This window comes from Micromys minutus (assembly GCF_963924665.1).
Source record: "Micromys minutus genome assembly, chromosome: 29".
In the NCBI taxonomy this organism is placed as follows: Eukaryota; Metazoa; Chordata; class Mammalia; order Rodentia; family Muridae; genus Micromys; species Micromys minutus.
The window spans coordinates 27,950,730-28,093,007 of record NC_137964.1 but is presented as its reverse complement, the minus strand read 5'-3'; the positions used below and the strand labels follow the sequence as shown (position 1 = coordinate 28,093,007).

General features: G+C 52.5%; 1 protein-coding gene and 1 pseudogene across 2 annotated transcripts; one reads left to right on the top strand and one right to left on the bottom strand.

The window, feature by feature from the left end:
* Positions 1-24,350: 24,350 nt before the first annotated feature.
* Positions 24,351-103,685, top strand: RBM19 (RNA binding motif protein 19). The gene is made up of 24 exons (XM_080940660.1): positions 24,351-24,483; positions 26,996-27,178; positions 28,447-28,566; positions 28,730-28,768; positions 28,882-29,086; positions 31,099-31,355; positions 32,320-32,400; positions 32,907-32,985; positions 34,277-34,348; positions 35,054-35,257; positions 36,291-36,421; positions 37,842-37,960; positions 38,314-38,410; positions 39,275-39,385; positions 39,973-40,173; positions 40,850-40,970; positions 47,018-47,184; positions 47,352-47,412; positions 48,275-48,354; positions 50,087-50,142; positions 50,696-50,812; positions 81,605-81,710; positions 90,473-90,593; positions 102,502-103,685. Exons 1-24 carry the CDS (start codon positions 24,448-24,450, stop codon positions 102,597-102,599), a joined length of 2,862 nt encoding a protein of 953 aa, XP_080796786.1. The 5' UTR covers positions 24,351-24,447; the 3' UTR covers positions 102,600-103,685.
* A 15,497-nt stretch (positions 103,686-119,182) lies between these two features.
* LOC308439091 (dual specificity protein phosphatase 12-like) lies at positions 119,183-120,113 on the bottom strand (annotated as a pseudogene). The gene is made up of 2 exons: positions 119,439-120,113; positions 119,183-119,261 (listed from the first exon to the last, which is right to left on the bottom strand). The product of its transcript is annotated as a dual specificity protein phosphatase 12-like (transcript).
* Positions 120,114-142,278: the final 22,165 nt, after the last annotated feature.

Genomic DNA, 142,278 nt, shown 5'->3' with positions numbered 1-142,278 from the left:
GAAGAATAAAAGCCAAGACCTTGTATTTCCATAAGGGACCTGACCAAGGCTGGGTGGCTGGTGTGTGGTGACTCATGGGCTTAGAAGGCCCAGCACTCAGCCAGCATCTCCCCTTCTTTAATGCTCAGAGGAGCTGTCACCCACTCACCACTGTTTGACACCCTGAGGAGGAAAATTGGTATGCCTGCTTCAATCAGGGGACAGGCATGTCACACGCTAGCCTTCTATAGCCTCCTGCATGTGGTCCACAAACACTACCACAGCTAACTAACATCCCTGTCCCTGCATCTCTGGATTCTGGTCACAGTCACCCTTACCTGAGAGCTGTGTGCTACATGCACCTCATTACCTTCCCTGGAGAGCTAGCACCGGTTCAGTAAATCTACCCACCCTCTCAGAGGGCTCTCAGATCCTGGTTTCACACAGCGAGTCCTTGACAGAAGACATGGACATCAACCACTCTCTAGGGACACTTTTGTTTACACACTGAAGGAACAGCACTGACCATCCCCTAGTGAGCAGAGGTCAAAGAGCTGTTGCTCCACAATGTCAAGACAGTACCAAAAGCCAACAGAACCAGCAAGGATCATCCAGCTCAGTGGCATAGCCTTCCCCAGTCTCTAGGACCACTTGTGTGTGTGTGTGTGTATCTAGTATGTATATGTATATATGTATATGTATATCTAGCATGTATATGTACATGTATATGTGTATCTAGTATGTATATGTAAATGTACATGTATATTTATATGTATATGTATATCCAGTATGTATATGTATATGTGCATCTAGTATGTATATGTATATGTGTATATGTATATCTAGCATATATATGTACATGTATATGTGTATCTAGTATGTATATGTAAATGTATATGTATATTTATATGTATATGTATATCCAGTATGTATATGTATATGTGTATCTAGTATGTATATGTATATGTGTATCTAGTATGTATATGTGTATCTAGTATGTATATGTATATGTGTATCTGGTATGTATGTGTATATGTGTATGTGTATCTAGTATGTATATGTATGTGTGTATTTAGCATATATATATGTGTATCTAATATATATGTATATGTATATGTGTATCTAGTATGTATGTGTATATGTGTATGTGTATCTAGTATGTATATGTATGTGTGTATTTAGCATATATTTATATGTGTATCTAATATATATGTATATGTGTATCTAGTATATATTTATGTATGTGTGTGTGTTTCTAGCATGTATATGTATATGTTTGTATCCTAATACTGAACTCTTCCCCCTTGGACCATGAAAACAGCCAGAACCAGGGCCACAGGAAGACAGCCCGTGCCTGGGATATCAGAGAGGACCATTTGGGGTGCCCAGAGGGCACTAACCACCTGCCTCATGTCATGTTAGACTGCAGAATCAGGACCATCTCAGGGCATCATGGAGAGTGACTACTGAGGATGAGTGCCAAGTGAGAGCGTCCAGCGATGGGGGAAGAGATAGGATGATGCTCTCAGGGGAGTCTCAGCAAAGCCCCGCTTCAACCTGGTGCTACACAACACCCTGCAGATCCTTGCAGCTACAGGCTGGCCTCAGCTCTCCAGAGGCCCAGAGGCTGGTCTCCCATACCCCCAGTCAGTGGCGGCTGAGGCTCACCCAGAGCACTGCTGGTTTGTGCACTGGCTCTAAAGTAATCCCCCCCAAGGTTTTTCCTCATCTGTAAAATGCTGTTCCCTGTCCAGAGAGTGGAGTTTGAGTCCCTACTGTGAGCCAGGAGCTGCAGTGAGACACCGGTGACCATTCAGACCAGATCCTGGCCAACAACCCATGTTCTTCCTGCCTGTTTCTTCAGAAAAGGTCATAGACCTGACCTATGTGCATCTAGGTTCTAGGAAAGCTCCCGATCTACGTGAGATCAGAGGCTCCAGGGCATCCTTCGGTCATGGATGGGTTTGAGGCTATAAAGGAGCTTTCCAAATGTTACTGAGGACGGCCAAGGCTGAGGACCAATAGGTAAAATGTTTGCCTAGTATACACAAAGCCCTGGGTCCCATCTCCAGCACCACATAAATCAGACGTGGTAGCATACTCTTGGAATCTCGGAGACAGAAGGACCAGACATTCAAGGTCACCCTCCCTTATGTAGTGAGTTTGGAGACGGCCTGGCCTACATGGGGCCAAAAGCAAGCCCAGAGACTAGAATTTTACAGCTGGAGAGACGCTCAGTAGTTAATAGTTGTACTGGTTGGTTTTGTGCATCAACTAGATGCAAGCTACAGTCACCAGAGATGATGAGGCCTCCATTAAGGAAAAGCCTCCAGGAAATGCAGCTGTGAGGCATTTTCTCAGTTAGTGATCATGGTGGAGGGCTCCACCCATTGTAGATGGAGCCATCCCTAGGCTGGCAGTGTTGGAGAGCCCTGCCCATTGTGGGTGGAGCTATCCCTGGGCTAGTGATCCTGGGTTCAATAACAAAGCAGGCTGAGCAAGCCAGGAGAAGCAAGCCAGTAAGCATCAACCCCCACCCCCCATGGCCTTTGCATCAGCTCCTGCCTCTGTGTTCCTACCCTGCTTGAGTTCCTGTCCCAGTTTCCTTTGGTGATGAACAGTGATACAGCCAAATAAACCCTTTCCTCCCCAACTTGCTTTTTTTTCTGGGGGGGGGGGGTGTCAGGGTGTTTCATTGCAGTAAAAGAAACCCTAACTAAACAATAGTACTGCCTGTTCTTCCAGAGAACCCAGGTTCAATTCCCAGCACCCTCATGGCAGCTCACAAGTGTCTGTAACTCCAGGTCAAGGGATATGACACCTTCTTCAGGCCTCTAAGGGCACCAGGCACTCACATGGTACACACACACACACACACACACACACACACACACACACACACACACACACAAAACCCACACATCAAAATTAGTAATTTTACTTAATTAAAAAAAAATTTAAAGACTAGAGTTTTCATCTGCAGAATTGCTACATTTGCTGGGGGGGGGGCATTGGTTAGCTGGAAGTACTCTTTTAAAAATCCAGATTAGGTGGCTTAAATGAAATAAATGATTGTCCTGTGGTCCCAGTATGTGTGAGCCCAGGCCTGACCTCAGGGGTTGATTATGTAATGTCCTTAATAGGCTCCTGTGTTTAAACACCTGGTTCCCCAGCAGGTGGCGCTGTTTGAACGGTTGACAGACCTTTACGACTGAAGTTGACCTGGCAGAAATGGTTGCCCGGGTTCACCTTTGGGGGTTCTAGCCTTGTCCTGAGTCTAAGCAGAGCCCTGCTTCAGTATTCACTTGCATCCTGATCCACCAAGATGTGAACAAGCTACATTGCAAGTTCCTGCCATCGAGAACAGATCCACCCCAGCCACCACGCCTTAGCGCCCGTGCCAATATCCCTGGACCTGTGGCCAAAAGTCCTTCCTCCCTTGTGACTCCTGCCACATTTCGCCACAGACACCGGGAAGTGTGCGGTGTTTGGGTCTTCCTGAGAGTGACGTGCTGACATCACATCAGTGGCTTGAGGACATGAATGCATCTTTCCTGGGACACAAAAGCAGCTCAATTTCCAGAGGCCCCCGGAGCTTAGCCTCTCCACCAGGGGCACCTGGATAGTACTGGCCACCTCTGTGTGGTTGCAAGGTTTCTATTAGGACAGAGCTTGTGAGGCAAGGCGCCTGCCCCACGGGGTCCCCAGGGCGAATGTGGTTTTAGTTGAACTGTGATTGGTGGGAAGATGGAGAGAAATGTGAGGGACTAAAATGTTCTCCATCTGGGTGCTGGTTCCACAGGTGAGTCTGCAGTGGGCTGACATGAGCACTCTCACCAACAAACCTCACATTTTAATAAGCCCGAGACTGGGGGATGGCTCCGCTGGTAATGTGCCTCAAATGCATAAGGACTGGAATACACATAAAGAAAGCTAGGCATGGTTACACACGCCTGCAATCTCAGCAATAGAGACAGTCAGACAGACAGTCCCCCCAGGGCCCACTGGCCAGTCAGTCTTCTCTGATTAGTAAAGCCCTAGAACATCCAGAAACCTTGTCACAGAAAACAAGGCTGGGCAGGGAAACAGCTCAGCCACTAAGTGTGTGACACTGTGGCAAAGGAGCTGCAATGAGCCCCTAGCACACATGTCAGGTGGCCCATACTCTGTATGTAACTCACACTCTAGAAGACCTGACACCCTCTTCCGGCTTCCATGTGCACACACACTCACAGGTTGGAATTATGCACGTAGACACACACACACACACACACACCTGTACCCACACCTATAAATAGTAACATACAGACACACACCTATACACACACATACACTTGTATGCACACACCTGCACACATACATACACCTGCATCCACACACCTGTATACACACATACACTTGTATGCACACACCTGCACACATACATACACCTGCATCCACACACCTGTTATCTTCATTAGGGTTTTATTGCTGTGAACAGACACCAAGACCAATGCAAGTTTTATAAAGGACAACATTTAATTGAGGCTAGCTCACAGGTTCAGAGGTTTAGTCCAGTACCATCAAGGTGGGAGCAGGGCAACATCCAGGTAGTCATGGTGCAGGAGGAGCTGAGACTTTTACATCTTCATCCAAAGGAAGCCAGGAGCAGACTATGCATTCTCAGGCAGCTGGGGGAGTGTCTCCAAGCCCACCCCCAGGGTGACACACTTCCTTCAACAAGGCCACACCTTCTAATAGTGCCACTCCCTGGGCCAAGTATATGCAAACCATCACAACTGTATACACATATACACCTGTGTACATACATACACATACACACACACCTGCCCACATACCTACCTATACACACACCTGTATACACATTCCTGTACACAGGCCCACTGACAAACAGCTACTGCGAACACAAACATACATGCACACACCTTTACACACAGATGCACACACATCTGTACACACACATGCATATACACCTTACACACACACACACACCTATGTGCACACATACAAAATAAAGCCATCTGCTGCTAGTGGTGACACTGCAGGCTCCTAGGTGAAGGAACCAAGGCGGGATTCTTGGATGATGCCAAAAACCCAGGGTTTTATTTGGGCCTCTGGCTCCGGGCCACACTCTCAATTTGAGACCAAGGTAAAGGCCCATAAGCTTCGTCCTTTTGCGACTTTCATCAGCAGAGCTAAGTTTCTCCATCTGTCTAGGGGGGGAGATGGTTGTTTTCCTGTTTATGAAGTTCTGTTCTGGGTCTTCACTTTACAGCTAGGGAAACTGAGACACTTCCCCCCAATTAGGGTTCATCCCAGGCTCTGCCAATCATTCCTGGCAGGAAAAAAAAATAGCAATAACTCATAGCATCAGCAGGGGGCGCTTCTCTGAGTACCTTATGCATGTCTCCATTCACTTTCCCACATTATCCATTCCCATTTTACAGAAAAGGAAACTGAGAGATGGCGCTTTGAGGTCACAGAAGCAATCTATGCTCCTAAGTTTTGCTGCACCAGGTAGCAGTTGAGAGGGAGGGTTATTCCAGCACCCCACCCCATTTCACCCCAGTTTCTACCCCTGCCCTCTCCTTCCCCTCCCCCACCACACATTCAGCCAGGCTGGGTCCTTGCCAAGTCTCCGCTGTCACAGCGTTCCCATCTTTGATCACTAGTCAGCCCAGATGTTGAGCTGATCAAAGGCAGCTGTTGCCTGGGCCCTCCCCAGAGCGGGTGGGACAGACGGGGAACCTGGCTGGGCGGGGCTCTGTGGGGCCTTCCTCCTCCATCGCCTGGTACCTAGAAGAAGGAAGGTCACTGGTCTGAGAAGCTTAGGAGTGGCTGGCACTACATGCAGGGGTCTGACTCGAAGGGAATCATGAAACAACTCAGAGAGGAACCGGGCTCCCAGGCCCTCGCTGGTGGCCCTGATTCCGTCGAGTCGGCCTCTGGTCCCTGGCACCATCCATCTTTCATTGTAGATCTTCAAGAGCTGCAATTTCTACTAATAATTAATTAGACAGAGTGAGCACTGTGCACCGGGGAAGCTGGGACAGGAGGATAGTGAGTTCAAAGCCAGCTTTGGCTACACAGTAAGACGGGGTCTACAATCAGGGTGCGCAGTGTACTAGGAGAACATTGGCCGAGTACTTGCAAGGCCCAGGGAATTGATGCAAGGCACAGGAAAGGAGCTGGGCCTGGGGAGGGAAAAGCAAACACTTCTCCATCTCCTTTGCTGGTTTGGCATTGGAAACAGGGGTATCTTTTGACAGCAAGATGGTTTAGCAGCTAAAGGGGCTTACCACCCAGTCTGAGGAATCCCAGAATGCACAAGGTAGGAGGGATTGAACATCAGCTGTCCTCTAGCTCCTTTGCATGAATGTGCACAAATGCTCACACCACCACAGAAATACATACATACATAAATAAATAAATACATAAATAAGCAATAACATTTAAAGATGGTTTTCTCTTTCTCTATTTGGGACAATTAATACATTGCTTTGTGAGTTTTTATTTATTTTTATGAGTGTTTTGCCCATATGTAAGTCTGTGCACCACATGAGTACCTACCGCCTGAGGGAACCAGAAGAGTGTTGGATCCCCTGGAACTGGAGTTGCAGATGGTTGCAAGCCTCCGATGTGGGTGTTGGGGATTGAGCTCAGGTCCTCCGCAGGAGCATCCAGTGAGCTTAACCACTGAGCCATCTTCTCCAGCCTCAATACTGTTTTTATTGTTTTTAATGTCTTAAAACTTACCCAAATATTAGGGCACATAGCCAGATAGAACTTTCTCAAAGACTTAAACTATTTCAGTAGAGAAAGAGGGCGCTGGCATTAGACCTGATTATGAAGTGTCATCGCCCCACCAAACCTCATGTGTTAGAGGGTTGGTCCCCAGCTGCTGGCACTGTCTTGGAAGAGCCAGGGAGTCTTTAGGAGGTGAGTCTGTAGATCACTGGGAATGGGTCTTTGGAGGAATCTTGTCACATTGACACATATACAGCACACATACTAACATACACACACCCACATGCAATATACACATACAAACATATATAAACACAGCACAGAGGACATACAACACAACATACAGACATACACTGAGATAAAGACAGAAAGAGAGAGAGAGAGAGAGGTATAGACACACAGTGAGAGACAAATAGACACACACACAGAAACCTCTCGACACACAGAGAGACAGACACACATACACAAACACACACACATACACACACACACACACAAACACACGAACCCCTCTTCCAGAAAGACACACACACACACACACACACACACACACACACACACACACACACACACAAACATACTACAGGAACCTCTCTTCCAGAGACTGAGAGAGAGACAGACAGACAGACACACACACACCACTGGAACCTTTCTTCCAGACACACACACACACAGAGACAGACAGACACACATACACAGAGACAGACAGACAGACAGACACACACACACACACACACACACACCCCTCTTCCAGACATAGACAGACAGACACACAGACAGACACACACACACACAGAGACAGACAGACACACACATACACACACACAGGAACCTCTCTTCCTCTCTGCCACCGCCCCTCCCTGCTCGTCTTCAGCATAAAGCTCCTTCCTTCCCACATTCCCATGGCCACCAGCCTCTGCTCACAAGCACAGTCCCAAGTGCCCAGGGATTTCAAGAGCTTTTTGTTGAGCATGGACATTCTTAAACGTGACATAAAAATCTGGATACGGTGGCCCGTGCTCGCCATCCTGGCACTCGGCAGGTGGGGAGGCAGGAGGATCAGTGGTTAAAGGTCATCATCAGCTGTTAGAGGGAGTTCAAGGCCAGCCTGAGGCACGTGGTCTCAAATCATCAGAAAATTAAAAATCTGAGGCTGGAGGCCTGGCTCAGGAGCATGTGTGTCCCTTTTGAAGTGTCTTCATATTCTATCCCCAGCACAGCATCCCCAAAGTACACAGACTTACAGCTAAATTACATTAAAATAAGAGAATTACCCCAAATGCCTCACTTCCTAATTGTCTCCCTACATTGCATTTTCTTCTGGTGGGCAGATAAAGGGCATAACAGGAACACAGCTCCTCACGAGCTTATGAAGGCTGACCACAGCAGTACTGTCACATATTGGAAGCCTTTTAAAATATATTCGCTTTTATTTATGGGGGAACGCCCACAGAGAGACTCCCCACGGAGCTGGAGTTACAGACAGTTCCGAGTCTCCCTGTGTGGGTGCTCGGATCCGAAATGGGTCCTTTGTAAGAGCAGCAAGTGCTCTTAACTGCTGAGCCATCTCTCCAGCCCCCACCACCGCCACCACCAGGAATTGTCCCCGTCAAGGATCCACTGCGGTTCTCGAGGGACCGGGATGTGAACGAAGTCACATCTTCCTCCACCCTCAACTTGAACCACAGGAAGAGCACCACACTGTTTACCCAAGCCTGTCTCAGCCACCAAGTACCAAGTTTCTCAGACACATAAATCAAAGGAGGGGCCAGCGGGATGGCTCTAGGGAAAGGTGCTTTTGGTCAAGACTAATAACAGATTCAGACCCTGGAACGGATGTAGTGTCAGGAGAGACCTGGTGCACAGAGGTTAACAATACTTGTTCTATACTAATAAAGGCCAGGGTTTGGATCCCAGCTCCCACAGAACCAGGCAGCTGGCCTATGCATGCCTATAACCCCAGCCCCAAGAGGGATGGAGACAGGAGGATAGCTGGGACTTGCTGACCTCCAGTCTAGCTGAACAGATGCACTGTCTAGGTTCAAAGAGACATTGTCTCAAAGGAATAGACAACCATAGAGGAAGACACTCAAAACCACCATGTATACACATATAAACACATGCAGACACACACAGACACACACAAACACATTTACACGCAAATAAATTAGTTGTTGTTTTAATCAAACAGGAAGCTCGTCATGGTGACATACACCTTTAATCCCAGCACTTGGGAGACAGAGGCAGGTGGATCTCCGCGAGTTTGAGGCCAGCCTGGTCTACAGAGTGAGTTCCAAGATAGCTAGGGCTACACAGAGAAATACTGTCTTGAAAACAACAAAAGTGGGGGGTCGGGAACGTGAGGATTTGGGGTGGGCGGTGTGGATTTTCAGTGTGTAACATGCGGCTTTGGGGCTGAAGGTGCTGTCTCTGAGAGTGTCTCATGCATTCTGGGCTGGAGCTAGGGATGGAGTCTAGGGCTCCATTTGTGATTCCAGGCAAGCCCACTGCCAAGTCAGGACGCTCACTTTCCTGTGTCGCTAGATGGGGTTTTGCTATACAGTCCAGTTTGGGCAATAGCTCATGGTCTCCCTTCCTTGGCCTCCTGGGATTTAAAGTCTGTGCCCCCCAGCTCCCGACCCTACTTCTGTAAATCAGGTTGTGTGCAGACCTGGAGACAACTTCTTCCTCCAGCAGATGTTCATCGGACCTTCGGAACACCTGCTGACATTGTCCCTACGGCCCTGGCCAAGGCCCCAACATCACACGGACCCAGGGGCACTGGGAATGGAAAATCAAAGAGACCTATAGCCCCTAAGTGAACACAAAAGCACCCTGTCTTCAGCCTCTGCACATTCTATTCACCAAGACAAACGAGCAGGGATGGGGGGGGGGGAGTCTCTGGCTGATGGTTTGAAACTTTCTGTGCCTAATGGCCTGTAATAGTCCTAGCTCTCGGGAAGCTGAGGCAGGAGGATTGAGATGCTTAGGACAAAATGGTTTCTTTCTTTCTTTTTTAATAAAAAGAGGGACTGGCAAGGTGGCGCAGTGAGTAAAGGTAATTGCCACTACGCCTGATGACCTGAGTTTGATCCTACATGGTGGTTCACAATGGCAGGCAATAAATGTATTCCAAGCAATCTGACGCCCTCTGCTGGCCACTGTGGGCACCTACACTCATGTTCATATGCCTGTGCATGTGCTTGCATGCAAACACACACACACACACACACACACACACACACACACACACACACACACACAAGTCTTTTGCCTTATAAGCAGCAAGCTGACTTTCACTAGCTATCTTCTGGTTTCCATGTGAGAGTTCAGGCACAGCCATGCTCACGGAGTGGGGGGGCAGGAGAGAAAAAAGATGGGAGCTTAGCTCAGTTGCTGTGGTTACTGTCTAGTACCCACAACCAAATTTGGTCCCCAGGACCACATAAACTGGGTGACCATGCCTGGAATCCATCCCAGCATTCAAGTGGTGGAGAAAGGAGGATCAAGATGTTTAAGGACATCCTTGGCTACATAACAAGTTTGAAGCCAGCCTGGGCTACGTGAAGTTGGGAACTTGAAACTGGAGAAATCGGGGCTGGGCAGGTGTTTCCAAGGCCACGGATGATTCAAGTCAACCCTGCACTTTCTCCCCTTCCCAGAGTCCTGCTTTGGGAACGCAAAGCTCTTCCGGTGATATTCAAAGCTCTCAATAAGGCCAGGGTCTGGTGTTAACCGCACCCAAGTTGCACTGGGTGCAGGGTCTCACTATATATATCCCAGGCTTGCCCAAAATGGCAGTCCTCCTGCCTCATCCTCCCCCAGTGCCAGGATTAAAAGTATGTACTGCCACAGTGGTTTTCCAACGGTCTCGGTCTGTCAGAATTCAGGAGTACAGACCAGAGCTCAGCATTCCTGGCAGCCAGTTCTGGGTCACCAGGGATTTGGCTTCCAGACATAACCCACGAAGTGTCCCACTTGATTGGCACAGCTTGGCAACAGACGAGAAGGGGTTATGTTTTTCCCTGTGGATGTCGGTCTAGGGCCCATAGCCTGTACAGTTCACTCTCAGGATGGAAGTAGGAGAGAGAGATCAGGCCATGGGAGGTGTCCCCATGATGGCCAGCGGCTCCGCTGGGTGCTCTGAGAGCTTCAAGCTCCTCACCCCTCCACCCCAGCCCCTAGAGAGCCTGAGACCAAAGCAGGGCCCATCAATCACCAGGACTTTAAAGGCCCTCCGGCTTTTGTACGCCGTGTCCTCCCGATGTTTCTCTTAGCTACATGCTAACACCCGTCTGTTTGGAAGTCACAGCAAATACATCTTGGAGAGGGCTTTGATCCCTGGCAGCTGTGTATGTGTGAGGAGCCAGAGTCCCCGAGGCAGAGACAGCATGGGAAGGAGGTGAACTGGACTGGTCTCTCTCATGCCCTCTGGGCTTGGCACCCCAGCCTAGGCCTCAGGCTCACCCCAGCATGCTGTACTTGGAGGTAACACAGAGCACAAAAGGCCAAGTCTTGGTTCAAGTCCTGGATCTGCGGTGTGATCTTAAGACAAGTCTACTCAGCATCTCTGGGTGTGCCCAGCCTCAGGTGAATCAGTTTCTATTCTGGGGGTGGGGGGCTCCCCTAGGAGCCCAGCTGTGGACTAGAGAGTCCACAGAGTCTGTATAAAAAGGTACATGTGAGCAAAGTAGGAACTGGCCGAGACACCCTCTGCAGGACAAACTTTCACCCAAAAGTGCACACAAAAGTTGTGAGCTCTGGTTTGAGGTTGTCTTCTGTCACACACAACCAAAGTCCATGTGGCTTAAAATGACAGAGCGCTTAGGTCTGGAAGCTGGAGTCCAAGGTAAAGGCAAGCTCAGAGCTGTGCGTCCCCTGGTGGCCTCAAGGAGAAAGTGACCCGCACTGGGTTGTGCGCCCTCTGGCGGCCACAGGGAGGAACTGATGGCTTCAGGGAGGAACAGGCCTTCCTGGTGCAGGGTCTTTGGCTGCCTGGCCTCTGAGCCCCAGGTCTTACAGGTAAATCCTTGCAATGGTGCTCTGTTGACTCCTGTGTTCACCTCTGTGACTCTGTCTTCTTAGAAAAACACCATGAGATCACAGGCCCCATCCGCACCCCGTCTGACCTCAGCTTAACTTGACCCCTTTTACAGAGACTATTTCCAAATAAGGTCAAAATACAGATGTGGGGTTGGGGATTAGCCCTCCATCGAGTCTTCAGGGGAGAACACGGTTCAACAAACATTCAGGGTAGACGGCCCACTTTCCAAATGAGATGAGCGATCTGAGGCTCAGAGAAATGGAGTGATGGACTCTTCCCAAGGTCACTTGGCTACAAGGATTTTGAACTCCAAAGCCAACATCCTCCTCAGCCTCCCTGAACTCCCTGTGTCAGCCAGGCTGGGGTAGAGGAGTCAGGCTTTCCTGCAAGGCTGGGCTGCCTGGGAAACAGCCGAGAGTCAGGCCACGCCCCCAGGCCCCTACTTCGAGCTCAGAGGTCAGAGTCTTTGGCCCAAAGGCATGAGAGCACGCCAATAGTTTGTCCCTTTTTGACCTAAGAGTCTGGGACTCTACCCTAGAGATAGCTCAGAGTCCCGAAGGCCCATCTGAGGCCCCCAGAGAGCAGATGGTGCTGTGCACCCCCAGGTCAACGCCTACGCAGCTTCCTCCCTGCTTCCCTTATCGTCCCCCTGAGGCTGGCTCCGCAAGGATTTGGCCAGAAGGACCCTGACAAGCGAGGTCGTGTAGGGAGCCATGGTGGGTCAGGAGTCATCCCCACTCCTGGCAGACAGAATCTGGCGCTGCCTTTTCTTCTGGGTCCAGAATCTCCTATCCATAGCATCTCCTCGATGTCCTGGTCCGGTTTTCTCGGCTCATGTGTGGTCACCTCCCTCTGCGCTTTCTTCCCCCAAGCCCCATCCCCCATCCTTCAGTAAAGCCATTACTTTCAGCTGGGATAAGACCATGTCTCCAACTACTTCCTTACTGTTTCTCAGGAGATTCTTTCCAGTCCCACCAGGCATCTCCCCAGAGTTTTTCAGGTCTTCCATTCAGAACCTACTCTTCATCTGTGCACCCCACTAGGACTGACCTGACCACGTTCTTGGTGCCAGGAGGAGTCTTCAGAATCCCAGAAATCATGTCGAGTCCCAGTCACTCTGTCTCCCCAGTCCTCGAGCTGCTGCTCTCTACCTGGGGATTCCGGAATGTGTCTGGATTTATAAAGACGAAGGGTGGGGAAGGCAGTCACAAGACCCCGGGTGATGTCCCTGCTCTGGGAGAGGAGGCTTAACCTGCACAGAGAGGTCAAGCATCTTTCCCGAGGTGACACAGCTTGGGAAGTCAGAGGTAAGGTTGCCACCACAGGTGGTGACGACCCCATGGCTATCTTCTGACCTTATGACTGGCTTCCAGTTGCTGCTGGTGTGCTAAACAGCAGCCACTAAATGGTAATCGGTTACTCCTGCTTTGGGAGGTTTCTCAGGGGCGGGGCTCCTGACTCAGAGTCACCTCGACCCAGCTTTCCCAAGCTCAGGGTTGAGGCCTGCAATCGGATATGTGAACCACACACCCACATCCCGGAGAGCACCGTCAGGAAAGGTGCTTTTAGGAACACATCCTCAAAGCCCCAAGGTCAAACCCACAGGGATGTACTTAGTGTGTGGTGTTGAAGGTCAGACATTTCCCTGAATTCTGGGGATGTCCTCAAAGCTGAGGCTCCGAGGCTAGCTGCGTATGTGGGCTGTACACTCTCATGTCTCCCACAGCTCTGTGTCCAGAGGATGCACAGAAATGAGCTTCACATGAGTGCAGACTCCGGGGCTCCCTCAACCCTCTTTCTCCTTTCTGATAACGTTAGCCATCTGAAAGGCTGACAGGAAATCACAGATGGATTCCGGGACAGGCGGGCCCCTCCCTCTGAGTCTATCAGTCCCTGGTTCTTGAAACCCTTCCATTCCATGCCTCTGACCAATCCACCCTAGTTGCCTACACAAACAACTTAAAGCAATACAAACATGCATTCGCCCTAGGCTCTGAAACTCAGAGCCCAAAACTAGTTCCCCTGGGTGAAAACTGGAGTCAAAAGAACAAGGCTACTTGGAGAACCCTGCAGTTCTCAACCTTCCAAATGCCACGGCCCTCTCACGGAGTCCTCGTGGTCTGCGGACCCCCAAGCATAAAATTATTTTCGTTGTTACTTAGTAACAACAGTAACAGTGTTACTGTTGCAGAGCGTGATTTAAACATCCCTGTTTCCCGATGGTGTTAAGAGACCTCTGTGGAAGGGTTATCCAACCACCTCCCCAAAGGGGTCTCAACCCACAGGTGGAGAACCAATGCTCTAGATGGTCACACAAATGGTGTGGCATCGAATCTTCCATTTGTAGGACATTACCAGCCTCCCTCAGCTTGTGGGCCCAGGTCTTGCCATCTTGAAGTCCGAGCCTGTCCCTGTATGGTCTTCTCGATGTCTGTCACTCTTCTCTTTCTGAGGATACAAGCAATGACAAAAGAGCCCACTGGGCCATTCCCGAAAATGTCCCCAATTTAAGTCTCATTATGTCACCACACCGGCAAGAGTGCTTGCCCCAGGGGAACTGAGGAGGCACTTCTCGACCTACTGCAGACTGACTGCACTTGGAGGGTCCAGGTTCCCAGGCTTCTCCTGGTGTTCCTTAACCACGCCCACACCTCTGGGGACCTCCTTGCCTTGCACCCTGACAAATCCTGCTATTCCCAGCTGGGTGACTCTCTGGCTCCCTTCAGTTACTCGATATTCAAATTTGTTGGTTCAAATTTTTGCAGAAATTTTTACCTGTGCTGGTCTAGATCTAGACGGTTCCAACAAGGATCTAAGGGGCCAAATAAAGCCAAAATTGTTAGCGCTGATCCACGGTCCTCTTGCTCCCCCTGCTGGCAGTAGTGTGGAATTGCAGACATCTTTCCTAACAGACTGGGAGGATTCAAGACAAGCCATGGGATGGAGTGGGTGTGGGGTGGAGGAGGTAGAGGGGGATAGTTAGCAGGGGAGACTAAAATCCAGACCCATCCAGTGCGACAGGGGGCTGTTGAGGTGCGAGCATGAACCCAGAGCATGGCAGGCGGGACTCGGGTGCTGCAGCCCTAACAAATAGCTGGGCAAACTCAGGCATGCCCATACTTCTCAGTTGTCCTGCGGTTGGGGAGAGCTAGTCTCGGCAGCATCAAAACACAGTTTTGCTGTTACTGCCGTTGGCACTGTGAGAACTGGCGTGAATATAGTCTCTCTAACTCTCGTGTGCACACACATGTATGTGATTAGTCCTGTTTTACAAATGAGGCATAAGGACTTTAGAGAGGGTTTTAGAAACTTACCCAAGGTCACAAGGCAGGAAATATCAGAGATGGAGTCTGGTCCCTGGTCCCGCTCTCTCTGCTTCTCTCCAGATGAGCATGGGGTTGGGGAAAGTAGAATGAGACTGTTGCAAAAGAGATGTTTATTAGATGTTTAAGCGACACCTGTGTCATAGAAATTAGTTAATGTCAATCAGGGGCTTCTACACCGCCTTTAATCACTCGGCTTTTATTATTACAGTAAGACTTAATAGCACCAGAGCTGGGCAGGTCTCTACCCTCTATGCTATTATGGGTATTTCCCTGACAACCACCCCACAACATGACTTGCCATATTTCGCCTGGTCTGCTCTTAACGCCAATTGTTCAGCCCTCATGGCCATGATTTCAGGATTCTTACCCTATGATGTCTTTTCTCCCCACCTTCTTCTTCTCCTTCCTCTTCTTCCTCCTCCTCTTCTCCTCTTCCTCCTTCTTCCCTTTTCTGTCTCTCTGTCTTTTTGTGTCTCTGTGTCTCTGTCTCTCTCTCTCTCTCTCTCTCTCTCTCTCTCTCTCTCTCTCTCTCTCTCTCTCTCTCTCTCTCTCTCTTCCTCAGACATCAAGCCCAGAAACACCAAGCCCCACCTATCTCAGTTCTGCCCAGTTATAGGCTGTTGTTGTTTTTACTCACAAGTAATTTGGAAGTCAAAGTCACATAGTGTCACTTGGGTCTAAGTGCAGAGTCCGTTGTCCTTGGGGGCAACTAAGTCTTGGGGGCTAGTAGGTACCATTACAACACATAGCAAAAGACCAAACTGTAACACACCTGTATCCTAGGTGGGGGGGGGGGTGGGACCCGAGGACAGAGGGGAGGGCCCTTAGACAGTAATAGTTATGCAAACAGCAGGACCTGAGTTCAGTCCCCAGAATCTGCGGAAAAAGCTGGTGAGACCCTAACTCCAGCACTGGGGAGGTGGAGAGCGGGATCCCTGGAGCTGGCTGGGGAGCCATCTTTGCTGAATGGGTGACTATGGGATCAGTGGGGGATGATCCCTGTCTCAAAACAAAGCAGAGAGAAAGATTTGGGGAAACACTGCCATCCCATCGATGTCTTGCCTGTACACAGCCCTTTTGCACGCACACACACACTAAATAACTATTTAAATAACATGAACTATCACAGAAGGTCTCACCAGCACCACCAGGGTTCCTGGTGGGCCCATGCATTGGGACCACCACCACCAACAACAAGAAACCATACAGGAAACACAGGGCTCATTTGAAATTCCCTTCTTGAGCTGGAGAGAGACGGCTCAGTGGTTAGAGCTCTGACTGCTCTTCCAGAGATCCTGAGTTCAATTCCCAGCAACCACATGGTGGCTCACAACCATCTGTAATGGGATCTGATGCCCTCTTCTGGTGTGTCTGAAAACAGCAACAGAGTACTTATATAAATAAAATAAATCTTTTTTTTTTTTTTTAAATTCCCTTCTCCATCTTCTAGAACAGTGGTTCTCAATCTTCCTGATGCTGTGACCCATTAATTCAGTTCCTCACCATAAATATATTTTCGTTGCTACTTCGTAACTGCAATTTTGTTACTGTTATGAACTGTGATGTAAAATCAGTGTCTTTCAGTCTCAGGCAACCCCTGTGAAAGTGGTTCCACTCTAAGGAGTTGAGACCACAGGTTGAGAACCACTGTTCTAGACCCTTCTAGAATCTCTCCTTACTGCTTGCCTTTCCTTGCATGGGAAGCCGACCCCTTGGGGGCTGGTTCTGGTGTCTCAGGGTCCTGAATTCACACCAGAACCACAGTGGCTGGAGCAACAGGGACCACCGTGAGGTGTTTATGTTTTTAATTCCTGAGGCATCATCATCGAAGCCAACCTGGGGGTTCTAGGTGCCCCCAAATTTCAAATGCTGAAAGAAGAGGGAAACGGGTGGGGGGGAACCAGAGGGAGGTAGGGAGCAAGTCAGGAGGGCAAGAAGGGTACAATACAGTTAAGGTGAGCAAGGTTATTAATGCACAGGAACAGAAGGCGGGGAACACAGCGGCCTCCCAGACATGTGGCAACCATATTTTCCAGCCCCGCTTGGGGACATGGGATTCATAAAGAACATTCCATTTTCTTTTAATGCCTTTAAAACACCTTTCTGAGTTGCAGCCATCTCTGGGGGAGGCTATATTTAGTTGTGCATTTTAATAACAGCAGTTTGTGAAAAATAATAAAATCAAAGTCTATGAATCTGGGACCTGGGGAAACCGCCTCTCCCTGCCCTTTGCTTAAAGGCTAAGCCCCCAGAGTCACCCCAAGAAGACTGGGACAGCCTATTTCTGAGACGGTCTCAGGCGTGGTGACATTCTTCCTTTTCATGTATTAAGGACATCTTATTATGTCAAATAAGGGGCAGCATCAACGAAACGACCATGAGTATTCCGCAAAACTGAAGGTATGTTCTAAATTCAAATAATTAATTCTCATGTCATAACTGCGTTTTCTTAATACAGTGCATGTGTGTGAGTGTGCCATGGCATGCGTGTGGAGTTCATGCATGTGTGTGTGTATGTGAGTGTGTGTGTGTGAGTGTATGTGAGTGTGTGTGTGTGAGTGTGTGTGTATGTGTGTGTGTGTGTGTGCATGCCATCCCATGGCATATATATAGTGTATAGTTCATGCATGCGTGTGTATGCATGTGTGTGTGTGCTCGAGTGAGTGACTGTGTGTGTGTGTGTGACTGTTTGTGTGTATGTGAGTGTGTGTGTGTATGTGTGCATGCCGTCCCATGGCACGTTTGTGGAGTTCAGAGGACAATCTTGGTGTTTGCCGCTGTCTTCCACCTGCTGTGAGACAAGGTCCCTTTGCTCTTTGTTGCCTCATTCCTGGTAACTCTCTCTCTTGTCTGTCTCCCTAGGGTTATTGGCATGTGCTACTGTGCCATAACCCCATGTGGTTATACATGGGGTCAGGGGGTTTAAACTCAGGTCCTCAAGCTTCTGTGGCAAGCCCCCTGCCACTGTATCAGTCAGGATTCTCTAGAGTCACAGAACTTATGGGTAGTCTCTATATATCGAGGAATTTGTTGGTGACTTACAGTCTGTAGTCAACTCCCTAACAATGGTCGGCAGCAGCTGTGAAGTCCAAGGATCTAGCAGATGCTCAGTCCCACAAGGTAAGCATGCAAAGAAAGACATCCTTCCTTGTTCCAATGTCCTTACGTAGGTCTCCAACAGAAGGTGTGTCCCAGATTAAAGGTGTGTACCACCATGCCTGGATCTGGTACTTATTTTGTCCCAGATGACCCTGAACTCAGCGATCTCCTTGCCTTAGTCTCCTAAGATTCATAGCTTTTATGCCTCAAGATTAGGATCAAAGGGTGGGCCTCCCAATGCTGGATTGTGGTTCATTCCAGGTATAATCAGGTTGACAACCAGAAATAACCACTACAGCCACCCCACCCCCACCCCACTAGTTGTGCCTATTTCCACAGCACGACCTTTTAATAGATGTCTGTGGTCATGACACCTTCTGGTGGTCTAGTGGTTAAGGTTCAACGCTATCAAGACCTGTGCGTGAAGTTCTAATCCCAGCTGGCTAGATTCCCATGTCTGTGCTCACTGCCTCCGGCCCCTTTCGAACAGAAATGAGCACCCTTCTCAGAGGACCGTGTAGCTCGCCAAACCTGAAAGATTCCTTCTCTGCTCTTTAAGGAAAAGTTGATTCAGCCGTGTATCAATCTGTCTTCTTGTTCCATGACTAAGGACCCGATGGAGAAGAGATGGGCAAGCAGGAAGAGTGTGTTCCACGCAGTCTGTGGGTGCAGTCCATCACGGCGGGGAGAGCATGGCAGCAGGAGCGCGTGCTGGTCTCTTTGTACCAGCCTTCAGGAAGCCGAGGGATGGATGCTGAGACCACAGCCCCGGTGATGATTCTTACCCACACTCAGGGCGGGACTTTTAGCTGCTGTGATTATGAAATGGGGATTTTTGTTTGTTCGTTTGTTGTTTTGAGACAGAGTTTCTTTGTGTAACCCCTGGCTTTCCAGGAACTCATTTTGCAGACCAGGCTGGCCTTAAACTCAGAGATCTGCCTGCCTCTGCCTCCCAAGTCTGTACCACCATGCCCAGCTGCTAATGTAATTGTTAATGCTTAAACATAGGCAAGGCATGGTGACCCATGTCTTAGTCCCAGCATCAGTCTCAGCATCTGAGTTCGAGGCCAGCCTGGTCTACAGAGTGAGTTCTAAGACAGCCGGTGCTATGTAAAGAAACCCTGTCTCAAAAACGACAGAAAATGAAAACGGTTGCAACACACTTAGAAATCAAGGTGCCACAGGGAGAGCTTTGTTTGGAGACAGGGTCTCAGAGGTGATGGAGTTAACATGAAATCAAAGTTCCCTCAGAGAAAGGGCAAGGTGGGTCTTGCTGTGAGCTCAAGGAGAATGCAGAGAAGAGGCAGGGGTAGAGCTCGGAGCTAAGGAGCACAGACACTGAGCAGCGTCCAGTGATGAGGAACGAACCAGGAGACAGTAGGTGTCTGCCTTAGTCAGGGTTTCTATTTCTGCAGAAAACACCATGGCCAAGAAGCAAGCTGGGGAGGAAAGGGTTAATTCAGCTCACACTTCCACATCACTTTTCATCACCTGAGGAAGTCAGGACTGGAACTCACACAGGGCAGGAACCTGGAGGCAGGGGCTGACACAGAGGCCATGGAGGGATGCTGCTTACTGGCTTGCTTCCCCTGGCTTGCTCAGCCTGCTTTCTTACAGAACCCAGAACCACCAGCCCAGGGGTGGCTCCACCCATAATGGGCGGGGCCATCCCCCCTTGATCACTAATTGAGAAAATGCCTTACTGCTGGATCTCATGGAGGCATTTCTTCAACAGAGCCTCCTCTATAACTGCGGCTAGTTGACACACAAAGCCAGCCAGCTCAGTGTTTGAGTGCATGGCTGCCGAGACAAAGAGTGCAGGGCATTTCCACGCCATCATCCCTACATCCTGGGGCAATGTACTACGTGACAGCCTTTGGTCCTCGGTTTGTCTCTGTGTTCTGGTGTATCTTGGAGGTTTCTCTGTGGCCATTCTCTAGTAATCGGTCAACCATCTCTTCTCCTTTGCCAGGTCCTGTGTCCCATCTGCACGCCCCTGTCCTTGGTCAACAAGGTGGTTTGAAATATATTTGTATGCTTAGATTAGGTGTGGCCTTGCTGGAGGAGGTGTGTCTCTGGGAACCAGCTTTGAGGTTTCAGAAGCCCAGGGTAGGCCCAGTCTTCCCCATCCCTCCCCTTCCTTTCTTTCCCCCTCTCCCCCCCACTCCTCTCCCCTCCCACTACCCCGTGGATCAGGTTGTAGCTCTCAGCTACTTCTTTGCTCCTAAGCTTGCCTGAGGACTAAACCTCTGAAACTGTAAATAAGTCACCAATTAAATGCTTCCTCTTTACCAGAGTAGCCTTGGTCATGGTGTCTCTTTACAGTAATAGAACAGTGACCGAGACAGTCGCCCTGCCCCCAGTGTGAGGCTACACCGGGAAATGCAGAAGAGCAGGCAGACTGAACGTGGCATTTAAACCAGCCACACAACCTTCTGTGGCTCTGTGATGACCCCCTCCCACAGATCCTGGGACACCGTCCCTGCTTCTTTCCGTGGCCCATACCCTGTCCTCTGCCCTTCAGAGCCTGGGTTTTGTAAGGGAGGGTCTGCTGTTCCCTGTGCTGTATGTCTCCTGCCTTTAGAAAACATTTTACCTTTATTTTAAATTGTGTGTGTGTGTGTGTGTGTGTGTGTGTGTGTAGGTTTGTACATGTGAGTATAGTGCCTGTGGAGGCCAGAATAGATTGTTGAATTCCCTGGGGCTAGAGTTACAGTTATAGGCTGTTGCTGAGAAACCAAATTTGTGTCCATCCCAAGTGGGCTCTAACCACTGAGCAATCTTTCCAGCCCTTGTTTACCAGCTCTTACCTGTCTGTCAATCTGCCTGTCCTCGCACGCATACACCACGAATCTGTCTTTTTAAAATAGGAGGGTTCACTGTTTACTCCTGGCTGGCCTGGGGCTTACTGTGTAGTCCAGGCCAGTCCCCAGTTCACAGAGATCCTCCTGTCTCTGCCTCTCAAGTGCTAGGATTAAAGGTGCGACCACCATATCAGGCCCCTCCTCTATCTCTTTCTGTGCTAGAGTAACAAATGACCCCATGAGAGAGCCAATAGTCTGGGGCTACCATGTCTCAAGTGACATCCCCTTCCATCTCTAATTCTGACTTCCCACCGAAGGTCACTCGTCAGTAAGTAGATCTAGGGCCAGCCAGATCAGCCAAGCTGATGTGACATTTCCTTGTGACATGGCCAAGGACTCTTTTTCACAGGTTCTAGGAGACCAGGATCAGGCATATTTTCAGGAGGAGCCACTCTTTTTTTATATATATAAAGATTTTATTTATTTTATGTATCTATGTACACTGTCTGTCTTCAGACACACCACATCAGTGTCCCATTACAGATGGTTGTGAGCCGCACTGTGGTTGCTGGGATTTGAACTCAGAACCTCTGGAAGAACAGCCAGTGAGTGCTCTTAACCGCTGAGCCATCTCTCCAGTCCCAGAAAGGAACTTCCTTACTGGTCCCGCCACCCACCCTCTAGCTAAGGCCGCTTCAGATCGAATCTCTTTGGAGTGCCATATATGCCTCCCACTCACTTCATTCCCAGGAGACCATACACAGCCACCTGGCTCCGTCCACAAACCACCCAGATGCCTGACATACACAGCGCTCTGCCAGCAATCAGCATTCAATAAGCAGCTGTCGCTGGCTCCACCTGGCTCCTGGTGGGGAGCTTCGGGAAGATGGGGTCTGATGAAGCCTCTTTGGAAGCAAAACGTGGAAAGAGCAGCTGCCGGCCTATAGCTTGGAAATCAGCTGAATAAGTTCCTGGCGGCGATTTTTTCCCCCATAAATCTCAAGTGTGTGTGTGTGCGTGCGTGTACACCGCCTTTCTTTGCCTTCTGCCTCTCGGGCCTTGGGGTTCCAAGCATGAGCTACCAGAGCTGGTAACTGTACTTCTGGTCCCAGTAAGCACTTTCCCCGAATGAGCCCCTCCTTCCCGGCCCCAGCAGTGACTTCTGCCTGCTTGATGCAGCTCTGTCCGGACACCTGAGCTCCTTGCATCTGGAGCTCAAAGAGGAAGGTGCTGGTTGGGGCGCTGTGCATGACCTGGTCTTGGAGCTCAGAGGTCCGGGTGGGTTCAGAGACGAAGATGGCTGCCTTCTCCAGCCAATCAAATCTGCAGTAACAGCCAGTGGGATGGGCATGATTTAAAAAGAACCATGAGAACGGAAGGACGGGAAATGAACATTTTCATAGGCTACTTTCAGAAATATATAAGGATGCAAACACTGTAAAAAGTATTTGTTCAAGAGTTACTAAGGAGAGTGACATATGACCTAGGCATTCTACCCTAGGGCCGTGCCCACGTAGAGACATGTCCATGTAGAGACATGCATGGACATAGAAGTTCTCAGCAACGTTATTTAGCCACGGGGTGTATCCACCCGGATGCCTTAGTCTGATGGTTGGATATACAAGCATACAGGGGTCAGACGTGTACGTTGGGTGAACCTTGACATCAATACGTGAAGAGAAAATCAGCCAGGAAAGAAACACGTCCGTAGAGATGCCAGGCAGATTCTAGGTTCCCAGAGGGAGGGAAATGATGACTGGACTTTTGCTTGTATATAATTGTTTCTGATTTTGTGTTTATATGGCGTGTGTATCTTTGTGTGTTTCTTGTGGGGGGTTTTTCTCCCCTTATTTTCTTTGGAGTTTTTTGTTTTGTTTGCCTGTTTACTTTCTAAAGAGAACAAAAGGGCTGGGAGTTGGGTTGGCAGGGAGGCTGGAAGGATCTGGTGGGAGTGGGGGAGGGGAAACCATGATTCAAATATATTATCTGAGAAACTTTTAAGCCCTGGCTGTCCTGGAACTAGCTCTGTAGGCCAGGCTGGTCTTAACTCAGAGATCTGCCTGCCTCTGCCACCTAAGCACTGGGATTAAAGGCATGTGCCACCACCACCTAGCTGCAATTTTTTTCAGTTAAAAATTTTTTTTCTTGGTTGGTTCTCTCCTCCCACTATGGGGAGCCAAGGGGTAAAAACTCTGGCTGTCAGGCTAGCCCACAAGTGCCTTTTCCTGATGAGCCACTTAAAGCGGGTAAATTGTGTGCCGTGTGGATAAATAAATCTCAATAAATCTGCCAACGGAAACAAGGATATGGGGAGATGGAGTGAAATGTCTTTTGGAAGAAGAAAATCATAAACACCTTGGAGGAAGACACGGGGTGCAGCCAATGCATTGTGAGATACCATAAGAGATTGTGGTCGTTCTGAAGAGAAAATGGGAATCTCCATCTAAAACCTTCCCCACCTAAGAGCAGGTCCAGAGAAGGCTCCAAAAAGTCTTATGCCCCTGAGCCCTAGGATAACTACCCCAGCTTATTGCAGCAAACAAGAAGTCCTCAAAGGCAGGAGGTCTGGCCAAGAACTCAGCTGCCAAATTGGCAGGTGAGGGGATGAAAGGTTCCCGCAGTTCCGTGGGATGTAAGGCTGCTCTTAGTTGAAGCTGACAGTACTCTCTGTGGAGCTCTGGCTTCTCATCTCCCTTTCTACCAAGAACCTACAAGAATGAAGGAAACAGCTCCACTCCTCCAGTCCTTGTCACTGAGTCAGGGCCTGGCAGCTTCTCTAAGCTTCAGCTTCTCTATCCTAAAAAGGAAGCAAGAGGGCTGGCGAGATTGCTCAGAGTTAAAGCACTTGCTGGCAGGCCTAAATTTGATCCCCAAGCCACACGAGGTAAAGTTGGAACCGATCTCTGACTCCCGTGTTGTTCTCTGACCTACACATGTGCATCTGGTAGAATATACATATTTACAATATACATGCATGTATATATACTTTTATATATGTGCATATGTACACAGTAAACTTTAATTTTTTATTTTTGAAACGGGTTCTCTGTGCTGCCCTGACTATCCTGGAACTTGGAGATCCGCCTGCCGCTGCCGTTAACTTTTTTTTTTTAATTCTAGGAAGAATCTCTCTTCTTTACCAGTTGCCTGTCATCCTGCAGGTTTTAGGCACCGCTCGCCCTGCCTTTGGCCCGCAAGGAGTCCAAGACCAGGCGGAGAAACTGCGCCTGCGCACTATGCAAGCACTGCGGCCTTTCCCCTCCCAACTCCGCCTTGAGGGTGTGACTTTCCCGAGTGGCTACAGCGAGGCCACACCCACTTCCGGGTGGAACTCGGCTGGGGCCACGTGACTCGCCAAAGATGGCGGCGCCCAGTGTGACGGCGTGAAAGTTGTGGGTAGTCGCCGTCGCGGGGATCGTGAGATAGAAGCGAGGGGTACCTGAGAGCCATGTCGCGCCTGATCGTGAAGAACCTCCCGAATGGGGTAAGCAGGAGCTGGGGACGGAGCCCGGAAGTGGGAGCGGGGGTCTGGGAAAGGAAGCTGAAGGATGGAGGGATTCTAAGTCAGGGGCAGGACTGAGGAGGTTCGGAACCCAAAGAGGCGGCACCCTGTTCTGACAGAGAAGAAAGCGGGAAAGTGACTATGATGGTTCTTATCATCACTGACTGTTGCCACCTCATGGGTGCTTCGCTCTAAACCGGATAGCCCTGCTCCAGGCAGATGCCGGCCCCCACCTTGTGCCTCGGACGCTGGTCCTCTCGATCCACGCTGTTCTCGGCCCCACTCCCGACACTGTTGGGACCCGAGTAATGAGAACGGTATTCGGTGGTTTCCCTGTTAGTGGAGAGCGGGCAACTCAGGCATGATGGTAGAGCCTGGCACGCGTGCCGGGTAAAGGAAGAAATCAGCGCGCGTGTGTGGTGGTGGGCCGGCTGGATAGAGAGCACTCCGAGGACCCCTCCTTGTTATTCTGGATCGTTTTGGGCAGTTTGTCACAGACCGGAATCCCTTACGGAGAGGGAAGAGTTGATGAATTGCTTCCATATGATTAGCCTGTGGACTAGGCTGTGATAATTTGAAGGGTGATTGATGTGGGAGGGTCCAGGCCACTGTGGGTGCTGTCACGCTTCAGCGGGTATTCCTTCCTGGGCTGTATACAAATCCCAGCTGGGCAAGTCAATATGTAGAGTTCCTCCACGGTTTCTGCTTCAGTTCTTGCCTTCGCTTCCCTGAATGGATTGTGATTGAAGCCCGTAAGCCAAATAAATGGTTTTCTTCCCCACGTTGTTTTGTAGCCTTGATGCATACATACTACAACAGGAACACTTAACTGTTTCACTATCACGAAGCAAAGCCAAGTGTGGTGGTTCACACACCTGTTATCAGTTTTCCTTAGGCAGAGGGTGGCAAGTTCAAGGCCAACCTGGGTTACATAGGAAGATGATGTGGCCAAAAAGAAAAAACAAACAAACAAAAAAACAAGCCACGTTTGTTTTGGTTGTTGGTGGGGCAGTGGTCCTCAACCTTCCTAATGCTGTGCCCCTTTAATACAGTTCCATATGTGGTTCCATATGTCCTCCCAGTCATAAAGTTTTTTTATTACTTCATAACTGTAATTTTCTACTGTTAGGAATATAATGTACGTGTCTGGTATGTCCGATATCTGATATGCATCCCCCAAAAGGTCTTGACCCACAGGTTTCGAGCCCCTGTACTAGCGTCACATACAGGGACTTTTTAAACAACATTTTAATGACATGCTAATTTCCCATTACTTCCTTGGTAGAGTGGTTTGTTTTTTTTTTTTTTTTTTTTTTTTTACCATTTTGGAGGTCTTCGAGCCTAATGTGAAGGTGTGGTCAGGCACTGGCAGTCTGCAGGAGTGTCTAAGCCTTTGGCGTGACTGCACCATGGTTGTAGGTTGGACATGGCTGCCAATGGGTCTTAGGCTTCTTCGGGTCTCCTGGCCATTGCCCTCTCTTACTCATAGCTACTTCCATCACCCCCAGTCTTCAAAATCAAGAACACTTGGTTTTGTGATTCTGTGTCTTCTCCCCTCCACTAGCCTTCCTCAGACTCTGAGCCTCCTACCTCATTGATAGCATGGAAGTACCCAGAAGACCGAGGGTGATCTCCCCCATTTGGGATTTTGTTTGTTGGTTTCGGGGGGGGGGCGCTTTTTGAAGAAACAGACTCTTAAATCTGTAGCCCTGGCTGACCTTGAATGTACCATCCTCCTGCCTCTGCCTCCCCACTGTACCTTAGCTTCATCTCAGGGTTTGTTTTGTTCTGTTTTCCTTTTCTGAGATAGGGTCTCCTTTAGTAGCCCTGGCTGGCCCGGAACTTAACATGTAGACCAGGTTGGCCTCAAACTAAGGAAGTCTGCATGCCTCAGCCCCCAGAGTGCTAGGATTAAAGACTTGCATGACCATGCCTGGCTTCATCACCAGGTTTTAAAACACATCTGAAAAATCCCTTTTGCAATATCCAGGTGTGATGGAACACCCCTTTCTGGGACTAGGACTTACAGATCCCCACTTTGAGGCTGCATGCTCTCCCTTTGCAGTGCAATTACAGGTGCTGGGACCTGGGTGTGGGCATCTTTAATGGGCTTCATTATTCTTCCCACTGGTTAGCACACTTTTACACAGCTTCCCTTTGTTTATTTGGATAAGCCTCAGTTGAGTTTCTGTTTGCTGTGTCCTAGCCTCAGGGTGGATGCTGTAATTGATGTTGACCGCAATGGGGGACAGGATAAGAAAGAGACCATTTGTGGTGCCTTGAAGTTTCATTTTCTTTCCAAAGAAGTGAATAGCCTGCTCAGGGGTGCTCAGCTGGTGTCAAGCTCTGAGGCAGTATCAGGCCATTCTAAAAAAAAAAAAGTACATGTTGCCACCTGCTCATCTCAGGTATCCTTTCAGGACCTCTAGGCTTCCAGTTCCCTCCAGGGACCCCCTCCCTCCACAGCTCCTCTCATTATACCTCTCTGCTCTAGATGAAGGAGGAGCGATTCCGGCAGCTGTTTGCCGCCTTTGGCACACTGACCGACTGCAGCCTCAAGTTCACCAAAGAAGGCAAGTTCCGGAAGTTCGGCTTCATAGGTTTCAAGTCTGAGGGGGAAGCCCAGGCAGCACTGAATCATTTCCACCGGAGTTTTATTGACACTTCCCGGATCACGGTGAGTCTGAGGGAGTCTCATCCTGCCTGCAGTAGACAGTTTGCTTTACCTCAGGGCTACACAAGCTCGAGTGCCCGAGCATCATTGCCCGAGAATCAGCCACCTGCTCACTGGGCCCTCTCCAGAGTTTCTGAGGAATTGACGTACTTTCAGCTCTCACTGTAGTCTTTTTTGTTGTTTGACCTTTGTACCCTATACACGAGTTATAAGTCTTAGTCAGGGTTTCTATTCCTGCACAAACATCATGACCAAGAAGCAAGTTGGGGATGAAAGGGTTTATTCAGCTTACACTTCCACATTGCTGTTCATCACCAGAGGAAGTCAAGACTGGAACCCACTCAGGTCAGGAAGCAGGAGCTGATGCAGAGGCCATGGAGGGATGTCACTTACTGGCTTGCTTCCCCTGGCTTGCTCAGCCTGCTTTCTTACAGAACCCAGGTCTACCAGCCCAGGGATGGCTCCACCCACAATGGGCTGGGCCCTCCCCCCTTGATCACTAATTGAGAAAATACAGCTGGATTTCATGGAGGTATTCCTCAGCTGAGGCTCCATTATCTGTGATAACTCCAGCTTGTGTCAAGTTGACACAATACCAGCCAGTACAATATATGATAGAACTGAGAGAGGCAGTTACTTCTACAAGGACATCTATCGTTAAAAGAAAGTGGTTTGCTGACCAGTAACGGCCTGGAACATCTGGGTATGGTTTGTGGGAGCGTCCTCCCAAAGCCTGCCTCTAGGAGTGTATTAGAGGTGCCAGGGCCAAGGGACACATCAGTTTATGCATGGTCCCTAGCTTGTTTTGTGACTGAACTTGCCTCCTGGTAAACAGTCATCTGACTCTTGGCCATTGCTCCCTGCTGCTCTGTGCCAGGCAGGGCGGCCTCCCAGACATCCTTTGTTGGCCTAAGGAGTGATGTGGTCCCCCCAGTCCCCTTGTATGTACCCTAAGTCCTGTCTTTGTTCCATCACGTGTTTTCTGGGCTATCTAATCTGCACTTTAGCTTTTTGGTTTGAGCAGAGGAGACAATAGCATTTCCTGTCACCTTCTGCTGGAGGGCATGGGAGACAGAATTAGTCCTCTATAAATGGCAGGATGACTTTTGGGGCAACAATATCTAGGCTGGGGACAAAAGTGATTGACTTTAAAGTAGATAGCAGATCTGTGACCCCTGCACTCTGGGAAACTCATGTTTCTGTGCTGAAGGGGACTCACACATGCCTAGGTACCTCAGCAGCTGTGGAAGCCAGCTCTCTTTCCCATGCAGGTAGAATTCTGCAAATCGTTTGGAGACCCATCGAAACCCCGAGCTTGGAGCAAACATGCCCAGAAGCCAAGTCAGCCCAAGCAGCCATCACAAGACTCCATTCCTTCAGACAATAAAAAAGTATGTAGGCGGTGCCCCCACCCCTGTGTCCAGTGATGGTAGGGTGGTCTCTGGTTGGGAAGGAGCTGGTAGTATCTTTTGGATGGTTTGAAAGGTCGGTGCTCCCAGGGCACCATCTTCTCTTCCCCAGCACAGTGTGAGCCTGTCTGCCTTCTACTTTTAGGACAAGAAGAAGAAAAAGGTGCCCAGTGACCTGGAGAAGGTGAATGTTCTGTGGGTGGAGAACACTGAGAGGGTGGAGGGCCAGAGAGCTGAGCCTCCTGAAGCTCTGCCTCATCTCCCCACTCCTGCCTCTCCCTTCTTGAATTGCCACAGCTGAAGGAAGATGCCGAGTTCCAGGAGTTCCTGTCAATTCATCAGAAGAGGACCCAAGTGGCCACCTGGGCAAATGATGCTTTGGAGGCCGAGCTCCCAAAAGCAAAAACCAAGCCATCAAGTGACTATCTGAACTTCGACTCTGACTCCAACTCCGACTCGGGGCAGGAGAGTGAGGAGGAGCCAGCCGGAGAGGACCCTGGAGGTGAGTGTGCATCCTGGGAGTGCGTAGGCCATCTCCTCTCACCAGGATGTCCCCTGCACAGGTGCAGAGAATCTTGGGATCTTTTCTCACTGCTGTGTCCCCAGTCCTAGAGCTATGTCTGGCATACTGCACAAGCTTGGTGAGTACTGGCTGAGTTCAGTGAGCAGATCTGCCTGGGAGAGACATACCAATGAATAGGCTGCTCATCCCCCCAGATGGGTGGAGGGTAATGCCTGGCTGGTCCTTTCCTGCTGAGTCCTGTTTGGCCACATGTAAGGGACAGATGACATGGTTCCTGCCCCTGGAACAGAGCCAGCAGGGACTGGGCCTCAATGAGTGTTGATGGATGCTGTGGGTGTGAGGCTTGTTTGTATAATAGTTATATATTTTCATGTTCCTCCTTTGAGGAATGTCCTCTCTGCCAAGGTTAATAAGTCCATGATAGAAACAGCAGGAGTCTGGGAGGCGAGGGTGTGTCTATGTCTCAGCGAAATGGTAGAATGAGTGACTGACAGGACAGCCCTTATGGCTGTGGGAAAGAACTCTGAAAACACTGAGTTCAAAAATATATAATTTCTCAACTATGCAAAATATAAGGATGCAAAAAGAACTGTGTAAGGAGCTTCACAGAGCTAAAGGGACAGAGGCAGCTGGACTATGAGGCAGCTCGTCAGAAAGATATAAAGACAGGTAGATTCCTGAGTTCAAGGTCAATGTAGGACAGAGGGAGTTTAGGTCCAGGGCTAGACATGGTAGAAGTGTTAAATTTCAGAGCTGGGCCCCATTGTCTGTGCTGGGCTTGCTGTCTCTTCCAAGAATTAAGGGGCAGTGCTCATGGAATGCTAATTCATGGGATAATCAAAAGTGAATCCAAAGTAGTGACTGAATTGATATCTAAATAAAAAACTGGGCTTTGATCTGCAAGAGATGAGCTATCCAGAGTTTAGAATTTAAAAAAAAAAAAAAAAAGCTGTCTAGAGATCTCCAGAGAAAGTGAAACATAGGCAGGTAATTCCCAGGGGGGATGTGTGGTGACAGTGTGCTGAGGAGGATGGGGTATGGGAAAGGCTCCTGCAGCTCTAGGGGGCAGTGGTGATGTGTCATGCCCTCATGGGCCCCGCTGTGGCTTGTAAGCAGCCGACCAGAGCACAGAACATAGACCGTAAGCTGCAGTCCACAGTGAGGGCTGTTCTGGTTTATAGGTGAGGATGTGGGACTAACACAGCTCAGCTTGGTAAAGTCTGCTGAGCAGAAGACGGACTGAGGGTGGAGAGGCAAAGGAGATGGGGAACAGCAAGGAGCGTCTCAGGGAAGGACAGCACAGAGGCCAGAGAGGTGGCCTAGTTTTAAAGCATATGGAGCTGGGGGAGGGGAGTTTCAATTCTACCCTGAGCAGGGGAAATCTCTGGAGGATGCTTAACAGAGCCACAGCCTCACCGTGTGCAAGGTCACGCACACTGCGATGTAAGGGATAGCCATCCTCCTCTGCTCAGTCTTCCCTAGAAACTCCCTCCCGCTTTCTCTCACCTAACACTTGTCATCGGAGTATGTCACACCAGTTGTCCTTTGTATTTGTGTGCATACTACACTGTTGACTAGGGATACCAAGGGTAAAGGATTCAGGGGAGCAGGTGTGCAGTGCAAGCACACACACACACACACACACACACACACACACACACGATGGCTCACAGATGCCCCTAACTCCAGTCCCAGGGCATCCAGCGCCCTCTCCTGGCCTCTATGGGCACTGTACTCATGTGCACACATCTACACATAGAAACAGATAAATCTTATGGGAGAGGGTGGGCTGGAAAGGGTCCAGGATGGTGAAAGGGAGCCACAGATCTCTATGTGCCATGGGATGGAGAGGCATGTACAGTCCAGTGTGGCCCATTGCACTACTGGGTACTGCCTGTCAGAGAATTGGCTGGAGCTGCTTATTCGTAAGGGCCTTGGCCATGGTGGGTGTGCTGTCTCTGCTCACTAAGGTAGCTGACCTCTGTCCCCAGAGGAACAAGGCCTGCAGCCAAAGGCGGCCGTGCAGAAGGAGCTGTCAGACATGGACTACTTGAAATCCAAGATGGTGCGGGCCGAGGTATCCTCTGAGGATGAGGATGAGGAGGACAGTGAAGATGAGGCGGTGAACTGTGAAGAAGGAAGTGAGGCTGAGGAAGAGGAGGGCTCCCCTGCATCTCCAGCCCAGCAAGTGGGTGTGAGCCGGGGAGCTGTGCCTGGTATCCCGAGGCCCCAGGAAGCTGCTGGCAAGGTGTGTGTGTGTGTCTGTCTGTGTCTGAGAGGGCTGAGGGATGTGCTGGGCCTGGCTCACCTAGGGTCCCTGCAGCCCCTTGACTAGAGGATTTCCTGGAAGGAGAGGCCACTTGCCCATAGGTGTCCTCAAGCTTAGGTCTCCGTTGTGGCCTGGGGAAGCTGTTGCTGGAGTCGTGGGTTATCCATGAGCTGGGTGGGTCCTGCCTTGTATTTAGCAGCAAGATAGATGTGAGGAAGCTTCACTACAGATAGATGAGCTTAACAGTGCATGCTGGATAATGTCCCTCGCAAGTCAGTGATTCACGTCCCAGTCCTCTGCACAGGTGAGGAAGCAGGTGAGACAGGGTTTCACCCATAGTCATGGCTGCGAGGTGACAGGACCAGGACTCAGAGCCTGAAGCTTAGATTGCAAAGATGGCTGAGACCTTGGTGGTCCCTCACCTCCCACCAGGAGGTCCTCTCTGCTGCAGAGACAAGACTCCGGTGGGATCACAGCCCTTGGGGTTCATGTGATGAAAGAAGTTGGGGTACACAGCAGCCTAGAACAGACTTTGCCAGGGAAAGAGTTCCAGGGAAAGAGTTCCAGTCAGGTTAGGTTTGGGCGAGAAATCAAGAGCAGAGGCCCTTGGGAGTTGTTGGAACACCAGAATAGTAGATCCTGACCCCAGCATCCCTGTGGAATTGTACTTTAAGCTGGACAGTGGGCAAGCCCTGCCTAGTGGTACTTGTAGGTTCCTTCCTGGGGCCAAGGCCTCTGTTATGCTGGTGGCTTACCAGGCAGGCTCTGTGTGAGCTGCCTCCTCCAGCCCCGCCCCCTTCAGTTCCACCCTTCTGCAGCTCACAGCAAGCAGGATTCTCAGGGCATTCTCCAGCTCCCCTGGCAGCTGGTCTCTCTGTCAGCTCCAGGACATCCCAGTCACCACCTGTTACATGAGGTACTCACCATCTTTGTGATCTCTCAGGTAGAGAAACCAGCCAACCAGAAGGAACCCACTACCCCCTACACCGTGAAGCTCCGAGGAGCCCCGTTCAATGTCACTGAGGTACGTATTTGGAAAGTTGGAAAGGAAGGGGTGGGCATGCCAGGATCAGGTGACGTCATGAGCTAGGTGGAGTTGGACTTGGGGGGGGTTGGGGGAGAAGCTGCTGACATGGGAAGGAGACCAGTGGCAGTGTGACGACTGCTTCCATCCCCTCCCATCGGTGCCAGGCTGGAGAAGCTCGCTGTTAAAAAGCGAGGGGACATGTGACTGGAGAGATAGCTCAGTGGGTAGGGTGCTTGCTGTGCCAGCATCGACCTAATTCAATCCCCAGGTGCATGCACAATGTATTGCTGACTTAACAGGTACCATGAGACCAGTCGGCAGGCCCTTATTTCTCTGCTTTGAGGAACTGTGGGCAAGCCCTCGGCCACTGAGCCACATCCCTGGTGTAGTTGTCAAGTGCTTTAAATTCTAAGAGAAACTGCTAAGAGGATTTTTAGTAGGTCTAATGTAATATTACACTTGTTAAAAAGGAAAAAGATAGAAGGGAAAACATTTCGTTCCAGAAAAACGTCATGGAATTCCTAGCTCCTCTGAAGCCAGTGGCCATCCGAATAGTGAGAAATGCTCACGGGAACAAGACAGGTAAGACAGAAAGACCACCCTGGTGGCACTGGGGCTGCTAAGATCTCCTGGCCACAGAGCACTTGATTTGGCTGTCATAAGGCAGAGAGAGAGTCTGGTGATCAGCCAGGGGAGGCCAGAAGGCTGTCAGAGATGGGGCGTAGCTGCTTTTTACAGAACCACACCAAGGCTCTATGGCTACAGGGAATCTGTAACCTCAGGGCTGTGAGGGGTCCTTGGCAGGAAGAGGCTGCCCGGGAGAAACATCTGGGGAAGAACACCTGTGCTTTAGGGGCAGCCCAGTCACCATCCTGTGCATCAGGGTCGGCCCAGTCACCATCCCTAGCACCCCTCTTGGCTTTATCATGTCGTGTACCAAGTCGGTTCTCCTCACCTTTAATCCTGAAGAGGGCAGTGTGGGGTGGAGGGGCTTCACTCCAGCTTAGCTGCTTAGGCGCTGTGTCACCTCGGACACAGACATGCTCAGTCTCAGGACCTGTGCACTGTGGGGTGGGTCTGTTACCCAAAAGTGAGAAGCTGACACAGAGCTGTGGTAGCATTCGGCTGCTGCCAGGCCCGCACCCTGGTTAAGACACGTTAGAGGCAGGAAGAGAGCCAGCTGGGCCTGCAGCTGGAAAGCTATGGGCACAAGCAGGGCTGTGAAAGCGCTGGGGAGGTGGGCTCAGCCATGCGGGACTTTAGCCAGTGTACTTCCAGCCTAGGTGCACGTCCACAAGGGGGTTGGGAAGTCCAGATCTGATCAGGAATGGTCCCTATGCTGGTTTGCTCTGGAGACTGCTGGGGCATGAAGTGGGTGAAGTACTTTGTGGGAAGGTAGTGTCCCTGCAGAGAACAAGAAAGGAGGGCTGGACTGAAGGAATAACCTCATCTGCTTGTGCAAAACCCTTGGGCTTTGGGACACATGGCATTGCTATCAGACAGCCTTGTGACCTGGGACATGTGACTTTAACTCTTTTAGGGAAGGGATGGCCCAGCTCTGCTGCCTCAGGGTCAGGCTTCCCTCAGGAAGGATTCCGGGCCAGGATCTGGGTTTCAGGGACATTGGTTGTGACAATAGCTCAACCATCCTGAACTGAGTCACAGCATGGCCTCTACCAACCCTTCTCTAGAGAATGTTCAGGCACAGGGTGGGGCTGGGACAGGGAGGCAGGCCTGCTGCTCACTCCTGGGATCCACATCTGCACTCGCACAGCCAGCCTCCTGGTTCCAAGCTGTTGGGATATAAAGTGTTTCGGGGGGTTGTTCTGAAGGTTGACAGCCCCTGACTCTCCTTGTCTCTGTCCTCCCTCAGGGTATGTCTTCGTGGACCTCAGCAGTGAAGAAGAAGTAAAGAAAGCTCTCAAGTGCAACCGTGAATACATGGGTAAGGGAGTGTCACACATCAGTGAGGACAGTCCCTATGTTGATGTCACATATTGGTTGCTGATATACCGTTGGGCCCTGGGGATCCAACAGGGAGCAGGGAATCTATAGTCCCTCCCCCTGGAGCAGCCACAGGGTGAACACAGAGAGTCATGGGAGACGTGGGCGGATGGTGCCATTGATCTGAGTGACGTGTGGAGCAGGGATCACTGTGTTGCCCCGCACGCTGGTCTCCAGAGCAGCCTGTGGCTCAGGCTGACTTGGCTCAGATGCGGGTGTGGGCCACCAACAGAGAAAAGTTACACTGAGGGAGGAGGGGAGTTCAGTCAGCAAGTCAGGTGTGGAGCACTAACTGGATGAGGGGGATCGGTGCTGGGTGAAGTGGAGTGGGGTGCCTGGGAGGAGTGGTGCAGGCAACGGTTCACTCCACCAGTGCCCCAGGGTGGGTTGTCATGTGCATTGATCCAGATCAGCCACAAGGGTTGTGGGGAGGCCCCAGAATTCAGCTGCCGACTCTGGGATGGCTGGCAAGCTCCTCAGGGCCTTGGCTACACTGCTGAGGTGAGTGAAAGCCCAGTGGGTTCAGCTGCAGACACGATCACACAGACAGCAGGCCCTGAGCAGCAGCAGAACAGAGGCTGAGGAGACCTCAGGAGGCTCCAGTAACCTCAGGCACACCGCAGCCCTCACCCCCGTCTTCTTGCAGGTGGACGCTATATCGAGGTGTTCAGGGAAAAGCAGGCCCCCACTGCCCGTGGTCCCCCAAAGAGCAACACCACACCCTGGCAAGGCCGAACACTCGGGGAGCATGAGGAAGAGGAAGACCTGGCTGACTCCGGGAGGCTCTTTGTGCGGAACCTGTCTTACACCAGCTCTGAGGAAGACCTGGAGAAGCTATTCTCTGCCTATGGTGGGTGCTGCCTCCGCTTGGTCCTGGGTGACATCTGTGTCCATCAACTAGGGGCTCCTCTGTAGAAACAAGACAAAGCGCTCTACTGCAGAGGGCCCAGAGCACCCCTGCCCTATGGACAGGCCTCTCTTCCTCTCAGAAAATGGAGCAGAGGAGAGAGCGGTGTCTCTCTCAGGCTGTCCCCACTGTTGTCCCATCCTTCTAGACACTGTGTGGAGGCTCAGACAGGACAGGGGAGGAAGCTCCAGGGGCCCATCCTGCCTCTGAGCCTCCACACCCAGGCTGTCCTTAGAAGAGACACAAGAGTTACTGAGGCATGTTGCAAGTGTCAGACCCCCAGCTCCATTTAGAACCTTGCTGCCCTTTGTGTAATGATACTGACCCCACAGGTAAAACGCAGCCTTGAACCTACAGGCCAGTGAGTTTTAGCCTAAGAAACTACAACAGCAGCAATAGTAAGGATAGTCCCTCTGGGCTGCAACCTCCCAGTGTGCCCACAGCTGTCCTGCCAGCCACATCTTCCTGCCTCCTGGCTGACATGGCCAGACAAGACAGGAGAAGGTTTGTCCAGACTGTGAGTGTCCATTCAGGAAGACAAGACACTTGGTGGGCACTTGATCCTGTCCTGTGTTCAGAGTGGCTCTTTTGCATGGTGATGTTGTGGCACTTACATGGCACCGCCTGTAGGGGGCACTGTTGACCACACTCTTTGTGTGTTGGCATAGTTCACCCCACACCTGTCCTGTGAGCCAGGGATCTTGCAGCCCTTTATAGGTGAGGACACGAGCCCGTGCATGATAAGTGGCGTGGTCCAGGGGAAGGCCACACCTCTCCCGAGGATTGACTCACAGATGCCTTTAGTCCTGGGCTGGTGAGGTGGGTGGCACTTGCCATGCTCTCCTGAGGGACCCAGCTGTCTGGCCTGCTCCAGAACAGCTGTTTGTTGATCTCACAGGCCCAGCCCATTGTCTGACCCCGCACTTCTGTTACTCAGTGCTCTGCCCACAGTGACTGACACTTCTCCCATCTCCAGGTCCCCTCTCAGAACTCCACTACCCCATTGACAGCCTGACCAAGAAGCCGAAGGGCTTTGCCTTCGTCACCTTCATGTTCCCTGAGCACGCTGTGAAGGCCTATGCTGAGGTAGATGGGCAGGTGTTCCAGGTAAGTTAGCTCAGGCCTAATGGGCTCTTGGGCTTAAGGAAGTAGGGAGAGGCGTGTGCCTGTCTGTGTCTGTGCATCACGCCTGAAAGCCTACAGTGTTGTCAACGTCCTGTGGGCTTTCAGAGGGTGGGATTTCTAAAGGCAGTGGTCTGGCCTTGCCATTCGCTCTTTGTTCATGGCAGCCTGGCACACATTGGATCCTCACAGAATATTTGGAACTGTGCTTTTTTTACCTTCTGAAACAGTTTCTTGGCAAAGGTGAAGCTGCAAGCACTGGTGGCCATGGTGTGCCCAAGCGCTCAGGCTGTTTGCCTGTGGCAGCAGGGGTGGCACAGCACAGCTGCCCGAGTCCCTGGCTGCCCGTTTGCCTCATTTGTTCCTGGGTTATAGATGCATCAGGGTAAACCACATATGCCCTCACTGGAGGGACAGAAAAGGACAGGATGCAGGTTTGTGGGGATGTGGGTACAGATTCCAGAGCTGATGAGAGCTCAGCAGTTAGAGCACTTCCTGAGTTGGCCCATGGCACTCATGAAGCAGAAGCAGCTAGATCTCTGTGAGTTCAGAGTCAGCTTGGTCAACGAACAGAATTTCAGGCCAATCAGGTTTGTCTCAAAAGACCAAAAAGGAAAAAAAAAAAGAGGAAAGAAAAAGAAAGAAAGAAAGAAAGAAAGAAAGAAAGAAAGAAAGAAAGAAAGAAAAAGAAATCAACACTTCCTGTTCTTCTAGAGGACCAAAGTTTGGTTCTCAAAAGCCAAGCCAGGCCACATACAACTACCTGGATCTCCAGCCCCAGGGATTCTAACATTGTCTTCTGGCCTCTGAGGGCACTGCACACACATGGTGCACATCCATATTCTTAGGCTCAGGCACACACACATAGACATACATAATAGTAAATCTTTTTAAAAATATGAACAATGTCTCCTGTATACAATGGTGTCAGCTGGCCTCACCACAATGACAGGTCCCTTTGTCACACGGATGGAGAGTAACTAGGTCTTAAATTTATTCTTAAACTGTTGGGTGCCTACAGTTTGAGAGAGAGAGTCCGTGACCACAAGGATGGGGAGCGAGCCAGTAGACCAGCAGCTGAGAGAACACATCTCTATCAGTAAGCATGAGGCAGAGAGAGCTAACTGGAAATGAATGGTGTGGGCTCTGGAAACCTCAAAGCTCACCTTCAGAGACTCACCTCCAACAAGGCCACACCTCCTCCCACAAGGCCACATCTTGTCTTGTCTAGATAGTTCCGAAACTGGGACCAAGCATTCCAGTATGTGAGCCTCTGGAGTCATTCTCATCCAAACTGCCACAAACCACATGGTCCCCCTGCTGTCCCCCTCCACTCTGACATAGCACTTTTAGGTGGCATACTTGAGGACGGAGCTGTGTTACATCCTCCTTCCATCCCCTCCAGGGCAGGATGCTTCACGTCCTACCTTCTACCATCAAGAAAGAAGCCAGCCAGGAGGCCAACGCCCCAGGATCCTCTTACAAGAAGAAGAAGGAAGCCATGGACAAAGCCAACAGCTCCAGGTCCTCATCCACTCCACAGTGGCCACTGAGCCCAGTGCCAGGGTCTGCTGCCCTTGACCCCACCCTTCACTCTTGTGCACCTCATCCATGAGGCCTCAGTTTCCCCATTTGGAGGATAGGGAGAGCAGAAACAGGGTCACCCCACCGCCTACAGCACAGTGGAGATGTGGGGGGAGAGTGTGTGTGGAGTGCCGAGTCCCTGCCCACAACTGACACCCAGGTTTCTCAGTCTGTTGGTCTTCAGGCCTCCGGTGCTTGGTCCATGGCAGGGAGTTAGAGGGAGGGGCTCGGGCTTCTGAAAAGGAGTTGGCCGTTGACCACCATGTGACCTCTGTTCTGCCCGCACTTCTTAGCTCTCACAACTGGAACACGCTGTTTATGGGGCCAAATGCTGTGGCTGACAGCATCGCACAGAAGTACAATGCCACCAAGAGCCAAGTGTTTGACCACGTGAGTGAAGGGCCTCTGTTTCCCAGGGCAGGTGTCGGCCAAGCCTGGGGTGGGAGCACTCTTGTCACCTAGTGGTTGGAGATAATGCCTGTTGACTTTGCTCGAAGCTCCTCCCCTCCCTTGTCACATACCCTTCTTCCCAGACACTGTCCAGCACGGTCCCTGGACACTGAACATATGACATATGTGAAAATGATTGTACTTTAGAAAAGCAAAGGGAAGCAGGCAGGGTTAGTTTTCATAGCATAAATCAGCATATTTAAAATATTATGATTGGAACATGTGCTCAACACGAAAACAGCGGGAGCCATGTTTTCCTTCGTGTGGTGCTGGTGTGTATTTAACACTGGGTGGGAGATTCAATGGAGTGGGCCACGTTTAAAGACACCAGCCACTGTTTTGAGCAGCCACAGCCTGACCTAAGTGAAGGGGGCAGTTTCTGTGGCTCAAATGTCAGCCATGCCCAGGACAGAAGGAGACTTGCTCTTCGGTGCCCTCTACTGGAGAGAGACACAACGAAGCAGTCATAGCCCCACTGGGCTGCTCAGCAAGGTGTAGATGTGACACAGGGGGTCTGGGGTAGGAGCTGGTCCAGGCTGAGGTGGGTGTGTCGGAAGCCCCTGCAGGCAGTGAGCTGTAGGAAAAACAGCAGGGCCATCTCCCCGAGGAAAGCCAGGGGAGGGCAGTGTGAGTCATGGGGCAAGAGGAAGCTGGAAATGCACCAAGGGCCCTCAGGTTTACTCTGCACATTCAGGGGAGTCTTAGTCCTGGGGATTCCAGTTTGGAGGATGATGGGTGTGGCAACTGGTGCTTCTTCTGAGCCACCTCCTGACAGCACCTGGGCCTCTTCTCTTCCTCCCACAGGAGACCAAGGGCAGTGTGGCTGTCCGTGTGGCTCTGGGGGAGACCCAGCTGGTCCAGGAGGTCCGAAGCTTCCTTATTGACAATGGTGTCTGCCTGGACTCTTTCAGCCAGGTGAGTCTTTGCTGCACACAGTGAGTCCATAGTCAAGCAGAAGTGTGACAGAATTTCCTGGGAGGCTGGAGAGATGGATCCTGTGGGTGATTGGAGCCTGAGCCAGGAAGCCTACAGGCCTGGCCCCTCAGACCAATTTCCTGCAGAGGATAGGGTGCACCAGGGACTTAAGTCCCTAGCTCTTCCTGCCTTTCAGACATAGGGGACAGGCCTGTGCTGCCAAGAAGGAGCCTGGGCATTGAGATGTGGCTCTTGTCTTTTGGAAGCCCATGGTGCCACCTTGGGAAGCTCCAGTCTGGGTTGTGGTTGAGGACTGTTGGACTCGTGTGGCTTGGGGTGAATTGGGAGAGGTGTGGTCTGAAGCCTCAGACCCCAGCCCCACTGCAAAGCTGTCTGTGGGGCATGGAATGAGCAAATGCTGTGAGCGAATGTCCCCAACACCCCCAGCCCCAGCTCTGCTTCCCAAGCCTGTTTGCTAGGAACCCTGATGGGGCCTCTTTTCTGAGGCTACTACCACCCACGTCCAGTACTGAAGCCATGCTGAGGCCACCCTCCTATTGTCCCCGACACGTTCCTCTTCCTCCCAGGCTGCAGCAGAGCGAAGTAAGACCGTGATCCTGGCTAAGAACCTCCCAGCCGGCACACTGGCGGCAGAGCTACAGGAGATCTTCGGCCGCTTCGGCAGCTTGGGCCGCGTGCTCCTGCCTGAAGGTGGCATCACGGCCATTGTAGAGTTCCTGGAGCCGCTGGAGGCCCGCAAGGCTTTCAGGCACCTGGCCTACTCCAAGGTATGGCCACTGATCTTGCTGGGGCACCAGAGAGACTCCAAGAGCTAGAGTTTCCCCCAGGCTGGATGGACCTCGAACACACAGGTTCCACCCAAACCCACCTTCCCTCTCGGAGCTTGCTGCCCTGTGGTGGACTTGCTGTACTTGGGGCTGCCTCCTGACTTCTGATTAAAGAACAGGACATAGCAGGCATGAGCTTCCGGGCTGTTGCGACAAGCTTGGTGGCATGAGACAGTAGATTTTGGTCTCTCGGCTTGATTGTCGGTCCAGTCTCACCCTGGAGCAGTCACCCCTGCCCATTTCATCCCGCCCTCTGGATGTCTGCATTAAACTTACAGCCTAGCCAGATAGCACAGTCTCACCCCAAGATGTGTCTCCTATTGCCAAGGTCACAGTCACAGGCTGGGGCTCAAGGTCAAGACTGTGTCAGCTCAGCAGAAGAATTTCTGTCTGCCTGGGACTTCTGTTCTTCATGACCTGTGTCTTCTGTTAGTGTGTGCAGGCTGTGATCAGGTACCTAGTGTGCAAAGGGCCCTGGGCCCTGCCAGTGCAGGAAGGGCTCTCCGTACCTGGCTTCTCTTGACTTCGTCATCTCTGACCCTTCTGTCAGGCAGCACTGAGTCTCTAGTTAGGTCTTTGATGGGGACCCACAGCCTTGGCACCCCTGTTTCTGCAGTTCCACCATGTCCCCCTGTACCTGGAGTGGGCTCCAATTGGTGTCTTCAGCGCAGCCCCACAGAAGAACGACTCTCAGCCCAAGCAGCCTGCAGAGAAAGCCGAGGCAGAACAGGTGTCCGGTGAGAGCAGAACCTGGGGTCACTGCTATGGGCAGTGCTGGGAAGAGGCCGAGGGTTGGGGGAGATTGTCATTAGGTCACTCAATGGCTGGGTGTCCTTCATTCTCCCTGCAGATAGATTTCATAGGCATGTCAAGTGCCATTTAAAGAGTGGACCCTTGGGGTCATGTCACTCGAGGTGGTCGAGTTACATTTTCACAGCTGAAGGTTGTAGAGACGGAATCTTTGAGTGTCTTGACTGGGGTTTGAAAGCGGCTATGGGAACATTGTCTCCAGCATCAGTGGTGGCTGCTGGTCCCTCTGTGGCAGCTCGTGTGTCACAGTGCCCCCTGGTGGTCAGGATAGGAAGCAGCAGTGGTCCTCTTAGCTGGTGTCTCACTGTGGGGAGGGACAGGGCACATCTTTGACATGAGGTACAGGACAACTCTCCCTTATCCAGACTGAAGCTCAGGAGTGCCTACCACTCTGAGAACCTGAAGCGTCTGGGTAACATGCCAGGTGCAGCCTGGGCAGGGGAGCCAGCAAGTGTGAGGCCCCGTGACACTGCTGTGGAGGTCAGGGTGCTGCATGGAGTTTCCGGTTTTGGTTTGACTTGACAGTCTCAAGCTTCCCATTGGCTGAGATGACCTTGAGCTTTGGTTCCTCCTGTCTCCACCCCCGAGTGCCGGGACTCCAGGCTGGGGTCCGGGTATGTGGAACACAGCCCTTTTTCCGGGGTCTCTGTATTCAAGTTTGCACACATAAGAATCTGTTGTTGCAAGAAGATAAGCAACAAGGTTGGCAGACATCACCCAGGCTGAGTGATGTCTCCGTTCACAGCCATTCAGGGTTATTCAGAGGCCACAGTTCCATGCGGGTCGTCACTGCCCTGTCTCTGCTCTTTGACCCTGACACACTGTGGTTGTCACCCTCAGGTAGCTGGTTTGACCTTTAGGACAGGTGGCATGGTGGCCTCTCAGACCAGAGGTCCCCTCAGACCTTCTCATGATCTTGTCAGAGGCGTTTCTTCTCGTGGTCTCGCATTTGTTGATTAGTGTTGGGGGTCAGTACCTCAGGCTGTGGACATTCTGCAGGTGCCACGCTCCCTGGGGTTAGTTCCCCCCCTCAGCACCCCAGGCTTCCAGCTGCCTGTACAGTTTATCCCGGGTGATGCATTTTGGCATAAAAGCAAATACTCATTGTCAAGCATGAAAATTAGCCAGGGCCAGGGTTTCTGTCTCCTGGCTGGGCAGCAGTGTCAGGGCTGTGAGGCACAGGGCCACCCACCAAGGTCCTGTGTGGCTGCTCCCCTGTCCTACACATCTGCCCCCTTATGGGGATACTGGTGAACATAGGAACCCGCACTTTTTCCAAACCCTTGCCATTTCCGTTTTGGCCTGTCTGTCACTCTGCCCCAGTGCCCAGCTCCCCTGGGGTGCAGCCCTAGGCAGAGGGCAGGACCGCTGCATACATAGGTGCCAAGGCCACACTCCATCTGACAGGCGAGGGCAGGTGGAGCAGCTGAGGTGCACTGAGCAGTTTCACTGGAGGCCTCGGGTACAGACATTTCTCTGGAGCTAGAGAGGTTTCCCACTGGGGCCCTGGGTCTTGGGGTGGTACTTCATCACCTTGTTCCCCACTATCAGGCCCTGACCTTGAGGGGTTGCTTTCCAGGGCATCCTCAGACCTAGGAGGAAGACCAAGAAGCTGCCCCTGGTTACACCCTGCTCAGATGCACTGTGCCCACACTATCCCTCTGCCCCTTCCCAAAGCCACTTTGGCCTCCTGTGGCTCTTCTCATCCTATTGAGCTACACACACAGTCCCCTGTCCACTGAGTGTCATTCTGTGCCCCTCACTCCTGCCCAGAATGTCATCCCGTGCTCCCTCACCCCTGCCCTATGCCATCCTGTGCCCCCTCACCCCTGCCCAGCATCTCATCACGTGCCCCCTCACCCCTGCCCAGAATGTCATCATCTGCCCTCTCACCCTGCCCAGAGAGTCACCCCGTGCCCCCTCACCCCTGCCCAGCATGTGATCCTGTGCCCCCTCCCCTGCCCTGCACATTGTTCCCGAGGTACCACCAGCTCTTCTATTCCTGTAGGGTGAGGACCTAGAGAGCTGGAGACCCAGACTAGGAGTCCATAGGCGGGGGAGGGGGAATGGGCAGGCTTTTCTGCAGTGAGCTGCTGTTCCCTGCATGGGTCTTGAGGGACAGGAACAGCATGTTTTATCTCCCCACAACCAAGACCCTCACCTCCAGATAAAGGGCTGTGAGTCAGGGGAGGTCCCACAAAGCTGCTTGCTGCTGATAACAGCCTGTCGCTGTGGGCCTCACAGGAGCTCCAGTGGGGAGGGGTAGGGGAATCCTGCAGCCTGTTTCTAATGACGCCCCCTGTGGCCACTTGGGATTCGCTGTCATTGTGCTGACTGAGGTGGAAGTGGTTTTTTCCTGCCCCTCCGGGTCCCTGCCGCACACCTTGCATCTAGCTTCTCACCCCATCCTGCACCCCTGCGCAGGCCTTCATCTCTCATACCCCTCCCCACTCCTCGCCTTTCTTGTCATCCATTTAGATTTCATGCTGCCCAGTTTTTTGTCTCTCCATTGTCTCCCCACTTGGGGCTAAAGCAAAATCATATTTTAAGAAAGCCCTTGTCTTCATCACTCTGGCACTTAGCCACCTCCAGCCTCCCTTGGGCTCAGACACAGGCCATCGCTGGGCTGGTTTCCAAGTATAAGGTGGGGCCAGGGCCCCTGGATGTGTGGTGCAGGCAGGCCTCAGAACCCCAGGCAGAGGAGGCGGGGGCCATCGCTCTCTGCCTTGTGCCATTTTGTTCTGGAGTCTGGGGTTTGCAGCGTTTCCTCCTGCAGTCCAGGAGGGGCCACCAGACAATCTGCAGTGTACACAGGAGGGGTGAGGTTGCAGATGGGGGGGACAGTCTTTTTGGATGCTTGTAGCAGGCTTGGTCTTTCTCGGAACCTTTATTGATACCCTTGTAGATAGTAAAAAAAGAAAGAAGGGGTCCTGGAGATGTGAACTCACACCAGGGCAGTGTGTATGTGTGTGACTCAGAGTGATCAGCCCAAGGTCTGAGCTTGTTTCTGTCACTCCACAGCTACTCAGAAACACCATAAGCATGTTTGACAGTCCTGTGTCCCAGGCACAGGCTGAGTGTGACAGACTCATTTCCACAGGTGTTTTTGGAGTAGACGTCACTATCCCAGGCCCAGCCCCCACGGTGAGCTTCCTTCGTATTTGAGACACAGACCCAAGCCAGTGGAGAAAGTGATTTCTCAGTGGAAAGTAGTAGAGACTAGCTGAGTCCTGTAACAGTCGGCAGGAAGAGCCCTCAGGAGAAATGTTTATGCTGTGACCTGGTGAGGATCCAGGAGATGAGAATGGACAGGATCAGCGTGTGCAAAGGTCCTGTGGCAGGTGCTGGTTTGGCGGGTCTGGCTGTCAGCAAAGAGGCCAGAGCAGTTGGTGTGAACTAAGAGAAGAGCCAGGGATGATGCTTAAGAAGCTGACAAGCCAGAGGCAAGTGCCAGGTGGAGGACCAGCAAGGAGGTCACTTGGTCAGTTAGTGACCAGTGAAAATATCCAAACCTGTGGATGAGGTCATGGCATATGTACTTCAGAACAGCCCAGTGCTGGGTTCAGGAGTGTGTGCATACACATGTACTATGTATATATGCATAAGTGTGTGCATTGTGTCTGTGCGCTGTACTCAATCTCATTGAACATGGTTGTCTTAGGACTCTGTTGCTGTAAAGAGACACCATGACCATGCCAGCCCGTAGAAGGGAAAGCATTTTATTGGGGCTGGCTTAGTTTCACAGATTCAGTCCATTGCCATCATGATGGGAAGCATGGCAGTGTGCAGGCAGACATGTTGTTAGAGTTCTAGAGAGTTCTACATCTTGATCCTTGGGCAACAGAGGAGACTGAGCCAGATTGGGCATAGCCTAAGCATATGAGACCTCAAAGTCCACCCCAGCAGTGACTTCCTCCAACAGGGCCACACCTTCTAGTAGTGCCATGTCCTATGGGCCTATGGGAGCCATTTTCTTTCAAACTACCACAGACATACTGTAAATGGGGTGCTAAGGTAGGGATTCAGCCACCGACCCCAGCACAGCTAGTTCATGGCAGAACCAGTGTGACCTGCACATGCTCATAGCTCCATGTCCCCTCAGTTTCTCCACCTCCTCTTCAGGACCACATGGATCTCAGGACAGGGAGGCTGAGCCCTGCCTGGGCTGAGGGAAGAAGGTCGGCCACACCGAAGTATGCCCTGCATTTCCTGCTGTTGAGGGAGGGTGTGGCTCAGCTCGTTGGAACTGTTTTGGCCAGGCCAGCTGCACAACTAGGACTAGATGCCAGCCATTCTCAAAAGTCCCCTACCTCCTGAGGCTGGGGCTAGACGCAGATGGCCTGCTCAGAAGGGACCTGCTCATCTTGGATACCAACTACCTAGAACTCAGCCAGTTGCTAAAGCGGAGAGTCACCTCCCTGGGACCATCTGAACATGCTCTATGAGACACAGCTCAGGGCAGAGGCATAGGTGCATGCTGCAAAGAGCTGTCTGAGTCCAGACCAGGGACAGGAGGAGGGCAGGGTCAGTAATGTACAGGCCGGGACATGGAGCATGAGGACAGCAAGCTGGTTCTTTTGCTGGCCCCAGCTGAGGCTGAAAACCAAGTTGTAAAAATTGATAAACTTAACTTTTTACAAACAGCTACATTTTCTTCTTGAAAACTCTACCTTTCTGACTATAGTGAGGTGACCTAAGTGTCAGACATTGAGCAGTGCCAAGCAGGTACACCTACCCAGACCACATACCTCCTGAGCCACTGTTTCACTACTGTTCTCGGTGAAAATGTCTTTCCCAGCCCTCATGAATCACTCACTGAGGCAACCTGAGATTTAGGGGTCAGATGCAGAAAACTCCAGAATGTTCTGTAGCCTCATGTTTTGTGACGGGCTACCTCATCGAGGTTGTGGCACATGCATCAGAGCTGTCACCAGCCTCCCTTGCCTTGTCTGAGGCTGAGGTGAACTAGTGTGTGGGACTGTCATTCTGAGTCTTTCCTCAGGAGCTGGCATCCCGGTGTCCACCCTGACCTGAGTCACTGTTTTCCTTAGCTTTGCCTTTGCAAGTGGTATTGCTGGGAGGTAAGGCTTAAGTCCGAGTTCTGGGCCAGGCCTCAGAGAGCTGAGGGCGTGGCTGTATTTCCACTGTGTCAGAGAGCGTGTCACTGCCTCATTTCTATTGGGCTTGCTGGGGTGGGTTTGTGCGGCTCATACTTGCAACAGGTGTGAGTGAGGCTTTCAGAAGGCTGGGAAGATGGACAACTCAGTACCAGGAAGTCCTGCCCACACACAGAAGGTGGAGAACAGCAGCTGTCACTTGGCCCATGAGACCTTTCTGGTATTGGCCTGTCAGGGTGTGCAAGGCCCTCAGGCACATTTCTGACAGCAGTGCATCCGGGGCCTTTGGGTCCAATCCCTTGGGCAGGGTTATTGAGAGCAATCTGCTTTTAACCCTACTCCCAACCCCATTTTGCAATTTTGAGAGATTTCAAATTAGATTTTAGTTTGAAAGTTCTTCAAGTGCCTTAGCAGAAGGGTAATGTTTATTTGTGATTTTTGAGGAAGATAACATTTTGCTTAGGTTCATGTGGTAATTTATGTTAAAGTTAAATCAGTGTGGTCAGGCCTGTTGAGCGCTCACAGTTCTGGTCTGTTCTCTCTCAAATGAGGCCTACAGTAGGATGTCTCTGTCTGCCTACCTGTCTTATATACCTCTCTCCCTCTCTCTCTGTCCCTCTCCCTCTCTCCCCTCCCCGCTCTCGCTCCCTTTTTCTCACCCATTCTCTCTCATTCCACCTCTCCTGCTCCCTTCCTCTCCCCCACTCCTCCTCTTTCTCCTTCTGCTGAAGCCCAGTATCATCCCCAGGGCCCCCCTATATAGCAGTTTTGTGCTTGAAGTCCTGAAATGTCTGTGAGTTTGGAGTGTCGCCATGTAACGCACTGGTTTCTTTGTTGACGCCCGGTACTGAACCCAGAAGGTGAAAAGGCTTCGGTGGAAGGAGCAGAGGCCTCCATTGGCAAAAGAGAAGAGGAGGAAGAGGAGGAGGAAGAGGAGGAGGAGGAGGAGGAAGAGAGCATCCCAGGGTGCACTTTGTTCATTAAGAACCTAAACTTCAACACCACAGAGGAGACACTGAAGGAAGTGAGTTTGGGGAACAGAGGGATGGCACCCCCTTGGTCTGCGGCCTCATGGCAGCATTGTATCTGCCCCCTTGTTCTCCTCAGGGGCGGGTCCTCGTGTAAGGGAAAAGTTGTGCCTGTGCACTTCCATCTAGAAGGCAGCCTGGTGATGGGGCCTGTCTTTTGCAGGTATTTTCCAGAGTGGGAGCCGTCAAGAGCTGCACCATCTCTAAGAAGAAGAACAAAGCAGGTATTTATCCCCATGACCCAGCAGGAGCACTTCCTGAAGGAGTGTGTGAGGGAGAGTCGGGAGCCCATCAAGGCATCTCCAGCTCCTCTCTGGTTTCCAGATGTTACCCTCCAGTATGGTGGACTCTGGCCTGCCTCAGGCCTCCTGCTCTTTGGCAGACCCAACTGACACATCGGGCTCTTCCCTCTCTAGAATCCCTAGTAGTGGGCAGCTTTGGAACAGTTCCATGGGGGTAGCTGAAGCCTCTACCTCTGTGTTTTGGAACAGTTCCATGGGGATCTATCCAAAAGAATAAGTTCTAGAATATTCTACGGATTCATTAATCCTGTGCCTCGCTGGGTACCTAGACCTTTTGTCCTTCCTGGCCCCAGGGATTCTCCCAAGTCCTGGTCGACCTCATTCTGGCTTCCTGCAAGGGGCTAGGCAGGGCTGTCCCCATCCATAGTCCCCTTCAGTTAGGCAGGACTGCTGGGGAGAGCACGTGGGCTGGCCCAGTGTGCTCCTGAGTAGTAATGGACATCCATTGTGCCTACTGGGTGTCTGTCAGGCGGGTCCCAGGAGCCTACTGGCTGTAGCCATGCTCACCCTGTTTCTTCCCACACCCTCTGAAGGACAGAGTCTAATTAAGAGGTGAGTGATGGTGTTAGTCATCCACTAGTTAATAGCTGAGGAGGCCCAGGGAGCAGCCATATTGCTTGGTCCTAGGTCCCTTAGCATGAGCTAAGTCTTGTTTCGAAGGAAGAAGGGTATGAGAAGGGAAGAGAAATAAGTGGAATCCACCCGTAGAGCCTTCCTAAGTGGTCTGCTCTGGTGTTGGACCCTGCCCCACCCTACCCCCCCTCACTCTCCCTCTTTTCCTCAGGAGTGCTACTCTCAATGGGGTTTGGGTTTGTGGAATACAAGAAGCCAGAACAGGCCCAGAAAGCCCTCAAGCAACTCCAGGTAAGAAGAGGCTTCTGGGTCACCATGGTGAGACTAGGGCCTAAGAAAGAGTAAGGGCCTCTCTCATCCCTCTTGGTTGCTTTGACCCATTCCTTCTTTTCCCATGATTCCAACATACTCACTCTATTTCACAGGCTCTTTATGGAGTGTTCTAGCCCACCTGAGCCGCACATAAGCTAGGCTCTGACTGCAGTCCCTAGACACAAAGCTGGTGCATTAGCAAAATGACCCCAGGAAATCCCTCCGATATCCCAGGAAATACAGCAAGCGGGGCTGTATACACACGCAGGCCCATCTGTCTATCGGACAGTCTATAGAACCATGACTGAACCAGATGTGCTCACTCTTCCCTCTGCTGGGACAGACAGGCTTCAGACCTGGGCAAATTCCTAAGAGCACAGTCATGGGTGCACCATGGAAATTACACCTCCTCCAGGGGATGCTGCAGAAAACACAAAGAGGGCTCCTTAAGGAGGTGATTGGTACCTGTCATGGCAGAAGTCACCTGCTCAGAGCTCTGGGAGGGAGCAGCTAGGAGGTGGGGATGGCAAGTGCAGAGGCTTGTGGCAGGCCCTATGCGGCAGGAATGAGCTTAGTACATTTGAGAGGCAGAGAGGCCAGTGTGATGGGCAGGATGGAACAGGATGCTAGGATGAAGAAAGAGGTGTAGACGCCCTAGGTCCTTTGGAGGGCCAGCACTGGGCCTGAAGGCAGCAGAAGACCGAGCTCTGAGTGGAGTTTTAGGGCGGTTTCCTGAGCTGCTGCAAAGAGCACGGATAGTCTGGGGGTAACTGGGGAACCTTTGCATCCTCTTACAAGACATCACCCTAGCTTAGACCAAGGAAAACGTTCGGGAGAGGGACTAAGACAAAGAGACAGATTGTGATCCTCAACAACAGAAGAGTGGGAGTGTGGCCTGTCACAGCTCTAAAGGGACCTGAACTTTGCTTCAGAAAGCAGGCCAAGACTCGGAAGGACCTCTGAGTTTCAGACCACCCTGGTCTACATGGCAGGTCTTAGGCTAGCCTGATGTACATAGTAGACCGTCTCAAGAAAATGAAGGTAGAGAGAGCTTGGCATTAACCATCAGGCCTTGCAGGGCAGAGGACACAGCTCAGCATGTGCCCTGTGAGGTGTTGTTTTTTGTTTACTAGAAATGGCACTGTGCTCCAGGACCCTGTGTCTGAAGATCGTGGTCCACATTTTCTCTTTTGTGTTTCTCAAGAGTTGGTAGTGCAGCATTTGCATGCGTGTCATGTGCTCTTCTATGCGTGAACGTGTGTGCACATCACCGCCAGGGATTGGGCGTCCAAAATCCCACTCACTGTATCCCTGGGATCTCAGAGGGATTTTCAGGGGTCATTTTGCTAATGCGCCAGCTTTGCAGATGGGGACTGCAGTCAGAGCCTAGCTTACTTGTGGTGCGGGTGGGTTAGAACTCTCCATAAAGAGCCTGTGAACCAGAGCAAGCTATCTGCAAGCTAGACCTGCAGGCTCCTCTCCCTGAGAACGAATGCCTTTAGTGTGGAAGCGGCTCCCTGAGTGGCCTGGAGGCCTGGAGTGCCTAGGAGACTGGATCTCTCGGGCCACCTGCTGCTTGACTCAGGGGACAGCTTTTGTGTTAAAGCCATCTCTATCCTCTGTTCCCAGCAGCCCCTTTCTGCTTGGGACAGGATTTGTGCAGAAGGGCAAGGGTGGGTTAGTGACCAGGCCTGGTCATTTTGTGTTCCAGGGTCATGTTGTGGATGGCCATAAGCTGGAAGTGCGGATCTCCGAACGGGCCACCAAGTGAGTCCTTGGGTTCCTTCTCTGTCCTTGGATGGGGTGGCAGATCTCTATGTCTGACCTTGGTGATGATTGTTCTGGTGTCTGTCCCCCTCCCCCCACTGCCCCCCCATATACACACCAATTCCTGAGCCACTTGGGGTTCTTCCCAGTTAAGATTTCACTTGCCAACTTTGATGTCTCTGCCCAACTGGGCTAGTCTGTCCATCCCCTGGCGAGAGAGCTCAGACATGTTTTTATAATAAAAGGAGGAGATGCAGCTGGGAGTGCAGCTCAGGGGTAACGTGCTGGCCCAGAATGCCTGAGGCCCTCCTTCTTAGCGTTCCTTATGGTCCTTGTTACAGGACAGCAGCAATGGCTACACTGTTCAGAGGAGAAGATAACTCTCCCATCTCCAAGTGGAGGATGGGGTGACTTCCTCAGCTTTTATCCTGGTCCCTTCTGTTGGCCGCTTGAAATAACAGGGAGGTGTTTTGTGTGGGAAGATGACAGCATCAGTCTAGGTGCAAGCAGTTGGCAACCCACATTACCTGGTTCCCTCCCCACCCCGTTCTAGGCCTGCTGGGACATCCACTCGGAAGAAGCAGGTCTCCAAGAAGCAGACAACCTCCAAGATCCTGGTGCGGAATATCCCCTTCCAGGCCAACCAGAGGGAGATCCGGGAACTTTTTAGGTAGGTCCCCACACTGGGCTGTAGGCACAGTGCCCCCTGGAGGTTGAGAGGCTACTCAGGTCCTGACTGTGGTGGTGCTGTGGGGCTTTCCAAATTTTTCCCTTGATCTGGCTTCCTTAATCTCAGAGTGCCCTGGCCTCCCACAGGCAGGAGGCTGGCTGGATGTATGCTGTACACTTGGGCTGTCACCAAATATCAGGACAGACAACAGTTCTGGTGCTGCAGCCTATGGTTCCCCTGTGGGATTTACTGACATCCGTCGGTGCAGCTTTGCTCCAGGAGAGTCAGTTCCTTCAAGGTGGGGCCCAGACACTGGGACCTTCACCTCAGCATCCCAGAGGATCCTATTGTCCTTATGGGATTAAGACACTGGTCTCCGTTACTCTCTCGGAAAGAACATTTCGGGAGGATGGTGAATGCCCTGTGTCCAGAAAGCAGGCCATGATCAGTTAGCACAGGAGGCAGGCTTGGCTTGGGGCCCAGGAAAGTGATGAGCATCAAAGACAACCCGGCTGGGACAGAGGTAGATGCTTCAGGGCTCTCCTTCCCAGGCCATGACAGCAGCAGGAGCCTGACCCAGGCGCCTGGACTTGGCCAGGCTCATTGTGCTCGTGGTTTGAACGATCAGTTTAGGTTCTTCTTTCCCCAGCCTTTTTATTTTATGTGTGAGTGTTTCACTTTCATTTGTGCCCTGTGTGCATCCAGTGCCTTCAGAGGCCAGAGGGGAGCATGAGACCCCCTGGAACTGGAGTTACAGATGGTTGTGAGCTGCCATGTGGGTGCTGGGAATGAACCCAGGTCCCCTAGAAGATCACCCACTGCTTTTAACCACCGAGCCAGCCATTTCTCCAGCCTCCGTCATCTGAACTACACAGGCCTCAGACTGTCCACCCCATATGTGCACAAAAGAACATTTTGATTTGGAGAATTGCTTGGGTGGCCCTGCATTGAATCCCAAGTTGAAGGAGACATTTCTGTGATCCCATGAGAGGGCACTGGGTTCTAAGGGATCCCAAGGCATGCTCTCAGAATTGATGAGGTTCAGCTGGGGTTTTAGGGAGCTCGGTGGTCCCCCTCTCCTCTGCTGCGGCTGAGGTGCTGCCCAGGGAGGAGCCGGGTTGGCAGTGCTTAGTCTTTGCCTGTCACTTTCTCAGGTGATGTCTCTGATAGAATGACCTGTCCGCGTCTTGCAAGGCAGACATGACAAGTGCTGAGTTGGAGAGGGAATTATCTTTGTGAGGCTTGCATCTTTCCTCTTGCTGTGAGGTTAAGAGATGGGATGCTGCTTGGGGAATCGGCTTCAAAGCCCATCCCTTCTCTCCCCATTCTTCCCCAGTCCCTGGGCTGAGGGCGTTCACCACTGTGGTTGGCTCAATTGATGCTGCGTGCTGTCCCCTCCGACGTCTGAGCTCCGGTGTGTGGTGATACGGGTCACGGTCACGGGAGGGGGGGACATTTCTTTTCATGTACCCACATCCGGCACATCAGGCAAAAGGAGAGGGAGAGTGTCAGCTCCCTACTCGCCTGTGGTGACTCTGCTTTTTAAAAAGAGTCCAATCTCAGAGCTGCCGCATCAAAAGGAGTTGATCAGGAACCACATCCCTCGGAGATGACAGTGTCACTTGGATCCACGGTGTATTGGATGACATTTATCCAGGGAAACAAAAGACTGCAAGGCAGGAGAAGGTGCTTTGTTTGATCTGTGTATTATACTTCCTTTTTAGTAGACAGGGAATTAGTGTCTGCTGAATGTACTTACATGTGGCATCTCTTCCCCTCCGCCATTGTTCTGACTGAGCGGTCATAAACCTCTGAAGCTGGAACCGTCCTGTACAGGCACTGCCTTGCTTTTGTTAGCTTCTCATCGGATGGAGAGCTGGGCCGATTGCAGTGGTGGACAGCAGGGGTCACTGTGAGACTTCACAGGGATGCAAGGCTCATGCCTCAGCTCTGATTCTAGACAAAGCCACCCACCGGCCAGCGAAAGGTCACTGACTAGGGGAAGGAAGGTCTCAGGGTTTGGGAGAACTGGTTGACCTACTATGCCAGGCAGGATTAGGGTAAATATACCCAAAGTCACCGTCTATGTTCTTGGTATATACCTGGTGCCTGCTATGCTAGCAGGCTTAGAGGTTGTAACCCTGGGCGTAGGAGGGTTTCTGCTATGGCCAAAGTGCAAGGCTGCACATTTGAGCTGGGCTACGTGGCTTTCAGGGCCCTGAAAAGATTGGTCTTGTATATCTGTTTTCCTCCTAGGTTTAGAAGGACTTGTCACCCCCAGGTTGTCTTGGTGGGCACATTAGTGAATATGTGGTTTGTATGAGGCACTGTGCTAGACCCCAGGGAAGGCACCTGTGTCAGGAGTATCCTCTCCTGATGCTATGTGCAGAAGGCCAGGGAAGAGAGAGGCTGTCAGGCTCTTTGAGGGAGTAGTCACAATGGGTGACGGCTGTGGTTTCATCACCAAAACTGTAGGGGCAAGATTTGAACCCCAGGGCCTGGCACTGGTAGAATCCTTGTCTTTTCCCAGGGTGCAGATTCCCCGAGGTTCTCTGTAGCTTTTCCCATCATCGTCTCCTTTTGCTGGGTACGTGCCTCCCTCACTGCCATTCCCTCTCTCCCATCAGCTGCAAGGATGCCTGGAGGACCGGTCTGCCCAGGCCCCTCTACCCTGTAGAAAGACCAGCGGGCATGCTCAGAGTGTCTGTGTACCTTGTGTGTGTACACACAGCAGCCCAGGCCACACAGCTGCAGTCATAGGCACACGCTCCAAGGGCCCCATTGTCTTCCTTGGGGCAGCCTTACCCGGAGTCCTTAATTTCGGGACAGGCAGAGTCTCCCTTCTCAGGAAGGAGGAGGTTCTACAGGGCTGGCCTTGTGGGCTCGTGGCCTGCAGAGTCACACAGGCTTCACACCTAGTTTAGTGTCCATTCTGAAACCTGGTGCATGGTTTTCACAGGGGGCAGAGACCTGCCAGGTGTTGGCAGGAAGGTTAGGATGTCTGAAGGCAGAGTAGTTGTGACGGTCAGCCAGCCTCAGTTTTCTCATCTGTTGGAGAGGAACTGTAACTTGGCTCCTGCTACTTCCCTTCTCTGGCAGCAAAGGACATGGCCTGGGGGAGGGATAGACAGACAGTCAGGAGGGAGGGTCACTAGCATCATTCTCAGTCTGGTGCGCACAGTTCAGACTGTGTTTTCCAGTTGTCCACCCCCCCAACCCCCGTAACTGCAGCATCTTCAGGGCCTCGCCTTCTTCACTTTGGGGTAGAGACAGGGAGCATGCCCAGCCATAGGCTCCTCTTGGGTTGCTGTGGACTTTGCAGAACCCTCTTTGGCTTGAGACTTTGGAAGACTAGTGTCAGGAGTCCAAGGTGGGAGAGAAGGCCTGGGAGGGGCAGGGAGGATACACAGCCACAGCCTCTTACAGACCCCACATAGCCCCTGGGCAGTTTCTGCTCAGAAAGTAGAAACCCAGAGTGCCCAGTGCCAGGCACAGACCAGGCACAGCAGTGCCTCTGAGATTATGGCTGTTTAGGTCAAGCCCTTCAGCACACCCTTGCCTGGATTCCTTTCACCTCATCTGTTTGCCTCTCTGTCTGCCAGCTCCCCTTTGACCTCGGCCCACTCTGGACTGTAAGGTCAGATGTCACCAGAGACATATGGTGGGCATGGGTGCCTGGTGCTTGGGGGGTAACACAGAAGATGCTCACGGAAGTATGCAGCCCTACTATGTAGAGCCCTACTCTAGAATGCTGATGAAATCCAAGTTGGGAGGCACACAGAGAGGGTAAGCAGTTTGCCAAGGGTCACACAGCTCTGTGATGGTGTGGTTAGCTCCCATTCTAGAAACCACCATCCTCCTGGGACTGTCCCTGAAGGGCAGGAATGCCCACTGCCTCTCAGATTGGCCAGGCTCTGGCTCCAGATAGAACACAGCATTTTTTTTTTTTTCTTTTTTTCTTTTCCCTGCTATTTCCTCCTCGGAGATGTGAGCCACCTGCAAGGGTGAGAATGGGCAATTCACACCAGGCGTCCAGAGCCCTTAATTACACGGCCAGGTCTCCTGTGCCCAGCACACCTGTTGTGCTGACGTTGCGGACAGCTCAGTCTGTCCCTATTGGCCCACTTCTCACAGGCACAGAGATAGTGGAGGGAGGTCAGCAGCCTCCCTCTCCTGACCAGGACTTGGGGCTCTGCTGCTTTTAGTCCTGGTTCCTGACAGTATTTTCTAGAAGCTCCAAGCTCTTCGAATTGCTCTGCACAAAGTGGGTGGGATAAAGGGAGGGGACATCAGGTTCCCCTGGCTCTCTAGGAAGATGCCACACCCTGGACCAGTGATGTCCCTTACCTCACAGCTGAACCTACCTGAGGCCATCTGTACTTGAGAGTGTAGGCTTTATGCTCTTGTGACATGGGCTCCATCTGTCTTAGATAACGTCTGCAGAGAGCAGTATCAGAATGGCATCGTGGGCTCCGGGGAAACATGTTTCAATCTCAGGGTGGCAAGCAAAGGTTTCTGAAGAAAGACATTTGATCCAGTGACATGCTGAAGTCGGCAGAGGTGACCAGATGCAGTGGTGTGTGGATCACAAGCTTGAGCGCCTCCACACTTTAGCCAAGTCCCCACACAAGACATAGATGTCCCCATGTTTCCAGGCCCTGCCACCACCCGTTGAGAGTGGCCCCTCCACTCACTTCTGTGCCTCTGGCATTATGGTGTGCACTCAGTGAGGTTCCACTTCCCAGACCTGGGCTTCCACGCCTGCCTGTGGAAGCGTATCTATGCTGCCATGAGGGATAGCCATGCCGTCTATATGAGCCATGGCTTGCCTGTCAGAAGGCAGTGCTGCGGGGCATGGGGCAGGGCAGTGCAGACTTTTGCAGGGCTGTTGGGCGCATGCTTACTGACTCCTTAAGTGCTATCACTGAGCAGGCTTCAGAGTAGCTCTGTTGTGTGTGCATTGACTCCGGCGTGCCGTTGCTTGCGCCCTCCACATATACCTTACATCTGCCAGCACGCGCATGACTTACCCTCCTTTTCTACCCGATCTCATTTGTGGACTCAGCTTCCCTATGATGGTACTGTTCTGACCTATGTGTGGGGGAATGGTGTGAGTATGTGGATGAACATGTGTCTGTGGGAGGCCATTTGCCCCCAGAGACCGGAAGAGCTGTCGGGTCTCCTGGAGCTTCAGATGGTTGTGAGCTGCCATGTCAGTGCTAGCGTTGAACGCCGTCCTCTGGAGGAGCGAGTTCTCCTAGCTGCCGAGCATGCCCTAGCCCCAGCTGTCTGTAAACTGGCTTCTCTTATTAACTTTCTAATTGGCTCTGTCATTCTGTGTACTCTGGAACCATATCCCAAGTTGTGATTGCAACATCTCTGTGGTCCTGTGGCAGCTCAGTGCCTGCTCACTCATGGCCGTCACTCATGGCCTTCCCTGGAGTCTCTGTCCCTCGCTATCTTCTCCTGCGAACTTTCCTGCATGGGGCACAGTCCCTCTGGAATTCATTGTTGTGCCTGCCCAGCTGATGGCTGTGCCCTGCCACCTGGTACCGCTCCTATAGGCCAGCCCATCCGTGCAGACCTTACACACTTCCAGTGTTTCTTCCTACACATTAGATGGTGCCGTTCTCTGCTCTTCCATTGGAGCTCTGGATCTTATTGGCTAAGGCCGTTTAAGGCCCTTTGGGGAGAAAGTAGCCTCTCACGAACAGGGGCCTTTGTGTCCCCTGCATATCAGGTTCCTGTGGCTTAAACCAGCTGGCAGCCTGGATACAGGGTGCCAGCCACTTTCGGACATACACGTGGCTTTGGTGAGGGCTAGGACAGAGGGAAGCTAAGACAAAAAAACCAAGGTACTGTGTGGCTGTCAGGATGGTGTGTCTGTCATACCTGGGTGGAGCCAGTGAGGGTGGCCACGCCCCCTCTGACCCTCCACATACTCCCTGGCTTCCATATGTATCAAAGAGAACCTTGGCCAGGGCTACGATCTAGACTTCAGCTTTTGGTTCTTTTATCCAGTATTGGCATAGGTTTGGGCTCCCGGTGAGCATTCCTGGTGGATCCCTGTGCATTAGCTGTGAGGTTACCATTTGTTATGTTCCTGATATTAATACCATGGGACAGGACACGGTGGACAAGGTCTCCTGACCACAGCAATTACTGCACCTGAAGCTGTCTGTACCTGGGGTCCCCTTCATTCCTCTACTTCTGTGGATAACCAAGGCTTATGACTTGAGCTCCACAGCAGAGCAAGGTGCAAGGCCACACAGTTTCCCACATCCTTGTATAAGGCTACACACATGTAAATCTGGAAATGACCCCAAATTTCAACTAGAAAATCAATACCCCAATCAGTGACAGATGGCAGTAGTGAGCTGCCCGTCACAGGAGTAAGCAGGTGGCATCTACAGCAGCTGTCTGTTGGAAAGACTTGAGTAGCTACTGAGTCATGCAGGAGCCATCTGTGACTGAAGGCCCAGTCCCTGGTCAGTCACAGCCACTCTGGTCCTTAATCAGTAGTAAATCTACCTCCCTGATCAGTGAGCAGTGGGGGACAAGCAGGGAGAGAGAAGTCACCCCAACTTCCATATGCTGTATAAACGTTAGTACTTAACTCTATGCTAATTGATATGAACTGGCACCTTGAGAAGCTGGAAGTCCCTAGCCTTGTTGTGGTGTGAAAGACTGTGTGTGTGGCAGGGTGGGGGTGGCATCTCTAGACCCTTCTTGGAGGTAGCATGGGGTCTGTAGTGCAGGCACCTATAACCACAGTTCTAAAGGTGCCTCTTCTAGTGAGCTTCTCCCCCCCCAAACTCTGGGCAGGACCGAATGATGGTTTCTCCGCTGTTTCACCAGGCTCAGCCCCTTGCTAAGAGGACAGTTTGGGGGTTATCTGGCATCTCCTGTCTCTAGCATCAGAAGCTGGCTGTGAGCTCAGGAAGGAGTCAGTGTAATTTTCCAACTCTACAGGGCACCACCGAGAAGGCTGAACTCGGGCCACTGCCTGAGCTCTCTCTCTGGTCCTGTGTTGGTTGAATAATTCCATGCAGTTGTTTCCGCTAGAGCAGAGAGCGTATGCTTTCCAAGGCAGCAAAGCATGGTCATGGCTGTCTAGGATCCTGTGCTGGGTGTTGGGGAGACTGCCTGAGATCTGCAGAAAGTGGCATCGCAATTGATTAGTAATGTCTGCTGTGACTGTAGGAGCAGCCTCAGTGACACATGAGCAGCCACAGTCTGCACTGGCGATGTGGCAGCGTTCATCTGCTACAAGGGTCTTTCCACCCTTCCCTCTCCTTCCTGCTATAGGCAGCCATTTGCTATATCCAGGGAAGACACAGAGCTCAGACTGAGATGAGGCACCCTGAGCCATGGTCCCTCCCTCCACAGTGAACAGTTGTCTCACAGGCTTTCTGTCTATACAGTGGCTGTTCCAGCCCACGTTCCAATTGATTCTGACTTGCAGCTCACTTGTTGGAGCCAATGCAGGGCTCTGCCTGCCTGCCTGTCTGTCTGTCTGTCTGTCTGTCTCCTGGCTTTCTGGATACAAAAGGCAGGGGCAGCCACACAGCATGAGAGATGGCCCTGGAGCTTCTTCAGGCCTGGCAGCTTTGGTCCTCTTTCTTTATCACAACTTTTAAGTGAGCAGGGCGTCTGGAAGGGGCACACTCTCATTGCTGCATCCCAGGGTAGTCAGCTCCCACAGGGACAAGGACTGTCCTGGTGAGCCTTTGGTTAGACATGGTCTCCCTAGGCAGCAGATTAAAGAATTGTTGCAGAAGACTGGCCCTGAGTCTTAGTCCCAATATTTGGTGCCACTCACTTGTTGAGTCCACATAAGGCCAGAGATCTTTTCTGCTGTCAGCCTGACTGGTTAGCCTCTAATGTGCAGCTTCCAGAGTAACCCTGGGCACTGGCCAGTGCGCCTCTGACACCCTGTGGCTCGTCATTATCAATCGTGTGCCTGGCAGTGGAATCTGACCTGACCGAGCCTCACTGTGGAAGTCACAGGACTTAGAGGAGGCAGCGGCTGTTAAAGCTAGCACTGTAGGGTTGTGAGCACAGTGCCGTGGGGTGGCTGCCTCAAGGACCATGCAGTGTTCAAGCCGCACAGCCACACGGGCTCCCTGGAGTGCCCCTGAGCACAGTTTCTGAGTCTTGGCTCTGCTGCCTGTCTCCTTCAGGGAAGTCGTTCTGGTCTCTGTCCTCACCAGCGCTCAGCAAGGCAGTTAACATGGTTCTGGGTCCTAATGCCGAGGTTCTCAGTGTACCCCAGGACCTTGAGTGCCGCAGTGAGCCGCTGTCTGCTCTGTGGGTACCCAGTGTGGGGAACGAGCATGGGTCAGCTGTGATGGGAGGCTGCTGCAGATAGGGGAGGGCCTGAGGTATTCCTTTAGAACTCACTGAGGTTTTAAGGACCTGTGGGGTGCTGTATAGCAAAGGAGTCTGGGAACTGTGACGGAGCACACAGCTATCTGTGTCTGACAATGTGCTACAGCCAGAGGGCATGCAGGCTCCTGATCCCTTCCTCTTTATCTCTGCCTTTGTAAGTTTCTTTAGAGTCTGCGTCTCCGCCGCCTCCTCACTGCTCACTGCTTTCCTTTCAGATATATTTCAGAACACTTGTTCTCTGAACCCAGTGTTTGGGGACCCTACACCCCCCCAGGCATTTCTCCCAGAAAGACGGCTCCTATCCGTTCCCAGCAAGGATCAGCCTTACGTGTAGGTGGAGTGTGGCTCTTCCAGGGAACTAACTGGCCTTGGACCCAAAGCTTCTCTATCCTTATCTATCTACTATGGTGTGGGACATCCCAGAAGAGCTCTCAGGTGCCAGGGCAGGGTGGCACTGTACACAGTTTCCTCCCTCTGCTGGAGACAGGCCTCGCTGGCCTTCCCTATGCCTATCTCCAGCAAAGGGGCTGAGGACAGCAAACAGAGGGGTGCCAAGGAGACCTTAGCAGTGAGAGGCTTTCCCTGTGTTTAAGGGAAGAAAGCATGTGTGTTAGGGGCCACTGAGCAAACATGTAAGGAGCACATGGCACTTGCTCGTGTGCGGAGAGAACAAGAGAAAGTGTGCATAGCGGTGCTGGCTCACCAGTGGCCTGGTCTCCCTTCCTGTGTTGCTGAGCTGCTGTCAGAGGAGAGCACTTCCTTGAAGCCCGGATCCCTGTGGCAGGGCTGCTGGAGGAAGCCTTGAGAGCACTGGTTACTCAGGTCAGACCCGCAGCCAGTTCTCTCTCCAGTGGCTCTGCCCTCTTGTATCTTGACCTTTGAACTCCTGGGCTAGCCCTTCCCCTTCCCCTAGTCCCCACCCCCAGTTTGAATCTCCTTTGCTGTAAACGTAGCTGGGACAGTACTGCTGGCCACTGCGGTTTCTGCCAGCCGTCCAAACGTTTGAACTGCCTTCAGGATCATCACCTGCTAACAAATTGAAGCTTTGCTCTTAAAGGCTTTCTCCCCATTCTTAAGTGAATCTCATTCCAAAGAGCGTGGGAAAGCGAGCAAAAGCCACAGAAGCAGCCATAGACAACTGTCTGCAGTGCATCATGGCGCCGCCCCACCCTCTTCCCATACGCCTCTGCTGTGGGGTCGGCATTAATATACTCGATTCACAGATGAGGACACAGCAAGGCAGAGAGGTTAAGTGACTCGCCTGAGGTCTCATAGCCGTCAAGTGGCAGAACCAAGGCCCTGGGGCCCAGGTTCCAGTCTGTACTGCTCCCCTGGCTCCGTAGACAAGTTTGATGGACGTAACCCCTAAACCGGCATCTCCCCTGCTCATGTGTGCTGAGAGCCTCTTGTCCTTCCGAGTGTACGCTTAAAAGCCTCCTACAGAGGCTCGGCTGGCACGGCAAGCTCCACAGGCCGAGCCCACCTTCGCTGGCGTTCAGTGTTTAAAGTAGATGGGTGACGCAGGCCGCTGATGGAGAGCACACATTGTCACACACGTGGGGGGAAGCGAAATGTTTTCCTAACACAGGCCGGGAAGAAAAGCTTGCGCTGAAGAAGAAAGGGATCTTAGGAAGGGGAGTTTAGTGCCAGCCTCATAGGTGCCTCTCCATGGAACTGAGGCACCCTGCTGCCTCAAATTTACAGAAGGTCCTCTCTAACAACCTAACGACCTAGCGGCACTGTGCTCCTTTTAACTAGCCAGACAGCCATGCCAGAGCAGCGCAGAGCAGCTTATCAAGGAGGAGAGAAGCATCCTCAATGCACTGTTTCTTTTAAAGCCTGAGACAGTGCTAGACCATTTTTAGAGACTCCTTGTAGCCTCCTCCATCCCTGACAAGTAGAGGGTCTCCAGCACAGCCAGCCCTGGCCTGGGGGAAGAATTGTCCATCCTACCCCAAGGGCCTGCTGCCCGGAGCTGGGAGCCCCACACAGCCCGTGAAACCGTGGAACAGACTGACTACATGCCCACTTGCTCCTGCCAGGACTCATCTGTGCCTTTCTTATCAAGGTGTAAGGGGCTGGCATCGTTGAGGGAGAAAGGCGAACCTGGCTGTGTCTAACAGGGGAGGCAGGTGGGGGATACTCGCCCTGAGAAGCAGCTGTGGGGTCCCCTTTCTTCCTGGGGTTTCAGACACAGCTCCTACATGGTGGGCCAAATTACCTCATGGATTTCTTGCCCTGGAAGATTCTGGCCATACATCAAGTATATCTGGGAGGGGCGGGGCAAGTAGCACCCCACGGTGAGGGATTTTGGACGAGTTCTCAAGACCCTTTCAGGGGTCAGAGCATCTTCCCCAGATATCCATCCAAGGCTGGCTAGCCACTTGGCTTCGGTTTTTTTTTTTTTTTTTCTGCCAGCCTCCCTTCAGAGGCCAAAGCTGCCCTGTAGTGTCCCCCAACCACAGCAAGGACCGGTGGGCCGCAGGATCGTCAGCGCAGTCACACGCAAGGAATCACTCATTTGTATCTCATTTTCGAGTTATTATCGAGCTGCTGGTTGAGAGAGTATTTTGACAGCAGCTGTCAGCAAGGTGCAAGCGGCTGCCATCGCCTGCGATTGGCTGAAGACACCTATGGCAGTGCGCTGAATAATACCCCAACCCCCCCCTCCACCCACCCACCAGGAGAGGCAGGGGAGGAGGGAGAGCAAACATCAAAAGGAGGAGGGAAAACGCAGGCTTCATTAACATGTTTCTGACTCCACTAGAAACAGCGGCCCAAAAGGCCCCGATTGTGTCTCATGTTTTATTTAATTTATTGTATTTGAGGTTTGGGGCAACAAGGGAGGTGGATGAGAGAGGCCCCTTCCAAACAACCATTTAGGCCTGTCAGAGCTCATTGATTGAGTTAGCGAGGTTTCACTCCTGGCTTCCAGCTGCCAGGGCTGTAAGCCGGTCAAACCAGGGTGACCAGAAGCCCTACATCTGGGAGTCAGGGAGCCTGGAATGGAGGTGTCTGTGGTGAGGGAGGTCCGCTGGTCCACCAGACAGCCTCCTCATCTCCCCTCGCTGCTTAATTGAAGCTCGGTGGAATGTGTGCACTCTGGAGTCTCTCAAAGGCTTCTCTCCCTCCGTGGTAGGGAATTGCACCGTGCATGTTTCTTCCCAAGCTCTGTGCACCCAGGCAGGGAATAAATAACACTTTGCATTCGCTGCCTTTTTACCCAAGCAGTTGAAAATTCCCTGTTTGTTTGGTCGTTGGGTTTGTTTTGTTTATAGGCTTGGGGGGAAAAAGTCAGCAGTACCAGAAGGCAGATGTGTGGTGCTGGAGAGGCAGGCACGCTCTGCCTTGCATTGAGGACCCGTGGGGGCCGTGCTCCAGGCAGAGCGCTGCAAAAGAATGTAATCTCAGTGAGCCAGACGATAGGACCATGTGTCGTCTTTTTCCTTCCCCAAATCTCCAGCCCCACTCCGATTCCCCCACGGGGGCCAAGCTTCCCTTCCTCTGGGTTTTACCTTCTGCAGCTGGGCCTGCTGTTGCCTTTTCCTAGACTGTCAGTACTGTAGAGTTGAGAGCTATGGTCTCAGAATGTGACATTTAGCAGTGTCCAGAACCATTGGCGTTGTCATGACTCCGAAGCTTACTGTGAGGAGAAGCCACAGTGTTGTGCATCCTCCAGAGTGGGGGGCGCATGAGGTTGGAGGCCAGTGGTGTTATTTGCAGGGGGACAGCAGTGGATTAATAGAGGTGGGCTTGAAGCGGCGAAACAACTTGTTGTGTGCCCAGGGGGTGTTCTGCATGAGTGGGTGTCCACCCAAGACTTGCCAGTAGTGTTGATAGTCATTGCAGCTGCCCAGACCAAGCCCCACAGGTTCCCACAGGCCTTCTGGGGGCAGTGCCACCCACTGGAACTTTCAGTTACTTTCTCTCTATTGCCAGTTCTACTGCTAGCTTCGACCTACAGAGGGGAAGACAAGAGCACAAAATGAAACCCCAATCTTGCAGCAAAAAGTGGAGTTCCTCGTACAGGGAGGATAGGAGCAAGGGAGGGGAAGAGGGAAGGAAGAGGGGGAAGGTGTGTGTGGGGGGGGATAAAAAGGAGCTTGGCAAAGATACATAAGGGGAAAGACTCTGTGCCTAGGAGGAGCCTAAATCCACGTGGCCAGCAGTAAGCCTGCTTTAAGGCTCTGCACCTTAGACCCACCTGTGGAGATGTAACCTAAAACCAGGCTATAGCCACAAGATCTTATCTCAAACAAAAAGAAGATGCCAATCCTAATAGCACAGGCCAGCCACTTAAAATTATCCCAGTTACTTAAAAGGCTGAGGCAAGAGGATCCCACATTCAGGACCTGCCTACGAAGCCTAGAGAGACACCATCTCGTCATGTAAGAAGCTGTGGGGTAGTTCAGCGTAGTGTTCCCTATGAGGTCCCAGGTTCACCCTGAACACCCCTAAAAGCAAAGTCAGGATTGACAAACCAGACTAGACTTGGGCTGAAAACCTACAAAATGCAGCAAAGCAGAATCAAATACTCTTAGATGTTGCTTCTTGGGGATTATGTTTTCCATCATTAAGCAGATGGGCCACACAGTGCCATCTCAAAGTCTGTAAATTCTACAGACTTTTTACAAATAGCAACAGTTCAGTAAAGTCACCTTCTGCTCCTGCCCATCCTTCCTGCAGCCCCAGCTTTCTGCCTTCCCTTGTGTATGAATGAGTGTTCGCATCATGCCCCACCACCCGGTAACTCACAGGCACAGCAAGGGTAACGGTAATGGTGTTTGTCTGTAAAGGGTAGGTGGTGATAGCAGTTACAGCTCGAAAGCCCAGGGGACTGGGAGGAGTAGGGTGCGGTTGTCTTGGTGAGCTTCGCTGTGGTAAAGGCCTGGGAAGTCAAGCCTTTCTCCCCTGGCACACAATGTTCTTTCTTGTGAAGGTTCTTTTTTTCCTCCAGCCATTCCCCAGTATAAAAACTGCTCTTCGTGGGGCTCTGTGGAGACAGACAACAGGCCTGCCATGTCTGTCTCTGGCCACCCTTAATCTAGGTGAACGGTGGGGACACAGGTGACTTCTATGAAGTCTGTGTTTTCCTATCAGAGGGACCACTGTTCTTGGGCATCCTGTGTGGGTTCAGACCCTCTCTGCCCATGTGACACCCAGCTGTGACCTCGACACCCAATGCTAGAATCACTTCTCCTTGGGCTTGGGACTGTCTTCCCTGGATATGCATATTTCTCTCTCTTTTGTTCAGTTTGTGAGCTGCACTGCTGGGCCATCACCTCCGAGGAACCTCCTAGGCTGCCCTGAGTGGCCCAGCCACCCTCGCCTCCTCCTGTAGATAGGCCATTTCTATGCCATTGCTTGACAGACACATCATAGGGGTACATCACCGGCACCCAGGAGACACTTGCTTAAGGAAGAACAAAAAGCAAAGGCGGGTGGAGTGTGTTTCCCCAACCCATCGTTTTAAAATTATCATTTGAGCCACTGGTGTGAAAATCAGATCCCTGAAGCTCCTTGGCATTGCCCTGTCAGATGCCCACCAGGGAGAGAGGTGTTTGCCCTTCATCAAGGACAAGGGACAATGGCTGACAAAGGAAAGCTCTGTGCTCTGTCCCAGCCATAGTAATGCTGCACTGCCATGCAGAGCCAGTCCCTGTCGGCCTAGCACAGGACACAGACCCAGTCACAGCCCGAGGTCGTAGCTTTGGTTTTCTTAGTCTTTTAAGGAGACTTGATCATAGGTGCCTGGCCCTGTCACTGGATCAGATGATAAAGCTGAAGGTGGATTTGAGAGGTTGGGGGCGGGGCATGCTATTATCCCTTTGTTTTCAGAAATAGATAAGTTACAAGACCATAAAACTTCATGTTCATATCTACTCCCTGCTCCTACATTTGCTGTATTAGTTCTTCTGGCCCACTGAGGCAGAAGTTCTAACACATGGGGGTGAACTTCATCCCTGTCTTTCCCCCTCTAAGTTACTAAAGAGATCTTTCTTATAAAAACGGGGTGTCTTTAAAGGTCATTATTTTGTACAGTTATCAAACTCAGGCCCTTCCAACGCCACAGTGTGCTTGCTCACCCAGCTGAGGGAATTATATCTCGACCCAGCAGAGCCACTGTAAATTAGGAAGACAGCTGCCTCCTCCCTTCCTCTCAGAAAGGAAACAATTGTGACAGGCACCGGCTACTTGCTCTGTGGTCATCTGCTTGATCTGAGTTCAAATCCCACCACAGACTCTGGCAGCCTGGGCTAGTGCAGAGCCCCTATTTTGTAAAGATTTGAGATATGTGTGGCCGAAGGCCTGGGAACAGGATTAGGCTACTTGGATACCAGCCTGTCACTGAGCACAGCTTTGACCTTGCGTGGATGGGTGCCTCTGAGAGTCTGTTTCCTCCCCTTGAAGTGAACATCACAGTGGACTGGAATCAATGTGGCTCAAGGGCTGTGGATAGAGGCTGTGGATAGAGGGTAGCCTGAGGACTGTGCTGGTCTCTGTCTGGTGCTGGGGCTGGTCCACTGAAGCAGCTCAGCTGGATCCTGACCCTCCCTGCCTGGGCTGGGCTAGGCTGGGCTGGGCCCCTCCTTCCCCCTCCCACCCATCCTGGCCACCCCCTCCCCTAGGTCTGTAATGCTCAAGACCCCGCATGCTGTCTACAGTCTGCTACCCTAAGCTCACTTTGGTGGCCTGTGCCGGACCTCTGGGCATTCTCCAGGGACTGTGGCCTGTGCTGCGACCACTATCTGGGAGAAGGTCATTATCGGAGGAAGGACTTGTTTGCCTGCAGAGGCTGCTGTTAGTTTAGTGGGCAGCAGGGTGCCTAAAGGATGGGGCTCTGTCTGTGCTCACGGCCCGGAGCGTCTAGACAGAGAAGAGAAGGCCAGGCCCAGCTCACTGTCTCCCTTTCCTCTTTGTTCAGGCCAGGACCCCAGCCCGTGGGATGGGATCACCCACATTTGGGGTGGGCCTTCCCACCTCAGTTAAAACTTTCTAGAAACACCCTCACAAATAAATCTAAAGGTATCTCCTAGGAGATTCAAAATCCAGTCCATCCAACAGTGAAAATGACCACCACAGGGGAAGGAAGAGGGGGCGACGTCCCCTAGCACCTGTCTTCTTAGGAAGACTTTGTGGGCCCTGGGTGGGAAGATGCCGTCCCCACAGTCTTTCTGTCTAATTCACCTGTTGTCTCCCTCTTATAGACATGATGCAGGGGGCACCCCCACCTCCCTGCAGCCATGCACCTCCTCTGGCTCTGGGAACTTAGATTATTTTTTTTTGGAGATGGAGATGTGAAACCACATAACCCCTGTCCTCCTCTCTCCCTCCCTCCCTCCCTCCCTCCCTCCCTACCAGATCGTTAAATTATTCCACAGGAGCCGAAGCTCTGAGGCTAAATTACCACAGCGCGTATCATGGCAACTGTCCCCCATCTCAGCTTCTGCCACTTGTCTCTGCGGCCACAGCAGCAAGAAACTTGCTGAAGAGAAGTCATTATCTGGGACGTGGGGGGGCCCAGGACAAGAGCTCCTGTCCCCACAAACTGATTAGATCAGCACCCTGTCAGGACAAGCCGTGTGTGTGTGTGTGTGTGTGTGTGTGTGTGTGTGTGTGTGTAGTATTTGGGGTACCCGTGTAGATCTATAAGCACTCACTAGTACGTACAGACTGAGTAGCATCTGTGATACTCGCAGATACCATGTTCTTATGGGCAAGGTGAAGGAGGGGTCCAATCTTTGCTGGCTTGTACCTTCATCTGTCTCTTGAGTGACTGATTCGTGGCAGGGCTGTGGGGACCTCAGTGCTGGTTGGGACAGTGAGACCTACAGTTACAGATGTGGGTGCCTGGGAGTGTGGCTTGCTGGGCAGGCAACGTCTCCCTGAGCGTGGCCTTGGCCTTAAACCTGCAAAGACGAGGCTGGCAGAATACCAGGTGCCCTGGCACAGGTGGCTGTGTTCCAGATCCTGTGACCCCAGAGAGCCTGTGCCCAAGTGCCACTTGAAGAATGTTCCCCACGGCGCTAAATGTGGATGGGGCCAGAGAATGAGCCATCTGTCTTTCTGTCTGTAGGGGTCTCTGCAGTGACAGTGTTCATGTTGCTCCTTTTCAAATACAGAGGACTCTTGGTTTTGGTGGAGCTGGAGCTGGACCCAGAGTTCCTGAGTGCTAGGCAAACTGTCCACCGCCGCTGTGCCTGCCTTCCACCCGTGCTCTGTGTGTGTTGTGGAGAAGGGAAACCCACTCCCTTCTGGTCACTGTAGAGTAAAGCTGAGCCTGTCTGCTGGAGACGATACCAGTTTACCCCCCCCCCCCAGTATCGCACCACGGAGCATCCTCATTAAGGCCCCTCAGGTGACGCTGGGAGGTCTAATGAGGCTTGCTGCAGACCTCCCAATTACAGGTTGACTAGGTCTTCCCTGGCCTCTCATCAGGCCTCATAAGTACCTGATTAAGGAAAACAAATGATACCAAGGAGGAAGAGACAGACACCTGGGCTTCAGGGGGGACTGTGTCCAAGCCATGGCTCCGGGTGGAACAGGGGGCGCCAGACTCTCTGTGAGAGCCAGAGTAAAGTTTCCACGTTGTCAATTCCATAACCCTTGTCACATGCACTCAGCCTCAGGCAACATAGGGATGTCCCTGGGAGGTCAGATCTGACCTGAGACCCACAGCCTGCTAGCCCTATATGAACGAGCCAAGCAGCTTTCCCCTCTTGCCTGGTTATTTAAAACAAGAGCCCCTGTCTAGGCGTAGGAGTATGGCTGCTTCTGCTCTGCCTTCCTGTGTGTCTCCCCAGGGCCCTGCCCACATGCCTGGTTCGCAGCAGGTGCTTCCTAACTTAACCTAACCACAGGGAGAATCAGCCCCTACTCCCTAGGGTGGCAGCTCCTTGAGTTCAGCTGTTGCTACTGCTTTCCCAGCTGACCTGTGTGGCAGGGTGTCCTACATGTCCCAGCCTTAGGTGTGCAGGTCTTGTGAGGTCCCTGGTGGGCACCACACAGACACTCAGAGCCTCAGGTTTCACCCCAGTCATTAGGGGAGCACCTAAGCACTCCTAAGACCAGGAGAACCCTGGTCAGGTTCATGCTCATAAGTCATGGGTTAGACCTGGTCATGTGGCTTATCTGAGACTTATCTGAGAGGACTTGAGACACAGGACAAGCAGGTCTGATCCATCGTGTACCAAGGAGCATATTGAGTGTGCGCTTGTGTGTGTGTGTGTGTGTGTGTGTGTGTGTGTGTGTGTATGCGCGCGCACACATGCATTCATACATATGTGTGCATGTGCACATTCATACATGGGGTATGTTTACAATGTTGTGTGCCATAGTGTGGATGTCAGGACCATCCCCAGTAGTCGATTCTCTTCTATCTGTGGGTTCTGGGGATTGAACTTGGCTCGTCAGGCTTGTTCTGCAAGTGCTTCTCCCCTGTGAGGCCCCTCACCAGCCCCACAGGCTGAGCTGAAGAGGTGAGGCAAGCAGGGGGTACCAGGATATCATTGTGGTTCGTGGTCCAGTTTTGTTGCACAGGTAGGTGGGACAAGAACTTTGCCCCTTCTGCTGCAAAGTGGGTTTCTGGTCTCCATGCATGCCCAGGTACTGTCACTGGCTCTGAGAACATGCAGCTGTTATGAATTGTTTTGCTTTGTTGGGTGACATGGACTGACTGAGTACCCCAGGTTTGTCTCAGCTTCAGCAGTCTTGCCCCGCCTCCCACATGCTAGGATTAGAGGCGGAGGCCACCATTGCCAGGTAGGGAGAGCTGTGCATTCAGTTGTTGATGAGTTCCTCCACACACATCTGCTTCAGTGCCCACTGTGAGCCGCACATGGCAGGTTCTTACATTTAATAGTTAACAGAGTGGGGGGAGGCACTTGTGTAGAGGCAAGGGACCCTGCCCTCCAGCTGGGCCCCTCCCCACGCCACCCTATCGGCCTCTGAGCCTGGCTGGAAAGCTGCTCTTGGAGTAGCCACCCTTCATAGGAGTTGCCGGCACCACTTCTGGTCCACTTAGAACTTGCCAGAGAAACCAAGTCTGGTTTTAATTATCTTCCATCCTTCCCATGAGGGTATGCAAAGCTTCCATTAGGTCTCTGACAACACCCCCTCCCAGCCCCCAACAAGACCTGCCACAGAATCTCATCATCCACAGCACAGCTCCACGGTCTGCCTCTCCATAGCCATGGCCTCTTCCCACCTGAGAAGAGTGCTGCTAACCCACTGGTGAGGTGAACACTAGTGGCCACAAGGCCCTCCCCCTTCTCTCTTCTCTCCCCTGAGTTTCCCACACTCCATCCGATCCGCCTGGCCCTGGTTGGATTTTTGTTGTTGTTGTTTTAAATCATTGCCTCCTTTTGCCCAGGGGGCCCCACCTGCTGGGAGATGGTCTTCTCTTGGCTTGTCTGTCTCTACCCAGATCCCTTGGCTCTCTGCCACCAGTGGACCACACGGTTGCCTCCTCCGCTTTCCCAGTGGGATTGAATGGAGTCCTGTGTCGGTTTGTTTGGCCCCAAACAAATGGTGCAGCTCACAGATTCATCTCCTGCTTCCCCTCTCTCAAAACTCACTAGCTGTCACGCACGCTGTTGTTTATTATTGTTTTCTTTCCCAGACTTTTAAAAATAACAGTTGTCCCAGCCTGGGCGAGTTGCCCTCCCTGCGTGTTGGCAGCTGTGGCGGCATGAATCAGTGCTGCTCCCTGCCCGCTGTCTCCCTCGCCCGCCATCTCCCATGCCTCTGGGAAGCCTCCAAGGCCTTCCTTCCAGCTTGTTCTCCAGACACAGCCTGCAGTGGATCTCTGTTCCTGGCTTCAGGCTTAGCTGTCGCTCGATGCGTCCTCAGATGCTGAGGCAGCACATTGCTAGCTGAACCCTGTTGGTCTGGGAAAGTGACCACCTCCCAGCTGCCAACCTGGTGTCCCCCAGACTTCCTGCCAAGGCTTCCTCACAACCCTGAGCAGGGCTGGGTGGGTTCTGGAGCCTTCCAGGGCCATGGGGTGGGGATTTTAGAGCCTTCTAGTATGGTGGGGTAGGATAGGGTGGGTTCTGGAGCCTTGCAGTGATGTGGGGTGGGTTCTGGAACATTTCTCCTAGTGTCAATTGTCAGAAGTGTCCAGGAGACCAGAGTTCCTCCATGCTGTCCCCCAGAGCAGTTCACTCCTTTCTTCCACTTTCTCCTTGGCCCAGGAGCTCCCCAGGGTGTCGTGCACCCCCCCCCACTCCTGCTAGATACTCAGGAGCCATTCAAGGGCACAGCGTAGCACCTGTGTCTAGAGTTGGAAGGAGGGGGACTGGTGAGGCAAAGTAGGAAATCAGAGACTTCACAGCAAGACCTCAGGCAGCATCACCGTGGCTGCCCTAGAGGATCACCCTGGTCATGATGGGGTGAGAGAGACACACAGAACAGAGAAACTGGGAAAAGCCAAGCATATACTAAGGTGTGGCTCACTTAGCAGTCAGCATGTGCTTTCTACAGTAGGTGCCATTGGTACCGTCCTGCCATCACATCCAGGGGACACAGCATCAGTGAATAGAAGGGGGGCTTCCTAGAGTGAGTCAGAACATGGGGGAAGAGAACTGAGTGGGGGACCAACAGATGCCAGCCCCTTGCATATGTTCACAGAGCGCACCCTGCATCATGCTCCCTTAGCTGCCTAGGGACCAGGGTTAAAGCTCTTATGTTTGCTCAGAAAGTCTCCACATGAATGGCAAGCTGTCTGGCCAGGGCACTCCAGGGGTGAGCCCTCCACATACACACCCAGTTTAGCTTGTCACTCAAGGCTCAGGGGGAGGAGAGATTTCCTCAGTGTCAGCCTTCAGGAGAGACTGTCTTGTGCTCCGCCGTGTGTGCTCCCCGCACATCCCTGGAATAAAGATTTATCAACAGCCAGCCATGGCTGTTCACCGGCTGCTTTCCAGGTATGGGAGAGCCGAGTAGTCACAACACCAAAGCCAGTTATGATCCAACCTTTATAGGAAATGTGCGTGCTCCCACTGTAGCAGTGGCTGCCAGCTGTCAGTTCCTAAAGTCTTTTGGAATCTGCCACTGTTAGTCCTATGCCCTTGTCAGCCACTGCAGGGGGTGGGAGAGCAAGGGGGACAGGGAGGGACCAACAGGGCATCTGTCTCTCCTGGACACTCTGGGTTCTAGATGAAGGAAGGACCCCCTCTGCAACTGTGGGGGTCGGATCACAGTGACAACTCAAGACATCCTTCCCTCCACCCTTTGCACAGTCTCTCTTGGCCTGGCTCAGAGCCATTGTGTTCCTTGGAGGTTCTGCTTCCTTGCAGCCTGGGGACTGGGGTAGGGGGGCGGCATGAGAATTCTTGTCCAGAGACTCTGTCAGGAGGCCATAGGGACCTTCTGAGTCCTATGTATATCACTTTGTGCCCCTGCAGAGAAGGCAGCACCAAGTAGCCTTACCTCAGCCACGGAGGTAACCAGACTGTCTAGCATTCTCAGCGGGGCATCTTCCACCTGCCCAGGAAGACCTACCTGTATCTCTCCTTTCCCCTTCCTGTCGTCTTGGTCACCATCTCTGGTCAGGATCCAGTTGCCGGAAGGCTTCTGGAGACCAATGTAGGGTCAGCTCAAGGCAGCTTTACAGTGGCGTGGTTGCCAGCGTGCATTCGTCATTATGTTTTGAGTGTCTTGGATCCCCAAAATGACTGACAAGGTGTGGCAGAGCCGTTTGTGTATGAGGTCTGGGGTGGGGGGATGATACAAGTCCGGGCACTCAGGTGGGGTGACCAGCCACAGCCCACTGTGACCTGCTCCAAGCAGGTGTGAGCCCGTAGGGCCATGCATGCATTCTGGGGAACAGGCCTGAGCAGCCATGGGTCGTTGGAAAGAGTATCTTCCTGCTCAGCGCCCCCGGTTCACCTGCGGATCCCAGCCCTCGCTCACCTCGTGTTCCTACCTTCCCACTCCCTACCATGGTTCCCAGAGCCTGCTCCTAACGAAGACCCCGAGGCAGTTTAGTCTGAACTCAGCAATGGTGCGTTCACACCTCGGGGTCCTTCTAACGGAACAGGATGAGATGAGAGATGGCAGAGCATCCTAGAGCAGGTCCCACACAACAGTACACACATCTGGAACACCTGGATCTCTGAGGTTTCTGGAGTTGGGGTCGAAATAAACATCAAAACAAAACAAAGGAAAAGCAAACTCTTGCTGGTGTCAGGCAGTAAGGAAGGCCTGATTTCCTTGTCTCTTCCTCTTTTTTTCCTCTCACTGTTGCTTTAAACGTCTGTCCTCCCTTTCTGTCCCTTCCTGTCTTGTGGATAATGACAACAGAGGATGTTGAACTGGCTCTGGGCGCCCACCTCTGGCCGCTGCATGCTTGTAACGATTTCATTAACCTAAATTATCCACTTTATTTTCTCGTAATGGGATTAGCCGTTCTCCAGGCAGTTGAAGACCAGAGGGGGAGAAGGGCCCGAGTGATCCATTGCTGCACCAGGTGGAGGGTGGGCCTGGCTGAACGTATACCCTGGACTACCCAGAGTTTCTTCCCGTTCCTCACTAGAAGAGGGACCTGGGGTCCGGGTGGGTTTGTGTGGCTCAAGGAAAGCAGAGGTGCTAGGCCACCTTTATGGTGACTTGTTCACAGTGTCTTTTAACATTGGTGGGACATGAGCCAAGATGCAGACCTGCCTGTGTCAGTGTCGGGAATAACTAAGCGCCATCTGCTGTCTTGGCCCTGCTGGGCACTGCTGGATCCCAGGGGGCCTCACTTGGTGCTGGCACAGACACCTCACTGCATGTGGCTCTAGTAGCAGCTCTCATGGCTCAGTGCCTCACGTGGCCACTCGACAGCCCTGTGAGGTACGGCGATGAACTGAGCTTCAGAAACATGACATCAGGTGCAGGCCTGATGTGACTCCAGACCTCCCCCTGAGGCGCAGGCGCCTCTCACATCAGAATGGAACCCTCTGTAGGGGGACACCAGAGTTGTCATCTGAGTATCAGGTCCAGCCTTCCCGAGTCTCATCTGTGCCTGAGCTGATGGAATAGAGGCCCTCTCTGGTCTACCACAGCATCCCGTATCTGCGGCACCTGTGTCCTGAAAGATACCTCTGGTGTCTTGTCCAGAGGTGCCAGTGATTGGAACCCAAGGCCTCACACATGCTCAGATGTTCAGGCACTGTATGCCCAGCCTTCTTATCACTTCTCACCATGTTATGTTGACTGGCCTTAGACTCCCTCAATAGCTCAGGCTAGCCTTAGACTATCCTGTAGCCCAGGCTATCCTGGAACTAGGAGTTCTCCTTCCTGCTTCAGCTTCCTGAGTATCTGGGATGGTAGGGGTGTGCTACCATGTCCGATGAGTCTTTTTCATTTGGACAGGAGAAAACAAAGCAGGGCTCACTAGCTCAATGAGTTTGAGAAGCACTGCATCAGTTTACCCTCCAGAACAGTGACTCGGTCCCTGCACGATAGCTTTAAACAGCACTGGTTTAAACGGGAACGCCTTGCTTTTAACCCCTCTTTCTCCGAAGCCTGGACAGCAAGTGAGTCCATGCAGGGCCTCCATGTGAGCCTGCCTTAGCGTCTGCGAGCCTGTGAATCTATCTGGCTTAGAAGGTCTCACATCCTGTCTCTCAGTGCCTCTGGATTGCATGAGGCAATGCTCAGAGTACTCCCTTCATCCTCTGTGGCTCAGAACATAGCTGATGGTATAGTCAGAGCATCCTTCACACGTCTCAAGCATGTACATGTGCGTGTGTGTAGTGGTCAGAGGTTAACCTCCGGAGTCTGTCTCAATCACTCTCCGCCGTATTGTTTTGAGATACAGTCTCTCATTTTCACATGGGGCCCTCTGAGGGGGCTGGGGTTACAGAACCATCCCTCTATAACAGCTTTTAATTGGGTTCTGGGTTCAAAACTCAACTCCTCTTTGCCCAAGAGAACAGCGGCAAGCATCACCAGCGCCTGGTGGGCATCACAGCAGAGCTCAGCCTGCTCAGAGGGCACCGGGAGGTGATTGCCCAGGGCATGTGAGGCCTACAGGATGGAAATCCACTGGCTCAGTAGCCCTCCCCTGGAATGTCACAATTAGCTCTGAAGCTCAAAGGGTGGTGAGGGCTCTGTGGCTGGGGCAGATCCTATGTGACCTCGTGGAACTTGGAGTTGCCAAGAATCTCTCTTGTCTGAACATGGACTACTGTAAGGCACAGGTGATGGGGAGGGAACCACTGTCTTTAGAAAGTGGGCCAGCCCTTCAGGGTTCTTTGCATCAAATCAGATTGGAACTCAAACTTGGAGGCAGCACTGCCATCCAAGGTCTAACGATGCCCTGTTAATGCCAGGTTTTGCTTTATTGGCACCATTTTAACCTTTTAGACTCTGGACCACCAGCCTCCTTTTCTAGAAGGGAAGCATGCCCACCTGGAGGCCAAGGCTGGGCTGAATGGACCCCACCTATCCTGGTGGAACGTATTTGACATGTAAGCTGTCTTCATTCAGCAGCTTTGTGCCATCCCACATAGCTGGTTCAGAAAGGTGAACAGTCTCTCGGGGATATGAGGTGGCTTGTTCAGTGAGTGACCTGGTGGAGGTGGAGCATCGGCCACTGGCTGCTCCTCACTCAGAACTCCTAGTAAACTTGTGTCACTCTGCCCAGCAGCACAACCAGGCAGTGACCTGCCACAGTCACCAGTGGAGGCCCAGTCAGGCCAGGGGCCACCTTTCAGCATTCCCTCCATGGAGCTTCTAAGCTCACCTGGAACTCAGCCCCAGCTTAGATTAGAGCCTCCAGTTAACCACCCAGCCCTCGCTCTCATCTAGAAGATGCAGAGGCCGAGCCTGGCTGGCAAGGGCCCTGTAAAAGGCCTATTGAGAGACACTAAACGCTGCCCTCCGCTCCTCTCGCTTGCTCGGAAACCAGGCCATTTTTCAGCCTTCAAGAGACACAAATGAAAGGAAGTCTTGGCTGATGGTGACTAGGTAACCTTTTACATCGGCTCTCACCAGGCCCAAGCGCCGAGTAATTGGAAGGGCTCAGTGTAAAAGGCTCTTAAAGAGCCAGCAAGGGCAAAGCAGCAGAGACTCCATTAACCAACTCTGGGCCATCACCTCTGCAGAGCAGGCCTGGTGCCGCCATTCACATGGGCTTGCCCATACCTGCTTCTCCATGGTCCTGCGGAAGTGGACACATCCCACTGAGGTGTCACACCTAGCCCAGGTCATCTTTGGAGGGACCACCTCTTCTCTTTCCTGGTAGGCAGGAAGTAGTTAAGGTCATTGTGTTGGGACAGTTCCATCAACAGGTATGGGACGATCTTTCTCTCCTGCTGTGACTTTGTCACCAGACTCATAGAGTAAAGGTGAGTCCCTGGTATAACTCATGGGTCACCTTACATCAAGGGCATCACCTGAAGAGACCAAACATGTGGCTGCCTAAGTGGACAGTGGGTGGGTTGTACTTGACACTCAAAGAGAACACAGTGTTGATTCAGCACCTAGAGGTGGGGGTGTTCCTCAGTGCTGGGCACAGCTCACTGGACTCAGCTGAAGTGACCCTGACGTCAGAGTGTGCTCTCTGTCTCTAGCTGAGGAAGGGAAGATAGAGAAGCTATCAATCTTTATAGTGGCTTAGGGCAGAGGGGCATGAGGGGCAGGAGCAGGATTCGGACTGTGAAGATAATAGAGAGTAGACTTGAATGAGGAGACATCCGGGTCGGGAGGTTTAAGTAATGGGGCCAGCAGATGCTAAGGCCCTGGGGTTGGCACAGACTCAAATGGAAAGCCGCTGAAGGTCCTTAGCATTGAGAGTGTGGGTCTGGTACACAGATGTGAGACCCAGGGCAGATGTCCCTGAATCTGCCTTGGGTGGGTGTGGCCTTTAGCTTATTTGCCTAGCTAGAGATCAGATAAGGTGCACTGGACAGACACATCCTTCTTCAGACTTGGCTTTTGTAGGATATTAGTCCGGGCAGGGGTCCCCAGTCTGCTCTGCCACAGGGCCGCTGGAGGCTGCAGGACTCGGGAAGTTGGCTGCCGCCGGGCGGGTGTCAAGCTGTGGGAACCTGCAGGACACTGCTCCAGGGGTGGGGAAGCATGGTCTGAGGTGCGGGGACAGACAGTCGGAGCTCACTCAGGGTCCCCAGGCCTGCGGTGAGACCGTAGCCATCTGGTTCCAGGGTGCCACTGGATGCCTCGGAAGAGCTGAGAATGGAACAGGCCCGCAGGTAGGGTCTAGCCTGGGGCCAAAGGGAAAGAGGTGGGAGCTCCTGCTAGCCCCGTGTGGGTCCTTGTTGACAGTGGATTGGAAACATAGGGAGACCTTCTACAAGATGAGACGGTGGCTCTGTAGGCAAAAGTGAATCCCAATGAAAAGAAACAGCGCAAGGTTTTGAGGTGTTTATTGTCTTGGAATAAAGTGAATTATTAAAGCCGTACCCACTTCTAAGGGTGGGCCTGTGATTAGATACCTTTTGCAGGGAGGAGTGTATGGGAAGAAAGTCTAATTGGCTAAGCCTCCAGGCCTTTAGGTACCTCATTATAATGAAGATCTGTCTTGAGCCTATGTGACCTGTGGTCACGTTGTCACCCGTGGAGGGGCTTGTGGCATTTCCTTATGTGACTGATGTCCACGAATCTATGGAGGGCTGTGGATAGTGATGGGCGCCTGGTTTCCTAGGAGTTTTAGGGAAACACCTACCATCCCTTAGGGTCACCGGGATTTTAATCTCATCTCGACCCCGGGACCAAGGATACCTTTTACAGCACGCAGCATCCCAGCAGAAGTGGGCTATGTGGATGCCCATCCTTGTCCGTAAGCCAGGCTTGCTGCTCGGTGGCAGGAGGCCTGACTCTCTCTCTGGCTGCCCAGTGAGACTGAGCCACATGAGGGCTCTAAGGGACAGGGAAGCTATGAGAGCAGCTGCCAGCCTCACGGGATGGGAATGGTTTGCACACACTTGAGTCATCTGCACCCTCCCTTAGAGTGGCATCATGGGAACAAGTGGCAATGAGCAGACCTCTTAGGGGCCAAGCCCTTGCTTGTTGAGTGAGAAAGAACAGCCACTTCTCCCAGCAGAGCATGGTGGCTCCACCCGCTTCTGGCTTCTTGGTAGTAGACAGAATAAGCCGTGGACACTGTTAGCCAGGCTGCAGGCCTGGGGACCAGACATCCATCATGAACCCTACCCTGCTTCTAGTCACCTAGGAGGGCAGTGCCTTGTTCTCAAGGGCCATGTAGTCCATCGTCCAGGTCTTCTCGCGTGCTGCAAAGCACTCGGGACTGAGTGTATTGGCCACCAACTGCAGCCACATTGTGCGTATGCATGTGTGTGGCATGACAGATCGAGGGGTACATTTGAAGACGCCTACAGCTTACTTTGTCACAAAACCACCCTTCCTCTTCCTCATATTGCAGTGCCCCTCTCTGGGTCCCTTGGGTGGAGGCACACTCCTTGACAGTGCCTTGAGCACAGGTGGGGAAAGGCCCTGAGAATAGATTTCGCACAGGACTCCACACTTGGGAACTCTGAGTTCCAAGTAGCAGTGAGGACTTCAACCCCAGAACAGTTGGAATCAGTGCAGTGCACCCACCCCTTGGTGGGGTGCACACAGACCCACATCCCAGCCTACCCACGAGGCCCAGGGCCAGTCTCCAGAGCAGAATGTCACTCAGTTCAGCTAGCTGTACAGAGCCCTCCCCCTTTCCCTCTCCCTTTTTTCCCCTGGGCTAGGAGATGCACCTGTATGGAGTGGGAACCCATAGGGAGGGACACACACCTTGGCTCATGTATGCAAACACACCTTGCTCTAGGTATGTTTGGACCATAGGTGCCTCCTCCCACCCCACACACCTGAAGAAACCAGAACCACCCACAACAAACTTCAGTTGTCATTGAAAACCCACCAACCTGCCACCAATCCTGGTGGTGGCAGCCTGGTGGAGGAGGCGGGGCATGGTGCAGGAGGCGTAATTGGTGAACCCAGGGTGAATGAAATAATTGGAAAAATGAGGTGTGAGTTTGTTAGGGAAGTGTGAGCGTGTGGGGGAGGGGAGAAGGCTGTGTTTAAAAGCCCGCTCTGGCCTCTTTATTCACAGCTTCTGATACAGTAATTGCTATTTTGTGGTTTCTATTATCTACACAGTGGGGAGTGTGTGCAGCTCCGTCCCCCAGCACACTGGGCTGGGGATGAATCCCTAGGTGCCACAGTTTCCGCCTCCCTCCCTGGCCCTGGTGGCCCCAGCCAACCTCTCCCCACTGACCATGGCCTTGGCTCCCAGGAAGCAGGGTTCACATGGAAGTCCCCTCAAAGGCCTCTTTTAAAAACTGGCCTCACAGACCAGGCCAGCAGATAAGAACCTTCATAATGGCTGGTATTTATATGTCTCTTATCTCCTTGGAACGAAAGGTACTTCATTGATTTTTCTTCCCTCCCCCAGCCTTCTCTTTCCCCTTAGTTCTCTTTGGTTATCTCTCTGCCATCCTTGGCGTTGGCCTCCCACGGTCCTGCTGCATTGTACAAGCACCCGGACCAGTCTCTGGCCAGCCCTGTTCTGGAGCACCTGGGGCAGGAGCTCACCGCAGACCAGAGTCTGTCACCTTATCTGCCAACCCGAGCTGGTGACAGTGTTGACCTCAGCGTTGTTACATCTGGGGGTGGCAGGTCTCAGAGACCTGGTGAACCCTCCTTTGTAGCTGGGGTGACAGCAGCAATGGGCGGTGACGGTGTTCCACAGCTTCCATGCTACAGTTCTAGAAGTGTCCACAGATACTGGGAAGTTCTTCCTAAGCTCTAACTCTTCACCCTTCAGCTGCTCCTCAGCCAGGCTCTTTGCCCTGTTCTTCTTAGAAGCCCCTTTTTACTGGGGTCATTTCCCAGAAGCTCCTGGGTCTTTAGGCATGAGTTTCTTGGCCATTCAGTTGTCAGTCTCGAAGCCCCAAGTCTAGGTTGTGGGCTCCACCAATGCCCCCAGTTTCCATCCCCACCCCAGTTCCGTAGTGGCTCCAGGCTGTCATGGCTCCCTCACCACACTCTCAGATGCACGTCTGCAGACCACAGCAGCCCGGCCCCTTCCGCCTCTGCACCCGCTTCTTTCTCCACCTTTTAATTATTTTCCTCGCTTCCTCCGGCCCCTCAGCTGCTTACCATGCACCGAGCATCCACGGCTCACAGCACGATGTTGAGGGGAGGAATTAACCTCAACTGCCTTCCCCCACCCCTTCTTCCTCTCCCTCGCCTCCGTCTCCCATCCCTATTCTCCCCACCCCAACACAGCCAGGCAGAAAGAAGGTGCACGTGGTCCTCTCTTCCTTGCCCCCATTATCCCGAATGGATCAGTAGAACCAGCTACCACACACATGTGCACACCACACACATACACACACACACACACACACACACACACACATACACAAAACACATACCATACACATACACACATGCCACACACCACAACACATACCATATGAATAAACATACATCACACCACACACACACACACACACACACACACACACACACACACACACAGTGCATGCATACACACAGGCTTCACCCTGGATTTAGCCTTCCTTTGAGAAGGAAGAAGCCCCACTTCTAGAAGTGGGCTGTCTCTGGGGAACAGGACAGGCTTGAACTACCCTGTGGCTGAGCAGGGGACTTCACCCTGCTGCTTCCCGCCTGGAACAGGGCTGCTGCCCCTGGATGGTTTGTTTGTGAAGCAGGGCAGATGCGGGCTGTGGACTCCATAGCTTTTCATAGTCCCGCCTCTCCCGGCTGTCTCCCGATGCTGCACGCACTGAACTGGTTGGGGCAGGGCAGGGGCGGTGTGACAGGTGTACTGGAGAAGAGGTGAGTGGTTCTGGAGAGCCAGGTATTGGCATCCTCTACTGTCAGACAACCAGTCTGGTTGTCCCACACCTTCTAGCCTTCCTACATTAGATGTCAATCCCTCAGACCTGGGCTCTTACAGGTGACCTAGAGATCCAGTGAGCAGTGAACAATTTTTTCGGACCAGCCTGTGAGCAAGCGTGTGTGTCCCCAGCTCTCCCTGTTCCAGTCAGCACCACCCACGAATGGGGACTGGGTAGAGGGACCCGAGGCCGTGTGTTGCGGGATGTGCAGGCCTTTAGGTGGCAGAGCGAAGCAGGGTTTGCCGGCTGTGTGACTGTCAGCTCTCCAGGCTTCTCGTCTGACCTGCTCAGACTCCGACCCCCTGCAAATAAGCTCAGAGTTCCCTCTCAGCAAAGAATCTGACCAGACTCCTCTGGCCTTGTCGCCAGCTCCATTCCCCATGGCCTGCACAGGCACGAGGATGGGGGGAGCTGCCAGGGAGAGCTGGACGTGCCGATTCATTTTGAGGCTTCATAATGCTGCGTTTACACACCGCCCTGCCTTCAGAAATGGGGCCAGCAGATGCCTGCTCATGCTGGCAGGGCTGCAGGTTAACCCCCCAGATTTAACTTATATCATTTTGTGAGCACTTACGGCCTGCACTGTGTTCTTTACCCAATTGGTCCTTGGCCTGAAGCATTCCAAACCACGGTGTATGGATGCGTGGACCCCGTAGCCACCAGAGAATGTAGATAGATTTTCAAATAAAAATAACCCCTCTCTTCAGATGCTGAGCGCATTAAGTATTTATCAGTGGCAGTGTGCTTGTATATATTTGATAAGTGGGCACTGCAGAGGGTCTGGGATGGGGTGTGGGGCCAGGGGACCCTGAGGAAGCTCACTCCTTTTATCCTAGAGTCTTTCAAAGGTTAACGCAATGGAGAGGAGAGGGGCGACCCCAAGGGTGGTCACACACAGCTCCCTGATCAGGCTTTCTGCTCCAGAACGCTGCCTGACTGGCTTCGCAGATACCAAAAGGGAAGCGTGTGGAGGACATGCGGTGACTTAGAAGGAGTTGTGTGTCTTCAGATTCCTGAGCACTGGGGCATCTCCAGACCCCCAGGTTCTAGGTTAACAGGAAAAATTCCATGGATTGGAGTCAATCAGCGCAGGCTTGGTCTGGGAAAGGTCGGGGAGCCCCACTGGCTGTGCATCCAGAGCCTTGATTCCCACAATCAGCTCCTTGCCCTGGCTGGGGGATTCCTGGCCTGGTGCAGCCTGTGCAAGACTTGTCCCATGGGGAAAGGACATGTGTCCAGGTGTCCCCCAGGTGGCAGGAGAGACACCAAAAATTTCCCATCAGTACCTTCACCGTGATGGTGCCCTCCCTCCCTGGAGTGGTGGCCAGCAGGGAGAAGAAAGCCACGCCTGCAGAGGAGCGAGGGCTGGCTGTGGGGAAGTGGGGAGCCACAGGAATGAGCCCGGGCCGTGGGTGTTCCTGCAACCAGCAATCTCTGGTAACCCAAAGGGTCCCGAACCCTGCGTCCCTCAAAGCCCCGTCCTCAATCTTTGATATCTGCCTTTTGTCTCTAGCACCTTTGGGGAACTGAAGACCGTGCGCCTGCCAAAGAAGATGACAGGGACAGGCGCTCACAGGGGTTTCGGCTTTGTGGACTTCATCACCAAGCAGGATGCAAAGGTGAGTGCTGCCCCCAGAAAAGCACAGAGCCCCTGAGCCCGGAAGAATGTCACTGCCTCGCGCTTTTGGCTGTCTCCCTGACACTGCTGATTTACCCAATCTCCTTGGAGGAGAGCACTGGGTGTAGGGTTTGGAGGGCCAGGCAGTGTGTGCTGGTGTGGGCTTGTGTCTATTAAATATGTACAGGGGCTTAGGTCAACCTCATTCCCAGACTCTTTGTAACAGGGAAAAGACTGTTACATGTCTAGGTGGCCATGGGACTGGGCTGTTTGAAACAGCCCGGGCAGGAATGGGGCACGTGTCCAGAAAACAGTACATGGGTGGGGTCTGGCTCCCTCCTCATCTCTCCATTGTGGCCAGCTCCATTCTGTGCTGGTGACACCAAGGGCCACCCTGCAGCACACATGCACATGTGCAGACACTTCTATGCAGAGAGCAGAACAGCCTTCGTCGTGGATGGTTATTCTTTTTTTTTTTTTTTTTTTTGCTTACTTATTATGTATGCATGTTTGGTACGTGTGCATAAGTGTGTGCATGCATGTGCAAATGGAGAGATTCTCTCCTGCACATAGGTGCTGGAGATTAAACTCAGGTCACCCGGCAAGCACCCCTGCCAACTGAACCCTCTTGTCATACTCCCATAATCATAACCTCCTGCCCCCTTCCCCCTGGGCTTTGAAATAAGGCTGCTGCTCTGACGTCAGGCCCAGGACAGCTCAGCCAGGCTGTCATTCTGCCCGTGTTGAGTCCTCGCCAGTTGAGTCTAGACACCATTCTCACAGCCCCAAGCTCCAAAGGCCAGGTTGTGCAGGATGGCCCCCGCTGAGCGCAGCCGGCAGCCATGGCCCTCCATCACCTCTGCTTTTCTCCCTAAATAAAACAGTGTCCAGGCCCACTGCCAAGTGGCTAGGGCTCCTCCACCCCAAGGGGCCCCCGGGTGGAGAGCAGCATGGGGCAGAAGGGGCAGCTTAGGGCTACGTAGACAGCCTGGGCATCCCACAGGCACAGGGCACTAACCCCCAGAGCATGGCAGACACGTACATCTTCTTCCCCCTTCTTGAAGAGCCTGCTTCATTGCCTAAACAATTTGTCCCCTCTCCTCAGCTGGCAGCCCTACCGTTGTCACCTCTCAGTGACAGAAGGAACAACACACTGCAAACACTAGACCTTGCCAGCTAGAGAAACACTGTCACTGAAGGCAGCTTGGCCTCTCCTAACCTTGCCCTGTACCTCGGTTTGCTTATCTGTAAAATGGGTTGACATTAGTGCCCCCATTTCTGCTTTGTGACACATGATCCTACGAGACCAGTTCCCTGGCACATGGCAGATGCTCAACACAACCTAATTCCCTTGTTGCCATAACCCAGGGTCTGAGCTGGGTATCCATCCCCCTGACTCACGTCTGTGCACACCTGTGGCATCCTGTCTTCCAGACGGGACAGAGCGGGTGGGGGTAGCAGAACCACCACTGACAGTCTCCTATCCAGACATCCAGACAAGGCTGCCCTGGGGAGAAGTAGAGCCTAACTCTGCCCCTGAAAAAGGTCTTTTCACCAAAGCCAACCCCAAACTTATGCTCACCACCTATGAAGCCCTCATGGCTTCTTCCCCTTGGTGTGACCTTGGAAAAGTGACTCACCCTCCCGCCGTCTCCCCGGCCTCACGGGCTGCTGCAGGGACAGGCTGGGGTGGACATACACAGGCCCACTTTTGTACTACAGTACAGTCCTCAGGCCAGATGCCATGTTCCTCCTAATCCCAAGTCAGCCCCTCAGCAGTGACTTGTGGAGGTGGCAGCTTCTCCCTCCATCCCTTCCTGTTCCTGGCTCCTGGAAGAGAAAGGGCAGCTGAGGACAGTGAGGGCTCCACCCACAGCCCTGGAGACTGGCTTCGCCCTCCGCTCCCCAGGTGCTATTTCAGGCCTCTCCATCCCTGCTGCCGTACCCTGCCCTGCCAGGACTCATGCCTTTTTTTGCCACTGTGCCAGTAAGCTCATTCTTAACAATCCATCTCCCATATCTCCCTTACTCTTGCTGTTTCTCGGGGCAGCTCCGTCTGTCTCCCCCACTCACTCCCCTGGGTCTGTCTGCAGAACTGGGTTGTGTCCGGAGTGGCAGTATGACTTCTTTTCACCTACTGTATATCCATGCGCACTGCACACAGTGTGGACATACACTGAAGATGAGGCCATTCTCCAGCTATGGCTTGGCTTGGGGTTACCCTGCAGTGGAGAAAGAGTGGAGCCCAACCAAGCTGGAAAGGGCCCTTGGACCCCTCCCTGCCTCTTGGAACATACTCTCCTGACCTCCTTTAGGACTTGATGTTTTAGAGAAGGGAGGCTCCTTTAGAAACACCTGGGGCCCTCAATGGTCTCTGGCCCTCTGGAGCACCTTCTCCTATCTTGATGTGACTCCGTGTAGAGAGATCAGTTGGTCACTAGGAGGCCTTCCCCACCATCCTAGGACATAGAAGGGGAAGGAATAGAAGATAATACAACAGCCACTGGGGCTGAGGCAGGAGGATGCTTGCTCAGTGGAAGACTGAGGCCAGGGGCCCAGAGAGACTTATGTCTGCCTGAGGGGCCAGCAGCCAGCCCCCACTTTACCCCACCCTGCCACACCTCAGCTCCTGGTATCGGGCTCTTGCCCTGGCCCCGCCGTATAAGAGTCGTGGTGTAGCCTTCCACACAGGCCCGTTGACCCAGAACAAGTGCTCAGTCCTCATCCTGGAGTGAAGTGGTTTGATTTCTCTCTCCAGGCCTCACCCTGTACCTCACACATTCTCAGGGACTCTGACCCAGCAGACACCTTCTGAGTGAAGTACATAACAATGCTGGGGAGCAAAGCCAGCGGGAGGCTCCATGAGGGCCACATGGAAGAACCCAGGCACCCAACAGTGACAGGCAGGGGCTCCTGATAGCATCACTATACAAGTGACGTGTCTACTGTAGGCACATTGCCTGTCCCAGCCCAGTGCACCGTGATTAGTGAGGACTAGCACAAAACCTCCCTCTCCTGACCTTGCCCATCTGCACAGCCCCAGAGCTGTGGTTGACACTGACTTGCTCAGGCAAATGGGAGAAGAGACTGGGCTACCTTCCTGGTCACGGGCACTGGCGACCTGAGCCCTGCCTGCCCACAGGCAATGGATGGACAAGCCAGTGAATTCAACTGTCTAGGAGGTTTGATGGTTCTAATATTCTAGGCAGCACATATCAGTGCTGCTGGAGCTGCCAGTGTTATCCCAGCATCCCGGTTCTCAGGGAACCTAGCACTTCACAAAGGAGGGGAACCAGTGTCTGCCTAATAGCATGGCAGGGAGTCAGGTTAGCACACATCCTCTACCTGTGGGGTCACCCTGGGCTATCCCGTCCTGTCACTACTGCTGTACCTCCTCTGGGGCATCTGAATTGATCAACCCTGCGGACTTCTTTTGAGTGCCCTATGCGTTGGTGTAAGGTGGAGAAATGGCTCAAAGCCCAGACTTGGCTCAGCCGGCAGGCATTGGTTTACCAAAGTGCTGGCCTCCCCTAACCAAACGTGCCCCTCACACCCATGCTACCCAGCTGCAGCACTTTACCCTGGAGAAGGGCTCCCCGGGTAGAAACACACAGAGAGACCAAGAGGTCCCATAAGGACAGCTCTTGGGAGAACCCCAGCTCACGGTGCCGCTCCTTAACTGGGCGGGCAGTGGGGAGTCCTAGGCAGGTGCATTTGCTCCCCATTGACTAGGAAGTCACCAGTAGGCTTCCATTCAGGGTTTCCAGTCAGGCCCTACCTTCTCCCCACCTAGCCCAGGCTGGCCCTGGAGGAAGGGGAAAGGATGGGAAGAGCAGACAGACACCCCGAAACCAGGATATCAATTGTTCCCCACACGAGGTGCCTTTAATTCTCCCTCCCGAGCCACGCTTCTTTATACTTTGTGGTTGCAGCTGTTTTAGCCACCGACACTGTTGTTTTAAAAGGCCTATTTTCACATAGAATGTTATCCAATTAGCAGAGCAATGTGTTGGCTTAAATAAACACTCGGGGGGAGCAGCAGCGGAGATGCGATGGCGGCTGGCGTTGGCAGGCAGAGCTCTGCTGTGATAAACAACCACAGCTTTAATTGTAGGGTCGCAGGCATCTCCTTCCCCTTCCCCTCCCCACCAGGGCGGGTGGACGCCCAGGGAGTGAGTGACAGGACGTGTGGCCCGAGCTCACACTGGCTAGAGATGCCGTGTGGTTCAGAGGGCTTGAGTGACATCTAGGGTGGTAGGATTGGTGATGAAAGGCAGGACAGAGCTTCTCCAGCCTCCTGCCTCCCTCACTGGTACCCACCCCCCCCCCCAGTGTTGAATGGTAGCCTGCAGCACGTGATCCATCAGATGATCCATAGCTCGTGTGTTACACGCATCTGCATGGTGGTGTGCAAGGAGGAGTCTTGGGGTGTCAGTATAGCGGGGTCTGCAGGGGTGACCCTGAAGGAGACACCCCACCCCATTTCCAACCAGGCAATGCCAAATAGTGTCAGAGTGGCCCATGACTTCAGAGCTGCCTTCCTGTTCCACATGTGTTCCCCTGAACCCAGGTGACGCTGCCCCACAGCAGAAGCTGGTGACACTGCCCTTTCCAAGTGGCAGAGCTTGAGAGAGCAGATGGTGTGGTGCATGTGCTGGGGACAGGAGGCAGCTGAGTCCCTCGGGTCCTGAAGGTTCTCTGCTGTATTGAAACTTACATCCATTACTTCTGTGTCTGCCAGAATGCTGCCAGGAGCTAACCCAGGAATTGGGCTTTTACCCCCCACTTTTCTGTTTGGGTGTGCATTTGCGTTGTGTGCTAGTTCACACCGGAATTTGAATGGTGCTGCTTTGCCAGGCTTCTGTCACCACAGCCCAGAGGTGCAAATTCTAGCCAAGCGTGCATTTCAAGGTAGGGACTCGGGCTCAGCCAGCGCATGTAGGCTAAGAGCGTAAGTAGGATCAGGTGCTGCCCAGTTTACCGCCAAGGCAAGAGCAAGAGCGTGCTGTGCTGTTCTGCCAACTGCAGCTCTCCAGACCATGGGGACCGAGGCCTGCCAGGCACCTTGTAGACCAGAGCAGAGGCCTCGCTTTCAGATCTGTCAGGCACAGTGTGAGTCAGGGGAAGGTGGAAACCCAGCCATGAGGTTTGCACAGGGCCAAGGAGCATCCACTGCCTGCTTCTGACATGGGCAGTCCCCTCGAGCCCACACTGAATTGAGAAAGTAAAGCTTAGAGAAATCTGTCAGGTCACTGGGCAGTGCAGGGACTGCCTGTCACCTTCCCTGGCCACCTGACACCTACGCTGTGAGGTGCTGCAGACCTGCAAAGGCGGGAGCGGAGCTCTTCCCTACTCTGTTCTACTGGAGCAGCTGCCATTTGGTCAGCACCGTGTGCTTGGAGGTTAAGCTGACTGGCTCAGGTGTGATGACTAGGGTTGCATCTGTCCATCTCAGAGTCGAGGTCTACAAATGGGCCTGTGGTTGTTTGTCTTGGAAGGTCGCCGCTGCTCCTCGGTGTCTGTCGTGGTTTGAGTAAGAATGGTCCCCATAGGCTCATATATTTGAATGCTTAGACCAGGGAGTAAAGGTTGGTGCGTCTCCTGTGCCAGCAGGTGGGACCTAAAACGATGGATGTAGCTATAAAGCCAGACCAAGTCCAGGTCACCATCCAGTGTGAACTGACCCCAGCTGAGTGCGCGCTGTATCCTTGTGTATGGAAACAGGCTTGAAAGGCTGTGACAGGATATTTAAGGCTGACCATCCACCCAGGTGGAGACACGTTCTCCAGACTCCCGACAAAGGAAGACTCCCTTCCTGACTCCGAGAGCAGTGCGCTAAGGGAGGGCAGGCGCCTTTCCTCGAGGGTTTCAGGGTTAGCTAGGGAGACAGTGGGTGGGTGACGGTTGTTAGAACTGGGACTAGGGTGCCAGGCACAGGGTGGCAGGGCCTTCACAGACTAGGCCACAGTTTCAGTGCTCAAGGGCATGAAGTACATAGTGGGTCCTCAGTTGTCCCTTGTTGAAGTGGGATAAGCAGGCGGGGGTCATGTGGTTAGAGACCTGTCCAACCTGAGGGCTCCCTGTGCCACACCAAGAAGACTGTTAGCCACAGGACTGCACATGCCCCGGGCAGTTCCCTGCACCGGGCGAGGTGACAAGGCATTTCTATGGGGCCCGGTATATGGGAGAAGCTGCTGGCAGCTGACATTGTTTCTGCTGAAGCACCTAGAATCTTCCATGCTTCTCGGGTATACCCCTGCACCAGCCCCAAAGCCCCTCAAAAGGGGGCCATTCCTCCCTCCTCATCCATCCCTAAGATGCCTCAGGCAGACAGGCACACGTCATCTCTTTAAGCACGTTCACTGCATTCCCTGAGGCTGGCTCTAACCTCCAGGCACTGTTCTACCCTGTGGGGAAAAGCATTGAGGACACCATACTGCAGCTCAGGAAATAGGCACCCGGAGCATGAGCTGGTATCTGTCAGTCCTCAGCAATCAGAGCTGGGAAGGGCTCTGCTATTTTTGGAGAATCCATATTGTGTTCTAGAAAAATAAGAGCGTTTGCAAGCAGACTACACTGTTTCTACTCCGGTTCCTGCAGACTGAGGAGTGGCTTATGACAGTGTACCAGACAGCATTGCTGCAGGGCGGTGCTCTAAGCTGTGAGTAAATGGCTTCCTGAGTGTCCCCACCCCGCATCTTTGCCACCCCTTCTAAAATTTGATGCAGCCTAGGTTCAGAGACATTAAGCAGCTTGGCCAGCACCACACAGCTTGAAAGTGATTGAATAGGGATTTGAACTGAGATAGCCTGGCTGCAGAACCACAGCCCCCATACGCACTCTGAGTATGGAAAGCCCTTTCAATGAGGGGCTGATAAAGTGCCAGAGGGGTACAGAGAGAGGGAGAGGCTATTAGGAACTCCTGCAGGGAACAGAAACATCACCAGACCTTCTGAGGCAGGAGAAAGATTGAAAAAAAAGCATGAGAAAGAAAATGAAGGCTGGGGTTGGGGTAGCTCCTCACCCGGGCCTCCCTGCCAAGATCTCTTCCTATTTTGTGAGTGAGGGTGGAACAACTGCCACCAGATGCAGCCATGGCTGTCCCAGACTGCTGTGTCCCCAGAATGCAGCTCCTCAGGGACCCTCATCAGACTCCCCACCAGTTCCTTTCTTGGTCTCGAGGCGCCCGGCTCCCCGAGTCCTGCCATCTCCCTGCCTCCCTTGACAGCTGAGCACTCTCGATTCGGAGCTCAGAATGAGCCATTTCGGTTCGGGGGCCAGATGCATTTTTATATCTGCCTGGAAAAAAAATGGTGGGGGCTCTGCCGGCAGTCAAGAGAGGCTTCTAAATTAAACTTAAAAAAAAAAAGTGTGTATGTAGGGGAGGTGGGGGGCTGCACCTGGCCCTTCTCAAGCGGTGCAGAGAACAAAGCATGGAAACCTTCCCACCATTGGCTGAGCGTCTATGTAACACTTCCCCTCCCACCTGCCCTCCCATCCTTCCAGATTCTATTTGTCTTGAATCCGCTGGGCACTGCCTGCCTCCCTTGCTCTAAGTCCTGAAGCCTTTCCAAGACAGGGCCTGACCCAGCTAGGTCAGTGATTAGCCCAAGGTTGTGGCCTTATTTCCCTCACTTGTCCTGCAGCCTCCACAACAGAAGTAAGTACACAACCTGTCAGTTACAGGGCCCAAAACCAGGATGGCTTAGGATAACGTGTGACCTGTGTCTCCCTCCCAGATGCTGTCCACAGGTGTCAGACAGCTTGGTGTCATTCGGCTCACAGAGTCACCTCCTCGGGCCCGTCTCCTCTGCACAATGCTGCTGTGTCTGGAACCAATTCTTTTGAGCTAGGGCCACCTCACTCCAGTGTTACCTGGTTACTTTAACTATTGTTTTCAAGCACAGTCACTTCCCAAGGTAGCCAAGGTCAGGACCCACCGAACCTTCTTGGGGACACATTAGAGTCATGGGGTGTTTCCAGAAGAGATGGAGGATGCTGTCCCTTCCTGCACAAGGCCACTGATCCTCAGTCAGCCTTGTTTATGGAGGGCTTTCCTCAGTGCTGTCTAGTGATCAGACGAATGAATGCCCAGGACTGGTACATCCATAAAAGCAAGAAGTAGGTTTGTGGTGTGTGTGAGCTGGGAGGAGAATTGGGGGACTTGAGGGGTGACAGCCAAAGCGTGTCTTTCTCTTGAATTGGTGAAGGGATGTTCTAGAACCCATATGCTGATAATTGCACGTGAATACACTGTATAATTATATCTCAGTTTAGTGTTGAAAATGCTGAGGGGAGGGGAGCTTGACAAAGCAAGGAGGAAGAGGATGTTCAAGGCCTGGGGTGCTGAGCTGGGCACAGAAACCTGTAGTACGGAAAGGACAGGGAACCAGGAAGGAGACGGTGGGAACAGACAAGACAGATGGAGGACAAGCACCAAGTAACCATGAGGGAGTGTACATGTGTCCTCTGGTGACGAGGCAGCTGGGCTTCCCACCTGTCAGTGGGCTCGATCTCCACAGATAACAGAGAAGATGCCACCCAGGAAGCAGGTGACCCACCCAGCCCGGCAGTGGGTGTATCGACTGCTCAGTTGCTTGCTGCTCCTTCACTTGAAACACAGCTCACTAATTAAGTCGGTGTGCCAACAGCACCCCGGAGCATCGCCAGACACCCAAAGTCACGAGGGCGGAGGGAGGCTACGTGGAATACCCGCCATTCCTTCACAGCTCACCCACTGTGCTTTCTTGCCCCCTCCTCCAGAAAGCCTTCAACGCACTGTGTCATAGCACACACTTGTACGGCCGCAGGCTGGTTCTGGAATGGGCAGACTCGGAGGTGACGGTGCAGGCCCTACGGAGGAAGACGGCCAGGCACTTCCAAGGTAGGAGTGGCCTGGCACTAACCTGGCTGACTTGGGGCTTCTGGGGTTGAGAACTGGGACAGGGACCGCCTGGATCGCTGCTCTCACTTGGGTGCAGCCCTGAGGTCTCCTGCCACTTTAAGCCACCTTGTATCAGGACAGCCACGTGTACTACGGCTTACCTTGTCCACTGCAGGTAGGTGAGGCAATGGGGCCAGACAAGCAAGAAGGACAGGACAGTTGTGTTTTCTGTTCATTATAGTCTCCAATTCAGGTTCCAAAAAAATGACACCTCAAGCTGAGGGATGCTGGGAATGGGTCCTGGAGGCTGGCCCTAGAAACCATGGTATTATCAAGTTCCAATATGCCATTCTTGAGAGCTGCCCACTTCCTGCCCAAGCTCTGTGCTCACAGCTAAGTCACCAAGGTGACACCACTATGGTCTTAAAGATTGTTGCCCTTCTCCGAGCCCAGCTGTCCTCATCTTTGGGACACCATAGTGACTGGAGCAGGGTTGTGGGCATGGGTAAAGAAAGTAGCCACTTCCCTCCATGGGTAGCCCAGGTCGAGGGTCCCCAAAATTGAAAAATGGGAGGCCCATTATGCCTGGTGCTGAGGGACTGAGGGAGTCGGAAGAGCTGGAGAGATCTGTGGGTTGGAATCACTGAGCCTCATCTCTAATGGGGTGTGCACCCCTCACAGAGATGTCAAGACTTGAACTGGAAGCTCACCTTCCTTAAGTACCTTCACAGTGGTCCCCAGAAAGCAGAGCAAGGTAGCTACCATTGAGCTCCCCACCTGGGAACAGCTCCCCTCCTCCCACTTGCTGGCAAACAAGTTCTGGGTTGGACTGGGACAGCCCTGTCTGTACTCATTGGTGCTGTGACCTCAAGAGGCTTGCAGTTTCTCTCTACCTTGTCTTCCTTGCACTGGGCTCAGAGAGACCGTTGTCATCCCCTGAAGGTGTTTGCTGTGAGCTCTCTGTCTACAGAGCTGGGATCAGGAACCAGGGGCAGTGAAGGGTCATAGGGTACATTGTCCCAGAGGGTTATAAGCAATCCAGCAAGACTGTCCCTGACCAGTGTGCTTAAGAACCACAAAGGCAGGCCAAAGCCTTGGAACACAGACCCTGGCCCTCCATCGGTCTGCCCAGAGCCACACCACCTGCTCGCCATACTTCTTAAAGAGGTCACTTTTCCCCCAAGCTAAGGAGAACCTTGCGCCCTCAAATGTGCTGTTCCATAAGCAGCTTCCTTTCTGCGTTTGCTTGTACTGAGTGACGTGAATGCCCTGTTCAAAGGGCTGACACAGCTTCAGTGCAACTGGACCCTGCCCTGCCCTCCGGGTGTCGCTCATTCCATGTCTTCTCCTCTGTGCCTCTGTCCCTGTACTTTCTTGGTTTTGTTGTTGTTGCTGCTGCTGCTGCTGTTATTGTTTGGTTTACTGGTTGGTTGGTTGGTTGGTTGGTTGGTGTGTTTGTTATTTCCTATGGCTTGTTATTCTGGCCAGGCCCAGCCACCCCACCCCCACTCGTGGCAAATGTAGTATACTGTTTGCTTGTATCTGGAATGGTCCATTCCTATCTGCTGCCCCTGCTTAGCTTCCTCTCTGAGTGGTGCCAGGATTTCCATCCAGGTCTAGGAGCTTTCCAGCCCAAGCAAATGCAAGGCAAGAGAAGCCAGAGAATATGCGCACTCAGTGGCAGGCTCACAACTCAATAAGACCCCAAGTCCTGATGGGCAGACAGAACCTGTCTACATCGACAGGCATTGACAGCCCCAAATGCACCCGTCGGCAAATGTTTGTGGAAGACACTCTCCCTAGGCAGGGCCCACCTTCCCTGTGGTCACCCCACCACCCAGCCCAGGCCTCCGAGACTGTGGGCTCAGCACTTCTGCTCTCTGTGGAAGGAAGACCCTTCAATAAATTGAGTTCCAAAGACTGCATCATCTCCTAGGCGCAAGGATGCAGCAGAAGCCAGTCCTTGGTGTGTACGAGCAGTCTCTGACTACTCAGAGCCACAGGACCCCACCAGGCAGGTGTGGTGATGAAACTGAGGAAGGTGACCCTGTGCCTGCCTCTCCAGCAGCCCCAAGACAGCCATGGGTGTGGAGGCTGCCATGCAAGGCTGTAACACCTGCCAGGCATGTCACCCTGCAGGCCCCACGGCAGGTGCAAAGCTGCCAGGTCTGCAGATGCCCCAGGAACAGTGTGCGCCACACCCTCCACCTTATCCCGCGCATGTACACAGGAGCTGAAGTCATCAAAACAGGGCCGTGGACCCCGCAGCCTGCTTGGGTCTCCTTTTTCCTCTGCCCTTTTCCCTGCCGGGAAAAGTACTAGGTCATTTGTGTACTAGTCTGCATTGTTCTGAGCCTCCAGGGCCCTGGCAGAGCCCAGGGGCAACTGGGACTTGTGCCCAGCTCCAGCATGGGCCCTGAGCATTGCCAGAAAGGTACTCAAACCTCAGGTGGATGCCTGGAAGCTCTGGCCTCACAAGGCTGCCTGTGGGCTGCAGGCCATGCCTTCTTCCACACCCTGCTGCTGACAGGGGAGGGCTGGTCAAGACACATGGTTCCTGGGTCAAGGGAGACAGCCAGGCTAACTGACACAGCTTCCCGTGTCTTCACAGCCACTCCTTCTGTCAGGCCGTGCTAGGACTCAGGGACATAGAAACTGTCACTGACCCATTTAGCAGATCAGAAAGGGCTCAGAGAGGGCAATAAACTTATTAAGGGGTACCCATCCACCCATAACACAGCAGGGACTCAAACCTAAGCTTTAAGTCGTTTCTCTTGACCAAGCCTTTGCATGGGCTGATCCGGTCAGCACTCTTGCGTTTGTGTATGTCTGTCCTATTATCTGCTCTGTGGTCCTGGTGAGTCTCAGCTTTGCCATATTTACAGTGAACATAGGGTATCATCACCCAGGGGCTAGTGGACTCAGGAGGATGTAATTGGGCAGAGAAAGGGAGAGCCTGGTCTCCTGAGTCTCCAGCCAGGGCACAGGGTCTGGCTCATAGGAGGAGGGCCCCAGGCTCAGCCCGCTGCAGGCTTTCCACTTACTGGTATCTAAAGAAGCTTTGCTTTAAGCCCAGGCATCCCTCATGCTGTCTGTGGTCCCTGGGCAGTGGCAGGACACCACAGTGTCCCTCCCTAGCTGGTGCTAGCCCACAACACAGGTCAGGCCACAGGAAAAAGTCACCCTGAGTCAGTAGAGACATAAATGCTGGACAGATGCCTTAGGAAGGGAGGGAGGGAGGGAGGCTGCCATCCTCCCTAGTACATTCTCCCTCTCCTGTCCTCTCTCAACACCCCCAGCCTCCCTGGACTATCCCAGTCTGGTCCTCTCCCCATTCCCATACCTCCAACTCCCCCACCCTTGCTCTCTGCCTGCTGCCCCCCCCCCTCTGGTCAGGAATCAGATATTTGGTCTCCAGCCCCTGGCCCTGTAGTAGGTGAAGTGGTTTTCTTCTCTGCCTGGCGTGTGGGGTGTGAAAAGAGTGCTCAGGAGGGGAAGAAAGAAGAAAGTCTGCCTCTAGCTGTGTCCCTTTCTACTTGAACGTGTTGCAAACAGCAGGGGCGCGGCATTGCGAAGCTTTCACGGCCTGGCAGGCCATGGTACCAGGAGCACAGAGGACAGAATAAAATGGCCGGGAAGCGATCCACCGCCCAGCCCATCTTAAGCGCTCACAGTCAGGGAGGCATGGCACACGGGCTTTCATTCAGCCGGCAGTGGCCCGGCTTCCCTCTGTTGTCTTATTCCAGCTGAGGACCTGATGGGCTGTGGTTAGAGGCTGCAACTCTCACCTCCAGAGTAGGGGCTCAGGCATGAGCAGCATAGCAAGTGGCCGCAGCACCACCATCCCTGCACCTGCCTTATCCCCTGCCCACTGGGCCCGGCGATACCGGCCAGAGCAACATATACAGAGAGCACACACATCAAGAGCCTGCCACACAGAAAGGAAGAGTCCTGGTCAGTGGCCTGGCACTCTAAGCCACCTTCCTAGCCTCACAGGGTAGGGATGGAGCCCCAACCACATCCTTGTTCCATCAGTCTACTACCACCGCACCTCCAGGCCTACAGCATTTCTCCCTGTTATACATGCACATGCAGGCACATACATATTTACACACATCCATGCACATAAACATACAAGCACACATGTACTCATGCATATATGCACACATAGACACACATACGTGCGTACACATACATGCATAGACCCTTTTTGCTACTAGCTTAACCCCCCAGGGGACTCAGCCCCCTCCTTATGCTCTAACTTACCTCGAATCAAGAATAAAGCTGGCCTCTTAACTGTCCACAGAGCAGATGAATGAGCCGGTTAGAACCAGTCATGGTTGTGGCTGATGTTAGCTGAACATGTAGCATATTCTGGGCCCTGTGTGGTGCCGATTGCAGACACCTTCACATTAGGTATGAACACCAAGGCTCAGCACAGCTGGACCATTACCCCAGCCCAGAGTTATTTAGACGTGAAACATGCAGACAGACCCTGTTGGGAGCCTGATATTCTCACCTTGTTCCTCAGCGCCCTGTCCTTCTGCAAAGATGCAGCCTCATAAAGATAAGCTCGGCCTCAGGGAAGCCAGAGAGAGCTCTGTCAGGGGCCTTTGGGCAGCAGCAACACTTAGCACTTTTTCATACAATTCAGAAACCTGGTGGCACTTTGGCCTAGCACACTCAGAGAGAGACAGGTCCCATGTTACAGGACCAGACAGACCCAGAGACAGCAGGCGACTTTCCTAGGAGCACACAGCTCTGGGCCCTTGTAGAGCAGATCCCTATTTCCTCCTGCCGTGTTGCCTACAGTTCCTGAGTCCCAGGTGGCAGGCACACACATTCTAGATGGTTTTGTCTCTCCTCAGTGGAAGCTTTCCTGGGAGATGGCACGTGGCTTTGTCTCCCGCTCCTTCTTTCCTTATGGAGGTGGGTTTTGTGTAAGAGAGGGGGTGAGCTTCACAAAACAGAAGGATCTAAGTTCTGTCGGTGGAAGGTTTTCTGAAGAAAATTAGAGTGGATGCTACAACATATTCCAAGGGAAGGGGTGCACAAGCCTTCCCGAGAAGTCAGCTTTTCTGTGTGATTGCAAGGGACCAGCCCGCCAAAGACCTATGGGAAAACCAGTACAAGCCCAGGGACCCACAGATGCAAAGGCCCTGGGGCAGAAGGGTGTTTACTACTGGAGCTCCAGGATGGAATGGAAACCAGACAGGAGAAGCCATCACAGATCTGACCATCCATGGCAGGAAGCCTAACTTTGCTCATGTTGCCCTGGGAAGCCCTGGAAGACTAAAGTGAAGGCCAGCATTGAAAACCTCTAGAATCCACTTTATTGTTTCTGTGTGGGGTTGCAGTGGGTAGCGCTGGAGATCACACTGGGGTCATCCAAAGATGGTAGCCAGGGCCACAGCCAAAGGCTGCATGGCAGCAAGAAGCTGGGAGACTGGCTGTGTTGGGAGAAGTGGGAACTGGCCAGGGTGGCATAGAGAAGGCAGGGGAGAAACAAGGGTGCTGCCTGGGTGCTGAGCAAACCTGGGAAGCCAAGAACAGATGTGGAGTTGGGAGTCTGACCAAGTTGAGTTTCCGACATCAGCCAGGATGCCCCAGGGATATTAGCAGATAGGTGGATAAGTTCTGAGCTCTGGGGTGAAGGCTAAGCTACAATATAAATTTGAAGTTATCAGCATACAGATGATATTTAAAGCCTGCCAGCCTTTCCACCCCCACCCCCATTCCACACCTCCATCAGCAGCAGGATGGCACGCTTTCGAAAGACCAGGGACCACAAGAGCCCGTTATCCCCCATCAACCCCTGCAAATGGGCCTCCTTGATCTGAGCCGTGAAGACATAATCATTGGGCTTTCAAAATCATAGGTGGAAAGTTCAAGCAAGTATGTGAAGTCACAGAATTTATTATTCAAAACATCCCCTGGCCGTGCTTCCTTCCCACTCCCTGGAGATGGGGGTTTTATGTAAGCTCCACATGTCAGCCCTTCATCTGGGCACCTCTCACTCTTCCCAAGACCTGGTTATGTTGTTAGCCCTTCCTCTAGACGCCCCAGACTGTCACGCTGGGTTTAGGAGGGCATGGGGTATACAAGAGGACTTTTATCCTGGCCCCTGGTTTCGTGAATGGTTTATGCCTCCAGTGGTCAGCACACTTCTCACTCCCCCCTGGTTGTCACGGCTAGTGTGGGAATTGAGGCTCACGAAGTGGATCTATATGGGCCCAGACAGCTCCTGACCAAGGTACAGGTGGACGGGGGCCTGTGGAGGGGCCTCCAGACAGCAACCTCATCTCCCAGTGAAAGTATACTGGGGGCCTGCAAGTCTCTGGGACCAACTGGGGCAGGTGTGGCCCTGCCACACCCCCTACCTCCCTCTCGCCCCCCCACACACACCTAAGCCTCCCGCTGCAAGCGATTTGACAATACCCTGCACATTGTACTGCCCTCCCCTGGGAGCAACTGTCCGTGCGAGGAAGGGACCTGCTCCCAATCCCACTAAATTGTTATTGACTTGTGTTCTGTGCGTTCTGCAAACATTTCACTCAGCCGTCGCCTGCAAGCCCACGAATCCCTGCTAGGGCTAACGGGGAAGCCAGCTGTGCCGGGCCATCTCGCCTGCTCCTTCTCATCGATCACAGAATTAAACTGACAGAAGAACCGCAGGGCGGTGTGGGAGGGGCAGGGCCTGGCCACTATCCTGGGCGGGGCCCAGAGTCCCAGGGACCACAGGATACAGGCTGGCCAGTGTACCTGACGTGCAGCCTGGCCCAACCAGAGGAAGCCAGGGAAACAGCTTCAGTGGCTGCCTCGAGTTCCTGTGACAGGCAGCAAGAAGCACGTAGACTAGAGGCCACCAGCTGAGCCATCGGTGCCTCTCCTGCGACATGTGAACACAAAACAGTTACCGGATTCATCAGTGTTTGGCCACTGGAAGATCTGACCTGGAAGTCAGTTTCAAGCCAGTCTCAGGAAATCAGGTCTGGCCACCCTGGTCCTACATTCCACACAGAAGCCTGCAGAGCCACTGTGCCTTTATGAGACGTGAGCTCCCTGTTTCCAGTCCACAGCACATGGTCCTCCCAATGCTGTGACTCCGTGGTTACTCCGCTTGCACATTTCTCCGTGTCATCTCTGCTTGGACCCAGGAAGAAGAGAATTTGATAATGAAAATGAGCCTCCAGGCCAAGCACAGCTTTGGGAGCCTCCCCTCAGCCTGTGCTTGCTCCCTCTTTACAGCAAGTCTCCTTCACCTCAACACTTGCTGTTCCTAGCCCCTGTAGCCCACACTCTTATAGGCCAAGGACAGAAGATTCTAGGCCAGCGTGTATCCCTTCCCTACCTTGGGTTAAGCCCACCATGGTCTAGGTTGGGATTCTGCATGCACAGGACCAGTCTAGTTATCTGGACTTACAGCCAGGAAGATGCCCAGCATAGACATTTGGAGAAAAATTAGCCTGTGGCCAGTTAATCTCCCACCATTTAGGTCCCTCACTCTGGGCTGTTATTAACAGTGGAGAATGTCTTTGTGAGAAGCAAACCCCAGCCCATGTGGACCATTTGACTAGAACTCACTTGAGTATGATGCACATCCCTGTCCTTTGGGCTTTGGTTCAGTATCTGTGTTAATACTGCCCCATGACTCACTCTGCTTTCTGCGTCTCCTGCCAAGACCCTGGGGTGAAGCTGACTCTTTCTGCTGAAGGCACCTTGGGCTTGGCTGTATAAGGAAAAGGCCCCAGAGTGAGCTCAGCACCTTGTGGAGAGCCTGTCTGTACCCACAGGACTTCCCCAGATCTCAGGGATTATGAATCCAACTTGTGGGGTTCCTAGAAGAACAACCTACACTTAGCCTGCTGCAGCAACCCCGCAGGCACCTAGACCATCCCTGCCTGTGTCCCAGCTTACCCATGGCAGCTCAGCCCTGATTGCTGGGTGCTGGCCGTCATACATTGATACATTTAACATTTCTTGTCTGTCTTGGTCCATGCCTTCTCGGAACTCAGTGTCACCCTTGTGCTAGCCAAAGTCTTGAAGGCCTTGTAACTAGTCACTTCTTACATTTTGAAAAGGATCTCTCCATTGTCCAGGCTGACCTCTTACTGCCTGGCTCAGACCATCTTCCTGTGCCAGCCTCCCTGGTACTGGAGTTCAAGGCATGGCCAGCTTGTGCTTAGTAGCTTCGTATTCATTCAGTGAACTGGGCCCAGACAGGGAAAGCAACTGGCTTGCACGCAACCTCTATCCAGAGTGGCAGAGTCTGCTGCCGGCCCGCTGGCTTTCCCTTCCGGCCTCTGTCTCGCCTGCCTCTTCACAGGGCCCTTTCAGCATCCTTTCTCCCTGTCAGCCCTGCTCTCGTTCCCAGCCTCCCTCTCCTCCCATGGAGCCCTTTCTCTCGTCCTCCCACAGTCCCCCGCCCACCCGTGCCTTCCATGCAGGCGACATTGCCAGCCAGGGAAGGGAAAGATGCGGGCTGGCATTCTGTCAAGGAATTAATTGAAAAATAAAACCATTAGGTGGGAACTGGAGAAATGCAGAAGTGGGTGTTTGGAGGTTGGGGGGAGGGGGCAGGACTGGGGGGCTGTTGGGGGCCGGCCGAGCTTTTTGTCAAGTTCATTTCTCGGTATTGATGTTTGGTGACAGTCACTTGTTGTTTATCTTCAGGAGCAGCTGCGCCGTGGAAGGGAAATGCACGGCTTGTTCCGTTTATTTATTTCACACCTTCCCCGGGTTCTGCTTTGTGTTGTTTGGTGAAGGCCCACGGAGGCCTCCAACATGGGGAAGCAGGGTTTCCACAGCTGTTCCTGCCAGGCGGAGCCTGGAGCCGGCACTCCATGTGGAGGCAGGCCAGCGGGGGTTGGGGCGGGGGCTGGGTGGCAGCAGCAAAGACATAGGGTCCAGCTTGCCCTACAGGCAAAATGGGGGCCCAACTCCGATCCCTGGCTGTGGACTTGAGCCCACACCATCAGTAAGATGCACCCACCCCATCCTCTGCCTCCTTCATCCTTACAGCCACCTCAGGAGGTGGCAGAGAGCAGGGGTGACATGCGCGGGGTGACTTGGTCTGGGGTCCTGGAGTTGTAGTCACTGCCTGGCCCCTGTGTCCTAGCCCCTAGCACCTCCCTGGACAACTGTTATTTTCTAGCCTGCAATTGAAGAAGTTGCTAGTTGGTCCTCAAGCCCTGGGCTGCTCTCATTGGCTCTGCAGCCGGCAGATGGTCGTCACTCACACTGGGCCAAGCAGAGAATCAGCTGAGGCACAAGTCACAGGGGCAGCCTCGGGGAGCCCAGGCCTTCAAGGGGGCTGGTTCTTTGTTGTGGGTACTCTGGGGCCTCTAGATGGGACCTGGGCAGAGTGGCCTGTACTCAAGGGTCCCTCGAGTGTCACTAATGCCAGGGAGTGAAAGGAGCACCCACTTAGAACCAATCTGCTCTCAATGGGCTCCAGGGTTGTGAGGGTGGGGTTGCATGTCACAAGACACAGCATGGAGCATCCCCCGCCAGGCAGACAACCCAGTGCTAAGGAATAGCCACAGACAGAGATGGTCCTTCATCTGGGCACTCCCCGGGGCAACTGTTCAGAGAGTGGACAGAGACTCGAGCTGAGGAGCCCTGCTCTGAGCAGACAGTCAGCCTGGCTGGTGCCATGAGCACAAGCGAAGGGCAGTGGGCACCATGATTCTGTCCCCAGGGCTTTCTTGGACTCTTAGCAAAGCTGTGTCAGAGGTCCTGGCCAGGAGTCAGTCAGTTGGTGAGAGAGTGTGTTCGCGCACGTGTGTGTGTGTGTGTGTGTGTGTGTGTGTGTGTGTGTGTGTGTGTGTGTGTGTGTGGTGGCGTGTTCATGCAAATCATTCTTGCCTTTGTACATTCTTCTTCCTGCTCCTGCCATAGCCTGATCCCTTTGAGTCCTGTTGTGCCCTGGCCCGCTTCAGTCAGTCTCTCAGCAGACATTTACCGAGGGCTGCGAGGTAGCAAGGCAGCTCTAGGCATTGGAGCAGGAGGGTGGGTGTGGCAGGCATGCCTGCCTTCAGCAAGAGACAAACAGCAGTGAAGCCAGAAAGGTCATATGGGTACTGTGGGAGACTCACAGTAGAGGATTCCAGACAGGCCACAGCAGTGCAAAGGCCCTGGGGTGAGCGGAATGGATACCAGGATGGATAGAGAAGTGGCCGGCTCCTGTTGGCTGATTGCCAACAGTATGACAGCTTTGGCTTCCTATAGGGACAGGGCACAGCAGAGGTGCTGCAGGAGAGGGGGGTCGGCTCTAGAGTTGGCTTGACAGGGTCCCTCTGTTGCCTCCAACATGAGATGCTGGGAGGATCATCATAGTGGCAGAAGGGGTCTGTGCTGGAGTCTGGGCTCAGCCCTGAAACAGCAAGGATACTTGAGGGACACCTGCCCCTGTGACTCCTCCCCAGCCAATCTGTCCCAGACCCCCACCCAGGGAGCGGCGGGAGGGGCACCAGAACCAGCCGGGGACTGGCTTTGTTGTTGTCTATTTCCAGCCCTATTACCTGCCCACGATCCAATTTTCTGAGGCCATTGTGCAGCGGGCATGAGGCGCAGAGTGAGGAGAGGACACCGCAGGGAGCCGGGCCGCTGCCTCCTCTTTCCACAGTTGGCCATGATGAGCAGGGCTGCCAGACCTGGGCTCCCAGCCAGTGCCCCACCTCCCATGTCGTCTCCAGGCAGCACAGCCCTGCAGCTCTGCTCATGCCTCACCCACCTCGGGGTCTCATGGAAGCCCCGGCAGGGACACCGTCCCGAACAGAAGGGCCTGGTGCATGGTGGGAGAGAGGAGGCTCAGGCTGTGCCAGGGAAGTGTGGGCGGCTGAGGTAGAAGAGACCAGGGTGTGAGCTCTGCAGGCCTGGGGGCAACTCAGAAAGCAACATGGCAGCTACAGAGGCTTGCCTGTGGGCCCAGGTCTCAGGACAGCAGCCGTGTGCAGCAACTGCTAGGGTGTGGGAGAGCCTAGGAAAGGACCAAGCTGATAGGAAGGGGCGAGAGAGGCTGGGCCAGGCACCGACATCGAGGGCAGGGGCTGTATCCTCATAGGTGTGGGAGGAATGAGATGAGAGGGATTCCTGGCCCCAGCCCCAAGAGCCAAGGTCATCCATGCCTGAACCAGGTGTTCTGTCTACCTGGTTCTATCTGCTGTCACATAGACACGTGAGATAAAGGGTTGGGTGTCTGCATTCAGAAGGCTTCCCAGAGGACTTAAGAGTGTCCTGAAAGGCAGCCTCTTTACAAAATAAGCCTTCCCGGGTGAGTGGATGGTTAGACCAGCAGTTAGACTGGTGAGGCGAGCAGCCCAGAGCCAGCCTCTCAGATTCCTTGTCTGTGGGGTTGTTGAAGACACTAGTGCCCTAGCATACAGCAGTTACTCAACTCGTGGCATATGGAAGAGTTGTTTGTCAACCCCACCCCTAGCCACTTGTTCCTTCCTATTGGAGAACTCCTCTGCACTCATCAAAGCCCAAGTCACCCTGTCCTCCAAAGCTGCCCTCATTGCTATGATCCCCGTAGCCCTCTGGATTCCTTGGGCACTGCAGCTATGCACCTAATATTGAGTTTGTGGCTGGCACAGGAATGAGACAGGCTTCTGCTTCCGCCCAGCAGTTGCCTGGGTTGACTGGGCCTCTAGCGGGTGGGGATGAGGCAGCCCTCAGGTGGGCCACTGGCTCCCTAAAGTGGGACCTCTGCTCCGTGGCAAGGGTGGGAGGCAGGAGAGGCACCAGGTAAGGCTGAACTGACCAGAGCTGTTCCCTTTCTTCTCTCATTCCTCCCTGGCTCATCCCACATTTGCTCTCTCCTTGTGCCCGCCCCACACACCTCTGCCTCCCCCACTCACTGCTGAACCCTCTTGGGGTCTTTTCTCCTCTCCGCCATCTGCCACAGAGCCCCCGAAGAAAAAGCGGTCCGCGGTGTTGGATGGGATCCTGGAGCAGCTGGAAGATGCGGACAACGATGACAGCGAGCAAACTCTCCAGCTGTGAGCTGGCACTGCCAGGGTGCCTGGTGCCAGGACCCCAGGGCCGGGCAGTGCGTTACAGGAGGTCTCCATGGGTCAGGACCAGAGGAGACAAAAAGCTCGTGGCAAGTACTGGATGTGAGAACAACTTTTCTGCAGACTCCGCACCAGTGGTGTGTTGAACAACTGCTGACCCAGCTCCTGCACTGGGCAATGCTTGTGAGGGGCTCCATGAGGAGCTTAGGCCTGGCATCCTCCTGTGGCATGGCTGGCCACACCCTGCCCCCTTCTCCCTTTGGAGCAGATTCTGGGGTGAGTGACAGGCGCATAGCCACTGTAGAGCTCCTGGCAGGAATGGGCTGTCTGTGGGGACACTAGGCCCACCCAGCCAGGCTCTTGCAGCCCTGCCTCACCCTCTACAGGACTGCTGGCCAATGAACGGAGCTGGGGCCTCTTCATCACCTCATCACCGGGGCCCCTTCCTAGTCCTCGAGATGCATCATTCCGAGCCCTGATGCCAGGGTCACAGGCTGATCTGTGCCAGTACCACTGACGGTCGCTGCAGCCCAAGTGGAGGCCCTGGGATCCCCGCTGAGGCCTCGCCTGCACCAGAGGCTTCGAAAGATCATCTCTGACTGGGTACCCTAGCACAGCCTCTCCATGAACACTAGCACACCATCAGCCAGAGGAGGACATGGCATCAGTTAGGGAGCAAGGCCACAGCCCTCCAACCACTGTCCTGCGACAGCACCACCTCTCAAGCGAGAAGCTTAAGATCTTACCGTCTTGAGTTGGAGGAGTGTCTGTTCAGTGCAGGGGACTGGCATGGCTGCCTCAGCCAGCTATGCCAACTTCAACCACCAAACCAGCAATGCCTGAGGAGACAGTACTCTCACCTTGGAGCTGTTATCACCGAGGGCTGAAGATGTGCTGGACAAGTTCTGGGTGCCAGGCTTTCCGACTTTTTGTGAGAATCTTGGCCTATGAATTTTTTGTGGGGATGAGTCCCTGCTTTTCAGAGTGGCCTGGACCCTACACTGGGTTACCAAAGCTGGGGGCACATCCTATGGGTGGGGCAGCCACTTTGTTACAGTTCAGGGGCACTGAGAATATAAAGCAATAAACGGCAGAGTCTAGAATTTCCCCTCCATCTACCTCAGATGTCGCTCTGTCACTTAGATGGCACCCTGCACAGAGGTCAAGCTGATGCCTTCCACACCCGTGCTGGACCATCGGGATCGGGAACCACAGCCCGTTACTGTGGGCCATTAGAAACTGACCCACCCATTCACGGTGCACCCGCATGCCACAGCACCTCAGCCAGGGCGGCCTAGGGCAGAAAGCTCCCATCTGACAGCAGTGTAGCTCCCCCAGAGCAGGGTCCACACCTGTGCCACTTGTCAAGGATATGAGGATCTGTGCTCCACCAGGTTGACCTCCAAGCCTTAGAGCTCAGCAGGTGGCTTCTGAGTCCCCTGGCCTCCCGAGTCCGGGTCCCCAGCACCGATGACAGCAGGCAAGGTGCTGGGGACCCATAATCTCAGCTCTTATGGGGCAGAGACAAACAGGTCCTCGGATGGATTGACAGTGAGCCTAGCCAATCAGTGAACTCCAGATTGAGTAAGAGACCTGAGTCAGAAAAAAAAAAAAAAAAAGAGTGGAGAGCAACTGAGGACACAGTGAACCTTTGGCTTCCACATGTACTTCTCCCCTGGCTTCTCCATGTACCTCTTTCCGGCCCTGCTCCCACTCCACTCCATGCCACACACATAAACAGCTTGTGCATGGCTCGTGTCCAGTATAACTGGGGAGCCTTAGAAGACGTGGGTGTAAGCCTGTGGGCCCTGCAAAGCCTGGAGGTGATAGTTTCTGGCCAGCTGCCAGGGGTGGGAAATGACTCATCATCACCCACCCCATGGTTCCTCACAAAGTCATGGTTCCTCACAAAGGTAGGCTCTGGTGGTTGGGATGGGAATACCCTTATGTGGCTCCACCCTGGGCCTTTGAGTCCTTCTGAGCGCCCAGCTAGGACCCCAAGTCCAGCCGAGAAGGGAAATCCAGGGAACAGAATGGAGTCTGAGCTAGCATGAAGGTTTGAGATGGAGCATGCCTTGTCCTGCTGGCCCCTGGCTGACAGCAAAGACTAGAGGTCATGAACCTGAGCGTAGGCACCTTGACTGATAAAGGACGGCCATATCAAAACAGGAGCCCTGCTGCGGGTGGAAACCCAAGCTGGACAAAAGCAGGACAAACCAGGGTGCTTGTGTAGGTGTCCTCCTTTGGACATTGCATTCCTTGACACCCAGGGCCTTGAGATACACACTTGGGGTGCTGGAGAGATGACCCAGCAGTTAAAGAGGGTGTACCGCTCTTCCAGAAGACCCAGGTTCGGCTCCCAGCATCTACATGAGGTGAGCCACACCTGCCTGCTTAACTCCAGCCACAGAGGACCCAGCACCCTCTTCTGGCTTCTGCGGGCAATTGCGCTCATCTGGCACACAAAGACAGAGATACACATCAATAAAAATAATGTCTTTTTTTTTTTTTTTTTTTTTTTGAGAAAATGCTCACATAGGGTGCAAGACAGCCCTCCTCCTCCATGTGTCCCTTCTTCCAGCCACCCCCTGTCCTGTGCCCTCCCCACAGTCTGCAGCCTCAGCCACCACTCAGGATAGCTGGGGCAGGATCGGCTGGGGCTGCGCACTCAGGCTTTGCCGAACAGAGCCGAGCTCGGGCTCAACATCTAATTCAATTTGTTCTGCTGAGATTGAAATATGAAATGGTTGCCAGTCAAAAACGTTCAAAGGACGGCAAGGAGGGAGAGGGTGCCTGCTGGAATTTAAATTTTAATGAAAATGACTTTAACCCTTCGGTAAGGCCCGGAGGAAATGGAACTCGGCGCTTGGGTCCTGGGAATGAAGCCTCCGGGGCTTTGCCTGGCCCCCCTCTCTCTGCCTCACTGGCAATGCCTGGGCGGTTTTCCCCTGCGGAGCCACTTTCTAAAGCTTGGGCTGCTCCTGCTTCCCTGTAACAGGCTTGTCCCTGCTGCTGAGCCCACTGATGTGAGCGCCTTCCTCTGCCCCCCACATTTCCCACCCCCTTCAGGACACATCTGCGAGCTTGTGACTTGTGACGCTGCTGAGTCCCTCCTTGTTTGCATTTTTTCTACATAGGGCTGTGCTGCCCGGGCTCCACCTGCACTCCTGGGCTCCAGCGACCTCAGCCTCCAGACGTGGGGCCTTGTGTCCTCTCCTCACTCCCGTCACAGCAGGTTATTTGGGGTCAGTTCCGTCCTGACAGCGAGTCTCAGCAGAGCACCTCTGGCCTGGGAGGCCCCGGGGACATGGAGTTTGAAATTGAAAGGAGGTTCCCGAGTTTCTCAGAGCCTCCTAGAGGTGGGTGACGTTCCCCCAGGACCAATGCTGCACAGAGGGTTTACACCGGCTCTGGCAGTGGGGAGAAGCGGGCTTCCAGACCACCGTCCAGACAGACCCCAGAAACCGGAAGCATGGACCCAAGGCAAGGGGAGGACATTGAAGAGACCACACTTCATTATTCAGTTCATGAAGTCATTTCTCAGGCAGTTGCCATAAAAAGATCCACAGGTTTTCCAAGCTCTCCAGAATACTAACAAGGGGTCGCCGAGACAGCTCATTGGCTGAGAAGCCTGTCAGCCTGAGTTCAGTTCCTGAGCCCTACATGGTAGGAGAGAACAAACTCTCGTGGGTTACTACCTCAGACCTTCATACATGCTATGGCATCAACACCAGGCCAAGGGCCAGGTCAAAACACTGTTTATGAAGCTCTGCAAACACTGCTGTGCTAGCCAAGATCTTATCATATACAGATTGCCGTGGTGGTTGGGCTGAGTCTCTGCTCCATCACATTCAGGGTGGGTGACACTGACTTCCCTGGGCCTCGGTGTCCTTCCGGGACAGACACACATGCTGGTGGAAAGCCATCTTAGTTATGGTTGGATGGCTGCGATTAAGCCTCATGACCAAAATCAACCTGGGAGGAAAGGGCCTGCTTAGCTCACATTCCACGCACTGTTCATCACTGTAGGAAGTCAGGACAGGAACTCAAGCAGGGCTGGAACCTGGAGGCAGGAGCTGGTGTAGAGGTCACAGAGGGGTGCTGCTTACTGTCTTGCTCCCTGTGGCTTACTCCGCCTGCTTTCTTAGAGAACCCAGGACCACCAGCCCAGGGTTGGCACCACCTACAATGGACTTGGTCCTCCTCCATTAATCCCTATTAGGGAAAATGCCCTACAGGCTTGCCTACAGCCGTGTATTATGAAAGCATTTTCTCAATTGGAGCTCCCTCCCCTCGGATGACTCTAGCTGTGTCAAGATGACATAAAATTACCCCCGCACAGATGCTGAAGTGAGAACATGCCAAGAGCTGGGAAAGGCCCCAACACATACACTATAAACCCTCTCCTGTCAACATCACATCCCCCAGTGCAAAGACAGCATTCTCATCCTCCACCCCTGGCAGGCTCCCCCACTTATCAGCTGTCCTGGAGGCCAGAGTGTTCCAGCACAAGTTCTGGGCTGGGGTTGTCCCTCTTGAGTGACAGAAGGGACCTACACATTCATTATAGCATCGCCAGACACCCAAGATGCCTTCACCTCCAGCTTCCTTAATAAACCCCACTTCTTAATTGTGGCCATCCTGACAGTGATCCACTGAGGCCAGAGCGCTCCTACCCCGGGCAGGAGCCAATACCAAACGCGTCCCATCTGTGGAGATCCACACAGCAGCAGCTCCTGCCTCCGGAGAGCAGTCAAGCGTCCTCCCCATGACGCCAGGTGATGTCACCACCACCCACCCTGGACACCTGCAGTTCAGAGTGGCTTAATAGAACCATAGGTAGGGATTACCACACAAGGCCAGAGAAATGAGCCAAGTCACTCATGATGAATAGTCCAGGAAGGTGCTAGGAGAAGGCAGGTGCCCCTCTTCTCAGATCCTACCTCACAGTTGACTAAAGACTGGGCCTCTTTCCCTTTTGCCTGTGGGAGGAAAAAGATCTTAGAGAGCATATGACCTGGCCATCCACAGACCCCCACAGACAGACCTCTATCTCTACAAGTATTAAACTTTTGATTCATAACAGCAAAATTACAGTTATGAAGTAGCAACGAAAGTAATTTTATGGCTAGGGATCACCACAACATGAGGAGCTTTATTAAAGAGTCTCAGTATTAGGAGGGTTGAGAACCACTGGTCTAGAGACAGTGACAGAATCTTGTAGAGTCAGGGGCCTCCAGCTCTACTGATTTTTTTTTTTTTTGAGAATGTGCACAGGTGAAGTTATATTCTGACCCCTGGCCTTGGGGACTTTCAGCAGAATGGAGGCAAGTCTCTAGAGTGACTGGGAAGCTGAGCATGCCTGGTGCTGCTCATAGGGAACTCTGTGCCATCATACAGTCCAGAGGATGCCCATGCTAACAGAGGAAGAACTGCCGTGCCCCTTAGGCACAGAGCCTGGAGTTCCTCATGTGGCTCCTACCATATTCCTTTGACCAGGACACAGTAACCTAGCTGCAAGAGATTCTGGGAAACAATCTATGGTAGCTAACTGTCTCGTTACTGTGACCAAACACCTGACAGGTGCAACTTAGGGGAAGGTTTTCTTTTGGTTCATGGTTTAAGGGTGCAGTCCATCATTCTAGGCAATGGCTGGCAGGTGTGACAGCCAATGTGGGAATGTGATGCTGCTTGGTCCCATCTTGAGAGACCAGAAAGCAGGGCCAGGCTGAGGACCCAAAGTTCCTCCCAGGCCCAATGATACACTTCCTCCCAGAAGGCTTTATTTCTAGAAGGTTCTACAACCTCCCCAAACAGTGCCACCTGCTGGAAATCAAGCAGTCAAGCACAGGAGCTCATCACTTCAAGGGGTAGTTGCCCAAGGACAGTATGGAGCCCCTGAAGGCCCCATGAGTAGCTGTTCCTCCAGAACCAATCCCAGCCTTTCCTATCAGACCACCCATAGTGCCTCAGTGGAAGGAGGGTAGGTGCACCCGTGTGCATGGGGCTGTTTAGCTAATAGTGAGACCACTTTCGGGTCACCATTTCTAAGCCAAGCCTTACAAGCCTGCAGGTCCCCTTCCTCTCCCCACAGCCCAGCAGACATAAAAGTTAAACAGTGCTGTCATTCAAAGAGCTGTCAGTATCCCTGTGGGAATCTGGCAAAGGGGAACAGCATTATAAATTCTAATTGCAACATTAACGGGACCAGATGAATGCATGCTAATAAGGTTGAGAGGAAGACTCTAGTTGATTGGTTACTTTTTTCATTACTGTAACAAAAGGCCTGACACAGAAGCAACTTAAGAAAGAAAAGGGTTTTGTAGTTGCTGCTTTGGTTTCAGTTTTGGCTCACAGTTCGAGGAAACAGTCCATTGAAGCGGAGAAGGCATAGCAGCAGGGGAGAGAGGCGTCTGGTCACATTGCATCTACAGTCAGGAGGCAGCAAGAGATGGATGTTGGCGATTAACTTGCCCTCTTCTTTTCACCCTTCTGTTCAGACCAGGACCCCAGCCCGTGGGATGGTACCCCCACATTCAGGGGTGGGTCTTCCCCTCTCAATTAAACATTGGCAGGAACAGCCTCTAAGATACAACCCAAACAGGTGTCTCCTATGAGAGTCCAAATCCTGCCAAGTTGACACTGAAGATGAATAGCAGCAAAAGGTTTGTCCTAGAGAAGTCTCATACAAATCCTCAACGTCAGCTCTAAGCTGCTTCCTGTACCACAGCCAAGAAACTGCATCACCAAGCCCAGTGGCTCCAGACACTGCACTTAGTCTAGGATGTGGGTGGACTGCTCTTATCTCAGCGTAGTCTTTTGTGCCTCTGCCTTCAGCTGAGGTTTCATTGGCTGGCCTCTTCCCCGTGTCAGGGCTCATTGCTCATCTGAGCTGACTCCATGTAACCTCAGCCCTCCAGCAGGCCGGCCAGGGCATCGCCTCATGGGGAAGGCAGAGCAGAAGAGGCTTTAAAACCTCTTGGGTCAAATTGGCGGCTGCCCATAAGTCCCACTGGAAGACCCAGAGTCAACAAGAGGGGTCTGGGATAAAACAGTGGCCGAGTGCCTGCCTGCCTTGATGACAAGCACTGGGGTTGATTCCCAGCATTACTTTGAAAAGAAAAGACAAAAATAATAATAATTTCAGAGTCAGCGGGGGAGGGGGTGCTGTGTCCAGGTATGAATACGGGGGAGGGAAGATGTGGAACAGGTCACCAGTGCACTCAATCTCCCACACATTTGTTTAGATTTACTCATTTTTTACATATACAGCTTCTGCCTGCATGTACACCTGTAGGCCAGAAGAGGGCATCGGATCCAATGACAGATGGTTGTGAGCCACCATACGGTTGCTGGGAATTGAACTCAAGACCACTGGAAGAGCAGCCAGTGCTCTTAACCTCTGAGCCATCTCTCCAGTCTCCCCGCGCCGCCCCCCCCCCCGCCACACACACACACACAAGTTTAACACATCTTCCACACCATGTCCCTTTCTGGGCACTACCCTAAGACCAGACCCACTCTTTGGTTCTGTTCTCCCACCCCTTCTCCAGTTGCAGCCTGTCTGTCTGCCTTTCACATCCGGATGTCATTTCCTCAGAGCAGACTGCACTGGCCATCTAAGACTTGGGCCCTATGACCTCACCTGACCCCTCTCCACACCAGTCTGGGGACTCCGTCACCTGGCTGTGAGCACTTCTTAGGGGGGCCCCACTGCATCCTCCGGGCACCTGTGTTATGTCTTCCCTCCGAAGTTAGGGAAGGAAGTCACCATCCCTGCCAGGGAAGGGGCAGCAAAGGCAGGAGCTCCCCCTGCCCCGCCCCATGCTCTTGACTCTGAGGCAGCTGTAGGTTGTATGTGGCACCCATCCCTGGTTGAAAAGGTTCTCAGGGCCCCCACCAGCCAGATCCAGTTTGTCTTACTCCCCCAAGAGTTGTCCTTTCAGACCTGAATCCCTTAGGGAAAACTTTGAATTTAGGAAGTTTCGTTGGGACGTGGCCTCATTTCTCTGCGTTCTGGTTTCTTTGCAATTCCCCAGGCTTGGCTGCCTTCACTTTGGAGCCTGAATCAGAGACCGAGGCCCCCACTCTGCCTGTCTCCCCAATGCTGCGGCCTTGTTTCTGGGGGACCCTTGGAGGAGCCAGCATCTTTCTTGTGCTCCTGGAAAGGCTGGGTCTGAAAAGCAGCCCCAGTTCCACCTACTAGGCTAACCTTCTGCCTTCCTCTGCCCTGTATCTGCCGACTCCCGTAGTATTCAAAAGGTGGCAGATGCTAGGCAGTGGTAGAAGGCATCGATCGACCCACCACCATCCCCACCCCACCCTTGCCTCACCCCCCACCCCTGCTCTGTCCAGTGTTTTATTTGATTCTGACCAGAGCATCTCAGCTTCTGGAGCAAATGTCATCCTCTCTCCCAAGATAAGACCACAGCCAAAAGTCCCCATGCTCAGGATGAGGGGTTAAATGCCACCTTTTGACCCCAAAGCACAGACTGGAAACCCCACACAGCCTGGATCCTGTCCAGAGATTTCTCAAATCTGCCTCTGCTTCCTCACTTGAAGACTAGGAGAAGGCCACTCCCTCCAGATGGTTCCAGGGGGGCCCAGAGGATGTGTATTAAGCCAGAACCAAGGATCAGGTCCAAGGGAAATGTGGCAGCCAGACATTCTGCAGAGTCTGGCTGATCACTGCCCAGTGCTAGGCAGTGGATAGTAAGCCAAGGAAAGAAGTCCAGGTCCCCATGTCCTCCTCCCAAGGACAAATGATACCTATGTGGCCTGTGCCAGGACAGCATGAAGTGCTTGAGTAACGGGGTAGGACGGCTCAGTGGTAGGTGATTCTGAATTCCAGCTCCAGATCCCCCAAAGAAGGATGGAAGTCCTGTATGGGGTGAGAGGTGCAAGGCGCTTCCAAAGCAGGGACAGAGGAGCAATGACGGGAGGCCATGGCCACCCGGTCCTCTTGGTCATTCTGGCTGGACGTCCTGCTCCTGCCTCCAGGTTTTTGCCACTGCAGACATAGTTTGCCATCAGCCAGGGGCTGCTCCCAAGGCACTGCCATCCCCATCTGAGGACCACGGCAGTGTTTCAGGGCTGCACACACATCCCCTGTCATCCTGGAGGCCGGGAGCAGTCACGTGGCAGCTGGCTGAGGCCTCAGATGTGTCTGCTCATGAATATCAATCAGGCTGGGTAATTCACAGAGAGAGGAGTCCAGATTGGCTAATAAGCAACGACTTCACCTCAAACCGGGCTTGGGGAAGCAGAGCCACAGCAGCGGGCAGGTGTGGGCATGATGTGACGGGAATTGGAAAAGCCAGATAGCAAAGCTTCAGGCAGCTAGGTAGGGGGCTCACCAAGAAGCTTGAGGAGTGGGGGAGTCCCCTCACAAGCTGCAGGCTTGGAGCCCCATCTTAGAGCATTCATAGGAAGAGATGTGCAGAACTCCATCTATGCAACAGGGAGAGGGGCTGTGGCCTATCGGGATGCATTCAATGCATACCCTAGCATCCAGCTGACATACAAAGTCTTGGAGAACCCCTGGGTCACCTCTGCCCTCAGAGGCAGGACCACTCTCTCCAAGGCTCTGGCCACAGGTATGGCATCCAGTTGAGTCCCTAAGAAAGGTAAACTGGGTAGGCTGTTCCAGTGGACAGGACCTTCACCAAGTGGGGAGGGCAAGGCCAGGGGAGAGTGCTTTCAAAGTCCAGGTCTCTGAGGATTGAGGGTTACCCACCCCTGTACCGAGCACTACTCCCTGTGACGCCGGAGTCCCAGGTTCTCACCGTAACCAGAACCCTGGGAGACTCGGGTAAGCCTCAACAGAGCTTTAGCCCTGTTGCTTACAAAGCTCTGGTCCCAGGAAACTTACCTGGTCATCTCATGCTTCAGTTTCTTCTGATGTGAATGGGGGTCAGAAACAAACCCTCCCCAGGGCCCACCGGCTGATCTTGAATGCAGTAAGCCACCAAATTATGTGTCTCACACACGGCACCAAACCCCTCTGAGCCAAGTCTCCATGCGTAGGGCAGGCTCCCTAAGATGAGCTGTCTATAGCCCCCGGATACTGTGGGCTCTGAATGACGCCACCTCCCTCTGCCTCTCCCACTGTTGACACGGCTTGTCCACATCCTTAAGTGACGTCACCAGCGTCTACATACAGGTCAAGTCATTTCGTAACCAACATCCCACAGGGCAGGTATCGCACACTGTTGAATCCTCAGCTCCCTGGGGGAATTCAGATACCAGAGAGGCTAGACTTGCCGAAGACCACACAGCTCGCAAGAGAACCCAGGCCAGAAGAAGGCCGAGCAGTTGCTGGGTCCACCGTATATTCTCTCCACCCACCCCCCCCCATGATAGCCTCTGTCCAGCTTTCCTCAGACCCAGGAATGCCACCCTGCCTATTTGGGTAGGCGGTGCCAAGGCTGTGGAGCTGGAACCTTTCTTCCCGGTGCACACAGGGAAGGGTATGGCGGATGCCAGGCAGAGACGAGTCTTTCATCTACCAGGTGCGGTCTATGTTGGTGGTCCTGGTTCTCAGTGCTGGGACAAGAGCTGTCTCCAGCAACAGCATGTGTGTCCCACTTGAGCCCTCCCAGAGGATGTGCAGAACCAAAGCAAGCTCCAAAAAGTGGCGGCGGGGGTGGGGGCCAGGGTGGGGGTGGGGAGAGGCACAAATATGCTGCCGGCTCTGAGATGCAGTACAGAGACAGAATGCAAAGTCCCTGCCATGTTCCTGAGGATGGAGCACGGGGAAAGGTACTTCTTCCCTCAGGGCCATGTTTGACGGTCTCATCACTATGGGATAATGGCGATGCTGACCTTACCGGCTTCCGCGAGTGCAGACAAAAGATGAAGGTGATCAGGAGCCCACAGAAATACAAGTGCTCAATAAAGATGGCCCAGCTGGCCACCACAGCTTGCTTTTGTCATCACCTGCGATGAGCCTGTGGCCTCAATGCCTTGGGAGTTGATAGAGGCAGCAAGCACCTGCCCCTGAAGTCTCAAGCCCCTGGTCCCCCTCTCACTGCCCTGTCTGTCTGTCTGTCTGTCTGTCCACTGAGGCTAGCAGCTTGAGAGCCACTGCTCTGCAGGCCCAGCCGCTGCTACCCGTGAAACCCCACGGTTTCTTATTTTCCCCTTGAGTGGTTTCTCGGCCTGGCTGGACCCGAAGCAGAGGCCAGGATGGAGACCCAGGTATGGGGAGGGGATGATCAAACTCCCTCCCTCCCTCCCTTCCATTCTCTCTCTCTCTCTCTCTCTCTCTCTCTCTCTCTCTCTCTCTCTCTCTCTCTCTCTCTCTCTCTCTCTGCCCTGCCCCTCCTCCAGGACAAATGGCTGAATACCCGGGGAGGGCTCTGAGAGAGAAATTTACAGGGGCTCATCCTGACTCATCCCCAGAGACAAGATGAAGCCATGAATCCCCTTGATAGCACAGAACACAGATCCTGCCGGGGAAGAGCCACGCTGCAGTGAGTCACAGGCTAAAAACGTGGGCTCATCTCCTTTATCCTTCAAAGCATTTGGGTTCATTTTCCTAAACTCAATTTGGGTCTCCAATATATATATATATATTTGGAGACACTGTTAGGGGACAAAGTCACTGTTTGGGACATTCAGGGGACCCACCGAGGCCATCCCTTTTTTAGTTCCTAGAGGCTGTGATCCTGTGACACCAGAGGGCTTGACGGCCACAGCCCTTCCACACCTACCTGTGACAGTGGGGTCATAGGCTCAGAGAATTTTATAGCTTTGCCCAGGGTCACACAGCTTAGAAATGGCAGAGTCACGCTTCAGCTCCTGGGTCTGCTGGGACTCCACACCCAGTGCTCTTTCGAGAAGCTACGAGGTCAGGTGTGAAGAGTGAGGGGGAGTACAGGCAGTGAGAGACTCTCCAAGTCCCTTGGCAGCTCCCAGCAGACTGGGGTCGCCAGAGAGCGCTCCTGCCTCTGCTGGTTTGCCCCAGAGTAGCTCCAGGTACCACCATCCTCACCCCACTCTGTTCAGAGCTCCACCTGGTCCAGTTTTGCAGTTTTCCTGTCTCTGCCATCCCCGCCCCTCAGCCTCCATTCCCTGGAGAACCGCCATGCTAAGGATAGAACCCATGGCCTCCGGCTTCCAGACCCACCAAGCCCCATCCCAGTCTGATTCCACCCCTCCGTTCTAGCTTTTGTTCCCCCACAGAGCATGGACTTAGCCTCCTTGCTTCTAAGTCAAAGACCCTCTCTGCTCCAAGATGGCTCCAAGACGCCTCCAAGGAAGTACCGCCCTGTATGGGTGGGAAGGAAGGTTTCCATGCTGCAGCATTCTGGCCAGGTCAGTGTCCCGCCATCAAACAGCCTCACACACACTGCGTTTTACTGGCCATTCTTCATCACCTCTCATGTTTCCTTAGGACAGAGTCTATTTTCTTTATAACTACTATCACCGTGGTGACCAGCCCAGATACACAGTCGGGGAGTGAATGTGTGTCTGCAAAGGACATTTCTTCTTCATATTCCTCTTCATCCCACTTCAAAGATGGAAACACTGAGGCCCGAAGACAAGTCACACAGCTCCAGGTTGCAGAGCTATACATCCTTGACATCCATTTTACTAAGGGAGAGAGCCCGTATCTCACCCCTCGGATGGTACCAGCATGCCAGGACTCTCTCCACAGAGGAGGCAAACTCGAGACAGAAGTTGGAGGCTCGGGGCTGAGTCCCAGCAGAACAGCAGCCACCGTGGGCACTGAGCTAAGAGTCACAGGCTCGGGTCTGGCTGCAGGAGCTTCGTTAGAATGCAGCCCTCAGATCAGCTTCTCTCTGATGGCTAGGAGTGATTGACACTTACAAATTACCCCGCCGAAAGTGTGGAGTCTTTGACCCCTGTGTAACATCTTTGGCAAGCCTGAGGTTCCCCAGCATTCTGTCATCTAATTACTACAAATCCCTGGAAACTTCTCTGGCCGCTGAATTTTTAATGTGGGGCAATTTCGACGTGCAGCCTGGCCCAGATGGGTTCCGCTCCCTTCCCCTCCCCTCCCCTCCATCCCTCCCCTCCTTCCCTCCTGGAACCACTTGTTTTTTCTTTAAATCTCACCAACTTCCAGATGAGCAGGGGCTCACCCCGAGATGCACAGAGCAGCCTCCCAAATCTGATCTGAAACCGTGCCCTGGACCCCCCTGCCCCTCTGAAACCGTGCCCTGGACCCCCCCGCCCGACGCTGGGCTAGCCTAACAAGCAGACTGGTGACGGACAAAGCTCCTCAGGGACACACGTGTGAGTAGCCGCTCTGCTTGCCACCTCAGCAGGTGACAACCTGCCAGGTGGTCACCTTCACAGGACACCCTGGCAAAGCGAACGCTTCTCAAGGTGACCATTTCCCCTAGTCTTTTTAGGCCCTTGGAGAATGGTTCCCAGCCAGGCAGGTGCACAGAGAGACTTGTTCTCCTTTAATGGCCCTGAGCCTGACCCTGCTCCCTCTGACCCCGAGGGAGGCCACACTAGACTGAAGTGTCACCAGAACCTGGGTTGCAGGGTAGACTCAAGTCTGCCACCCAGTGGAAAGTCAGGCCGCCCCCTCTTAGACTCCCTCATCCAGGAGCCCAGGGACCTGACGTCTTCAAGTGGAGATGAAAGGCTGAGGCAAGAGGACTGTGAGTTCAAAGACTCCCAGGCTACATGGTCAAGCTCCATCCCAACCAGACAAACAGGAATAATGGTGTAATGCAAATGATGGTCTATACACGTGAAAATGGCCTCGGTCTCAGGAGAGTCTAACTCCAATAATGTGTGATTTTCAAATCTCTCTTTCCCCCTCCTTCATCTCTCCCTCCCTTCTACTCTTTTAATTTTTAAAATCTGTCTGTTCCCTCCCCCGCTCGGGTCTCTCTTTATATTCCTGACTAGCCCAGAATTCCCTATGTAAATCAGGCTAGCTTTGAACTTATGGCAATTCTCCTGCATCGTCCTCCCAAGTGCTGGAGCTCCGGAAACCACACCCAGTCTCAACTTTAAAATGTCTATTTCCCCTTTTTACCTATATTTTATGATATAACACACACACGTGTGTGTGTGTGTGTGTGTGTGTGTGTGTGTGAGAGAGAGAGAGAGAGAGAGAGAGAGAGAGAGAGAGAGAGACCTCACATGCCTTTTAAACTTGTTCCCAGACAGCCTCCCAGTGGCTGTCACTTTGCGGTGTGGGAGCCAGTACCTGGTGTGGAAACAATCCCCTCCCCCCCCCCCCCGTCCCCACCAGCCCCGCCCCACTTCACCCCTTTCAGGAAAATGAGGCTTGGCTTTTCAGGCCCGTTTTTTCTTACACGTGTACACGGCTGATAAAATATTCCACCTCGCCCCTCGTCCCCGTGGGACCTGCTGTCTTACGGGGAAAGGGTTTGTATGACATCGAACCACAACAGACACCGTGTCTCCTGGAAACCGTGGGGTGGAGGTGGGGGACGGCGGCTCCTTATTCAAGTCCCCTCTTTGATAACAGTGTTGCCTGAGAGGGGGGACTTGCCTTCCTCTGCAGGCTCCACTGGGCTGGAGGGTCCCTCTTGTCCCCTAGTGGAGGATGCTATCCAGTTCTGTCCTGGCCCCCTCCATGGGCTTCCCAGGGGAGTCCTGCAGAGTTGGGGTTTGTGCTTATACAAAAGGCCTCTGCCCGGGATCCAGGTGTTGAGTTGCCGTCCTGACTCCCAAAGGCCAAGCAGGCTGTGCAAAAGCAGTCCTGGCTATGGACACAGTGGGGTACCACACAAGGCTTATGGGCCAAGGTGGTCCACTGAGAAGGAAGATTCAGGAAAGCGATGGGTTTGTCCCAGGAGGATGTGGAGGGGGTTTCACAGGGCACCTTCCTAGAGGATGCTTTGCTTCTGTCTCCTCACACTCACGCCATGGCTCCAAATCGGGGATATTATAGAATGGAGTATGAGACACAAAAGAGGGCTTGTGGAGTGGGGAGCCAGAACCCCCCACGCCCAGGTGCTTTCTCATCCCCCCTTACCAAAAACAGTAGGTGGTTACGCTCAGTCCTCAGCACAGGGGTGGGCTGGTACCCCGAGAGCCAGGGCACCCCAGGACCTGAATGAAGGGGCCGAGCCACAGACCCTGTGCCTGAAGAAGCGTTGAGTGGTCCCTGAGGTCCACAGGACATGAGGGGATTAAATCTACCCAAGGGGTGAGGAGCATCATGTCAGGAAGATGAGAAGAAAGTGGAGCCCACACAGGAGGCGGCAGCACTTAGCAAATACTCTGAACGTTGGTCCGCCCCCCATGCAGGCCTCACTGGGAACGACCTAACAACTGAAACAGTCCCTCAGACAGGCCTGTCAGAGTGGGAGCTGCCAGAGTGACCCAGGGAGAGCCATGGTGGCCTTCCCACTGGCCCCGAGACCTTGTGGCTAGGCACGCTGGGAGGTCTGTGTATAAGCCACAGTCAGATCCCTCCACAAAACTGGGCCACCGTGAGTTAGCAATGCCAGGTTCACATCGAAAGAAAGCATTGAGCCCCAGTGTGAGCCCACCTGACCACTGATCTGGAAACTGTGGCAAGCCTCATGTCTCCAGGATGGGGGAACGAGTCAGGGAGGATGCTGTTGAGGTCCGAGAGCATCTTCATTCATTTCCTGTGTCAGTGTTCCTAGGGTCCTCCCCAATAATACATATTTGATTTTGTAGTGTGGCGTGTGTATGTGTACACATGTATATGTGTCTTGCACAAGTGTGAGTGTGTGCAGTGTTTGTGTGTGTGTGTGTGTGTGTGTGTGTGTATCTTCTTTTGCCCATACCCTAAGCACATAACTCCTGCTCCCAACAAGGGAGCTTCTGTAGCCATTTAAATTCTGGGTCTTTTTTCTTTTTTTAGTTGAACATAAACATAGTATGTATTCATTAAATACCACACAGCCATGCTTAGGTCAGAGAACCTAAGTCACTTCTGTCTTCCCAGTACATACAACTCAGGTGGAAAGATTGGAACATCATGGTGCTCCATTTGGTGGGATCTAATCCCAGGTCTTGGGGAAGGCTGAGGTGGGCATGTCATTGTTTTTTTTTTTTCAAAATACAACCAATTTTGCTTTATATTTCTGAAAATCAAAGTATCCCGGATAGTGACAGTTTCAGGTTTTTACATGCGATCTTAGCCATTGAAGCTTTAGTGTCATATAGCCAACATACCACAGAGCATGACTTCTAAAAATGTCAGCTCCAGATGTAGCTCAGAGGTAGAAGCATGCTTACAGTACGGGCTAGATCAAACAGCACAAAAGCTTTAAGACGTGTTATACAGTATCTGGGCTATAAAAGATTTTAATATCAAATCCGATTTACATGACTAAACATCTGGATTGCCAAGCAAAGTACTGTATGCATATATGTCACTCCAACCCACAGCTGTTCCAGTCAGTAATTATCTTCGGACATTCCAAACGAGATTTGACATCCACTATGAAGGATGACAATGGAGAAGTTTCCCAGGATCCATCTCGAGCTGGGTCCTAAGTTCACAGTTTGTTTGTGATCCCAGTGCGGGCAACACTTTCATTTCATCCACTCTGTTCTTGTGTATTTGAAAAGCAGGGGTTATCCATCGGCCACACGAGCACTGTTCACCATACCAGTTAAAGGAACCCAACTTCGCACTGCATTTTGGGCAAAGAAGCTGTCCATCCAGAACCCCCAACAGAGTAGATTCCATCCACTGCACAGGTTCAATGAAGTACGACATACACTGAGCCTGGCTCCCTGTGATAAGTGCAGATGGTGCTGTTCTTTTGTGAACAAAGGCCCACTTCCTTCACTATGATCCAAAATGCTAGACCGTCTAAATAAAGATCACCTGCACTTTCTACATTTGTAGAGAATGTCATCTTTTAATCCTTGTAAAATGGTAGCTGGGTCAACAGCAAAGAGTTCTTGAGGTAAATCCCGAAGTTCTGGATACTTCTCGGTGACCTTCTGCAGACGGTACTGCTTGTAAACCGCACTGGCGGTATCCACCTCGTATCCCATTGCCTCGTAGAGTTTCAGTTGCCACTCAAACCCCTCATTCATCTTAGCCTCTGGCCTGACGGTCTGGAGGTTTTCATAGGCCTTTTCAAAGGTAAGCTGGTCGGTCTTCATTATAAAAGCCGTCATTACAGCAACACTGCGACTGACTCCTTCGTGACAGTGCACCAACACCCGCACGGCCTTTGGAACGAGCCTGGCCGATGAAGGCCACGCACCGATCCAGATGGCTGAGCAGGTCGGTCTCGGGTTTGTCCAGCGCGGGCACGAAGAGGCTCTGGAGACCTTCGAACCCAGCCCCAGCCAGGAAAGCCGGTTCTGAGTCCACCGTGAGCACGGCGGTGATGGTGATGCCCGCCTCCCTCAGGTGGTCCCGTTCTGCCACTGCCGCTGCCCCACCCCGAAACGGCCCGGGTCGCACTCCCACCGAGTGCCCTGCCGAGCAGGGGCTGGCAGTCGGAGCCTGACGCTCGCAGCCATGATTGGAGCTCTGTACTTCCAACATGCCGGGCATGTCATTATAAGGAACAGAAGGTAGCACACATTTGTGATCCTAGTTCTTTGGAAACTGAGGCAGGATCAGGCCAGCCTGTGCTACATAGAGAGACTACTTACTGGTTGTTTTTGTGTTCACTTGACAGAAGCTAGAGTCATCAGAGAGGAAGGAACCCCAGTTGAGAAAATGTCTTCATGAGACACAGCTTTAAGGTATTTTTTTCAACTAGTGATTGATTTGAGAAGGCCTCGCCCACTGTGGGTGGAGCCATCCCTGGGCTGGTGCTCCTGGGTTCTATAAGAAAGCAGGCTGAGCAAGCCACGGGGAACAAGTCAGTAAGCAGCACCCCTCCATGGCCTCTGCATCAGCTCCTGCCTCCAGGTTCCTGCCCTGTGTGAGTTCCTGTTCTGACTTCCTTTGATGATGAACAGTGTTGTAGAAGTGTAAGCCAAATAGACACTTTCCTCCCAAGTCGCTTTGGCCATGGTGTTTCATACAGCATCGGAGACAGGCTAGTAGTCTTGATGTGTGAGGGGCACCTGCCATCTTTTCACCCAGCCAGGAGCCCCTCCCTGGACCATGGCTGCCTCTCTCTCTGTCCTCTCACAAAAGCTTTCCGTACTCCTCCGTTCACCTCTCGGCAGGGTAATCTCCCTTCCTGCCACTCACGCTCTCTGTTAAGCCATCAATTCTAAAATGTCACAAGCATCACTCTCAAGCATGTGGAAGGACAGACAGCAAGTGGCCGAGCTGAGGAGGCTCTGAGGGTGTGTGCGTAAGTGTGTACTCTCACCTGTGTGTGTGTGTGTGTGTGTGTGTGTGTGTGTACAGCAGCATTTTAAACACCACACCACCACACTGTTTGCACCAGGTGAGGTTATGTGTGCCTGCCATTCAAGCAATCCCGATTGAAGCAGGAGGATCACGAGTTCAAGACCAGCCTGGGCTATATATCGAGACAGCACTGTTTTGTCTGCTGACTTGCAGCAGGTGGCCTGCAAATATGGCACAGTATGGAGATGTGGGTAGAGAGAGAGGGGAAAAAATTCTAGAAAGCCCCAGATTTAGGCAACATTTTGGAGTGTAGCAGGATCGGAGAACTCAGTCATCCCGGGGTACAGCTGTCAGGACTGTTGCCTTTCCCCCAAGCCTGCCAGGTGTGTGCCCACATGTGGTGCCCCCCAGAAAAACCTGCAGGTGCCTCTCACCACTGGAACCTGCTGTAGGCACAGGCCTGCCCCCCCAGGGTGCTCGTCACCATCTGCAAGTGTGAACACCCCCTCTCCATCTCCCCGAGTTCACACGATGGGAGATTCTCATTTTCGCCCCGAGACAGCCTGTCTAGTAGAGAGCAGGAGCCTACTTCTATTTTTTTCCCCCTGAATGATAATTTCTCCCTCTTTTTTTTTTTTTTTTTTTTTTTTTTTTTTTTTTTGTAGCTAAAAATCACCCAGGCTTGTCCAGACGCGAGGGCAGAAAATGATGCGGCAAAGGAAAAGGGGAGATAATTTCTTCGGGTCACAGGCGTTCTCGCTTGTCATCCGTCTGCAAGGGAAGTGGGGAGGGAGGAAGAAAATGAGGCCCAGCCCGAATCCATCACTGTCCTCCTCGAGTCTCCCTGGGGTGGGGGCTGGGGCGAAGCCTCAGAGGGAGAGGAGGGGCAGAAGGAGGCTTCCATGGAGCGACAGGAGGCAGGACCCAGTTGCCCATGAGTTCTGACTTGTTATTCCAGCCAGACTCAGTTTCCCTCCTGGGGAAGTAGGCTCCTTTGCCTCCTGAGCCCCTGCTGTGGAACTGTATGGTGTGAGAGGGCACTATGTGGGTGGTCACAGAGGAAACCCACAGGCCAGCGACCCAAACGAGCCAGCGTCTGATCCCAGGGCTGTCCCCAGGGATGCAAGAACATCTCAAGTGGGACAGACCTCGTGTTCACTGCTGAGCACAGACTCTCAGTGCCGCCCAGCTCACAGTGTTAGTGTGTGTTTGGTATGCTGTACCTGTTCAACGGCAAAGTGACAGACACCAGGAATCAGGCTGATGACCCAGTCCACGGGCACTTGCCTGGCAAGTGCGAGGACTTGAATCCAGGTCCCCAAAAGCCACATAAAGGAAGCTGAGCATGTGGCATGAGCGTAATATCCTACTTAGGGAGGAAGGGTGGGAGGAGAAAGGTCTGATCCCTGCAAGTCATGGGTCAGCCTGCTTGGCCTAGATGATGTAGTTCCAGGCCAATGAGAGAGCCCTAAGGTGGCCTTCTAACCTCCACATGCATCAACCCACACACAAACACTATACATACACCTCTCACAGATCCATACACACACAGATTCATGGGCCCAGACAGGTAGCTTAGTGGGTAGTATGGGGGACCTGGAGAGTTCAGATTCCTAGAACCCACATAAAAGCCAATACTTGGCATTTCTAGGGAGGACACTGGAGAATCCTTGTGTGCATGGGCCCACCTGCCTGGCATATGCTTTTGAGAATGAATGACCCACCTCAAAAACTGTGAAAATGGGGAACTGACACCAGGGTTGTCCTTTCTCTTCCATGCATGCTGTGGGACAGTGAGCCCATAGTCACACACACACACACACACACACACACACACACAAGTGTGCGCCCATGTGACACAAATCACAAATCAATATAAAAGATCAGCCAGATCTTCACCCCATCCTACCCAACCAAGCCAACACTAGGGGTCTTCAGGAGCCTTAATCTCCCATGCATGAAAAGTTCACAGATGCCCCAAGGTTTGGCTTCAGTCTGAGCACCACCCCCAGGTTGTGAGCTGAACAGGTCAGGGTCTCTCCATCAACCTCAATTTCTCCATCTGCACAGAACAGCTTGTGACACTTACCGGAGTCACTGGGGAGGTTTGGGGAAGTGTTTGCTAGGGAACGCACGGGGGCTAATCTCAGGTTCTAGAGCCTCTCAAAGAAAAGCATTGATGGAACATGGTTTGGGCTTAGCCAGAGCTCTGTGAAGGATCAGCTGAAAATCAGGCTGCAGGCTTTGTGACACACAGCTACTGTCATGCATGAAGACACACCCAGACTCGAGCTGTGGGAGCCCAGCTCACCTGCAGGTGTACAATCTGCCACATCCTCAGATCAGCCCCAGACATCCTCTGTGGCTTCTCCAAGCACATGCCCGATGTTTCTCCCTGCAGGGCCTTCATCATCTCTAGGCCCTTTCCCGAAACATTGTTCCTTAAGAGGTGTCCCATTAGGAATGTCTTTGCCTAGCTAGTCGGTTTAGAGCCAACCTTCAAGAGATGGCTTAAGTACAGGCTTAAAATCTTTAAGGACCAAAGCAGACAGGACAAGCAGGGCAAACATGGAGCACACAGTATGCAAGTGCTGTGCCTGTGCCAGAGCAGACATTACTAATCAATCAAGGTGATCTTGCTTGCCTCGGGCAGCCACTAGACAATCAAATGCTTACCAGGAGAGTGTGAGGACCCAAATCCTTTGCAAAAAAAAAAAAAAAAAAAAAAAAATTTCTATTCAGGAACGTGTGTGTGTGTGTGTGTGTGTGTGTGTGTGTGTGTGTGTGTGGTCTGGGAAAAAGTATAAAATTCTCAGTGGTTACTACCCTATCCCTATATGAGCATCCATTGACCTTTTGGGGAAGATTTGTACCCAGATGTAAGTGATGGGGTCTCATGCACTGAGAGACTTTCTATGGAAGTTGGAGGTCAACCATGGAGAACATTTTCTAGAAACTGTTCCCCTTTCTTTCTTTCTTTCTTTTTTCTTTTTCTTTCTTTTTTTTTTTTTTTTTTTTTTTTTTTTTTTTTTGCCATACTGATTTTTCTTTTTAAGGCAAGGTAGTCACATCTGTCCAGCACTCCCCCGGGTAGACGAGGCTGTTCCTAAACTCAGAGAGCCACCTGCCTTCGCGGCATTAGAAGTGTGACCGACAATCATACCCAGCCACCAATGAGGCTAGACTAGCTCCAGGGAGTCCCAGGGACTGTCTCTGTCTCCTTGGTGCTGGAATTACAGAGCCAGCCACGACACCTGGCTTCTTTACATGGCTTCTGGGATTCGAACCCAAGCCAGTCCTAGATGTCCTGTGACTTCTCAAAGTGCATGTCTGATGTTTCTGCCTGCAGGCCCCTCCTCATCTATAGACCCTTTCCCGAAACATTGTTCCTTAAGAACCTTCTTCATGCTGTCACGGTAAGCACTTTACAGACTGAGCCACCTCCCCAGCCCTCCAGCTCTGGTCTTTTCAGGCTACATATCCCTGACAGGTGGGGGGAGGGGCATCCGTATCTTCTTGCCACTTGAACAGAAATAGAAGAAGAAACACTTTAAAACTCTTTGTTGTCATGAATCCTCTCCTGCCACAGGGCCTTGGCACCTGCTGTTTCCTCTGTCCGAAATGCTTTTCTCTGCTCTCTTCACCCACCATGAAATCGCACGCAGCACGCCTTTGCATCCTCCTTCTCCTACTCCTTCATAATTTCTTCCCTGGCTGCTCTCTCGTATCAGCACAGTGAGGGGCTGTGTATGCTCCAAGGTCTGCTCACTCAGGACACGGTTTTGAGAGCCTGACATGTTCCTGATTGGAGAGTTTGGAGGATGAGGGACAAGAGAGGCAATAGGGAAGTAGGCAAGGGTAGATGTCCTACATAAGCTGTGGGTGGAATGTAACAGCCAGATAACGCTGCTGTGAAACAAAGGACCCCAGGACTCTGTGTGGCCTCAGACCATAAGCATCACATACCGCAAGTCTACATCATGGCCCTCCTGGTTTAACCCTTCACTCTCAGGCACCTCTGCCCAGTGATGGGTTTCTGGGTGGCTCTGTGCATCTAGACTGGCTTCTCTCAGATCGAGTATTCACTGGCTGACAGCTAGTCTAGACTGGCCTCAGTTGCTGAGGATATGGCATCAGCAGACCAAGTCCCAGCTTCCTCTCAGGTGGGAGTGAGAAGCCATAGAAACTTCAGGGTCTTGCAGGCTCTTGGCTCAGCATGAACACCTTGGCTTCCCCCACAGTCTCTTTGGCCAAATCAGGTCACAATGGCCAGCTTAGCCTGGCCCAGACAAATGGATCCATGGACAGACCCAGAATCTAGGGTGGACAGGCCAAAATTTAAGGAGAGGGAAACTGATTCTGCTCTTTAGTGGGAGGGATTCAAATTCATGGGTGGGACGATGGACTCCACCCTTTAGTGGGAGGGGCTTTAAGGTGCAGATGAGACCCCATGGCTCTCCCTAGCTGCTGCTGAGAAGGACCAGGGGCAGGTGACAGACAGGGAGAGATGGAATCTGGCCCTCCCTGTACCACACATGCCAGGCCCTCAGTCCCCAGAGGCTGGACACGCAGCTGAAGGTGATGGGTGGAGTCCACATCTGGCCCTTCAGGCGCCAGCCCCTCCCCTCCAGCTGTGAGGAAGGAGAAAGCAAGCGGCAGCTTTTCCAAAGTTTAATTAAGTGATCTGCCTGGAAGCCTAATCCTGTTATCACTGCCCAGAGCTGACCACAGGGGAACCGTGTAAAATGTCACTGTCTGCAAGGCCAGGCAGGACCTGAAAGACTCTGGAATTCGGAAGTCAGAGTCCCCAGGGGGCATATTCTCCAGAGACAAAAAGATCTGTTCAGTCCACCCCAGGACAGACCACTAAGAAGCTTCTGTAGACTCCAAGGTGGCTGCTGCCCACTGGGCCCCAAATTCCAGAGCACAGCTTCCAGCTATCTACATCCTGTCCCTTTCCAAGACTCAGTGTCCTCTCCTAGGGACAGAAGTGCTGGGCTGGATTTGCTGGGATGCTAATCTGACGGCTCCTGTGTGGCTTGGGGCAAAGGACCTAACATCTCTGAGCCTCCAGGGTACAGGGGTTATGAGATCCAACCAAAGCATGAGTAAAAGTAAGCAGAATACCTGGATCTGAGCCCTGCACACACACACACACACACACACACACACACACACACACACACACACACACACAGCTGCTCCTTTTCCATTGATTACACTCCATGTGGAGACGTTGTCCCACTTCCACAGACTCCCGGGGAACAAGGCCTGTGTTAAATACGGGCCCCTTTAAGGCTACCCCCAAGGGTGTGTGACCTTACACCAGCTCTGTCTGCTGCCCTGCTCCAGCCTCTAAACCAGGTCCTGCACTGACCAGTTCTTTGCTCATGCTCCAATCGCCCATCAGCATAGGCCCGCTGAACCCCTTCTTTTATAAAGCGGGGTGAGGGACAATTGCGCACCCAGCTCTCCGTGGCTCTCTACCATGTGGATTCCGGGGAGACTGGGAACACCCCATTTTCTCTGGAAGTGATTCATTTGTCTCCCTGGTTGGTGGCTGCCCATCCAAGCAGAGCTCCTGGCCTCAGGCCTCAGGACGCACGAGTCTGCATCTTAGGAGCTGGGCTGTTTGGGGAAAGGCTTGAGCACTGTGGGCCAACTGGAGTTGGGTGGGAGGCAGAAGAGCCTGGGAAGGGGAGGACACACATGAACTTGAAATGATCCTGGCGTGTCGCCATGTGCAAATGCCACCTGTAGCTCTTACCATCAACAGACAGACAGACAGACAGACAGACAGACAGACAGACAAAGCCCTGGTGAGGCTGAAAACAAGCGGTGGGTTTATCAATGACTGTCAGCCAGAATCCAAGTTCACAGCAGCCCATGGCTCACTGCCTTAGTTTCCCCACCTGTCACAGAGGTTTGTCAGAACCAAGGACAACGTTCTGCTTTACTGGGGGAGACTCTGGTTCCCCAGCCTGGGGAGCAAGTGCCACTGTTTCCCTCTCAGAACCGCAGTCTGGTACCATGGAAACAGTCATCATAACTGTCATGTTTGGAGCCTGGCAGCCCAGACACAGGACCTGTCCCAGGAGTGAGTGGACAGCTCAGCTTTCCTGGCACGGAGCCTCTGCCACCAGGAGCACAGGAAGAGACAGGGCCACCGTGGTCTCGGGAAGTCACATGAAAATGTCGACCTGAAAGTAGTCCATAAAATCCAAGTGCAGTGAAGTCAGACTTTCCACTGGAGTAATTAGCACTTCCCAGGGAGCGTGAAACCCAAATGTCAGATAATGCCCAGGCCGTTAGCCTTGTGATCTTCCCAGCTCTTGACCATGGCTGCTGGGTAGACCATGCGTCCTCGATGACCTTGAAGGCTCAGAACAGCAAAGCAGAAAGGACTGCCTGGGCCTGGGGACCAGAGGTGGTATTTCCACTCTCCACAGCTCCAAGAGTGGCAGCTCCCCTTCCTGGTCCTGCTACCTGCTAAATGGGTTTGTCTGCCTACAGGGTCACAGGAAGAAGGGTTTACTTGGAGCGACCGTCAGACTAAGACAGAGTCTCACATAGCCCTTGAAGTCTATGTAGCTGAGGATGACCTTGAACTATTCTTCTTCTGGGGAAAGGGATCATAGGTGTCAGCATAACACCAGGTTTATGCAGTGTTGGACATTGAACCCAGGGCCTTCTGCAAGTAAGCCAGCAATGTCAAGGAGACCCTGTTGGTTCAAGAGGTTAAATTCTGTAACTGGAAGAGTACAGGAATCGGACAGGGGTGTGAACACCCTGGTGGTCCCACCCATCCTCCCCTCAGAACCCTCCCTCCACTGTGCTGTAACTCTCCTGAGAAGCTGGGGTAACAGGCCTGCCGCACCCCGCTGTGGTTTAAATCTAACTGCCCTCAGCTTTACACACACATCTGAAGTGAGTATTAGCACGCTTCACGAAGAAGCATGACCTTGAAGATGTGAGGGTCTATGAGAGTTAATGAGGTCCACAGTGGACTGGAGTGAGTTACGGTCCCTAACTCTCAGCACCTCCCACAGTCCTCCACTTCCTGGAGGCACTGGAAAACTCCATAACCTCTTTTCTTTATAAGGTGCCCAACCTTGGGTATGCTGTCATAGCCACCAAAGACAGAACCAAAAAAGAGTGTGCACTGTTGTCAGCCTCTGAGAGCACTGAGAATGATTCATAAAAGTGGCCAGAGACAAGATGTCTTCCATTCTATGCAGGATTCATTTCCAAGAATAAATACGTTTGCTTTGTCACCAGTGTCAGGGTGACAGGTGGCCACCTGGTGAAGGGAATCTTTTGATGGGCTTCTAATGAAGCTGTGCGTGGCTGAGGTTTTCACTGTTGTGACAAAACTCTCAGCATCAACCACTCGGGGAGTAAAGATTTCTTTTGCTGATGAGGCTTTGTGTCATCAGCTGCATGGGTGGCTGTGGTGGGGTGGGGGTGGCATGGGGGGTTCACAAGTTCAAGGCCAGCCTGGGTAATTTAGTGAGATCTTGTCTTAAAAGAAAAAGTAAAAGGAGGCTGAAGATTTAGTTCAGTAGTAGCATGCAAGACCCTCATACAATAAAATAAAAAGAAATCTAAAAGAAATTTTAAAATGTACAGAGGGGGACTGCCTACTGAGCACCAAGCTCTGGGTCTGATCTCAGCAGTGAAGGAACACGTGCCTGTGGTCCCAGTGGGCAGGAGGCTCAGAAGTTTGAGGTGCATCCTCAGTTACATACTGAGTTCAAAGATAGCCTACACTACATGAGGCCCTGTCTCAAAGAAAGGAAGAAAGAAAAGAAGGAAGGAAGGAAGGAAGGAAGGAAGGAAGGAAGAAGAGAAAGAGAGAGAAAGAAAGGAAGATGCATAGATATTAGATAGATACATAGATAAATAGATAGATAGATACATACATACATACATACATACATACATGGATGGATAGATACATACATACATGGATGGATAGATCCATACATAGATACATAGATACATAGATACATACATACATGAATGGATAGATAGATAGATAGGTAGGTAGATAGATAGATAGATAGATAGATAGATAGATAGATAGATAGATAGAAACATAGATAGATGCATGCCTACATAAATACATAGACAGATATATAGATAATTGATAGATGGATAAATACATGATAGATTCAGAGCAGCTAAAGGCTCAAGGACAGGAATCTCTGTCTTTGTAACTTGGTCCTGTCACTCGCCAGCTAGTGTGACTTTGCATCCTCTCCGAACCTTGCTTTTCTTGTTATTAAGACAGAGGTGCACTAGGAGACGACACACTGGCTGGTCACAACCCAATCCCTGTTCCAGCTGTGTTATGCCAGACCCCTGGCTAACCATTCTGTGCCTTGTTTCCTAGGCTGCAGGATGAGGCCACGGTGGAATGTGACATATAAGGGGGGCAAGACAGCTTAATGTATTAAGGAGCAGCCACCAAGCCGGAATTTATTTACAGGCACTTGAAGCATGCGACTGCTGTGGCTGCCCCTTCTGGGATCATAGTGTGGCAACATTAGAAGCCATATTAGAGCGAGGCAGGAGCCGGCTTATGTCAAGCCATGTTGGGGAGGAGGTATCAGGCCTTCTCTTCTGATGTGTTTCCGGATGGAGTCCGAGGACTGACCCACCCCAATTAGGTGACTCTTGTGTTAATATTGACACACAAAGGAGCCAGCTGGTGACCTCTGACCTCCTCTCACTTGGGATCACAGGCTGATTTCGGCCCTAGCCCTCAGCTCCAAGAGCCGGGGATTCATAATCTTCTTTGTCACCAGAACAAGTTGGCCTCACCCTGACCTTTGCCCCCTGCCTTTCTGATTTCCGGTGTTTCTGGGCCTGATGGTGGATGGAGTGGACAGACTCTAGACTGAGCAGACGGCAGCCTGGATGGGCCAGTGGCTGTTGTTTGGATGAGGGACAGGTACAGACAGTTGTCATTAGCTATTCTAGGATGCAAGGAAGGAGTTCCCTGTCCACTGTGCACACAAGCTTACACACACACACACACACACACACACACCAAAGACTGGGCACTGGGTTCTCTGTCCAGCATCCTGCCCCAAGCTATAGCCTCAGCCCTGCCTGCCCCCAACACTGAGCTCAGGAATCCAGTGATGCCCAGAAGAAGTTGCTATGGCAACTGTGCTGGTGCTGGGGCTCGTGGGGGGGGGGGCTTTGCTGACCAGTGCCCAGTCCTCAGATGCCTGCTCAGGAGGGGACACGAACTACACGTTGCCCTTGGAGCATGCACCGTGGTGCCTGGCTCTGCAAGTGCGACAAAGGTGAGGGTTGCCCACAGACGTGAACATGGAGGAGTTGAGAGACACAGGCTTGCCGTTTTTTCCACATTTCTTTGTGATGTCTGTGAGCGTGGCCATTTCTGCTTCTACTTTGGACTCTCCACTTCTGGTGCTGAGCCAAAGCTGCTTCCTGTGATACACTTGGGGCTTGAGAATGATACTGGGGTAGAAAGTGGAGACAGTGAAAGAAGAAAAAAAAAAGGAGGTTAAAATCAAGGCCTCAGGATAGAAGCTGCTCCAGTTTTGCTGTGTCTCACCACTTGCTGCTGTGTGACTTTGAGCCAGTCGCTGAACATCTCTGGGCCTTACCTTGTCAGCTGCCAACTAGGACTGACCGTGGGCACTTACTTTCTGGGCTTGCATTAGGACTGAGTGAAAATACTAAAGGAGCCTAGAATAGCACCTGGCAGAGATAAATACCCAAGTCTTCCCTTCACCAGAATCCCCATCCTTAGGAATAAGTGGCATACTTCTGCACCAGGACCATAGAGGTGAAGCCAGGTTCAGTGGAGGCAGGGGGATTTGGAATTCAAGGTCAAGCCTAATTATATAGCACGCTCAAGGCCAGCCTGAGCTACATATGATCCTGGGGCTATGGCTCAGAGGGTTAGAGTGTTCACTGAGCAAGCGTGGGGCTCTAGGATGAGATCAGAACCTGGACCCAGCTAAAAGGCCAGGCATTGGCCGCAGGTAGATCCAGGTGAACCCCAAGAGCCAGTCAGCCTAGTCAGAAAGGCAAAGCTTTGGGACTTAATGAGAAGCCCCGTTTCTGGATAATACAACTGAGAGCAATGATCTCTTGCTTTGGTTCCCATGCGTGTGCGTGCTCATCCATGCACTCTCATGCATTCAACACACACACACACACACACACACACACACACACACACACACACACACACACGCATGCACACTGACTCTGTTTCCAGCACCCACATGGCTGTACGCAGTCAAGTTCCAGGGGTTCCAGCACCCTCTTCTGGCCCCTGGAGGCACCACACATGTGCCGACCCAGACATTTATTCAAGTAGACACCTAGCTTTTTATTAAAAAATGAATGACTGAGATTTGTGCATAATTGGGCTTATGGGGAGTTTTAAAAGATGGGTACTTTCAAAATACAAGATGCAGTCGATCGCGTCCTTCTGGGTCACTGCCAGCACCCATACCTGGTTTACCTCAGTTTCCCCTCATTTCAAGCACCACTGGATGCAGACAGCTCTTCTCTCCATAGCCTGAAATGTCACTGCCTATAAGAGAGCCCATCTGTTTAGCTAGTGTTTCTAATGGGTAATGGCATTTGCCACTGAGCCGGGTGACCTGAGTTCAGTTCCCGGGACCAGGGGTCACTCCTCGGGCAGACGGGAGAGTCGACAGGAGCTGCAGTGTAGGAAGCAGGAAAGGGGAAGTTTCATGCACAGGGTGAGTGGGCAACCGGTTCAGTCAGGAAGTCTCATGACCACCATTAGGCCTCTTCTTCCTTTCTTCTCTGCTTCCCGGGTCACGGAAGACATCTCTATTATCCAGAAAGGTGGCATTTCCTCTGTCCTGAAGAGTCAGTACCAAAGCAGAGTCCAGGGGGCTTGGGAATTAACAGCGTGGTATGTAAGATAGAGACACCATTGGTGGCCGAGCCTAGCTCTGATCTTAGTTCTGAGCCACCACCACCCCTCCCCTGGCGCCCCGTTTACTCCAGGCTGCCCGGCCTCTTCTTCAGAATATAACATGGTGGCGTTGCTGATAGATATTAGACACTTGCATAAGAGGGTCAAATATTTCTTTGCTGATTTTTTTTAGTTGAAAGGCAGGGGCTGCTGCCTTGAAGCCAATATAGCCAGCCCCCTCAAGATAAATTCTCCTTCCAGGCCGAAAGTTGAAAACCCCAACTCCTTGTGTGAACCACTGTCTTCAGGGTTCCCACGACTTCAGAGAACCCCCACCCGCCCAGTGCAAAGTGAAGGCACGGGGCCAGTTCTGCATATAAGAATGGTCTCCCAGGACTTGGCACAGATGAAGAAACTGAGGCACAGAGAGAATGACCCCCAGTTGGACTGCCAAAGGTTATGAGCTGGGTGGGGGGAGTGTAGCTTTCATGGGACCCTGTACGAAGAGGTCGAGCCATCCAGACTGTGGGCCCTTAAGATAGGCTGATAGAACTTCTCCCTGTCTGTGATGGGTTTAACTCAAGCCAGGGAGCTGAGGGCAGGGCAGAAGAATCTTGGGCCCCAGCCCCCAGCCGCTCTGACCTACTCAGTTCAACACGCTCCCTCCTTAGGCAGGACAGTGCCCTGACTCCCTCCCCACTTACTCTGAGGGCTGTGGGGGCCAAGAGTTGATGAGGGAAGGAACCTGGGAGAGAAAGAGGGACAGGTCTCATCAAATCAATCATATTTAAACAAAAGCCTCTCCCGCCCAAGGGCCCTTTTAAAAGCTGCTTATTTAATTAAAAGCACCATTTTCCATATTTATGGCCCTTATTCAGTTAAATATTAACCGCTGGGGCCAGGGCTGGTGTGTGCTTTTCCAGTGTGGAGCGGGAAGGTTCATTACCACGGCCGGGATTTATCAGAGGCAGCCCTGGTGGCGATCAATGCTCTCGCTGTGGACAAACAAGCGCACACTGGAGGGCAGGACCGCCACTGTGCCTCTCTGTGTGTCTGTGCTGCCGTATGCTGGCCCTGAGGGACGGTTACAGAGACACTGAGAGACGTGGAGACAGCTCCGAGGAGAGACAGTCGGGACCTGGCACATTGTTCTCGAGGAAAAGTGACGAGGGGGGGGGGTGTTCTCTCACTCAAATTGGGGTTCCATGCATTCCCTACGTGAATGTTTTCAACTTCATAAAGAACCAAGTTGTATCATTCACAGAAAGAAACCGGACACAAGTAAAAGTGATCCGACTCCTAGATTTTATAGACAAATAAAACCATGTGTGAATGTATATCTTAAAGTTGAAGCAAGGCTGTCTGAGGGGGACAAAGGGGACTAATGGGGGAGGGAAGGGTGGAGGAGGTCGGGCAGTGGGGGTGTGGGGGACATGCATCATACACACAAGGCCTTAAAAAATGGATTTCATTGAAAACAGAAAAATGAGGTACTTGTACCCACATCTGTATTGCCCACTTCGTACAGGGCAGCACACCCCATCTCAGTGCCCCTGGGCCTGGGGTGGCTGGGCTGCCCGGTGTGGGGAATGGAAAGCCTCCTGATCTCAGAGGGCTGGAGAAAGCCAGAGTTCCCAGAGGGTCTGATGCCATGGCCTAAGGCAGTGAGGCCAATGCTTGGGGCTCCTCGGGGGTCGTTATATGCCCAGAGACTGAGTGTGTGTGTGGGGGCGGGGCATGTGGCTCACAGGATCACGCCCTCCTCAGTCCCAAGTCAGGCACCTATAGCCACTACTTGTGATCTCACTTCCAATCATTTCGGTCCCTGCTTACACTTGGGGAAACTGAGGCTCAAGCAGGTCCCATAATGAGCTCAGGGTCTCTAGCTAGTGAAAGGCAGAGTCGAGACTCTGCTCTGTTCGCTTGGGAACACACAGATGGCTTCCGTCACTCAAAACTGCCTATGGGCCTCTTCTGTCCTTCCCAAGTTTCCAACCCTTTCTGAGACACAGTCCCCAACCTGCCCCCCCACCCCCAACACACAACCTATAACCTAAGGGGGAAGAGGCAGTGACTCTAACTTTGGGGCAGCTCTACCCTCTTGATGTGGACACTGTCAGGGGCAAAGCCAGACTGAGCCGTGCCCACCTGACCTGGGAGACAGGAGCATGGGAAGCTAAACCTTACAGCTCGAGGCTTCCTGGCTTTGCCATTTACGAAGACCACAAACTTGGGTTCCTTGTATCACTGCCTGAGCCTTGGTTTCTCCATCTGCAAGATGGGAGTGACAGTTCTTGAGGCCGGAGGTTTGAGCAACAGTTCTTGGACAGGATTGAGTGTGCCTGGCGCATGCTGATCTGCTCTTGCCATCTGCAGGAGGTGACGCTGAGGCCAAACCCTGCAGCCCTTACCTCGGCCATATCCCCGTTGGGAGGCAGCATGATTTCAGCCCCTACCTACATCTTGCCAGTCAGCTGAGTGGCCTGGCATGTGGGTTCCAGGGCTACCTCTGGTCCTGCTGTGACCGTGGGCGATGCACATGCCTGCCTCGATGCACTGGGCTATGGGAAGACTGGGTGTAGGAGGTCTCGTGGGGGCTTTCTGAGGGTCAAATGGCTTAGAGAAGAGATGGGGGTGATGGAGACATCTCAGCAAATGGGAGGCCAGGGACAGGTGGGCACCACACACACACACACCAATCTGGAGTCAGTGCCCTCTCTCTCTCTCTCTCTCTCTCTCTCTCTCTCACACACACACACACACACACACACACACACAAACACACACACACATACACACACACACACCAAGCTGGGGTCAGTGCCCTCCCTCCTCTCTCTCTCTCTCTCTCTCTCTCTCTCTCTCTCTCTCTCACTCTCTCTCTCATACACACACACAAACATATGCACACAGACAGACACACACAGAGACAGATAGATGGACAGACAAACAGAGACAGAGAGAAAGAGATACAGACACAGAGAGAGAGACAACAAGGCTGGAAACAGTGCGTGTTCTCTCTCTCTCTCTCTCTCTCTCTCTCTCACACACACACACACAAGTACACTCATGCACTGTGCCCACGTGTGCATGCACCCCACAATGCATGGATGAATCCCCCCACCCGCATGCCCCAACTCTGCCTCCTTCAGGGGCTTCCCCCTAGCACTCTTCCTTCCCCACAAAGGGAAAGAAATCTGAAAGGGGCAGATTAGAACTTCACACCGCATCGCCCAGAAAAATCTATGTCTCATTTTCCTATCTAGTAAAATAAAATGACACGGAACACTCTGGCCCCTGGAGGGGAGTGCGTGTGTGGAAGATGAGGGGGAGACCTCCTCCTGGAGCGGGGAGCCCTGGGCCTGGGGAGAGGTAGAGATGGTGTGGCTGGCCGCTCTCCTCTGAGTGTCTGCAGGCTAGACTGGGGGTCCTGGGGAGGTTTTCACCATTGCTTGGATGGGAGAGAGGGGGAATGCCATGTTGGGTATTGGGGAGGAGAGAGAGAGAGAGAGAGAGAGAGAGAGAGAGAGAGAGAGAGAGAGAGAGAGAGAGAGAGAGAGAGAGAGAGGAGAGAGAGAGAGAGAGAGAGAGAGAGAGACCAGGTTATCAGAGGAGTGTGAAGACAATAACACAATCTGACATTTCTGAAACAAGACCCCCCGGTTGCCATGGCAACGACTCATGTGGGAGCAGCTCCCAGGAGACGGCTTCGAGATGTACTATAAATGATGTTTGATTAGAATTTAAATCATTTAGGCAGAGAGAAGATAGGCCTTTTGTCAGCAAGGGGGCCTGGGGGAGGGGCGGGCGGGCGGGGGGAGGGGCGCAGGTCCTGGTGCCGGTGGCGGAGCCCAGTGAGGTCGCCCGGGTTGATTACTTTTGCCCTCGGCTTCATTCCCGTTTACAGTAACCTTTCCACGGTGGCCTCAGGGACAAGGAGGGCAGGAGAGGGGAGGCCCGGGGGGACCCAGGGGTGCGAGGGGAGGAAGAGACTGGAGAGATGGGAAAGACTGAGAAAGGTAGGGAAAATGCGGAGAAGACGAGAGAGCAAAGGAAAGAGGAGAAAGAAAAGAAAAAGGGAGAAAGAGAAGGAAGAGGAGACAGGATGGAAGAGGAGGGGAAGAGAGAAGAACGAAGACAGAGAGAAAAGAGAGAGGGGCCCCGGGAGAGGCAGAGGCACAGCCAGGGAGAGAGGAAGCCAGGACCCCATCATCGCTTCCCAGCCTTCAAAGGCACCTCCGGTTTATGGGTTCCTGGGCGCTGAGGCGTCTACACTGGGGGAGCCCTCAGCCTCCACCTCCCTGAAGGGTGAAACCTAGGCTTTAACTTCCTTGGAAAACATCAAAGAGCCTCAGTTTCCCCATTTATCAAACAAGAAGTGGCCAGGAAAGGGGCCTCAAGAGGCAGAGGCAGGAGGGATGTTGCTGCAGATTCGAGGCCAGGCTGCTTAACCCAGTTTCAAGCCAACCAGGGCCATATAGGGAGACTTCATCTCAAAGCCATAAATTAATAAATTAATAAAAAAAATGTGAGTTGTCTCTGCTTGTGTGCAATCAGTTAAGTAAGTCCCCTATGTCTAGACTTTTAAAAAACAAAACAAAAAAAAAAAAAAGGTGATTTATTTGCTGGCCTTTAGAAACCGAGAGACACCACAGAAATATTAATATTTAATCTCTGGGTTCTATTTTTAAACAGTAGGTAGCCTTTTGCCTGCCTGCCCCCCCCATTTCTCATGGCAGCCATGTGCTGGGCATGAAGAGTAGTCCCCATTTTCAGCAAATCCTGAGGTGTCCAGCTTACAGCAGTCCCCACTCTGCCCTATTACCTCATTCTGCTTTTCTCTTGCGTGGTTTGAACCCACGAACTCTGCAAATGACCTGTGACTTCCTCATGACACCCATAATCCACTCATGTGGGTTGGGGGACCTCTTCCTCAGTCACCATAGTTTAAGACACTCATGATGAGAGCACAGGGGTGCCCACAGTCTGGGCAAATAATACAGGTATACTCTGGCACACAGTAGGTGCTCAATGAATGTTTAATGAATAGAGGGAAGAGCTAATGTGGTCAGGGAGACTGAATTAGGAATAGTAATGGTCCAGCTAGTACCTAGGTGAGACAAAAGATATGTCCACCAGGAGTAAAATTTCCTGATGGGAGCTGAAGAGATGGCTCAGTGACTAAGAGCATAGGCTGCTCTTGCAGAGGACATGAGCCCCATTCCTGTCACTCACGTGGTGGCTCACAATGGTCTATGATGCCAGTTCTGTCTATCTATCGCCCCCTGCTGGTCTCCTCTGGTATCTGCACACTAGTGGTGCACAGACACACAGGCAAGCAATCATACAGGCTAAGTAAAAGTCCAAAAGTGTTTCTCCAAGTATCATCTTATTAAAATTGATTTGCTTAGCCAGATAAGGAGAAGACTGGAAAAGTGTTTGCTGTGCAATTTTGAGGACCCGAGTTCAAATCCCCAGTCCCCATGTGAAAGGCCAAACATGGTGGTGTGTGCTTGCAACCTCAGCCCTAAGGTAGCGGAGACAGGAGGATCCTGGAACCCAATGGCAAGCCTGCCTCGCCTAATTAGTGAGGCTCAGATCCCAGTAAGAGGCCCTGTCTCAGAAGATAGGGGTGAGGCTGGGTGTAGCGGTGCATGCCCTTAATCCCAGCACTTGGGAGCCAGAGAATGACAGATCTCTATGAGTTTGAGGCTAACCTGGTCTACAGAGAGAGTTCCAAGATAACTAGGGCGACACGGAAAAACCCTATCTCAAAATAACACAAATATATGTATTACATATATAGGCATACATATATGTTACGTATATGTACACATAAATACACATATATGTTATATGTACATATACACACATATATGGACAGTGATGGTTCAGTATGTGACATGCTTGCCACACACACCTGAATACCTGAGTTCAATCTCCAGAAACCATGCAAGCCAGAAGGAGAGAACACATGAACAGACATGCACACACATGGGTGGGCACACACACACACACACACACACACACACACACAATCTGCTTGGAGAATCTAGCCATCATATGGAAGCTGTTTGTAAGAAGGGTTCCTGCTGCTGTGGAAGAGATAACTTAGACCTTCCTGTCTCGACTTCCTCTCGGCTCCCACCAGACTCCTTCTCCATGTGTATGTCTGGCGTTTACCTGAACACACGCTCAGTGTCTCTTTCCCCAGGACACTGTGGCCTTTGTGAAGAGATACATCATACCCGGTATAGTAAGTGTAATAGTCCCAGCATGCAGACCTAGTGTGTGCTCCAAGAACCCCTGATGTGTGTTTGAGTGCATGCTACCTCAGCTTGGCATACACGTTCCTCCCATTTCTTATTTCACCTCCAAATTCTTGGAGGGTCCCAAGCACATCCCGTGTTGTTATGTTCAGGTAAGTGGCTTGCTATTGTGTTCTGTTCATTCTGATGCACAGCATACAATAGGTGTTTAATACATGGGATGGCAGGTTCATGAACAGGAAGTAGCTATAGGAGACCCGTGGTCCTTCCTGTTCCAACTGTATTGGTCACATTTGTGCAGACCATCCTGACAAAAGATGCTTGCCCAGACTTAGGGAGCGAGGATGTCATACTCGATTAGTGATGCCTGCTGTGGCATCACTGGGTGGAATGAGATGTCATCCCTGGGGTTAACTCTTCAAGCAGGGTCAGGGGCCAGCCGGTGAGCAGTGTTGTGGTGCGTGGATGCCCATAGACGGTTCTCAAAACCTTCTTTGCATCCACAGCAGGTTCTAGAGACTCTCTGTCAGTGTAGCCATAAGCCCACCAACAAGCTTTTAACTGACAGGTAAGTGCCCTGCTTCCATCTGCGTCTCAGGCTCTGCTTTCAGGTGAACTTAAACTAAAACGGTGCTCAATCAGTGGACAGCCGAGTGTAATAGACACTCGGGACACGAAGCGGCTTGAGCAAAATTCATCGTCTTCCCTGGAACTTCAGGCACAGCTGAATACAGGCTCCAAAACTGTGTGTTTTCCTCAGCTCTGATTGGCTGAACCTATTATGGGGGCGGGGCGGCAGGAGAGTACCTTGTGTTACTTCCTGTCCCAGAAGCTGGGAATGGATGGAACCCCATCAATACCATGTGATCCAGAAGCAGCAAGCCATGGGTTCCCCTAAAGAAATTTGGGGTGCTTTGAGTGTAAGATGGGGTTAAAAGGAAAAACCAGTCTTCTGTGGGCAAGATCATACTGTTCCTTTTAGGCCAAAGGGTGGGAGACAAGAGACCGCCCAGCAGATGGGGCCTGGAGCTGGACGGAGGGGATGCCAGGCATGGTGCCAGTCGCCAGCAGCAACCTGCCCCCGGCTGGGGAAGCGGAGAAGCGGGATCCTCAGGATCAGAAATCTTCAGTCGGAGAGCTTGTCTAAATTTTTGCAATTTCTATTTTCTTGGCTGCAGAGCTGAGGAAAAGCCAAATGGAAATAAAGTCCCTCTCAAACAACGCCAGCTTGTCGGTGCCTCGTGACATGCCTGGCGAGGAGAGAAAGAGTCTTTTGTTGAAGGTTGTGGAGAAAGCTGGAGTGGGGGGTTGGCAGCCAAGGAAATGTATAGAGAGGCACCCCCCACCCCCCCCACACACAAGCATAGACCATGGAAAGAGACAAACACGGGAGGCAGAGGGGTTTATGCTGCCACCAGGGACTGCAGGGCAGGTGTGAGCAGCTGGCTTAGCTGTGTCCTTTAATTCTGTAAGCCTTGGTTTCTGCATCTGTAGAATGGGAATAATTACATTTTATAAATATTACACCAAAGGACAGGGATGCAGCCATTACCCTGGAGTGCAAGACCTGGGCGAAGGAATAAAGAACTCATTAAGGTAGTCTCCACAGATCCCAGGTCCCTGCACACAGCACAAGGGAAATGTCTTCCCAGCATGAGGAATAGTGGTGAACCAAGTCCCCCAGGATGCACAAGACACCCCTTGCTTTGTACTGAGTAGCCATGAACTGGTGACTCACTTGAGTTCCTTCCCTGTTGTGGAAGTCCAGGGCCCTCAGACAAGGTGTCTCCTGGCTCTCTCGGGACCTCTAAGGGGGGAATCCATTTCTCCATTTTTTCCAGCTGCCAGAAGCCACCCACATTCCTTGGCTTGTGGTTTTCTCCTCTCCATTCAGGGTTACCAGTTCATCATCTCTACTTCCACTGGTATACTACCTGCTCTGGTCCTGATCCTCCTCCCTCTCCTTCTCCCCTTTCTCCCCCTCCTACTCTCCCTCTTCCCTCTTTTTCTCTTCTTCTTTTACCTCCTCCCTTTCTTCCTCTCCCTCTTTTCTTCTTTCCCCTCTTCCTCTCTTTCCATCCTCCCCCTCTTCTTCTCCCTCTTTCCCTCCTCCCTCTCTTCCTATTCCTCTCGTTTCCCTCCTCCCCTCTTTCTCTCATTTTCTTCTCTCCCTCCTCCTTCTCTGTCTCTTCCTCTCCTCTGTCCTCCCCCTCCTATCTCTCTCCTCTCCCCCTCCCTTTTCTTCTCTATTTCACCTCCTCTCTTTTTTTTCCTTTTGTTTTTGAAGCAGAGTCTCAACGTGTAGCCCAATCCTCCTGCCTCCGCCTCCAATTGCTGGGATTCTACCCCACTTCCCTCCTTCCTCCCATGAGGACCTCTGGTAACCATGGGCCCTCTTGTATAAATCAAGATCACCCCCCTCCATCTCAAGAACTGAGACCTGGTCACATTACAAAGTTCCCTTTGTGTGTCAGGTGACGTGTTTACAGGCTCCAGGCTGGAGGTTCAGCCTAGACAAGAGGAAGATTCTTGGTTTGCTCACTGAGGTTCATCTCAGTGGGACTATTGAATCACGAAGAGGTGACATCACTTGCTCAAGGACACCCAGCTTACACGTGGCAGAGCTGGGACTCAGGCGCACGCCCTGATGTAGGCAAAATAGCTGAGGCTAGCCAGCAGAAATGCACACACTAATGAGTGCACATGCTGGTACAAAGAGGCTTCACAGCAGAGGTGCACACACTGGTGAGTGCACAGACACTGGTCCCCACATCCCTGCTGCCACTTAGTGTCAACCACTGACCAAATGCTGAACTGACCCAGCTTCCCAGGGCCCATCTCTTTATAGGAGGGGGAGCCCCAGCAGTGCATCTGGAACTGGGGATCATTTCCATCACGGCGAAGGAAAGGCAGGAGGACAGTGGCTGTGAAGAGACCCAAGATGACCCCTTGTTCCTGGGAGTCTAATCTTCTTTCTCCCCAATGCCCCAGCCCCCTGCATCCAGGCTTTCGGCACTTAGTCCTGAACAACACCAGACCCTTCAGTGATCCCACCTGCACCTCTCACCCCTCCCCCCTCAGCTACTAGGCAGTTCCTGTGGTGACACTCTGAATCAGTAGCTACCATCCCCCACCCCTCCCTTTTCCAAACACAAGGCCCCCATCTCCAGCAGGTGGCCAGCACACAAGCTATCAAGCTTTTGCCTGAGGCCTCCCTGGCCTGCTCCTCTCAGAACCATCCCCAGTCCAGGTAACCAACTTCAGATACCCCCCCCCTTAGGCTCTCAATGTGTGTAGGTTGCCTCCTGGGTCCCTCTGCAAGGAGCCAATTTAATGCTCCGACACTAGGTCATATAAATATTGCCACTGCCAAGCTTATTGCTGTGTGTGGCTTTTCCTAATACCTCATATCCCTAATAGGCCAGCACCTCCTGAGGGCAGGGACTCTCTGCAACTGATTCCACAATGTCTATCTTCCTACTGGGTGGCCGTCATTGGTGTGTAGTGGCTGCTAAATCAATGTGCTCTGAGCTAAAAGAATGGGGGGATTATGAATGGGAAAGTCATGAACGGGTAGATGATTGAGTGGGTAAGCGCAGCCATCACTGGACCACTCCTCTGGGGTAGGGACATGGCTTACATGGATTGTCTGTGGAGGAAGGATGGCCTCCAGCTGCATAGTGAGCCACGTGGGTATGGTTTTTCACCATACGCCCAACCCCCTGCCACCATGTCATCCACAGATAGCTAGACAACATCAGCTTTGTCCGGAATGTTCTCTGAAATGGATACTCTAATCTGTATGGAGTGGCCAGACTCCCTGCATGGTGTCTTGACCACCAGGAAGCCATGGTCTCCATGCAGGGCAAATATGGGCTCTACGTCTGTGCCTGGGCTCAGCCATCTACCAGCCACATGATCCCTGGGGGTTATCTTCCCAAGTCTCCATTTATCTGCAGGCTAATTCTCCAGTGAGAAGGTGCACCACAAGCAGGTACAAAAGGGTGCCGGGCAGTGGGTATGCAAATGCAAGGTCTTAGTTAAATATAAACTCTCCCGATTCTTAAGCATCACAATGTGTTTAGACTAAAGGCACTAAAGGGGTCAGAGGAATCCCATGAGCAACCCTCACATTCAAGAAGGCATGGGACGATCCATTTCAAGTCTCTGAAAGTAAGTAACTGCCAACTGA

Excerpts from the sequence above, each read along its gene's own strand:
- RBM19 (XM_080940660.1), top strand. The coding sequence starts at position 24,448 with ATGTCGCGCCTGATCGTGAAGAACCTCCCGAATGGG. Across the intron at positions 24,484-26,995 it reads TGAAGAACCTCCCGAATGGG|ATGAAGGAGGAGCGATTCCG; the intron begins GTAAGCAGGAGC and ends TCTCTGCTCTAG. Across the intron at positions 39,386-39,972 it reads GCCTGGACTCTTTCAGCCAG|GCTGCAGCAGAGCGAAGTAA; the intron begins GTGAGTCTTTGC and ends TCTTCCTCCCAG.